Source organism: Dendrobates tinctorius, unplaced genomic scaffold (genome assembly GCF_039654945.1).
Source record: "Dendrobates tinctorius isolate UK_male_01 unplaced genomic scaffold, ASM3965494v1 ptg000086l, whole genome shotgun sequence".
NCBI classification, from domain to species: domain Eukaryota; kingdom Metazoa; phylum Chordata; class Amphibia; order Anura; family Dendrobatidae; genus Dendrobates; species Dendrobates tinctorius.
Window position 1 is genome coordinate 25,331,636 of NW_027361754.1, and position 144,179 is coordinate 25,475,814.

A 144,179-nucleotide genomic window follows, 5' to 3' on the forward strand; every position below is an offset into this window, starting at 1 on the left:
AGTTCTAGAGTTATTGCCTCATAAAGGAACAGTGGTCAGAATTGTAAAAATCGGCCTTGGCATTAACGTGCAAACCATCCTTGGGAGTAAAGGGGTTAAAATGCCCATCCTGTATGACAGTGTCTTGGAGCATGAGATCTATGCTGATAGATTTATTTGCATATCTTTACAGTACAAAATTGCATTTTACTTTTAATTGTTACATTGTTTTTTTTCAATGTTTTATGGCCAAAGTGAACATGCGTTTATATGCTGCATGTATACCAACTTTAACTAAGCTCAATTTTTGTGCGTTTTTTCTTTGTATTTTTACATTCTGTGCAAGTCGGGGTGTGGCCTCACCCTCTTGAGCTGTAAATCACATTTAGGCCGGAGTCACACTGGCGAGGAATACGGGCGCGTGAGAGGCGCAAAAAACACGCATTACACACGGACAAATTATTTTCAATGGGGTCACTCGCACCAGCTGTATATTTCTCCTCCGTATCCTACGCTCCGTGCCACTCGCAGCATGCTGCGATTGTCAGTGTACTACGCCCGTAGTACGCCAATGCAAGTCAATGGGTGCGCAAAAAATACGGATTACACACGGAACACACGTGTGACCTGCGAGCAATACGCAGGTCTTTTGGCTGGTGACAGGAAATGGGCCAATCCATCATCAGGAAGCCTAGACATGCAAATGAGCTCAAAAAGCGCTCCAGACATCCAGGAAGTCAGCCTCCACGGAGTACAGCAGCAGCATGGCGTCCACATATATTAATGTTGAGATGCTCATTGTGCTGGTGCAGGAGCGTCCCGAAATATGGGACCCACGCGATGCTAATTATGCGAACCAGACAAGGAAGGAGGCGTCATGGAGGCGCATCTGTCACCAGATGTACCATGACTTTGGTGACAGACCACGTGATGAGCAGCATAAAATTCGTAAGTGCAACCATAAAAACATCATTAACCTTAGCGCACGCTTCAAAATGATTCTACAATCAGCACCCCCCTTCCTGGGCATGTAATTTTATTAGCCTCATGAGGCCGTTACATTTGGATGTGACACGTGGCTTCACACAGCCATAATTAGGGGTTAGGCCACAAGCTCCTCATCCTCCTAGCCAATAATATTAGTTTCAGTGTAGCTAATGAGATCCTGTGTATCGGCCCAATTACATATGCCACCATGGGTAGAAAGCACACCCCAAAAGGCCACATGGCTAGACTACTGATAGAAAATGTGACCTCTCAAATATGTGATTTTGACAATCTTTCCTGTCACATTGCAGTGGAAGATGTGATGAAACACTGGCGAAGCATCCGGGACCAGTTCCGCCGGGAACGCCAGCAGTGGTCCAGGAGTGGTGATGCTGGGCATGTGAAGAGAAAATATATCTACTATGACCGGCTGAACTTCCTCGCCCCAATTCTGGATCTGAGACCGTAAGTACATAGCTCACACCACATTACACAAATACATTACAAAAATACTTTACAGGGACAAAAATATTGATGTCTTTTTGCCTCTATTTCATAACAGAACTCAATCCAACCTTACGGATCGAGGAACGGCCTCAGAGGCAGAGCCAATTATAGATCCTGTAGGGGATGAGCTGGCTGGCTCATCTGCTCCCCCTACAAGAAGGATGGCTGAAGATGAGGCATCACAAGACCACACAATGGCTGCCCTACACACCACACCACCAGGACGGTCTGCTGCTGCCACCTCACCCATCCTGGAAGAGCCGGGCAACTTGAGCAGCAGCTCAACTGCCCAGATCAGGTCCTCCCCACAGGCTGCTGTAGTATCACGGCGAACAAGAAGAAGGCGCCAGGTCACTCTTCAAGAGAGTAGGACCAATGTGGACACAGGGGTGCTAAATTATTTGTCCAGATTATATGTCCAGAGTAACAACAGATGATGGTGAGGAGGCCTATGCACGTAGCCTCACCCTTTATCTCCGTGCCCTTACCCGTGAGGTCAGGCTCCATATTAGGGGATGTATTCAGATCCTGCTTGATGCAAGCACCCCCCCCAATACCCCATATGAGGTTTTTGAATTTCTGGAGAGGTGGCAGCTCTCACCACGAAATTTAATGCGCATTAGACCATCTACACAGATGCTTGCTCAAGCAGGGTCTGAACAGCCCCTAATACATGGGCCAACACCTCAACCCCTTCCTCCCCCTACCCAACCGTCTATACCACAGCACCAAATGTCTTCCTCAAGCCAACCCCACCAATATGGCCACTTGTACCCACCCAGTGTTGGAGGCTGGTCCCAACCTGGTTGGGGACGATCTGGCTATCTTGGTGGGTATGAGCCACGGGCCTACCAGAGCCAACAAGATGCCCCTCACCATCATCAGTACTCTTTGCCAGTATCCCCAACAGTCCCAGGAGGCTGGACAATTCCAGCATCATGGGCACCAGTATGGCCCCACACAGGGCGATGTTGGCCACAATGTCCAGCAGCACCCACAGGCTGGTGATCCACGTTCCCCTTCCCCAACATATGAGGATTTATGATTCTGATGGTTGGAGATGTCCAGTCAGATGTAACTGGTGCTCCTAATCTAAATGTAAAAACAGGTGTTCTCCTTCACCAACATTTATAACATAATGTAACATTCACATTTTTAAACAATGTTTTCCAAACATATGAAACAATCCATCATGACAGGCAACGCTACCTCACGCCTTTCAGACAGATATTACATGTGTATAGAAAAGAGAATCTTTAAATGCGCTATGCTGTAAACTGAAAGGATGAAAATACACTACTCACTTGCAAACGCATAGGAAAGGCGTGCTCGCCTTAGTTAAGTAGTCACCTTTTTTGTTAGCAAGCTCTAGGACAAAAATTCTAGGCGACAAGTATTCAGAATAACCCGCTTTCTCTATGTATTAACAAGTGAGTTTTGTATTTTCATCCTTTCCGGTATAGCATGCTTAAATATTGTCTGGTGTACAGACAGGTAATATCTGTGTGAAAGCTGTGAGGTAGCCTTGCCTGTCATGGTGGAATCTTTCTATGTTTGGCTAACATTATGTGGAAATGTGAGTGTTATCTCGTTGCCTTTATTTTGGTGATGGAGCTCACCTTTTGTTGGCAAATCTAGGTTAATCTAGTGATGCAGCAATGTTTTTTTGGCCTAATGTTTGTGGCTGTTTTGTTCTGTTATGTTGATTTTACAACAAGTTAAAGAAGGCACAAAGCGTCATTTTGGCCATTGCCAAATTTGTGTTATGGCAAAATTATGTTTGCCTTTAAGCGAAAAAAAAAAAAAAGGCAAAACTAAATATTTGTCGACTCTACTTAACGTCTCTGTGTGATTTTTCACAATCCCTCACAACATAATAACAGACACCAACCAATGCACTGAAACACTCATAGAATCATAAAGGCTTGAGTAATATATATTTTGACACACTTAAAGAAACAAATTATAACATAGACACAGCATGCTCTTGCCAAGAAGTTGCCCCCTCAGGTGAGATAAAGTAATTAGTGAAAATATCACGCACTTTGAGGCCAGAGAGCGGTCTACGTTGAGGGTTCATAGGTGGTCTCACCCTGCGCACATTGTCCGGCCTACGCACAACACCATCAGAGGAGGAGCAATCATGTATCCTGGTGAAGTTATGCAGAACAACACAGGCTTTCACAACTTCATTCACATTTTGCTCACTCAACTGAATGGCAGACTGGAGTACTCGCCATTTGGCAGAAAGAATCTCAAAGGAACACTCCACCAGTCGCCTAGCACGTGATAGGCGCAAGTTAAAAATTCTGCGCCTGTGGTCAAGGTTGCGCCGGGGATATGGCCTCATGACATTGCGCGATAACTGAAAGGCCTCATCTGCCACAAGGACATAAGGGACAGATTGTTCGGGGGAGCCTGGTAGCTGGCGTGGTGGTGGTAGATCCAACTGGTTGTTGCGTAGCCGCCGAGCCATTATGGAAGTATTGAAGACTCTAGAGTCTCCCGTCCTTCCATAGGCCCCAATGTCAACAATTATAAACTTTTGTTGAGGGTCTACCAGAGCCAACAATACAACAGAAAAGTATTGTTTATAATTGAAGAATTGGGAGCCAGAGTTCGTCAGCTTACGCACCCTGATATGTTTGCCATCCAGGGCCTCAATACAATTTGGAAACTGGCAGTCCTCCTCAAACTCCCTTGATATCCTTAACCAGTCTTCCATCCTGGGCTCGGGCATGACCACTTGATGGAGTCTTGTCCAGATTTGTGCACATGTAGACCTCACTATGCCTGAAATGGTTGATTTTCCTATGAGAAACTCATGGTGGAGGGCGGCATAAGACAGGCCAGTGGACAGGAAGCTGTAGAACAACAGAAATAGTAAAGTTTAGAATGGCAAAAGTAAAAAAAAACCATTTACATGCTGACCAAACTTGTTAGGAAATGATAGAGAAGAACACACACATATTTGGTGGTACAATGACTAAGTGATATGCTGGACATATTAGATGTAACATTCTGCTGTGTCAGGTGATTCATATTTGGAGTAAGATGATGGCATTCAACTTTGTCCAAGAAGGGCAAAAAACATAATTTAGCACACACATTAGGAATATAGAGAATGTGGTTGTGTAGTACATACCGTATTGTGATTAGAAGTCGCTCCTCTGCAGATATGGCTTTGCGCATCCTTGTGTCCTGAAAGGTTATCCCAGGGCGCACTGTCTCCAAGAGTCGATCAAATGTGGCAATGCTCATGCGACAGTACTGGTAAAATTTCTCCGGATGCTCCCACAGAGAAGAATAGAGGCGGTGAAAATGCCCTCTTGTGAGTCGTTGCCTCAAAAGTGGATGGACCCACATGCGTCTCCTCCTCCGAGGATCCACTGTCACAGGATATGGTTGCCCAAAGCGCCGTGACAAAAGCCAGCTAAAGAGAACCTGCTCAGTTGTATTGAATCGCAGACCCTCTGCCATGCTACACAAAGAACACCAACACACCTCGTGAAAGCAAGGTGACAAATGTACAGAATGTAGGCATCCACCTGTTTCTGAGTGTCTAAATAGGGTGCAGGCTAATGATTTAAATTGTTTGCAGGCCTGAAAACCGTTAAATGTCCATTTTGCAATGCTGTGAGAAAATCTCGCCATACGGATTGCATACGGATGCCACACGGATTGCATATGGATGCAGACATGCGCAAAATACGCGACCTCACCCTGCTTACGGATGACCTACGGAGCACTATTTAGTGGTCATTCATCCATATTACGCAAGTAAACTATGGACTGTATTTTGCGCAGGTTAGTGTGACTCCAGCCTTAAAAGCTTTCCTGGGCTGGTGTCCTTAGGTCGGGACGGGGTCCTTTTGTCTGCCCTTATTCACACATTGAGATCGGCCTTCACACATGGTAAGGTTTTAATATTAGACAATGTAGAACCATCTTGATCAGGGTCAGTTTGACAACGGTGAGATGCCTTTCATGCTTCTTTTGTTCAAAAATTGTATTACTTAGAACCCTGTGTTATTTAAACGCACTTGCTTTTTACTTATTTAGTTATAGCAAGATTTTATTTATTTTGCTTCTTGTAAGTTTTTTCATTGTTGTAATATTGTACTTTTAGACTTTGCTTTCTGGAGTTAGTAAACCAAGAGCTGATGCAATAATGTAAAGTTAGAAAAATACATGAAAACCACAAGGAGTTATCCAGCGCCCCTCACTTCTGTTTTAGAAGATGTGACCGACGTTGCAAATAGAGCCATTTGACAGGACTTGTGCTCAGATGTGTGGCATCATGCATGCACCCTGGTGGATATCTGAAGGGTCTCATAAAAGATTGCGGGGAATTAATAGTGCGCTGTCTACTGGATCAAAGAAGTAGGGAGTAGAGTTGAGCGAAACAGGTCGGCCAGATTCATAAGTCGCCGACTTATGGCAAAGTCGGATTTCGCTGACCGAAACCCGACCACAGCGTGAAGTCGGCCATGCGATCGGCAAAACGAGCGACAAAGTCGGATTTCCCAGAATGCTTGCACGTGACTTTTTTCAGCCACTGAGCAAGGACGTATACTGTGGGCAATGAGATGACATGTGCAGGAGAGAGAAAGAGATTTTGCGCACTTTAAAAAAGCGGTCCGGCATGTAGATGTGTTTACTGTCCTCCACTCCCTGCCGACTTTGCTTCCCCATTGACTTGCATTGAGTTTCGTGTTTCAGTCAGACCTTCAACTTTTCCCAATAGTCGGACGATTTCGTTTGACTCGACTTTTGAGAAAGTCGGGTTTCATGAAACCCGACTCGACCCTAAAAAAGGCAAAGTCGCTCATCTCTAGTAGGGAGGAAGGTTGTAGTGTAATACCTTTATTGGGAGATTCTTCAAGACACAACCTGGGTTTTGGCTACATACTGGAACCCTCATCAATTGTATATGACACTGGATTGCCTGCCAGGGCAGTAGGGATACTCGGTACTGGGCCGCTTCTTAAAGGGGAAGTGTCACAGCAGCAGTGACCTGGCTCGTGGCCCTGTGCGTCCAATAAAAGGGATAGTGAAAAAGGGATAATAAAGTTTGTAATAAAGTGTTCATGGTATTCGGTCAGGGGATCGACGCTGCAATGCAGATCCTCTGGGGTGATGGTAGGGCAGCAAAGATGGTTAAGCTCTCCATGGGTAGAGCTGTGTCCCAGGGCAGTTAGGATGATAAAGGTGTTGTTGGTGGTGAGTGTGATGCAGGGCAGGTGATGCAGGAATGATTCAGAAGACACAGCTTGGTGCAGTTTCCTTTACCTTTTATTGAGCAGTGCAGGTACAATCTGGGGCTCAGGTTACAGATGGTTCTGGAGGCGGTCAGCCTGGAAGCAATGTGGGGATCTCCTTAGTGAGGTGGGTTGTTAGGTCTCCATTCTAGCGCTATTCTCTGAGGTACTTGCTGCTGTAAACTCTATTCAAGTTCCTCTTTCAGTCTGATGCTTAGGTAGAACTCCTCTCCAATGACAGGCAGCTGGAGCCTGCTTCAGGGATCGCTCCTATCTGGCATCTCCGGCTCACATGTGCTGCTGTGTCGTCGAGTATCAGTAGGAGACAGAGGATCTGCAGTCTTCTGCCCTCCAGATTCTGCTCACCGGGGCTTTAGTATCCAGACAGCCTTGGGCTCCGGTGCCCGGTCACTGGCGCTCAAGCCTGGGGTGAGCTCAGATGGAGCTCCTATCCCCAGCTCCTCTCCACACGACCTCTCTTAACCTTGTTCAGGCTCTAACTCCCTCCACTAACTTCTTCCTCCTGACCAGAGAGAGCAGCTCCCCTGAAGTCATGTTTAGAGCTCCCCCTGCTGGCCTGGAGTAGGAACTGTGTTGTATGCTGGAACTACCTGGTAAGGGGATTCCTTCTTTGCTTCCAGGCATGACATCACTCCACCCTGGGGAGAGCCAAGGCCATTGTGGCAATCGAACATCTGGGGTGCCACATCACTCCAAAGTTTAGCTATCCAATTGCCATAACACACTCGGTGGTCCAAACAAGTAGAATTTGGTGCTGCTGTCCCAACTATAGGCAAGTGTATATTACCACAACCATCTATTCATTCATCCTTATCAAGCACCAAAATATGCACCCTGGTGGATATCTGGAGGGTCTCATGCATGTATAGTGACCCTGTCCTATTGTTAAAAAAGGACCATGGCACAACATCTGCATGAGACCCTCCAGATATCTGCTATGGGACTTTCACTGCAACTCACCTCCCAAAGTCGAACTGAGAGGTGTTGGATAACCCCTTTAAATTAGACAAAATAAAGACTCATTCATACATGTGGTGCTGGCTAGAGATGATCATGCGAAATTAGAATTTGCCCTTTTTTGAAAATTCAATTTGCGGTGAAGATATTCTCCACAAAATCAGTATCGCTTATTATGCTCTGGGTCTCTACATGTAAGATGTAAAAAAATAAAAACCTTCATACTCAACTTACTGCTCTCCTTGCTGGCTCCTCCACTCCTCAACGTCACCCTTCTGGTCCTTGTCGAATCTTCAGATCACCGCAGCTCACGCTGAAATAAACGGACCTCTAATGCGGGGCCAGGACTTCCGAATTTAATGGAGAAGTCACATATTCTTGGTTGAGCGGATAACAAGATTTATATTTTCTTGCACATCATTGATGTAAGAAAAAAGGACAGTAAAGTTAGAGATTCTCCAGACACATCGGAAGTTACTTTTGTACGAAATTTGAGATATCTCCAGCTAATTACCTCTACAGTTTTAGATAAGGTGAGATGGAATTGTCGACAGTCACATCTGAAGAAACAGGTGGAAAAAACTGACTAGGAAATTATTTTGAAAAGAAAGAAATATTGTGGTCTTGGCATTATTCATATTTATAATCAATGTCAATGTCTTGATTTTTTTAGCGTTCGTCTATGAATTAATCATTACAAGCCAGACTCTTTCTTTTGTTCCTGCTATAAATGTAGGTAAGTTCATTAGATTAAGACAATTTTTACTGCGCTCCTACAATTAATGTGCTCATCGTGGAAATTGTTCCAAAGACGCCAGCATTGTAAAAACGGATGCAATCTGAGGACCATCTACTAGACGCCAAAACTTTCCATTAATTACACCATGTCTTTGTTGGAAGAGGCGGCTAGATTTCACATACAAATTACAGCATTAATTCACATAAGTAATGATTGCGAGAAAAAAATAGAAAAAAAAATAGAACAAAAATATTGCTAAAGGTGATGGACCAGCTGGAGTAAGCTAAACACTTTTGATTGTGAGCATATGAGATATAAAGGTTTACAGAGTCAACCACACCTTGAGTTAATACTAGAGTAGTTATCTGAGGAGCAGAGAGCCATGCTGGTTAGTAATTTGGCAGGAATGCCCTAATTACACAGAAAGAAGCAGCAGTTTGATGCCATTACATTTGACAGTAATATTGGTATTTGCAAAGTAGCAGAACCGACACTGAATTCATCAACAATAACCCTTACGTTCAAGGGAATCTGTCAGTGGCCTTCTACATAGGCTCGCAGGTCATAGGTAGTTGAATACAATGATATCTTGCTGTCATCTGATGTCTTCTTCCAGAGAACTCTTGGATCTGATTTGCAGTTATTCATCTGCTGTAAGCATCATAAACTCTTCTCTGTTAATACTGGTGCTGTTCACACTATTATGCTGCAGCTACTTGTAATCATTTTCTGCAAGCTACAGTAGTTTCCAGGTTCCCTGTTTGCCGTTAGCCACTTTTTTCCTGATTGCATACGTCTATGCCGTTGACCATCAATCTGCTGATAGTTTACAACTCTCGGCCATTAATCATTTTATTGCTGCAAGTCCTTGACATGCTATCAATTTTACCATTTCTGTGTGTATCCAAACTCCTGGCTATGTGCTGCTGTCTGGCAAATCCTGCCTGCTGTTTAATCCCCTTTGGTCTGTTTTGCTCACGACTTGGAGAAACAAACTCATCAGATGAGCACTATGGAGAAAAGAATAATTACCTAATGTTTACAATTTCTCAGCAAAAAGCAGCAAAATGTGACCACCAACATATGGTTAACTTTTATGCATCTCCTAAACTCCGTGAGTCGAGCGAATGAATGAAAAAAGTTTATTTTTGCTGTGTTATGTACTTCGGCACATTAATGTAATAGAAATACTTTGCAGCCAGACAGCATCCACCCTCCCTCTGTACAAGCTAAATACTCTGAGTGCGCAGAGTATATTAAGCTGTCTGTATGTGACATGTAACTCGTTATTTAGACATCGCAGCAATGTGAGCTAAATAGAAATAGCTTTTATCAGAGATATGCGCCGAGCGTTAGACGCTGCTTCCCTCTCGCAGCCTGTCCTCGAGACAGCAATGGGAACTTGTTTCCAGGATTTAGAAATGTCTCCCGGATAACGTGGGATTAGAATGAAGGTCTGTTTGGTTTTATTTCCAAAGGATATACATATTCTTCCTACTTATTTCAGTGTTCGAGTCTTATCCTTGAAATAACCTGAGGGATTGTTCCAGCATCTCTTGTAAATACCAGTTTTATTACCAAGCAGATAGGACAGGGAGGTCACAAATGGCTCCGGGAAAAAATGACATTACAATGATGTGTGGACCAAAGTGGATTTAGCATTCCACTGTGAGACCTCCGAAACTTGCTGTCGGATGTGTTTTGAAAGATGGCTGCTCTTTCTTCTTGTCCTCCAGTTACTTACACAACAAAAATAATAGATTTGGATGGAGTAAATATGGGGGATTTAAATTCTAAACCTCTGAAGTGTCTGCAAATGTTTTCCAAAATTTCCTCATCACTATCATTCCACAGCTTATTCTTGACAGTCCGTGGATAATTTTGTGTCCAAAGCAGATATTCATCAAAGCCTTTGACCTTTTGCGAAAATAAATTAGCTTAAATGTTGCACGCACTTGATACAGATGCAATTTTCTTTTTTTCCGACACATGGATGAGAGAATCTATCAGATTGCTCAGCCGTGTCTATGATCCAATAGGTTGTGCTAGAGGAAAAAAAAAAGGATACCAATATGGCAGAATTTAATTAAAGAGGCAAATCAGTGAACAGGTAGCATATCTAGGGTTTGGAATAAAGTGTGAAGAGGATTTGTTGACAGATTTTACAATAAAACAGTGTATATTATTAAATATAGATTGTAGACCTGATGAGGCTGGTGTACTTACTAGGAAAATCCATATCAGAATGTAAAATCCTGATATTAAAATAGATATTTTATGAAACCTAAAGAATAAGAGGGCTCATGAGTCCAAGTGTATTCAGTCGCTGCTCCACCAACCTGATTGACAGCTGCAGCTTGTCCTAAGCACTGTGAGATTTCAGCAGTAGTGGGGAGGAGGGACACCGAGGAGCTGTCACACAGGCTAGGTGGGCAAAGATTTAGAGAGCAGCAAGAAAGAGGGACTTTGAGGAGTTGTCATACAGGATAGGTGGAAAGAGATTCAGGGACTGTGATGAGCTGCCAATAAAGCTAGGTCAGCAGAAAATTAACTGAAGCAGGGAGGAGGGACTCTGAGGAGCTGTCAAACAGGCTAGGTGGAAATAGATTCAGCAGCAGGGAGGACGGACTCTGGGGAGCTGTCAAACAGGCTAGGTGGAAATAGATTCAGCAGCAGGGAGGACGGACTCTGAGGAGCTGTCAAACAGGCTAGGTGGAAATAGATTCAGCAGCAGGGAGGACGGACTCTGAGGAGCTGTCAAACAGGCTAGGTGGAAATAGATTCAGCAGCAGGGAGGACGGACTGTGAGGAGCTCTCAAACAGGCTAGGTGGAAATAGATTCAGCAGCAGGGAGGACGGACTCTGAGGAGCTGTGATTCAGACTAGATAGGTGGAGATTGAGAATAAACTTTCAAAAATAATTATTCAGCCATTCTGACATTGATACTCATAGTAAGTACACCAGGCTCATCAGATCGATTTAAAGAAGCACTCCCATGAAGCTTTTCATTGCCTAAATCTCTGTAAATGTATTTGTAGTGTAGCGTCAATGTGTTAGTATACTCACCAATTGCCATCTGCCCCAATTTCCAGCGCCGTTCCAGCCCTTATCTTGGTCATGTGCCTTCTATACCCAACTCACCGGATCACAATGATGACTATTTGAGACAAAGGTTGCTTTAACAATGTAAGCTAAGGGAGCCTCGTTTAGAGATTACATAGACGCACCGTGTAGTAGCCATTTCCAGTTCACAAAATAGAAATCACATAACCAAGAAAAGGATAGGAGCAGTGCTGGAAACGGGGGAAGACAGTGATCTGTGAACATGTTACCGCACTTATACTACACTATATATACATGGTTTAGGCAATAAGAGGTTTTGTGGGAGTGCTTCTTCAGTAGTGTTGAGCATTCCGATACCGCAAGTATCGGGTATCGGCCGATATTAGCGGTATCGTAATTCCGATACTGACTTCCGATACTTTTGTCATATCGGATACCGGAATCGGAAGTTCCCATCATGCTATGAGCCTGCTTGCTTTGATTAAGCCAATGGGAATCCTCCGAAGTGTGGGCACATCCTGTTAGGCATGTAGGCATGTTAACTATTGGCATGGCTGTGATTGGCTGCCGAAATGATGTCATGATGCACTATAAAAGCCACCGCAGCCGCTATTTCTGGTTCACTCTGCTGTGAATTCAGTTAGGGACAGGCTGCTGTAGAAGACTGTGAGGGACAGTTAGAAATAGCGATTCCACCAAACATCTAGTGCTTTACCCAGGCTACATAAACCACCACTGTAGCCTTCTTTGCCCTAGCAGCAGTGTTCACAGCTGTCTGCAAGGGCTGTGTGAGTGCAGCTCACGCTGTGGAGTGGGTCCTGCAGCCACGTCAGGCTGTAGGCCACCCAGTGTGATCACTGCTGCCTCATACATCTTTTAATTTTTGAGCTGCATTTTTTACATAATTTCAATCTAGTGTGCTTCCATCCGTATCCATATACGTTGGTTGCAAACACTAGTAGTAGACAGCGGAGCCTTTCTGCAGCCTTTCAGTGCTAGTGTCCACTTTGCTGCACTGTTCACGGCTGTCTGAGAGGTCTCTGACTGTGTGTGAGTGCAGCTCACCCTGAGTAGTGTGTCCTGCAGCTACGTCTGGTTGTAGGACGCTCAGCGTGCGTCAGTGCCTCACACATATTTTTATTTGAGTGCAGCTCATTTTTTCTTCTATTAGTGTGCATCCATCCGTCTCCATCTACGGTGGTTGCAAACACTATATAGGTGTACACAGCGGAGCCTTTCTGCAGCCTGTCAGTGCCAGTGCCCACTTAGCAGCACTGTTCACGGCTGTCTGAGAGGTCTCTGACTGTGTGTGAGTGCAGCTCACGCTGAGTAGAGTGTCCTGCAGCTACGTCTGGTTGTAGGACGCTCAATGTGCGTCACTGCCTCACACATATTTGTCTTTGAGTGCTGCTCATTTTTTCTTCTCCTATTAGTGTGCATCCATCCGTATCCATCAACATTGGTTGGTTGCAAACACTATATAGGAGTAGATAGAGCAGCCTTTTTTTCTGGCTTGTGCCCTGCCGGCGCAGCCAGATTAGTATTACCCAATTTTTTTGGAGCCTCATCTTTTGCATTGTAGGTTACCTGCCTGCATTGTAATAGCTCCAAAAAGTTGGTGATACTATCAGTTTCAATTCTTTGTTCACATACTTTGAGTTTGTTTCCAACAAAGAAACCACAAAAAAAGTTCACCAAACACTACATTTGGAACTTGTGTAGGCCACATCAGCTCCTATTAAAGTGTAGTCCACACACACACACTTCATAAAATTAATGTTTCTTGTACCTGTAACCAGCTGTTCAGGAATAAGCACACTAAGGCCCCCCTTTGTACTTTTCTGCCTATCTTAAGCAGTCTGGCAAGATGAAGAAGGCAGGGAGTAAGGCGCGTGGGCGTGGAGTTTCAGCAGGGAGAGGACGTGGGGATTCTGCAGGGAGAGGACGTGGGGATTCTGCAGGTAGAGGACGTGGGGATTCTGGGCCTGCTGCGGGCACCAGTGGATCAGCATACCCCAGTTTTAGCAGGCAACAGTCCTTTATGCGCAGCTTTGTAGGACCTCAACGTACCCCACTGCTGCGGGAGGAACAAATTGAAGCCGTTGTCGGATGGATGGCAGCTAACGCATCGACTTCAATTACTTCCACAGCCTCTCAGGACCAGAGCACAGAAGAGCAACCATCTGTCTCTTCACCACCTGCCAAAGTGCCCAGGCAGTCAGAGAGACATGGACAGGAGCCATCACAGTCTACTTCTGTTCTCGGAATCTGTTGGCTTGGAAAGAGGGGGCCAGCCAAGCAGCATTCCTGAATGTGAAGAAGAGGGAGTATGCAGTGATGCGCAACTTCTTTGTCCCTCTGAATCTGAAGAGGCGAGTGGGCCAGTGCCTATGGTCAGCACACCTCAGTACGCATCAGATGATGACGAGACTCAGTTGCCACTTTCTGGTGCGTACGGTGCTGGCGAGACAACCCCGGAGAAGCAGCTGTTTGAAGAGGGGAGGGAAGATGATGAGGTCCTTGACCCATCATGGCGTGAGGAACAGGAAGGTGGTGGGAGCAGCTCGGAGGAAGAGATTCCCCTACCGGCCAAAACAGGAGGCAAAGGGAGGGGGAAGACTTGGTTGCCTGTACCCTCCACTTCGGCACCGTTAGGAGCATTCCTCATTCCAAAGGCAAAACGGGCGCTCCCAAGACTTGCAGTGCATGGTCCTTTTTTGACACAGTTGCAGATGACATTTGCTTTGTCAAATGCAAGCTGTGTCATCAGAAAGTCAAAAGAGGGAGAAATGTCAGCAACCTCAATACCACAAATATGTGGAAACATGTGCGCACCAAGCACGAGTTGGAGTTGCAGAGACACCCTGAAGACGTAGGCCAAAGTACAGCACCACCTACCACCTCTTCAATTCGTGTTGGGGCCTCTTCCTCCAGCTCACACACTGCTGGTTCGGCTTCCTCACAGGATCGCCAAGGAAGAACCTCTGCCACTGTTGTCAGGAGACCCTGTCAGATTCCACCCATAGCAGCATGTTCCCATACATCACAGCCATCGGTAGCACAGGCATGGGATAAAAGGCGCCCTTACTCGGCAAACCATCCCCGAGCACAGTCTCTGAATGCTGGCATTGCCAAACTTCTGGCAGTTGAAATGCTGTCATTCAGGCTGGTGGACACTGACACCTTCCGGGACTTAATGGCATTGGCAGTCCCCCAATACAACGTGCCCAGCTGCTTTTATTTCAGCAGGTGAGCTGTCCCTGCCCTGCAGAAACATGTTGAGGGCAAAATAAAACATGCGCTACCAAATGCCGTTAGTAGCAAGGTCCACCTGACCACCGATGCGTGGACCAGTAACCATGGACAGGGACGATACCTTTCCCTCACTGGCCACTGGGTCAATGTTGTGGAGCCGGGTACAGATCTGGAGAGTGGCGCTGTACGTGTTCTTCCAACGCCACGGATTGCAGGACTCCAGTCTGTACACATAGACTCCTCCTCCTACTCAAGTTCCTCAGAAACAGCAGAGCAGGAGCCTGTTACGACCGATATGAGCACAGCCGTGGCCAAACGTCAACAGGCTGTACTCAAATTAATTTCTTTGGGGAATCAAAGCCACACAGCGCAGGAGCTCTGGAATGCTATCAAGCAGGAGAGCGATGTGTGGTTTGGGCCAGCGAATCTCCAGCCGGGCTTGGTAGTGTGTGACAATGGCCGAAATCTGGTGGCAGCTCTTGGCCTAGGCAACCTCACACACATCCCATGTCTTGCACATGTGCTTAACTTGGTCGTGCAGAGCTTTCTGAGGGACTATCCGGATCTTGATGCACTGTTGCACAAGGTCCGCATAGAGTGCGCTCACTTGTGGCGTTCCAGCACGGCAAGATCGCGCCTCGCTGCTCTGCAGCGACGATTTGGCCTTCCGGAACATCGCATCATATGTGACCTACCCACCCGGTGGAATTCAACGTTACATATGTTGGAGCGGTTGTGTGAGCAGCAGGCAGCAGTCATGGAGTACCAGCTGCATCAGGCGCAAACAAGTCGCACTGTGCGCCGTTCACACTTCAGCACCATTGAGTGGGCCTCTATGAAGGACATCTGCCTCGTTTTGCGTGCCTTCGATGAATCCACGCGGATGGCGAGTGCAGATGATGCACTAGTCAGCATGACTGTCCCCCTTATCTGCCTGCTTCAACAAACACTGCAAGCACTAAGGGATGAGGTTTCGGAAGAGGTGGAGGATGAGGAGTCCCAAATGCCATCTGCTTCTGGACAGTCTGCGCTACGTGTTTCCTCACAAAGGCCTAGGCAGGGGACACTTTGTGAGGAGGATGAGGAGGAGTCGATGGAGGAGGAAGACATCTCTCCAGAGGAGGGAGGTACACGAACCTCTACTCAGTACGTACAGCGAGGGTGGGGTGATGCAGAGCAGGCCGAGGTCACGCCTCAAACAGGGGACAGCGGTTCTTTGGCAGTTGGGAGTCTGCAGCACATGTTTGATTTCATGCTGCAGTGCCTGAGAAACGACCGCCGCATCGCCCACATTCTCATCTCGGCTGATTATTGGGTGTACACCCTCCTAGATCCTCGCTACCGGGACAGCGTACAAAGGCTCATACCAACGTTGAACCGGGAGCGTAAACTGCGGGAGTACGAAGAGTCACTGGTGCAGTCCATAATGTTTTCCATTCCACCCGACAGCATTGTTGCTAGTGCTTTACAAAGCAGCTCTGTGCGTCGAGGCAGTGGAGGAAACTCTGCACAAAGAGGGAGCAGAGGCAGCGCCGCAGCACAAGGCAAGACCACTATGGCCCAAATGTGGCAAAGTTTTGTGTGTCCACCACAATTGTCTACACCATCAGCGACGCCTCGAGTCAGCAGGAGGCAACGCTTCCGTCAGATGGTGTCAGACTACATGTCTTGCCCTGTCACTGTACTCCCAGATGGCTCTTCCCCCTTCAAGTTTTGGGTCTCTAAGCTGGATACATGGCCAGAGCTTAGCCAGTATGCATTGGAGGTGCTGGCTTGCCCTGCTGCCAGTGTATTATCGGAACGCGTCTTTAGTGCCGCAGGTGGTGTACTAACAGACCGTCGCACGCGACTATCTTCCGATAATGTTGACCGGCTGACTTTTCTGAAAATGAACAAGGCCTGGATCTCCAAAGACTTTGCCATTCCTCTTACAGACTAAATTAGTGGTTGGCAACTGTATCCAGGTCTGCTGGTGTGTTCATTTTTATACCACCTGAACTATAATCCCTGTGCTTCAACACAGCCAGTTGTCGCTCAGATGTGTCGTCTGCACAGAGAAACACACTAGCTCCTGTGTTAGTGGGGTTCAGTAACGCCAGCTGATCCCCTGCTGTGTGGACGGCAAAGTCACCAGCTCCATCAACATTCAAACCACTACTGATTTTTAACCGTGCCCAACTTAGGTCTCTGGCTCCACTGTCTCTACTATTTCCCCTGGCCTCCAACCCTGCCATCTACATCTCTGAAGTGGCGTCAGCACAATCTACACTTGTTCCTGTGTTCATGTGGCTCAGTCCCATCAGTTTATCCCCTGATGTGTGTCCGGCAAGGTCTCCTGCTCTGTCCACATTCCCATAACCAGTAGTGGGAATGAGGACAGAGCTGGCGAACTTGCCGGACAAACATCAGGGGATCAACTGACGGGACTGAGCACCAGTAACACAGGAACAAGTGTAGATTGTGCTGACGCCACTTCAGAGATGTAGCTGGCGGGGTTGGAGGCCAGGGTAAATAGTAGAGACAGTGGAGCCAGAGGCCTAAGTGGAGCATGGTTAGAATCAGTAGTAGTCAACAACCTCCATAAAAACCGCTGCCCATTGGCCTCTGCATGCGGCATGCGTAATCCTGGGCTCCAACAGCGTCAGTTGGTGTTCAGAAGTGTCGTCTCCACAGAGCCAAACACATTCGTTCAAGCGACATTGCCGGACACACATCAGGGGATTAACTGACCGGACTGAACACCTGTAACACAGGAACACTGTAACTGGCGGGGTTGGAGGACAGGGGAAATACGAAAATCAGTGAAGCCACAGGCCTAAGTGGAGCTTGGTTAAAATTGGTAGAAGTCTACAACCGATCTTAAAATTTCTTCAATGCAGCCTCAGCCTGCTCCGTGCTTGTCCCTGGGCTTCAACACAGCCAGTTGTTGCTCGGAAGTGCCGTCTTCACAGAGTAAAACACTAGCTCCTGTGTTTGTGGTGTTCAGTAACGCCAGCTGTTCCCCTGCTGTGTGGATGGCAGTCTCTCCTGCTGTCTCCGCATTCCAAAGACAGTAGGCCTCTGCCTACACCCTCCTATTTCCTGGGCTTCAACACAGCCAGTTGTAGCTCGGAAGTGCCGTCCACACGGAAAGAGACACTTGCTCCCGTGCTTCAGTGGGGTTCAGTAACGCCAGCTGTTCCCCTGCTGTGTGGAAGGCAGTCTCTCCTGCTGTCTCCGCATTCCTACTACTACTGATTTTTAAGCGTGCTCCAATTAGGCCTGTGGCTCCACTGTCTCTCGTATCTCACCTGTCCTCCAACCCTGCCAGTTACAGCTCCGAAGTGGCATCTGCACAATCCACACTTGTTCCTGTGTTACAGGTGTTCAGTCCGGTCAGTTAATCCCCTGATGTGTGTCCGGCAATGTCGCCTGCTCTGTCCACATTCCCATAGAATGTGGACAGAGCAGGCGACATTGCCGGACACACATCAGGGGATTAACTGACCGGACTGAACACCTGTAACACAGGAACAAGTGTGGATTGTGCAGACGCCACTTCGGAGCTGTAACTGGAGCGGTTGGAGGACAGGGGAAATACGAAAATCAGTGAAGCCACAGGCCTAAGTGGAGCTTGGTTAAAATTAGTAGAAGTCTACAACCGATCTTAAAATTTCTTCAATGCAGCCTCAGCCTGCTCCGTGCTTGTCCCTGGGCTTCAACACAGCCAGTTGTTGCTCGGAAGTGCCGTCTTCACAGAGTAAAACACTAGCTCCTGTGTTTGTGGGGTTCAGTAACGTCAGCTGTTCCCCTGCTGTTTTGATGGCAATCTGTCCTGCTGCCTCCCAATTGACAGCACATCAGGCCTCAGCCTGCTAAGTGCTTGTCCCTGGGCTCCAACATCGCCAGTTGCTGCTCATAACTGACTTTGGCACGGGTACTCCCTCCTTCCCAGCTTGGTTCCAGCCCTGCCTGCTGTTTCCGGGAAGTGTCAATGTCAGTTTGCCACCCCAAGTTGCCATGTCGTGTTGCGGTTGGGTTAGCCGAGGCTAGGGTGCCAGCAGTTTAGGTGCTTCCTATGTGGACTGCGGGTTCTGGTAAGAAAGGCTTGTTCCGTAGTGCCAGTAGGACAAGCACCCCCTGTAGGACTGTGTGATTCGGTAACTGCGGCCAGCTTGCGGTATGCCAACTTTGCTTTTCAGGGGTAACTTCAGCTGCCCCTCCGGGTTCCAGCATCGTCAGCTGGTTCTCGGCAGAGCCTTTGGCCTAGGTGCCTCCATCTCGGTATCCGAGTTCCGGCAACGTCTGCTGGTCCTTGGTAGTGCTTTGTAGCACATGTACCTCCTGCTTAGTAACCATGTTCCAGCACCGTCAGCTGGTCCTCGGTTGTGCCATTGGCTCTTATTCCTTCTGCTGCCCCTCTGGGTGCCAGCACTGTCAGCTGGTCCTCGCTATTTCCATTTGCTCTTGCAGCTTATGCTACCCCTCCGGGTTCCAGCACCATCAGCTGGTTCTCGGCAGAGCCTTTGTCCTAGGTGCCTCCATCTCGGTATCCGAGTTCCGGCAACGTCTGCTGGTCCTTGGTAGTGCTTTTTAGCACAGGTACCTCCTGCTTAGTAACCGGATTCCAGCACCATCAGCTGGTCCTCGGTTGTGCCATTGGCTCTTATTCCTTCTGCTGCCCCTCTGGGTGCCAGCACTGTCAGCTGGTCCTCGCTATTTCCATTTGCTCTTGCAGCTTATGCTACCCATCCGGGTTCCAGCACCGTCAGCTGGTTCTCGGCAGAGCCTTTGGCCTAGGTGCCTCCATCTCGGTATCCGAGTTCCGGCAACGTCTGCTGGTCCTTGGTAGTGCTTTGTAGCACAGGTACCTCCTGCTTAGTAACCGTGTTCCAGCACCGTCAGCTGGTCCTCGGTTGTGCCATTGGCTCTTATTCCTTCTGCTGCCCCTCCGGGTGCCAGCACTGTCAGCTGGTCCTCGCTATTTCCATTTGCTCTTGCAGCTTATGCTACCCATCCGGGTTCCAGCACCGTCAGCTGGTTCTCGGCAGAGCCTTTGGCCTAGGTGCCTCCATCTCGGTATCCGAGTTCCGGCAACGTCTGCTGGTCCTTGGTAGTGCTTTGTAGCACAGGTACCTCCTGCTTAGTAACCGGGTTCCAGCACCGTCAGCTGGTCCTCGGTAGTGCCATTGGCTCTTGTTCCTTCTGCTGCCCCTCCGGGTGCCAGTACCGTCAGCTGGTTCAAGAGGACAAAGAACAGGAAGACAACCACCAAGATGCAGAACAACAAGAGAGAGAAGACAAGGAAGCATAAAAAAACAAAGCAGAAGAACATTAAGCATAAGACTAATACTCTGAGCAAATGATATTATCTTATTTATAAGCAGAAGAAGACTAAGAAGTGTATGGGGGTGAGTCCGTTCCTCCTCGTGGTGCCCCTGGAAAAGGCCTGCTGCTGCAGGCCAAACTGAATGCGGACAAATCCTGTTGTAAATCTTTTGTGACAGGCAGAACGGAAGGTGTAAACTTCTAACTTTTCTAGATAACAACTACAGGAATGCCTGACACAAATAAGAATATGATGAAGAAGAATAGGAAGAAGATGAAGAAGTTGAATATGTAGAATAATAATTGTTGAATAAGAAGAATATGAAGAATGTAAGAAAAGGAAGAAGAAGAAGAATGTAAAAAAAGGAAGTAGAAGAATTTAAAAAAAGGAAGAAGAAGAAGAATGTAAAAAAAGGAATAAGAAGAAGAATGTAAAAAAAGGAAGTAGAAGAATGTAAAAAAAGGAAGAAGAAGAAGAAGAAGAATGTAAAAAAAGGAATAAGAAGAAGAAGAAGAAGGTAAAAAAAGGAATAAGAAGAAGAAGAAGAAGGTAAAAAAAGGAAGAAGAATAAGAAAGAAGAAGAAAGAAGAAAGAAGAAGAAGACATACATGTCTGGCAAAATATAAATGAGGCTAACATAGTCAATATCTTTGTAACTCCTAACGTCTTTAAAAAAAAAGTTTAATTCCTGCTATTCCATTTGATTGGGCTAAACCTCTATGGCTTTAATGTCTCCTCCACCTCCCACAATACATTCTACATTATTCTTATTTGTTTTTCTTCATGTAGAATTAACCTACAAGGAAAGAAAGGGTTTTTTTTAATTCCGATATTTTGGCCCCATTGACTTGCATTGGTTCCCGGTATCGGAATCGGCGATACCGATACTTTTTTTTAAGATCGGCCGATCCATTCCGATCCGATATTTTCAAGTATCGGCTGGTATCGCTCAACTCTATTCTTCAGTAATATATTTCGTTCAGATGCATCAGATTACTATTCCACCTTGGAACAAATTAGAGAATATAAAATAGGTCTGTCTATTCAAACTAAAGGGTTGTCTAACGACGTACTAGGTTCCACCAGAGAATATAGGGCCCTCCCAGGACATTTACATTTGTCTAAAAGGTTATTTTTGAATTTTGTAATGAGAAATAGTGATTTGTGAATGGTTACAAGTTGCCTTTTGGTACATGTGGATGCTTTAATATAATGGGTCCATTATGGTGACAGCATAGCCGTCAGAGGATCCTTTGGTGGTACAGTCTAGCCTTGAATTTACGGTACTTAATAAAGACAATTTCTTTTTAAGTAGCCCATAGAGATGATGTACTGTAGGGACAGTATGAACTCACACACCAGAAGTTACTCGCATGAGTCAAGTCATGTTTTTTTTGGAATGTTCAAGGTCTCTATGCCTCCTTCTTTGCTCTAAGAGTCAGTGATAAGCGGTCACAGAGGAGTGCTTAGGAAGCAACCCAGGGGCAGACAAAAATGTCAGGTCTCCACCGCAGCTCCAGCCGAAAACCTGGAGGATAGGAGCAATGAGAAAATGGAAACGGTCTTAGGAGCGCAGGAAAGAGATTCAGACAAGAGATGGGGTTAAAGCACAACGCGTTTCGACGGAGGATCCGTCTTCATCAGGTGGAATTTTTTCAAAAAAACTAAGACCGTTTCCATTTTCTCATTCCTTCTTTGCTCTAGTCTCATCTGTTCTTCACATAACAATCTCCATTATTTCTCCCATGCTTCTTCCATACTTTGTAACTTGCTATTCAAACTAGAAAAACTCTCCCCCAACTTTGAAACCTTGAAAAGCAACCTGAAAACCCATCAAAGGAGGTCTCTACACTATCGTATGAACAGGTTTTACGTTTGGGTCCTTTTTCCCTCTGTATCATTTTTTCACATTAGGGATACCCTCCAAGTATATTTTAGAAAATACAAAAATGTATGCTTAGTCCAGCCACATGGATAAAGCATAAAATACTCTTTACTGAATATTAAGTAAAAACATGTTATAATGAGTAATATTATAAATTGAATTAAAAAGCCTACTCGTTTTGAGCAGTTAATCCGCTCTTAATTGTGGCATACAAAATGCTACACAGGAGCATAGTCCATGCCTTGGATTAAGATTATCTACACCATGCATGTGCTAATAGAATATCTTCGGCGTGCTTGAATATTATGTTCGAGTCTCCATGGCTGCATATCTCGCGGCTGTTTATTAGACAATCCCTGCATGTGTTGCGGCTGTTGAACAGTGGCGAGACATGCAGCCGCAGGGACTAGAACATATTTTTCGAGCATGCCGAAGACACTCGGTTATCACCCAAGCATGCGCGGATAACACCTTATCCCAGCACGTTCGTTCATCACTAATGCCAACAGGTTGGAGGCTTTTTGCTAATGCTGCCAATTGGCTGCCATAAAATACTGATGGGTCGCTGAACTAGGGTCCTGCAAATCAATTTGCTCATCTATAATGAATTGGTGATATTCTGCAATGTTTATGGTGTATATGTTGATATGGGGTCATGGCTGACAATGGTTGTGATGTAAATTGCAGCTTGTTCAGGGTTTTGCTAGCACAACGTTGAATTCTTTAGGCAAGTTCAGAAAAAGATTTGGGGGGACATTTTGTTGGGCAAACACTACCGATATAAGGCTCTGACGAGATGGTAATGAAGCCACACTGACCACCAAGCCTACAGAATAGGACAACTCTCCTTCTCTAGAAGTCACTTCTCAGCATTCATTTCATTATTATCACAGGCAAGATAGCATAACAGCTGTTGTTTTCTTACATATGTAACAGCTATCCAAGAAAATCAGTTTACAAGTTCTGAGCACTTTTAAAATAGTATGTTCCAAGTAAAAGACTAGATCATTAGCTCGTTGGTGACCTGGGATTGGGACAACATCTCTGCGCTCTATCATAACCTCCAGATATATTAGTCTATTGCATAAAGTATGTTTGACCTTTTCTGGTAAAGCATATATCAGGATATGTATATATCGCTCGATAGAAAAAAAGAGAGAGCGTGCCAAGATGATGGTAGTTTGTGAACTATGTAGTCTTCTGGAGGAGGAAATAATAGCAATTTATTCCTAGGTAATTAGGATGTGTCTGATGACCTGCAGCATTGCAAATGGCTGGGCTCCCAGCTCTTTCCAGGCATAATTTACTAACCTAAAATTGCATGCTGAGCAGACTTTTTCTCTGTGATTTTATTGTTTTACTTTTAGAGCTGGCATTATGTGCTTTTGTAGAGAGGCATGCGGGACAAAATGCCATATAGAAAGTCCATAGCAGAGCAGAATTGCAGAGATGTATTTGTGTGCTGTCTACTGTATGGGCTCATACCCATATGTGTGAAAAAAAAGTTCTAATATCAGGACCAAAAAACCGGGTGAGTGTCATGCGAGTACAATGCGATTTTACTCACATAGCATCTCTATGACATGCGTATGCCATGCATTTTTTTCTCTGGAACTATTATTCTGCATTCATTTACAGGACCATTTACAGTGTTCTATACCACAGAATGGTAAGGTATCTGTAAAAAACGGATGGCATGCGTATGGTCCAAGTGCTGTGCAATTTTTTTTTCTCACACCCACTGACTTGCAGTCTTGTCCGAGATACGCTGCAAATAGCAGCTTGCTGCGATTTTTTTATCAGTCCGATTTCAGTTGAGAAAAAAATCACAGATGAGATGTAACCCATTGAATAACATTGGTCGCAGCGCAATCCGATTTTTTTCTCGGATTGCACAAGTCCGTTTTTCTTGCAAATGAGTATGAGCCCTTATTGGGAGATTCTTTAAGACACAACCCGAGTTTCGGCTCCTTACCCGAGCCTTAATCAGGTGTATATCTCACCCCAAAAGTTTAGTTATCCTATTGCTGTAACCCACTCGGTGGTCCAAACAAGTAGAATTTGGTGCTACTGTATCATCTATAGGCTGTATATCACACACCCACCACCATCTATTCATCCAACTTCATGATGCGAAAAAAAGAAATTTCCCTCTCTACGTGAAGAAAATCCATGCCACTAAAAAAAATTAAAAAACAACACCTCAAAACTTCCAAAATTTAAAACAAAACAGGAAAATATCAAGACTGGCTTTTCTCACGATAGTTTAGAATCATAAGAACCTCAAAACAATTTATTTAGACGCGGTTATGCTAGCCTCTTAAAAAAATCAGTACATATTTGTCCTTTTCATGCAGTAGAAAAAAAATTGTACCAGTTATTAGCTGACCTAGATTTCAGTAGTCATTTGTGCTAGTTTTCTAGCATGACTTATAGTAGTGTGGTGTGTGATAGTTGACCAATGGCCATGTCTTCTTTGCCAAGCCTTTCCCACTTTTTTTTTGTAAAATTTCAGGTGTGCATAAAAAGGCAAAAAAAGTCACGTTTTGAGCAACTGCTTCTTGCCACAAATGTTTTGACTTTTTGACAGGAGAGAACTGGAGTACAGGGATGATAAATTTACCCCAATATATGCAGACTTTTAGTAATCTTCTGTATATTTTAAACTAACACCTGGTTGCTGGATTTTTGCCCCACAAAAGACATTAAAAAAGGGCAACAAAAACATAGCAACAAACATTGCAAAATACATTGGAGTGAATTCTGCCTAAATTTTTCATTCTGTGGAATTAAAATCATTGTATGGAAAGAATTATTTAAAAAAATAAAAAATAAATAAAATAAAAAATAACTTAAAATACATTAGAAAAATGGAGGAGACTCTTTTTGGTCATATTGGAAATGACCACTATGGAGCTATAGAAGAGGAACAGAAGAATAGCACTGACTTGACTAAGTATCACGATCTAAAAATTTATCTGCAACCTGAATTGAATTCTCGAAAAGTTGGGACGCTGTGTAAGATGTAAAGAAAACAAGAATCTTCTAGACATTTTTATTGACAGGTTAGAGTTGGACATTTTTCAATTTCACTTGAAAAGATTAACTCACTTAGAAATTGATGGCATCTGCACTGATCAGCAGAATGTTAGAATGTATCAGCAGTGCCCATGCTCGACCACTGCTCGATTCATTCACCATGAGGCTAGCATGCACAACGATGGTCTTTTTTCCAAAGAGAATGAATGGAGCCGCGGTCGAGCGTCTAACCTGATGCACCATTTTGTAATAGGGATTAAAATGACCCACCAGGAAAAAAAATTACCCCGATCTGTCGATTAGTGACGGTCCCAAGGAAATGCACTGATCAGCAAGGATAGGTGACTACTTTCTTCAACTGGACAACTGATTTTACCCAATTTTCTGATACAGAAAATCCAAATAGTAATTGACCTGCATGAACATTCCCAATGCAATCCACTGAACCAGCAGACCGCCGCTATCACTCAAGAGGCAAAACTGGATATTCGTGTTACAGAAAGTCCACAGTCTTATTAGGGCGACATTAATAACTTTTTTGAAGCACAGCTAGAAAACTGTTCTTCCACAATAAAAGTTCATGGGCTATCTTAAAGCTCAGGTGATCTCCTGTTATCAATTCAATTAACTGCCAGTGAACAATTCAGCCATGTGGAAATAACAATTTAAGATATAATTGTGTATAACGAGATATCTCTTTTGACAATTAACGCCGGTCTTTCAAGTACTTATGTGGACAAAAAAAAACTCGGGTTGAGTTTCAGGGATGTACCAGTCAGTATGACTAGTTTTAGAATATGGGGCTGTTGATATCGTCTTCATGGCTTGCAAAGTACAGCAGTTCTGTTCATCTTAAAAAGTGTTCATTTTGCAGCAGGTGCACAGATTTTTCCAGCTCTATTTAGATGAATGAGACTGTTGGACAGTGAGACAGTGTTACACACCTGTCCAGGTTCTGCTCCCTTTGCCCCGGTCAGCTGAACTCTGTTGTGCTCCACATCAGGCTTTGCAAGTGGTTCGGCATGCTCAATGTGATCTTCATCCTGGGCCTATATAAGGCCCACCACACATCTGTGTCTTGGTATTAAGACTCTCAGTTCTCTTGTATCCTGTCTACCTCTAGTGCTTCCAGTACCTTTTTCCCACATGCCTTGTCTGCCTGCTACATTGATGTCTGTCATCCGTATGCCCACCCCATCCTAGAGCTTGCAGGATTCACCTCACCAGGTAAGCTGAAAGCAGACACATGGACATCGCAGCTGCTTTCCAGTAAATGTTTCCTGTCACCTCAAAGATGGATTCATAGCTACACTGTTTTGTACTGCTGTATAAAGTCCTTTATGCTTCCCATCATGAAAATTAGAGCTTATAGAGGGAAAAACTATTGAAAATTTCATCCTAAAAAAGCATGAATAATGTTTTTTTCTCATGCACAAAACCATTATTCTGCAAACTCATTTAACACTACAAGTACATTTTAATACAGTGAACATACACTTGACTTGTCAGAAAGGCAAGGTTGAAATGTAATAAGCATAGATAAGATATGTTTTAAAAGTAAAGAACAAACAAGTAAAAGAAATGTGAATCTGAAATGTGAATGGAAATAGTAAAAAGGAAAGGTTAAAAAATAAATAGAAAAGAGTTCACGAGGGTAAAATAACACCAGAACCCAACCGCAATCCAGGTATCTGAAGTGTCTCCAGGTCCTCAGAACAGAAAGGGCTTGATTAAATAATGTCGCCGTCTCATTACTGCAAATCAGAAAGACCGTTTTGAATACAGAAAACCTCTATGTATTCAATGAATCAGAGGCTGAATATGTGCATGGGTCACATTCTGGATTATATAACAACTCAAGTGTTCTCATTGCAGGCAGTGAAAACATATGTAATCAGACGTAAAAAATTACAATTTTTAATTAGTGCTCAAAAAGGTGTATTGATGATATAAATGTTGTAATGCTCAGTACAATAGTTATTAGTTTTAACAATATCACCTGGATCTGAAATCCAGCACAGATATTACTTTTTGAGTCACTTCTTTACCGATTTACTGTTGTATTACTTCTTTTTTTGCATAATTTTTCATTCTTGGTTGCATTGCTATCTGCAGTAGTAGAGAATTAGCAATCAAAATTTAGCTCAAATTGGCAAGAAATCTTGTGTGCATTTGGTGGCTCAGAGCTATTATCCGTTTCATTTCTTTTCTTTTGTATCTCTAGAGAATTTTCAAAGTTTCCAAAAAAGAGTACAAAGCAATAAGGGGTCTTATAATGCTCAAGGTATTAATTTTGATGCACAATCTAATAGATGCGTCTTTTCTGGGCAGCTGTGGGCTGCTATTTTTAGGCTGGGGGGGGCAGTATCCATGGCCCCTTACCAGCCTGAAGATACCAGCCCTCAGCTGTTGTAAAAAGTGGGTGGGACCCCCGTCATTTTTTAAATTATTTATTTATGCTTACAGTCATCTGCTGTCTATCATCCTGTAACATTTCCTTTAATGGTACAACCTCTGCTTGCTGTCATCTGCTGTATACCATTTTGCAACATTTCCTTTAATGGTACAACCTCTGCTTGCTGTCACCTGTTGTTTATCATCCTGCAACATTTCTTTTAATGGTACATAACAGTGCCTGCTGAATCTTTGCTAAATTCATTTGTGCATTGTACCTAATTACTCATTGCTGTATATCCATGCTGGGGTCGCTAGAGACGTTATCTGGTGCAAGGTGTTACAGCATATGGATGTATTGTGAGGAAAGAGGGAGACACAAGCGCAATATAGGGTCTTATCCCACAAATAAAGTAAGCGGTTTGACAAAAAACTGCTCACCTGGTAGTAGGTATTCAAAGCATGTATAGATAAGGGCTGTTGCAGATCCAGAAGTCGGTCACCGGCTATCTGAAACAGAGCTCGGCAAAGAAATACGTGGATTTCGTCCGCGCTGCCCAAATGATGAAATTCCAGAAGGTTGATAAAGTTTGACAGTGGTTTATTCTACGCGTTTCAAGGTTTTTTTGCAACCTCTTCTTCAGGAGATACCACATGAAGCATACATAAGTGGTGCATTAAGTACACACAGATTTCAAAAATTTGTTTGGAGCTCATTTTTTTGAAATGTCAAACTGTCAAACTTTATCAACCTTCTGGAATTTCATCATTTGGGCAGCGCGGATGAAATCCAAGTATTCCTTTGCAGAGCTCAGCATATGGATGCAGCCAGGCCCAGCATCTTTGATCATCTATCCTCCCCTGGTGTGCGAGACAACTGCTAATTTATCCAAAACCAGCTTCCACAATCCTTCTCACCTGATCCTTTACTCAGTCCTATAAATTTAGTAGCATCCTTAGAGGTGCACGCGTGTGGGGTCTGGCACGCGTCCCCTGCAAAGCAACACTGCACCTAAGCATCGAGAAGCTGCAGTTATTTCAATGGCAGTCACGGCAGAAGTCAAGACCCCACATTGTGTATCTGTATCTTTTGGGTATGTCTGCCAAGTAAGCACTTATTACTTGGACATAACTTTTCAATTAACCCATCTTACGCCTTCACAATGTTTGCATATGACCTTACAGTGTTTGCTCCACTAATCCTCACTCTCCTTTGCTATCACCAAACCCCAGCACCCCCTAACCAAATAATCATCTCTACTTCCCTCTTACCTACCCACCTGACCTCTGCTGATGTGCTCCTCAACCTCAGATTTCTCCTAATAAAACATAAAATAAGCTGACCACTCTTCTTCTCCCACCTTCTCTCCCTCTCTCTGCTTCTCCTCACTGCTGGCGCCATATCTCCCAATCCTGGACCCCAGAGCTCATATCTCCCATTACTACCCCCTCCTACAGCTCCCTATCTAACATGAACTATCGCAATCTCTCCAATGTAAAATCCATGCCCCTGATGCCCACACCCTGCTCCCTCTCTCTGGAGCACTCTGGAATGCCAGCTCCATCTGCAATAAGCTTCATGTGATTCATGACCTCTTTTTGTCTCTCAATCTTACATTCCTTGGCCTCACAGAAACATGGCTGACACCCTCTGACACCACCTCCCTTGCTGCACTGTGTTACAGAGGCCTCCACTTCACCTACACGCCTCGCTCCAGCAACAGACATGTTAGAGGAGTGGGTCTTCCCCTTTCCACTAACTGCACCTTCAACCCAATCCCAAATCTACCCTCCCTTATCCTCCTCTCTTTTGAAGTCCACTCAGTCCGCATTTACTCTCTCTCCAACCTCCAAGTGGCCATCATATACCGACCTCCGGGCTCAGCCACTGCCTTTATTGACCAATTCTCTACCTGCTTCTTCCCTGTCTTTCCACTGACATACCCACTATCATCATGGGTGACTTCAACATCCCCACTGATACCCTTCAGTCAACAGCCTCCAAACTTCTGTCCCTTACTTCATCTTTTGGACTTACTCAGTGGTCCTCCTCAGCCACCCACACAGACAGACTTACATTAGACCTGGTCTTCACCCGTCTCTGCTCTCTAACTTCACCACCTCCACTCTCCCTCTATCCAACCACCATCTACTCACTTTCTCATCCCTGTCCTCCTCACCTGTCACCCATGTCCAGCAGCATGCGCACCGCCACAGGAACCTCACACACCTAAGCATCCACACGATCTCTGACTATTCTACCACTGGCTTCCATATCCTCACTCCACGACACAGACAGTGCCACTGCTTTCTACAATGCCACTCTCGCATCAGCTATTGACATGGTCGCCCCTCTCATTCATTGCAGATTGCAAAGTATCAATAGATAACCCTGGCACAATAACATCACTAAAAAGCTCCGGCAAGTGTCCTGGGTTGCAGAGCGATTTGGAAGAAAACAAATTCGCTAGATGATTTCACTGCATTCAAACAGACAACGTCCGCTTTCAAATCTGCCCTCACCTCTGCTAAACAGTCCTACTTCACAACCCCTTGTATCTTCCCTATCCTACAACCCCAAGCAGTTATTCAAAACTTTTTACTCCATCCCCTGCACACCACTGCCCCCCTCCCACCTCCTTCATCTTTGCTGAGGACTTTGCCACACACTTAAAAAAAAAAGATCGACTTAACAAGGCAAGTCTTTATTGTTCAATCACCACAACCCGTTTGTATACCAGACCAATGCCCAAACCCCATAATCTCCCTCTCCAACATCACTGAAGGGGAGCTTAATTGTCTCCTCTACAAATCACACCTCACCACTTGTGCACTAGACGCCATCCCATCCCACCTCCTCCCCAACCTCACCACCACACTTATCCCATCACTAACCCATCTCTTCAACATATCACTAACTTCTGGTACCTTTCCTTCTGCTTTCAAACATGCCACAGTCTCACCTATCCTTAAAAAGCCAACCGTCGACCCAACCACTATGTCCAGCTATCGCCCAATATTGCTGTTTCCTTTCGGTTTCAAAATCCTGGAGCAAGCACGTCCATGCTGAACTTTTCTCCCACCTCTCATCTAACTTGCTCTTTGACAATCTACAATCTGGCTTCCATCCCCATCATTCCACTGAGACTGCCCTGACTAAAATTACTAATGACCTACTTACAGCCAAAGCTAGCAGACATTACTATATACTCCTCCTTCTAGACCTATCCTTTGCTTTCAACACAGTTGACCACTGCCTCCTACTACAGATCCTCTCCTCCTTTGGCATCAAAAATCTCGCCTTATCCTAGATTTCCTCAAACCTTTCCAACCGCACATTCAGCGTCTCCCACTCCCACATTACCTCCTCATCCCACTTCTCTGTTGGAGTCCCCCAAGGCTATGTTTTATGACCCCTACTCTTCTCAATCTATACACTTGGAATGGGGCAACTCATAAATTCCCAAGGATTCCATTACCACATGTATGCTGACGACACTCAGATGAACCTCTCTGGCCCAGACGTCACCTCTCTGCTGTCCAGAATTCCAGAATGTCTATCAGCCATATCCGCCTTCTTTTCCTCTTACTTCCTCAAACTCAATGTGGATAAATCTGAACTCAACATCTTTCCTCCATTTCACAGATCACCCTTACCTGGTCTATCTATCACAATTAATGACATCACGCTTTCCCCCGTACAGGAAGTCTGCTGCCTCAGAGTAACCCTTGACTCTGCCCTGTCCTTCAAACTGTACATCCAAGCTCTTTCCACCTCCTGTCGCCTCCAGGTCAAAAATATCTCCAGAATCCATCCTTTCCTCAACCCTCAATCTACTAAAATGCTTGTGCATACCCTCATCATCTCCTGCCTCAACTAATGCAACATCCTTTTCTGTGGCCTCCCTGCTAACACTCTCGCACCTCTTCAGTCCATCCTAAACTCTGCTGCCCGACTAATTCATCTCTCTCCTCGCTACTTCTCTGCTTCTCCCCTCTGCAAATCACTTCACTGGCTCCCATTCCCTCAGCATATCCAGTTCAAATTACTAATACTGACCTACAAAACCATCCATAACCTGTCTCCTCCATAGATCTCTTAACTAATCTCCCCAAATTTTCCATCACGTAATCTCCAATCCTCCAAAGACCGCCTTCTTTCCTCCACACTTATTCGCTCCTCACCTAATTGCCTCCAAGATTTCTCCTGAATATCCCCCATCCTCTAGAATTCTGTGCCCCAACACGTCTGACTATCAACCACATTCGGATCCTTCAGAGGGAACCTGATAACCCACCTCTTCAAGAAAGCCTACAGGCTGCAATTACCCCGCTGCCTCCTCACCACTACCCATCATCCTGTAACATAGTAACATAGTTTTGAAGGCTGAAGGAAGACCTTATGTCCATCTAGTTCAGCCTATTTTTAGTGCAGCTGTTCTGCATTGTTGATCCTGGGGAAGGCAAAAAAACCCACAGAGTAGAAGCCAATTTTCTCCATAGGGAAAAAAAAGTCCTTCCCCTTAGCTGGGTCAACCATCTACCTATAATATTATGTTATTCATAACCTTCTATACTGTTACTCACAATGTATAATGTAGAATGTAAGCCTGCAAGGGCAGGGTCCTCTCCCATCTGTATCAGTGTTATTGTAGTTTGTTTACTGTAAATGATACCTGTAATTTGTATGTAACCCCTTCTCATGTACAGCACCATGGAATCAATGGTGCTATATAAATAAATAATAATAATAATTATAAATAATTTTAAAAAAACAGCATGGGGACCCCTCTATTCTTGATAACCAGCCTTGCTAAAGCTGAATGCTGAGGGTTGCAGAGTACAGCTGTCAGTTTTAACTGACAGTTATAAAAAATACAGGGGAACCCACTCCATTTTTTTAAATTATTTATTTAGAGAGCAGGCACTGGTTGATGAATTCTCTATTCAGCCGCGCCTATTCTCGCTGTTATTGGCAGCAGCAAGTGTCGGCTGATGAGAGCAGTAGTCCCATCAGCTGATGCCAGTGACAGGAGGTAAACTTTTGTCATTTTACAGCATGGGAACCGGGGCTCTCTGACCGGTGGTAATGATTTTACGACCTATCAGTTAGTGTTTGCTGCACTGTCATGCATATGACAGCGTAGCAAACACTGGATGTTCTTGCCACCCCATTGGTCTGGGTTCAGGTTCGGTCTCAGGATTGGGTACTATTTTGGTACCCGAACCAAACCTTTTTTAAACTGTTCGCATAATCCACCAAGCCTGAACATCCAGGGGTTCACTCATCTCTAATCAGGAGAGGTCGGGAGTGATGTAAAGGTTATGGAGTTTGAGTGCTGTGATTATGTGGTTTGTGAGAAGTTCTTGCAAGAGGTCACCTATAGGACCAAGCAGAAGATGGTTTTGCTAACTTGCCAAGTAAATCCAGTTGAGTGGGTCAAAGAGTAAACTGTGAGGTAGTAATTGACTGGTTTTGCACAGTGTGCAGTACAGGAGTTGGGTTGGTAGCTGAAGTGCACCATCTTGTTCAGTACAGAGCTTATTCAGAGCTCTTGAAATTAGTTGTTAGTCTATTGGTTCTGCAAAAATAATCATGTCATTGATGAAGAGAGATTGGAAAACTTTAAACCAGAGGTGGATCTGGTTAGTTCTTATGAAGGGTGGAGAGAGAATCATTATCATATTGACTTGGAGCCGGAGAGGAAGCCCAAAAATCATCTTAGGGTAAAAAACTGGTTCCAAGGTAGAATTGGCAAAGACATAGGATGAAATTTTTTTTGCAACAACACATGTCACCATTCCTTATAGATTGAGACATGTCGGTCAGAAGGGAGAGAAAGCCAAATATGTTCCCTTATTATACCTGCTGCAGATTGAGACATTGCAGCTGAATTTTGAAGAAAACACCAACCGAGAAGTTTTCAGCACCATGGACATGGCAATGTAAATCTGAGACAAAGAAGATTCAGTCATAATTTCTTTAGTATTTTTTCCATCAACTTGTGGAGCTAGTTTTCTTGTGAAACAAGTTTTGAATGCCATCATCTAGTTTTCTATATAACGTAATGAAAACAAGAAAAAAAAATTCCTTGTGGCTGAAATGGGTAAAATAAAACGTAAATTCCCCTCTGTTGCTCTGACTTTATTTTTACAACGTTGCCTATGTGGTAAAGATGACATAATAACTTCATTCATATATTCACTATGATGAACTTCTACCCGTTTTTTGAATCCATAATTGGTACTGCAACAATAACCCAAAATATCCACAAGTAGCAAAAATTTTGCTTCATGTAGTTTAGTTAAATCAAATCTAGCAGGGTCCAAAGGAGGAAATTAACACAATATTACTTCCAATTGGGTCTGAATGAAAGCAGTTTAAAAAAAAAAGAGTGTGCTAAAATCTCTCAACGACGCTTCGAAAAGCTCATAATAGATAGAAAACCTGAAATTATTGCTGAAAATTGTTCCATGATCAAAACAAGTTTACGATGTTAGATCAGGTAAAAAAAACAGAACAAATATCAATTTAAAAAAATAGTTACAAGTGTGGTTATTAAGGAAACTAAATCCATGAATTCTATCAAGGAACATCTGTCTAATGAGTCCAGTGCTAGCGAGAAGAAGAAACTTTTGGTTTGCCCATTCATACTGGCTGGGCAGCAGAATATGAGAAATGACTCCACTGCTGATGTGCAGAAGGATCCAGTTAATTAGACTGAGCTTCTGAGCATGTGCAACCATCTGCACTGTACACATTAGATGGATGTTTTGAGATGGATGCCATAAGAATTATGTAACAGAAATATCTATTATTTCAATTAAAATTGCTTTGATTTCCACAATCTAGTGGAGTAAATTATTATGATAAATGTGGCACAGCCATTTAACATTTAACAATTTAAAGGGGTAGTTTAAAAGTTATCCTCTGTTCTTAGGGGTGTGCTGGTAGAAGCCATTTTTAGAGCCCTCAGAGGGGCTCTGAAAAGCTCCATGTGAAATGATTAGAGTTTGATTATGCACACTGCCACTCCATTTATCCTTACTGGAACCACTGGAGGTAACTTGGTTGGTCTTCTGGCACTCCCATACGAATGCATGGAGTGGCAGTGCACATGATCGACCTTCGCTTCATTCACATGGGGTTTTTTGAAGCCCCGGGCCTCAGGATCGGTGGAGTCTCCATTGAAGGAGAAGTTATCTCCTATATTATGGGTGTAAGAAGGTGGTGGAGAATCTCAGTACTCCCTCTCTCCTTATGTAAATATGTTATACTACTATGTACTCATACTGTATTACACTGCATTATGTCTATATTGTGGGGAGTTTCCCCTTTACTTGCCTATGTATAGAGCTAAGACACAGAAACAGAACACAGCATGACAAACGTGCATAAATACTCTGCTGTAGAATACATGTAACTGTAAGTAGCAAGTGCTAGTAAAAGATGTTAACAAAACCAGGGTATTTTGTTGATACGTTTTTCTGCAAAAAAATGTACGCTAAGCCACTCCGCCGCGTCAAGGCATACCCTTCTCGGAGCAGTCCTATCTAATATATTTAAAAACCTGAACATGTGAATATACCTTCATGAGCAGGGTTCAGAAAGGTGCTGCCCGGTATGGGCTCGCTGGGCGAAATGGCTTTTTATGCATGTCCCAAAAGAGAGAGAGGCGGGGATACACATGTGTTTTGGATATATGTATAGAGCTAGGTTAGGAACAGTTAAGAGTTAAAGATGTGGGCTGGGCCAGCAGCAGGAAAAAAGGCAGCTGGGAGCTGCTGGTCCCAGTCAGTAGCCCAAGCACGTTTGCCCTGGGCAGGTGTGCGGCATAGCCGGGACATTGCCAGACCCCAGGAGGGGACAGAATCTGTTGCCCCGGACTAAAGGATCACAAAACAGGCATTGCCAGAACCCAGGAGGGGATAGAATCTGTTGCCCAGTACTTAAGGACAGTATTACGGGCTGTGGAGGCCCCGCCGAACGGACTTCAAGCATCCAGATTCCGGTGTGGGGACTGTCACTTCTTTTGGTCATTGTAGCCATTGTGGGTATGGCCGCAGACGAAGCTAGGGAGAGAGCAGAACACCAGTGTTCGTACTACGTTCATTTTTGCTATTAATGTCATTTTCTCTTTTGGATTGCAAGTTGTGTCTGGGAGCTGTGCCTGTCCGGACCTTTCTTTCTGCGCAGGGTGCCCAAGGTGTATACTGACTGTGGCTTCGTTGACTCGTCTGGGATTACCACCTCGGGCCACCTTGTTACATGGGTATGAGATAACCTACAACCTTAAGAATGCCCCTTTAAAGAGTTTTTATGGCATATTTTATGAAGCTTTGCTTCCCCATGGCAGAACATGGTTGTTTGTCAGGAACGCATGGTGCCTTTGAAAGTACAAATGACGAGAGGGGCAGATGCACCTAAACTGCAGTGAGTTGCTTTGCCAGATATGTACAGTAGCTTGCAAAAGCATTCACAACCTAGAATTTCACTGTTTTTTGATAGTTTGCATGTGTTCATGTAAAGAACATTCCTACAGCTGAAACATTTGGTTTTCTTTTCTTTTTGTGCAGCAAACAACAAATAGGACAAAATAACTGAAAATTTCAGTGTGCATAACTTTTCACCACCCTAAAGTCAGTACTTTGTAGACCCTCCATTTGTGACAATTACAACTGTAAGTTGCTTTGGATAAGTCTCGATAAGCGTTCCACATCTTGCAACTGTGATTTTTGCCCATTCCTCAAAGCTCCTTCAAGTTAGATGATTTTCAATGGTGAACAGCAATCTTCAAGTCTGACTACAGATTCTCAATTGGATTAAGGTCTGGGCTTTGACTAGGCCACTCAAAAACAATTAAAAGTTTCCTCTTAAACCACTCAAATGTTGCTCTAGCAATATGCTTTTGGTCATTGTCTTGTTGGAAGATGAACTCCGCCCCAGTCTCAAATCACTGACAGACTGAAACAAGTTTTGTTCAAGAATATCCCTGTATTTCGCACCATCAATCTTCCCCTCGACTCAGACTATTTTCCTTGTTCCTACGGCCAAAAAACATTCCCATGCATGATGCTGCCATCACCATGTTTCACTTTGTGGATGGTCTACATGGGGTAATGAACTGTTTTGGTTTGGTGCGAGACACAGCATTTACCTTGGTGGCCATAAAAACTCCATTTTGACCACCATCAGACCACAGCACCTTTCTCCATACTTCTGGGGAGTCTCCCACATGTCTTTTAGAAAACTCACAATGAGCCTTACAATCTTTGTATGTAAATAAAGGCTTTTTTTCCTTGCCACTCTTGCATCAATTCCACCTCTCTGGAGTATATGGCTAACTGTGGGTTATCTTTGGTCTCTGTGCTGCCTCTCTGACTAATGCTGTCCTTGCCCTGGCTGAGAGTTTTGTTGGGCAGCCCTCTATTGGCAGGTTTGTTGTGGTATAATCTTCCATTTGATGATTATGGATTTGATAGTGCTCTGGGGAATCATCAAAGATTGGGTTAATTTTTTAGAACACAACCCTGATTGAACAACAACTTTGGCCCTGACTTGTATGGAGATATCCTTTGTCTTCATAGTGTTTGTTAATGGTGTTGCAGCCTCTGTGGCTTTCAGAAAAGGAAAAGTGCATATACTGACAGACACGTGACACTTAGATTACACAACAAGCATGTTACTTATGAAGATAGTTGCTTGCATCAGAATATTTTAGAGGCTTCATAGCAAAAGGGGTGAATAATACATATGCACATACCAAGTTTTATATATTTTATCCCATACATTTAATATTTGCCTAAATTTTTCTCATTTCACTTCACCAATTTAGACTATTTAGTGCTTATGCATCACACATAAATCAGATTACAAAAATATTTAAACACAAGCTAAAAAGCCAAGGGGGTGAACACCTTCACAAGCCACTTAAGCTGGGCTTTCCTTTATTGGAAGCAAAAGGTTCAATGTACTGTCCTCACCCTGTATTTAAATATCACAGTCTAAACAAAGTGGCTTGTCGGCGACCCCCAACTGCCTGAGAACCAGCACATGGGACTAATGCCCTAGCTAGACCCTTGTAGCTAAAAATAAATGATACCACTAAAATTCCTGAAAGAAAGCAGACTGGTTGAGCAGACTTTTTGATCTGCCTGGTAACACGGCCAAGACTTGATAAGCAGGAAGCAACTGGCAGCATGCAAAAAGGTAAGTTGTAGACAGTTGAAGGCAGGGACAGACAACCATATATTTCTGATGTTGCAGAGGAACACTCTTTAATGGGCCTCAAACCAAATAGGACCATCCATTTGTAGGCAAAATGAGTGAACAACCTTCCTTTTTTTCATCCTGGGGAATCCCTAAATTTGTTTGGATTGGTTCCAAAAAAAAAACCGACGCAGTTCCAGCACATTCATGACTATGCAAACTAAAACCTCATTCAGACATCAGTGATTTTTCTTGTATTTAAAGAAATGGACTGATTTTCATCAGTGTTTTGGTCAGTAGAAAATCCTGAAGAAAAAATATACTGTAAATATCCCAGACGGGAGCACCCCTTTTATCTGTCTTATTCTGTTCAAAGCATCGCATAGTTATAGGCTGTGTTCACATTTTGCATTCATCTTCCTTTTTTTCCAAAGCAAGGAATAGATCCCTAAAACTAGGAGAGTATAAAACTTCTTGCTATGCTTTCCTTCCTTTTAAGTTTAAGTTAAGTATTTTTGTCTAAAAACAATAAAACATGAAAAAGTTACATCAAAACTTGCAGGATCTTAACAACATCTATAGCATCATACAGTTATGGGCTGTGTTCACACTGTGGCATGGTGACTGGTCATGTGATTGATGGGCGGTATGTATCGCAGAGGTGGGTAGCCTAGTGATGGAAGCCTGGATGTGTTTTGCTCAGCAGATCTATTGCTGAGGATTTTGCTATACATTGGGAGACTTCCAGGTGACTTGGAGAGATGGGTGGATCCAGTCACCTACATACCCACCCAAGGGGTGTGTGTCTAAATTACCAAGATGAAGCCTGCATGTGGTTGTGTATGTTTGAGGACCTGCGGTGATGTCATGATCACCTGACCAGTGCATGTGATGTTACCTCACCTGTGGGTGTGGTTAAGGCTACCTAATGGAGCCTGTGTGCTTGAGCACATGTTGCAGTGCTGGCTAGGCTGAGCCAAAGGAAGGAGGCCTGTGAGACACCTCCGGAGTGGACGGTCTGAAACCGTGAGTGATACTGACCAGGGTCAGTGAGAGACATTGTTGGATACCTCTGAGCATAAGAGGTATCCGGGAACCTGTGTGGCTGACACCAACAGGTAACGGACAGGGATCCGTGTTGTGGTGACCGGGGTCAGAAAGAGACAGTGTTTATGGGATATCTCTGAGGACAAGAGGCAACCGGGATACTGTGTAGCCGACTCTAACAGGTAAGAGAGAGGAATCCGTGTTATGCTGACCGGGGCCAGTGAGAGACTGTGTTTAGGCTATAGAGCCTGCATGCTGGATATGTCACAGCCTGTGTGCCCACAGGTCTGACGGGACAAAGCCCTGTTTAAGGACATTGTTATTTCGCTTTGCCGGATCTAAAGGCTGACTTACTCTGTGTTTGTGCTGCTGGGGATATGGAGCAATAAACCCAGGTGAACTTTTAAGAAAAATTGAGTCCTCCTGTATGTTATGTCGCTGCCAAGTAAGTACACCCCAACCCGCTATTGATCGCTGCGTCACAATGCTTTGAATTTAAATGCAATTTTTGCATTCTTTTTTAGTTTTTGTAATCAATCCATAAAAGAGCACAGTACAAAATAAAAATATGAAGCAGCTACACCCTTCGTCAAGACTTGGCCAGATCTTTACAAATTCAATTAATAGTTAAATGTGTCTTTTCTACATAGATGATCATTAAGAAAAACAACTATTCTAGAATAATTCACACCTTCTTCAGCTTGATTATTTCCACAAAGAAACAACAAGCCTTTTAATTACCTAAATTGCGCTCTCTATTTCTCGGAATGGTAATGATGAAGCCATCCTCTTTCCTCTGTCGCCGCAGAAAGCAGCATATGGCTAATGGGGATATGAAAGCAAATAGTCGGAGTGAAGAGAAAGAATAATCCCTGTACGGTGAGCTGTGATATCTGTCAGACTGAGATCTCCTCGCTGTCATTGCAAATGTGCCTAAGAAGAGAAATAAACACGTGGAGCGCAGAATGTGAAAGATAAATACACACAAAATTTGATTGAGATGAACTGATCGCAAAAGAGATTGAGAGACTGACAGATGCACGGCGGCGCCACTGATCGCTGCTGTTTTAGGTTTTATTTACAGTGTTAGGGAAGAAACACAGAAGGGTATTTATGAAAGTTGAGCAAATAAATTCTATTTTAATTTTACAAAAATCAACATTCCCCAATATGACAATATTTTAAAAATCTGCTTCTGCATGGATTCAACTAAATGGCGTCCGATGAGTAGTTAAAGGCCTGCAAGTTGTTAATGAAAAAGGAAAAAAAAATAATCCTTATATTCCCTTAGCGCCCACTTCTCTGACCCCTTTGCTCCTCACCGTTACCCATCCGGTCCTCGCCACATCTTCTGATTGCGGCCGCTCATGCTAATTTCCCCATAGTGTGCATTCGCTCGCAAGGTAATGGTGCCATGACCTTACGGCACAAGAAGGTGAGAAGATGCAGCAAGGACCAGATGGGTTGCAGTGAGGGACCGGAAAAGTGAGCGGTGAGATTAATATGAGTATTTTTGAAATATTTTACATGTTATGTTTATTATGATCTGGGGTCTGGAGAGACCCCAAACCAAACTTTGCTATAAAATAAAATAAATGTGGTGGTCTGGTGAATGCCTCTGGACCATGCACCAAAATGATCTGGTCTGTATTACTTTGATATGGATGACATCCCATACTCCAACTAAACCTTGCTCTTGCCTCGCTGATTATAAGAGCAGCGCATGCACATTTCACTGTGTCTTGTTCAGGCAAGGAAGAACTTGGCACTCATATTTAAGAAAGCGTGGCAAGCAGTGCATGACGTTTCACTCATATTGACCTTCTTCAGATGTGCTATAGTTCAAAGAAAGAATGGGGATCCTGGTAGTGAATAAGCACTGTGTAAAGCGGTAACCCACTTTGTGAATGGCTTTCCACAGCACGTATTCACAATTCATTCTTTAAACTGTAGCACATCTGAAGAAGGACAATATGAGCAAAATGTCATGCACTGCTTGGGGGAAAATTAAACTATAGAAACTTGCATGTTTTGCACTTACCTCACTGATTAGGAGACCGCGGCATACACAAAGCACTGTGTTCTGTTCAGGTAATGAAGAACTTGGTACTCATAGTTAAGAAAGCTTGTCAATACGATTTTTTGATAAGTAAATTCCCACAAGCAATGCATGACATTTCGCTCATATTTACCTTCTTCAGCTGTGCTATAGGTCAAAGAAAGAATAGGGATCGTGGTAGTGAATAAGCACTGTGGAAAGCGATCACCGCTTCATGAATGGCTTTTAACCGCGCTTATTCCCTAACAGGATTCCGATTCTTTCTTTGAATTATTGCACATCTGAAGAAAGTCAACATGAGCGAAACATCATGCACTGATTGTGGGAATAGTAAGCTACACAAAGTTGTATATGTTGCTCTTGCCTCGCTGATTAGATGACCACCACGTGCAATTCTCTGTGTCCTGTTCAGGTAATGATGAACTCGGCGCTTGTAGTTAAGGAAGCGTGTCAATATGATTTATTGGAAAGTATATTCCCACAAGCAATTCATGATGTTTCGCTGATATTGACCTTCATCAGATGTGCTATAGTTCAAAGTAAGAATTGGAATCCTGGCAGTGAATAAGTCCTGAGGAAAGCAATTCACACAGTGGGTTACAGCTTTACACAGCGCTTATTCACTACCAGGTTCCCCATTCTTATGGCATATCTGATGAATGTCAATATAAGCAAAACATAATGCATTGCTTGAGGGAATATACTTACCAATTAATCGTATTGACACATTTTCTAGACTACAAGTGCCAAGCTCTTCATTACCTGTTTCATAAGAGTTGGGACCCTACTTGTGTACCAACAAACTAAGAGTACTGTGTCTTTTACAGTTATTGTGTCCTGTTCAGGGCAAAGGAATAAATTCTCACCTGCGCATGTGCTAATTTTATAGTCATTGGGGCAAGGACTAGATTATGGGGTGTCAAAGGTAGAATGGCATTGTTAGCAGATCCGGATCAAGTGTTGAACATCTTCTGCCAGACAGAGATGCCTATTGCGTTGCTGAGGAAGGTGCGGCCAGCTCCTATATTCTTCAATAATAGCTGAACCTAAGAACCGCCACTACACAGTGTATGGAGCTGAGATATTCGGATCTGTTCATTATTTACTGATCGGCGGTGGTGTTGAGGTCATGAATATTATTATCTCTAACAAACCCTTTTATGGAGCCATCAAGAACCACTGCTAGATTAAATGTTAAGAAAAAACATCAGAATTGCTGCTTTCACTCTGGATGTATCATCCTGAAATCATCCAATATCAGTGCTGAACATACAGTTATTTTTTTATATATATATATTTTTCACTGATTTACTTCACTTACATTAAAATTTGATGTGTTAATAAAAAAAATACTTTTTTTTATCAAAGCATTCTCTACTTCTAGTCTAGTAGTTTCTGGTGCTAGTCAAACTATTGCAATATATTCCATAGTTAAATCCGTGAAAGAAAAAAAGCTACATAGAGAGAAAGTAAAAAATAAGCCCGTGTTATTGACAATATCGAAAATCCGTGGGAGTAAAAAACAGACAAGGGCATATTTATATCAAACACTCTGGGGAAAACTATATTGCACAACACAACACCCATATCCTGGACATTACAACAGAATACATCTCAACATATAGTCAACTTTGGTTGAGTTATGGTTATTGAAAAGAGTAAAATATAGACAAAAGTCAAATAAATAATGTCAAAGAGACCTGGCAGAAAGCCTTGTACTCTGCAACATTCTGGATATTGGGAGGAATAGGAGGATTGTGAGAAAGAAATGATGGATAAGAGCGAATATTAAGGAGCATAACATTTTTAACCCCTTCCGTCCAGACACATACAGGGCTCCAATGAACAGTACAATTGCCATTTATTTATTTTTTGCATTTACTGGTCAAACAGCTATAACTTTAAATTTTTTACATCATTAAATTATTATTTTTCCTTATAAAACGCATTATTATTTTACCATTTTTTTTTTTACCTTTTTAGTTCATATTGTAGTTACTTTTTCTTTCACTGTCTATTTTAGAGATGGGCGGACACCTGGATGTTCGGGTCCTGCGAGTTTGGCCGAACAGTTACGGGTACCAGAACAGTACCCAGACCCGAACCCGGACCCCATTCACTTGAATGGGAGGACTAAACATCCAGTGTTTGCCAAGCTGTCCTGTGTAGGACAACGCGGCAAACTCTGCTTCTGATCGGCGGTAAAATCATCCCCGCCGTTCAGAGCCGCGGTTCCCACGCTGTCAAAAGACATCGTGAGCACTCAGCTGTGATCGGAGGTATAAAGTTTACAGATGAGACAACCGCTCCCATCATCCGATATCTGCTGCTGCTTATAACAGCGTGAGCAGAAGTGGATGGGAGTATTCATTAGCTGACTCCTGCATTGTAAATAGGCAATTAAAAAAAAAATGGTGTAGGTTTTCCTGCATTTTTGTTAACCAGCCAGGCCAAACTCACAGCTGGGTGCTGCAACCTTCTGATGTCAGCTTCAACAATGTTGGTTATCAAGAATAGATGGGTCCCCACGCTGTGTTTATTAATTATTTAAATAAATAATTTTAAAAAATGGCATGGGGTCCCCCCATTTTTGACAACCAGCCTTGCTAAAGCTCACAGCTTGCTGCTGGTGTTCTCAGGCTGGTAAGGTCCCATAGATATTGGCCCACCCAGCCTAAAAATAGCAGCCTGCGGAACCACGGCTCTGACCAGTGGGGATGATTTCAACACCGATCAGAAGCGGTGTTTGATGCGCCGTCATGCACATGAGAGCGCGACAAACACCTGGTGTTCAGGCCGCCGAACACCGGAACAGTAATACAGACTTCCTGGTGAAGTCCGTGTTTGGTGTCTGAGCCCGAGTAGTAGGTGTTCGGTACGTATGCTGAACTTTACTGTTCAGGTTCGCCCATCTCTATTTATTATGAAAAAATTAAAAAACACAGCTTTGTTTACGTTAAATCTTTTTTTTTTTTAAGAAGTAAAGTAAATCTAAATAGGCGAATTTCATTAAAAATTGTATTCTTGCCTCTATTTTTGATAAATGACATACCCTAGTTAAAGTCAATGCATCGGAGACAGGTCTTCATCTACATATTTTTTCCTCTTTGACGCTAGGTGCAGATGAATGTATTTACTGTCCAAGTTTGCTCAGACAAAAGATCAAATCGCACTCGGACCATTGTTAGTCTTTTAAGCTGTGTATATGTCTGATATTTTCCCTAGACAGAGACGATCCATGGAAAAAAACAGCTGCATACTCAAGTTTGATTCGATATTCGGATCGCAATCGGCCGTGCAAATCAATGAGAGGTGGAAAACATTGGTTGCACTCAAATGACATATGAGTGTAGTCCGATTTCCACAGCCTCACAGAATGGAGAATATGGATAATTTTTTTTTCTTTATCTTCTCCTCATCTGAGAGAATCAGACCACACTGTGACCACACTCTGATCAAACTCTGAACCGAGTGTTATTAGCATAATCATCCCGTTTCTCTTGGATGTCTCTTGCGAGCACCTAGCCTAAAAATTATCCCTCCTAACCCATTCCATTGTCTGGTAGGGGTATACATCAATATAAAAGTTGGAAAATTATGATATATACCATTATATGTACAGATAAAAGTAGAAGACATTTTTCCTGAAGGCCGAGTTGAGTTCAAAGGAATTACGAAATCTAACAATAGTCTCACCGCTGTAAAAAGAAGCAAAGGAGGCAATGTCAGAGCTTCAAATTCCGAGAAGATTTCTATAATTCGATATACATTAGATAAAGACAAGATACAAAACATGACGAACATTATTTATGCAGAATGAACACTCATGAAAGGTTATTTTTAAAGCAGGTCTAGACTTTTAGTAATTAGCACTAGATATGACTGTGATATTTTGCCGAGTGACTGCACTGTATTTTCTTACACCTGTTCAACCGTACGGTAAAATCTATAGACACGTTACACAGAGAGTTGTCCATCAAGAGTCTGGTGCTTGGATGTGCATCTGCAAGCATGTATGCTGACTAGAGAAGAGTGATTACATTTGAGAGGAGTTGACTTTTACTTGAATATTTAAAAAACCTGCATTCACCAAAATATAAATTTCCTGTAATTTGCTTCTACATGGATTCAGCATGGCTGTCATGTTGGAGAACTGTAAAGGGTTAAAAAAAGGTTTAAAATAAAAAAGTACTTATACTCACCTTACTGCTCACCTCACCATCACCCTCCAGTCCTTGTTGCACGTTCTTATCACCACCACTCATGCTAAATTCCTCTTTACCTCTGGCCTACATTTCTGGCTGTGATGAGGTCTGGAATGTTACTGTGAATGCACATTCAATGTCACAAAGCATGCCATTGTAAAAGTGGAGAAGATGACTGAACACCCTCTCTGAAGACCCATGTCATTATATCTGATGTGAGCTGTGTTTCTCCTCATATAGTCTGGGGTGATAGGGTTGACTGTAGGGCCAGCCCATAGTAGGAGAGGAGTAATGGACACTAGTGATTACTTTCTGTTTTCACAGTTAGTCTTGGTTGAGCTAGAGAGAAGAAAGGACACCCTCAGTTAGTTCAGGTCATTATCAGGTGTGTGCAAAGAGCAGACCTATAAGGGGTACTTCACACATAGCGAGATCGTTAGCGAGATCGCTGAAACGTCACAGGTTTTGAGATACAACAGCGACCTCGCCAGCGATCTCGCTACTTGTGACACGTAGCAGCGACCGACCCCCGCTGCGATATCGCTGATCGTGCTCGAATGTCCTAGGCCATTTTTTGATCGTTGGTGTCCCGCTGGCCAGCGTGCATCGCTGTGTTTGACGCTATAACAACGACGAACGACCTCGTTGACGACTCAGAACTCAGGGACGCAGGCGTGATTTTGCTTTGTCTTTTCAATGCCCCCTCAGCTCCGATTGGTGGTCTGAAATTAGGATCTTTGTAGCGTTTCCTTTTATAGGTCAGCTATCAATTATATGCAATCATAACATTCAACATGTACAGTTATAATAATTGCGTGTCCCCATGTCAGTGACTGTGGATCCACGAATAAATGGCTCACTAGCGACTGAGACAGGGACGCTGAAGCAAACCGCGTAGTGATAGCGAAGTAGTGGCCACCAATCGGAGCAGAGGGGCGTCGAAAAGGCAACGCTGAATCATGCCTATTGAGGTCTGAGTCGTCAGAATAGCTGCTGTGTGACAAGGTCCCATCAACCGCCGAGGTTGTTATATGGATCGCCATATCGTTGCTGCGTTGTTGAGTAGATCTGCCTGTTTGACAGCTTACTAGTGACCATGTAGCGACGTACCAGCGATCCTTACCAGGTTATATCATTGTTGGGATCGCTGGAGCGTCGCTATGTGTAACGATACCCTAAGGTAGCATGCATCTAACAAGCAAATAACAGTGTCAACAATCTTTCCTTATAATGGGCAAGTTGGGACCTGCTGAAAGTGGATCTTAAGCCACTCTACCAGCCTAACCTGGACTTCTTTGTGCATAAATATAGGATGAGCCAGGCTGGAATATTTCCATTAGGTGTTGTCTGAGAAAGCTCTCTTACACAGTTCACAAAGTGCAGTTTGGGTGTAGTGGGCACAACGCAACACTTTGACCCATGTGGCCCTGTACTGGGAAGATGGATGCACTCAGCGTAGCCTGTTATTCATTTAGAACATGTTAACCTTTGTCATACTGCACAAATGAAAAACTTAAGCATTGTTCCTGCTTCCCATTGCACATACGTTCCAGACCTAGTAATCAAGACTTATTTTCATAAACCGGTCTTTCTTCATCATCGCAGAGTTAAAGGGTCCCAGTGTCTTACAAATCGTCTGCAGAACATAGTCTGAAGGTGTCGGAAGCAGAAACCACAATATGTACACACACACACAGGGACCCATGTATAGGGTGTTTAGGGTCTCCGAATTACACCTCGGCCAGGGAGCACCTTAATACCATCACATCGCAATCTTACGTGAGTTTGCGCAGAATCATCCCAGTACTCTTCAGAGCTGGAAGACCTGGAACAAGGTTTGCGATAAGAAAATGTGACAATGACTGATGGCTGATGGTGAGTGGTTAAGGGCCAGAGAGGTGAGCAATAAGGTGAATGTAGGTTTTATCATTTCAACATTTTCCATTTATTATGTTCTGGAGTCTGAACAGATACAATATGTGGAGAAGAACTTTTCTGCAAAACAAATTTCCCTGGAAAATCTAAACGAACAGGCAAAATCAAATTTTGCCTGATCCGCTCATCTCAAATGCTGACACATCCTCAGTTTATAAAAACATTTGGAAACCAAATTGTGATTTACTGCACACACACACTGATCAACAAACATTTAAACCACTGACAGGTAAAGTGAACAACATTGACTGTTTTTTAACAATGTCTTCTTGTTTTTTTAAAGAATAACAACATCCAAGTGTTTACACACACAAATAAACCGATGAGAATGTTCATTGTTAGAGATTAACATAACATACAGGACTAAATAATACATTGAAAAATATCCAAACAACCAGGAAAATACACCAAAGTCAGGGCTTAATTATTTTCTCAGGATAGCCTAGCCATCTGTAAGTGGATGGGATATATCAGGCAGCAACTGAGCAATCATTGATTGAAGTTAATGCATTAGAAGAAGGAATAATGGACAAGCACGAAGATCTGATGGATGAGAGTTTTTTGTTGGGTAGACAACTGGGCCAGAGCATCTTTAAAATGGCAGGTTTTGTGAGTTAGTCTTGGTAGACTGCATATCTGTTGAAATGCTCCTGTAATGCAATATTCAGTGTCTACCAAAAATTGTCCAAAGAAAGACAGCCGGTGAACCGGTGAAATCGTCATTGCTATCGAAGGCGGATTGGTGCTTTGGAGGAGCCACTCATAGCCAGTGTGGCCCATTCCCAATGAATAGCTACTGTTATAAAAATTGCTAACAAAGTTACTGCCAAGTATGATTGAAAAGTGTCATAGAATATAAAACATAGAGTACCACAACTTACTGCGCAGCCACAGACTGGTAAGAGTACGCACATTGACCCTTGTTTAACACCGTACACACCTGTGATTTGTGATGCTAATCACTTCTCACGGCTAAGCCATGAGTCAGAATGGTCAAGGAGTCCAAGGTCAGAAGCCAGGAGGGTACGTCATAAGCAGAATGAAGAGAGAAAAGCGTAGTCAGGTTTACGTTCTGAGGTCAGTGTACCAGGAGGATAATGGATCAGAGCTGAAGAGGTTAAACAAATGGATGGTCAGAATGAAGTCCATGTTTGGGCAACAGATCAAGCATAGAGAACTCAAGGCACAGTGTGACACCCCAGAGTCCGGTTGTCACAGTGACATTGCCTCCCTTTAAGAGGTGAAGTCATGCTTGGAGGCAGAAAGGGGACCCCCATGCCAGGTAACATAGATTAAATCACACTTCCTGTTGCAGGTCAGAAAAGGGAGCTGTCTTATAAATTCTGGCCAGCAGAGGGGGTTGATGAGTCAGCTAGAAGTGAGCTGAGGGAGTTGTCATGGAAACGAGAGCAGCTGTGAGCAGAGAGAAAATGACAAGACTGTTAAACGTGAGGTAAAAAGATCTTTCTGGAAGATCCAGTCAGTTAGAGATGGAGAGCTCATCTGACAGGAGGGGAAGGACAATAGCAGAGAGAAGAGGCTCTGGGGAAGCTGAGAACTGCCTATTGCAGACCCCAGAGTGAAGCGCTAATAGAGAGAGAGGACGCCAGAGTCCTAGTCTGACAGGAGCTGTATGCCCTGATAGCCGAATCTGAACGTACAGGGGATTATAAATTCCTGTGCGACATTGAACACCTGAGGGCACGGCAGCAGATAAGGAGCCCGGGGCTGGGGGTGAAAAGGACGGTACCCGTGGAATAGGCTCACGCTAACAGCCATACAGGTTAGTGAAATCATTACGCAATTGAGGGTCACAGCTTAGTTATAAACAGCAGAGACCCACACACAAAGTGCAGAAGGAAGGTCCTAAACCCCCACCTGGCAAGGTGGATCCACTGAATGCCTCCAGGCGAGCCGGACTCAAGCCATCACCTGTATGTGGTACTCCGGATTGCAATCAATTGCCAGTAAAAGGTAAAGAAACTGCACCTCTCTGTGTCCTCCTCTCATTTCTCTGCACCCCAATGTTCACAGCCATCTTAACTATTAACCAAACATCTTTGCCCTGGGACTATTGCTCTACCTGTGGAGAGCTATTTTCACCTCAGCTGTGCCACATCAACAGTCTCAGGGGAACAACACTGCAGCGCTGGTCACCTCTGACCAGAATACCACAGGTGGCGTCACGTATTTAATCATCTATAAACTTTATCTTCAGGTTTACGACATCTAACAACATCACAAACAATTTTCCCCTCTATTTTATTATTTAATGGACGCCCCAGGGCCACGGACCGGGTCACCGCCACCGTGACACCGTCCCCCATTGAAGTCAACGGGCCCGGTACCAAGTACCCCAAGGCCCTGCGTCGCGCTTACGCACTCGGGGCACTCCAACAGGAAAGCACAGCACAACTACATAAATAGTAAGAAGCTAAAAAATGATAGTGTTGGCCCCCTTAAAAATAGTGTGGGTGAAATGGTGGTTGAGGAAAAAGCCAATATGCTAAATGACTTTTTTTAAACAGTATTTACACAAGAAAATCCCATGACGGATAACATGATCAGGGATAAAAATTCTCCATTAAATGTCACCTGCTTAACCCAGCAGGAAGTATGGCGGCGTCTAAAAATCACTAAAATTGGCAAATCCCCGGGCCCGGATGGGATACACCCCCGAGTACTGCAGGAATTAAGCACAGTTATAGATAGACCATTATTTTTAATCTTTAAAGATTCCATAATAACAGGGTCTGTACCACAGGACTGGCGTATAGCAAATGTGGTGCCAATATTCAAAAAGGGGACAAAAACTGAACTTGGTAATTATAGGCCAGTAAGTTTAGCCTCAACTGTGGGTAAAATCCTGGAGGGTTTTCTAAGAGATACTATACTGGAGTATCTGGAGAAAAATAACCTCATGACCCAATATCAACATGGGTTTACAAGGGACCGTTCCTGTCAGACGAATCTGATAAGCTTTTATGAAGAGGTAAGTTCAGGACTGGACCAAGGGAATGTAGTGGACGTGGTGTACATGGACTTTTCAAAAGCTTTTGATATTGTGCCACACAAAAGGTTGATACATAAAATGAGAACAATGGGGATAGGGGAAAATATATGTAGGTGGGTTAAGAGCTGGCTCAGGGATAGGAAACAAAGGGTGGTTATTGATGGAGCACACTCGGACTGGGTCACGGTTAGCAGTGGGGTACCACAGGGGTCAGTTTTGGGCCCGCTTCTTTTTAACATATTTATTAATGATCTTGTAGGGGGCATAGAGAGTAGAATTTCAATATGTGCAGATGACACTAAACTCTGCAGAGTAATCAATAAAGGGGAGGACAATTTTATATTACAGGAGGATATGTGTAAACAAGAAGCTTGGGCTGATAAATGGCAAATGAGCTTTAATGGGGATAAATGTAAGGTCATGCACTTGGGTAGAACGAACAAGATGTATAATTATGTGCTTAATTGTAAAACACTGGGCAAAACTGTCACTGAAAAAGATCTGGGTGTATGGGTGGACGACAAACTCACATTTAGTAGCCAGTGTCAGGCAGCTGCTGCAAAGGCAAATAAAATAACGGGATGCATTAAAAGAGGCATAGATGCTCATGAGGAGAACATAATTTTATCTCTATATAAGTCACTAGTGCGACCACACTTAGAATACTGTGTACAGTTCTGGTCTCCGGTGTATAAGAAAGACATAGCTGAACTGGAGCGGGTGCAGAGAAGAGCAACCAAGGTTATTAGGGAACTAGGGGGTCTGCAATACCAAGACAGGTTATTACACTTGGGGTTATTTAGTTTGGAGAATCGAAGGCTTAGGGGTGATCTTTTTACAATGTATAAATATATGCGGGGACAATACAAAGACCTTTCTAATGATCTTTTTACTCTTAGACCTGTGACGGGGACAAGGGGGCATCCTCTACGACTGGAGGAAAGAAGGTTTAAGCATACTCACAGACGCGGATTCTTTACTGTAAGAGCAGTGAGACTATGGAACTCTCTGCCATATGATGTTGTAATGAGTGATTCCCTACTAAAATTTAAGAAGGGACTGGATGCCTTTCTTGAAAAGTATAATATTACAGGGTATATACACTAGTTTCCTTAATGCTGCTTTGATCCAGGGAGCTAGTCTGATTGCCATATGTGGAGTCGGGAAGGAATTTTTTTCCCCAAAGTGAAGCTTACTGTTTGCCACATGGGTTTTTTTTGCCTTCCTCTGGATCAACATGTTAGGGCAAGTTAGGATAGGATATGGGTTGAACTAGATGGACTTAAAGTCTTACTTCAAGCTTAATAACTATGTTGCTATGTTACAAACTTCACAAGATGAATGTACATCTGGCAGTGTCCAGGGAAACAGCTCAGTTAAGAAGCATGGCCAATAATTAGAATAATGAAAACATGAGACAGCCGATGCCTCACAGTCTCAGATTGGATAGTCGAGCTGTCAATCAACACACTGACAGCTCAGTACACCCCTGTACCAGATTGGATGGCCAAGCTGTCAATCAAAGTACTGACAGCTTCAGCACACCCATATACCAGATTGGACGGCCGAGATGTCATTAACTGCATCCCAGACACACTGAGGGGTGGAACCGTGACAGTACCCCTTTTTTAGAGGGGGCCACTGGACCCCCAGGCTTCCCAGGAAATTTTAGATGGAAGGCCCTAACTAACTGATTGGCCTTCACATCTCTACAAGGGACCCAGGATCTCTCCTCTGGTCCGTATCCCCTCTAGTGAATGAGGTGCTGGAGGGAATTACGGACCCTCCAAGAATCCAGAACCTTCTGAAAATCATACTACAGGCCGCTGTCCACTGAAAGCGGAGGAGGCGGGGATGTGGGAGACAATGCAGAAGGGACATACTCCTTTAATAGGGATTTGTGGAATACATTAAGGATGCGAAGGGATGGAGGAAGCATTAATCTAAATGCCACAGAATTGACCACCTCCAAGATCTCATATGGACCAATGAAATTTGGACCCAACTTCATTGACGGCAATTTAAGTTTAAAATTTCTAGAAGACAACCAAACCTTATCCCCAATGTTACAAACAGGACCCACTGAACGTCTTCTATCTGCCTTTCATTTTTCACAAATCTGGGCAGTCCCAATATTCTTTTGAACCTCTCTCCAGACATCCCCAAACCTATACATGGTGACATCCACCTCAGGGCATTCAGAACTGGTCCTAGAAAATTCACCAAAATGGGGATGAAAACCATAATTACAGAAGAACGGAGAGGTCCTGGTAGTTTAATTTACACAACTGTTGAAAGAAAACTCAGCAAGAAGTAAAAATGAAGACCAGTCCTCCTGTCGAGCTGCCACAAAGCACCTTAAAATTTGTCACCAAAGACTGATTTGTCCTCTTAGTGTGACCATTGGTTTCAGGGTGATAAGCAGATGAAAAAGACAAGTCAGTCCCTAGTTTACTGCAAAGAGCACTCCAAAATTTAGAGACAAATTGTACTCCCCAATCAGATAAAATGTTCAAAGGGATCCCATGTAACCTTACAATATGAGAAATAAACAACCTGGATAGTGTCTCTGCATTAGGTAATCCTGACAAAGGAAAAAAATGAGCTTTTTTGCTGAATCGATCAACTACCACCCAGTCTTCCCATCAGACAGGCAAATCTGTAATGAAATCCATGGACAAATGATTCCATGGTCTTTCAGGAATAGGCAATGGAGGCAATTCCCCAGCCGGATGGCTATAACTGACTTTGGCGTGTGCGCAGACTTCACAAGCAGATACAAAATCTTTAATACCATAATGCATGGATGGCTTCCAAAAAAGTCTTGCAACGGCTTTCCTTGTGGCAGTAACCCCAGCATGACCACTTAAATCGGAATCATGAAATTCCTGTAACAACCACAATCTTAGGTACACAGGCACAAATAATTTAGACCCTGTGGAAGTGGAAGGAGCCAACGACTGGACTTTACAAATCTCCTCTTCCAATTCCTAGTTTACCAAAGACACCACCATACCCTGAGGAATAATGGAGGACAGAGGTTCTGGAGGAGAAATAGGATCTAGACTACAAGATAAAGCATTAGCTTTCACATTTTTAGACCCTGGCCTGAAAGTAATATAAAAATTAAACCAAGAGAAAAACAAGAGCCATCTGGCCTCTCTAGAAGTTAACCTTTTAGCCGATTCAACATAAGCTAAACTCTTGTGATCTGTGATAACTGATACTGGATGAACCGCCCCCTCCAAAAAATGCCTCCATTCATCAAAGGCCAATTTGACAGCAAGTAACTCTCGATTTCCAACATCATAATTTCTCTCCGCCGGTGAAAATTTTTTAGAAAGAAAAGTATATGGACGCAGATTAGTCAGAGTTTAGGGCCCCTGTGATAAGACTGCCCCCACTCCGATCTTTAAAGCATCCACCTCCACAAAAGACGGTTCTTGGAAATCAGGTTGGATCAGAATGGGTACGGACATAAAACACTCTTTTAATCTTTCAAAAGCCCTGATAGCACCTGGCGACCAAACCTTGAGATTTGCCCCCTTAAGTGTAAAGTCAGTAAGTGTAAGTGGCTTAGAAATCTGTGAAATCCCCTTGATAAATTTTCTATACTAGTTGGCGAATCCCAGAAAACGCTGCAAAGCCTTAAGATCACGAGGTTGAACCCAATCAATTATGGCCTGCACCTTCCCAGGGTCCATCTCAAACCCTTCTGCTGACAATATTAACCCCAAGAAAGAGATTTCCTGAACAGAAAAACACATTTCTCTGGTAGCAACAGAGAGCTCTCCTTCAGTCTCTGTACCACAACACGGACATGTTCCTGGTGAGTGTCCAAGTCTGGCGAGAAAATTAGAATGTCATTGAGGTAAATCACAACATATCTTCCAATGCAATCAGAGAAAATATCATTCATAAAATTTTGAAACACAGCAGGTGCATTAGATAATCCAAAAGGCATGACAAGGTTTTCAAACAGACCCTCAAACATTAAAAATGCTGTTTTCCACTCATCACCCTTCCGGATGCAGTGCACAGGCACTAGACCTCTCTGACCTTTCCCAGCGCCTGCACACTGCAGTACTCTGCTCTGTCCTCAACAGGGCAGAGCAGTGCACCTGGGCAGGAGCCACGATGGGAAGCAAAGAAGACGTCACCGTTAGAAGATGGGAGGCGTCGGACCGGACCGCGACACCCATCGGACCAAAACCGGACCTGGACCACCCCTGGGTGAGTATAATATAACACATTTTTCTTATCTTTCAGGTTACATCGACAGCTTATCTACAGCATTACAGAATGCTGTAAATAAGCCCCTGATGGCGGTGCCGGCAGCTGATACTCGAAAAAATAAGTGACAGATTCCCTTTAATAGAGAATCCAAGAAGTTGTTGTGCAAACCATGCCATATCAGGTCTATTTTACAATACAAAACATGGTGTTCATTCTTAGAATTGTCATTGGAGCTGATTTAAATAGAATTTGTCATCAGGTCATAAGTGGCCAGTTTGTAGACTAAGGCTATGTGCACACGGTGTGTATTCTGCTTTGGAATTTTCAGTGCAGAATTTACTAAATCCGCAGGTCAAATGACCTGCATATTTCCTGCGGATTTAGTGAATTTTTTGTGCGGTTTTACTGCATGTTTTGTGCGGTTTTCCACCTGCGGATTTCTAGAATGGAGCAGGTGGAAAACTGCAGCAAAACCGCACAAAAGAAGTGACATGCTGCTTTTTTCATTCCGCACCAAATCTGAGTGGAAAAAAAACGCAGCATGTGCACTGTGGATTTTGTTTTACATAGGCTACAATGGTACTGTACACCACATGCAGTTCTGCTGCGTATACGCAGGGTCAAATCCTCTGCGTATCTGCAGCAGAATCCGCACCGTGTGCATATAGCCTTATTTTTTCCTGCTTCTCTTCTATGCATGCTGTTTTTTTTTTTTAATCCGCCATACAGTTCTAGAGATATAGGCCTTTTATTTAGTGCTAATTTATATGATCTTTACTCAGAGGGGCGTGACTCACAGGAAAATAATGCAGAGCAGTCTAAAGACACACCCCCATAAAGTATTTTTAGCCACACCCTCTTGATAAAAACTATATCAATTAGCTCTGAATTAAAACACCTATATCTCTGGAACTGTTTGGCGTATTGTTAAAAAACAAAAAACATAAAACTCAGTGGATCAGCAGGAAAAAATAAAAGCATACACGAGATACTTTTGATTTTGTGATGACTCCTCTTTAAATAGTTGAAAAGGGGCGGATGAAATGAAGTATGACCCTGGCATCAGGTTGCAGACAAAGGTTGTTTGTGGTATGTAACGAAGGAAATAAATACGTATGCATAGGTGCTGTATACACAAAACAACATGTTCAATACTAGTGTCAAAGGGATATTACCATATTTGCATGTTATCATATAGCTGGGCAAAGCACTCGCCTCTCTCCAGCAGACCTATAAACAATAAATCGTCAGGTGACACACATGAGCGCCCATTTTTCCATTATGGGGCATTTCAGAGCCCCTTTCTTGAGATCGATGTAAATCCCAATAATGGTGATTAAATATCAAATGTTATTTGGATAGATGATAATTTGTTAAGTTGAAAATAACTAGAGTTGAGCAAATTTTTCAAATTTCGGTTCCGATTATGATCGGTGGTGAATGTTGTTTTTTTCAATATTCGCCAAAAACAGCTGATGTCACTGGAGTCAATGGGAGTAGACATAACCGAATATGTTCAGAACCGATCATCAAATATAAATTTGTCGCGAATAGGGTACCAATTTGTCAAATTCAGATTCGGCGACAGATTCCGAACATATCTGCTCAACTCTAACAATAACCCTTTGAATGCTGATTTTGCTGACTATTGCATATGTCAGTGACCCCGTATCATTATCTCTCTTTTACTCATAGCAGAATGTCAAAATTGAGTATTGTTTTTATCATGTAAAAATTCCATCATCAGCCTTAAATGCAATGCAGGAGAGTACAAAGTGGGCCATTGACTTACTCTCCAGGTAACTTTAAAGAAACATTTCCGAGCTAATGATTTTCTGATTTCCAGGGGAGCTGTTCTCCTGACAGCCATACATGCTATTATTGAGTATTAGAAGTATTCAGAGCTCTGCACAAATTCACATGATGAACCGGCAGCCATCATACTGTTCATTACAATCTAACTTTTCTTTAATGGAATATAGCTTTTTTGGTAAGTGTATTTGTATTCTGTTCATTAATAATTGAGGTGTTAGAGTTTCTGCATTTATAATATTTTTATGAGCATAATCTGAAATATAATACCAATGATTCAATGTTTTTGAGTTAAAGTGGTATTCCAGTTTATTGCCTGTCTATAATCCACTCCACAAGCAAAGATAAGGATTAGAGCAAAGTGTTGTTGCACACAAAGGTTGCAGTTTAAAGGGGTTTCTTGGCCTTGGAGTACAGTGCATGTGCTGTTAAAATTCTCTGGTGCTGGCGCTGGGAGCATGTGACATCAAGAGCGCGATTTGTATACTATCTGCCACATTCCGACTAGATATAGTGTCTAGCCTCCCTAAATTCAATCGTATGGAGTGAGGCCACGCATGCCTAGTCGGCACGTGACCGCTTATATGCAAAACACATACTTGCAGTCATGCGCTAGCCAACTCCTGGTGCCGGCACCGGAGAACCCGGACAGCTTGCACACGATGTGAGGATTCACAAGTCTGCAGTCGCATAAAGGGACTGCAGACTTGTACCCTGAGGTTGCATAACCCATTTAAAGCTAGTTTCGGATCTACTTGCAACTTTGCATCTACAACAAGACCCTAACTTGAAATATCATAGAAGTAGTAGACCCTGAGAACTTGACATCTTTTTCTGCTTGACATCCAGTTCGTATTTCATTGGAAATTTTCTACAAATGTCCTTTTAATGACCATGCTGTCTTCATGGCCATAATCTGTCCATTGTCTGCCCATTCAAGTCCCAATTCTCATCCCTTTGAGGCTCTGGAACATATTAAACCCACAGCATCATTCATTGAGTTTCCAGAGAGTTTGATTAGGGCCCAAGAGATTTGCCAATTTTTCCAAGCGTTCCATAGGTTTCAGTCACGTAGGCACTGTTTCTAGTCACCTGGCAGCTCAAAAATGTCTACGACCAACAGGCTTGGCACAAGCTACTCCATTATCCAGAGCTCAGGGGTTGCCGTGGTCTTCACTCTTTAATTCATATACAGTCATCTGCACTTACACTTGGGTCCCTAGTCAAGGGCCACAGAGTAAGCTTCTGTTCAGTGGTGCAAATTTGCAAGTAGGATAGTCAGATAGTCAGGAGAGATCCAGGAGGTCACATCAGGCACAAAATCATGAAGCTAGTGTATAGTCAAAAGTCAAACCAAGGAACGGATCACCGAATAGGAAAATTACAACAATTAGGAACACAGTACAGCAGTATATACCAGGATAGCAGATCTATTGATTGGCATTGGGAACTGGCTCACAGAGATTTATAAAGAACAGCTGACAGCAGACAGAAACCAAACTAACAAGATTAACCCTGCATTAGCTAGAGCCACAAGTCTCAGGAATAAAATAGGATTGATGATAACAAGCATCACCCTCAACAATGGCGTGGTGCTGCCTAGCGGCAAATGCAAAAATTGGCCTGGATGATACAGTTTTCCCTTTCGATGGAAGCCTCCAGAATGTTCTGGAAAAATTTGCAAGCATGCCCTACAGCAGCCCTAAGAATTGCGCATATATCCTGTAGTATAGGAGCTAAATGTTTAACCGACCGTTCACAATAAAATACTGTTTGAGCTTGACTTTTCATTTCCACATAGAAAAAAAATCACATTCTGTGCCCTGTTATATATATTTTTTTGAGAGGCCGATATGTCAGACTGAATTTGGTGCAAAAATGAAAAATGTTAGCAGCTGCATTAATCTAATTTAAATATAAATTTGCACATATTAGTGTGCGAGGCGAAAACATAAAGACTATGTATTTATTGCTGGTGTAGTCAGAGATTTCAATATGTTTTTCATTTATTTTAACCAATATGATTTATACAGCCAGCTTGCGACTTTCAAATCTTTTGATGTGGAAGCAGATTGCGCCTATGTTTATACTGTCACATTCTGGGTGACAAGTCTCGAGTGAGCAGAACACATGTGCCCAGAAGGACTTAATGTGACATAGCAATTGGCTCTGCAGATTAAAGGGCGGCGCTTCCTCCGGAGACAGTGCCTGCATTGCAAACATACAATCAATATTTCATCAAACACATTTTCACAGAGACTTTGATGGGAAGTTAAGAGATGAATTGTCTGGTTTCTGAAATGAAAAAAAGAGAAAATATTCCCAGTATATATGTATCGGGTCTAGTTGCATAAACTCCACCCTGTCTACTATCAGATATTGCATTTGTTCACGTAAACATGGTTTAAATCAGATTAGTGTGATGATGTGTCATCTTCATGATTCTTCAAAAGTAGGTTTGTGAATTGATCCTGTAATGTCTGTACATTGTGATAACCACCGATCATCAGAAGTGCAGCACATGCATTCTTGCTTATTAATCACAGACTTTGAGATTCAAAGATTTCAGATGTTCGAACGCATATCAGAGGATGCAAAAAGATGAACTTGGTCTTTAAGTCAACACCAGAAAAGTGTAAAGTAGCATCTACAGCTGGTACAATACCTAACAGGAACAATCTATAAGTTCTGTGGTTACACTAAAATAATGAAGCACAGAGATTTGTGACTACACTTTAATTTTGAGACACAGAGCTTGGTGGTTATACTTCAATAATGAGGTTTTGAGTTTGGTGGTTACACTACAGTTTTGAGACACAGAGCTTGATGGTTACATTTAAATGTTAAGGCAGAGAGCTTGGTATTTACACTTCAATATTGAAGCATATAGATTTTTGGCTACACTTTAAATTTGAGGCACAGAGCTTGGTGGTTACACTTCAATAATAAAGAAAAGAGCGTGGAGGTTACCCTTTATTAATGGGGCAAAGACCTTGGTGGTTAAATTTCATTATTGAGGCAAAGAGCTTGTTTTTTACACTACAATCTTGAGACACAGAGCTTGGAGGTTACACTACTGAGGCACAGAGCATGATGGTTACACTTCAACATTGAGGCACAGAGCTTGACGGTTATACTTTAATATTGGGGCACAAAACTTGGTGGTTACATTTGAATATTAAGGGACAAAGACTTGTGGTTACACTTTAATTTAGAGGCACAGAGCTTGGTGGGTACACTTCAATAGTGAGGTACAGAGTTAGCTTGGTGGTTACACTTTAATGATGAGACATAGAGCTGGGTGGTTACATCTCAATATTAAGGCACAGAGCTTAGTGGTAAAGCTTTTATTTTGGGGCAAAAAGCTTGGTTGTTACACATCAAGGTTGAAGCACATAGTTTAGTAGTTATACGTTTATTTTTAGGCACAGAGCTAGGTGGTTACACATCAATATGGATGGACAGAGCTACTTGACTTGCTGCAAAAAGCAAAAGGCTTGGTGGTTGCAGAATACCATAAACAACCTCATATTAATAGTAATAATTAAAATTCACCAGTAACAAACTAAACCAAGTTACTCTGAGGTTTCAGACTTTATTACGGCACACCTTGCACTTGAATCTTGCAACCTGTACACATTAATTTTGACAATGTTTATGTTGTGTGACCATTGCAACCAATCATCAGTGTCATGTGACAGCTGCATCCAATCAGCACAAGTGATATATGCTGTAGCAGAAAGATGCATTGTCGACATCCAATGAACAGCACTGGTTTGGGAGGGGAAGTATAATGTTTTTTATGTTTGTTTTGCTGCTAATAGTGGACATCTTTAATTGTTACTGAGTGATTTCCTGGCTCGTAATGCTAGCAAGGCCACGTTTAGGCACTATGCCCATGGTGCCATGGTATCTATGTAACAGGTTATAACTCCCATGGTGCTATGGTACCCTTGTAGCAGGTTATAACACCCATGGTGCCATGGTACACTTGAAGCAGGTTATAACAGCTGAAATAGTTGGAACACAACATTACTCGACTTGAACTTCCCAGGTGTAAAAAAGGAAAAGGAGGGTGGCCCTCAGCAGCACCAGGAATTTGGAGGCAAGTGTTCAACAAAAGCAATGTACTCTGTCTGTGAAAGGAGGCCAGGGCTCAGGTTCACCAGTGTCCTCAGCCATGAATATGGCCCTGGCCGACCTTTACACCTTCATCAGAATGGTGCACATTACCTTAGAAACCAAGTGTAGGTAAATTATTTTTAGTATGCTTTACTTATATAGCGCTATCCTATTCTGCAGTGCTTTACAGATATTATCATCGCTGTCCCCAATGGTGCTCACAATCTACATTCCCTATCAGAATGTGTTTGGAGTGTGGGAGAAAACTGGAGGAAACCCACACAAATACGGGGAGAACATACAAACTCCTTGCAGACGTTGTCCTTGGTGTGATTTGAAGCTAGGACCCCAACGCTGCAAGGCTGCAGTGCTAACCACTAAATGTAAATGTAGCGCTAGTGTAAAGCGACCACTAGAGTTGAGCGAAACGGGTCAAAAAATTTCAAAAGTCGCCTCGAGCTCGGTGACTTTAGCGCCAAAGTCGCGTTTCAAAAGTTTGTTTTCCGCCCTTTTTCAGCCAATCAGGATCCACGGACACTGTGGGCAACGTGATGACATAGGCAGGGGTCACCAGCATCTTTGAGAAGGGCATGCAAGTGATTGGCTTGCTTTGGGGGGGCGTCACAGGGGGTATAAAAGGGCGTGCACGCCGACCGCCATGTTACTCATGCTGATCTCAGAATAGGGAGAGCTGCTGCTGATGATGATGATGATTCTGTAGGGAGAGCATTAGGCAGGGAAGAAGACACCAAAAACTGCTTCTGCTGCTAGCGATTTTGCCTGTACAACACACCAGTCACTGTGTGTGCAGTGCAAGTGGAGGCTATATTTTGCTGGATCAGCTGTGCTGGTTGTTAGGCTGCCTTATAAGGCTTCCTGATAGCTGCATTGCTGTTTTCCCACTGCTCTGCAAACTGCTTTTTTAAAAGCAATCCAAATTTTTTTTTTTGTCTTGGTGAGGTACTGAGCGTGCATTTTTTCACACCATACAGCGGTGTACGCTCCTCACACAGTACCGTGTAACGGCTGTTATCATGGCCACAGTGAAGCTATTGGTGTGTGACTCTGTAAGGATAAGTTGAGGACATGTTCCGTTCTTACAGACCTCCACCTTCTAGTTTTGTCTGGTTTTCAAACAGTTAAGTATATTTGCTGTTTGATCACATTCAAAACTATAGAGAGACAGCGTGTGTCAGTCCGTATACTTAAAAAACACGGAGCTTGACAATTTTAAGGACACCGGACAGCGGTGTACGTGCACGCTCCTCTCTCAGTACCGTGTAATGGCTGTTATCACGGCCACAGTGAAGCTATCTGTGTGTGACTCTGTAAGGATAAGTCGAGGACCTGTTCCGTTCTTACAGAACTCCACCTTCTAGTTTTGTCTGGTTTTCAAACAGTTAAGTATATTTGCTGTTTGATCACATTCAAAACTATAGAGAGACAGCGTTTGTCAGTCCGTATACTTAAAAAACACGGAGCTTGACAATTTTACGGAAACCGGACAGCGGTGTAAGTGCACGCTCCTCTCCCAGTACCGTGTAACGGCTGTTATCATGGCCACAGTGAAGCTATCTGTGTGTGACTCTGTAAGGATAAGTCAAGGACATGTTCCGTTCTTACAGACCTCCACCTTCTAGTTTTGTCTGGTTTTCAAACAGTTAAGTATATTTGCTGTTTGATCACATTCAAAACTATAGAGAGACAGCGTGTGTCAGTCCGTATACTTAAAAAACACGGAGCTTGACAATTTTACGGACACCGGACAGCGGTGTACGTGCATGCTCCTCTCTCAGTACCGTGTAACGGCTGTTATCACAGCCACAGTGAAGCTATCTGTGTGTGACTCTGTAAGGATAAGTCAAGGACTTGTTCTGTTCTTACAGACCTACACTCTAGGGAGATTCCTATTCTGCCCAATTCTATATACACCTTGTAGTTTGTCATACACTAGCCAATTTCTGCCTGTGACATAGCGGTGTGATATTCACTGGGCCTCACACAATCCAACAGTGTCCACAAGTGTGTTCAGAAATTCTACATCTCCCCTGTCCTATAGTGACATTTTTCACACCTACGACATTGAGCCTGTGACATAGCGGTGTGATATTCACTGGGCCTCACACAACAGTGTCCACAAGTGTGTTCAGAAATTCTACATCTCCCCTGTCCTATAGTGACATTTTTCACACCTACGACATTGAGCCTGTGACATAGCGGTGTGATATTCACTGGGCCTCACACAATCCAACAGTGTCCACAAGTGTGTTCAGAAATTCTACATCTCCCCTGTCCTATAGTGACATTTTTCACACCTGCGACATTGAGACTGTGACATAGTGGTGCGATATTCACTGGGCCTCACACAATCCAACAGTGTCCACAAGTGTGTTCAGAAATTCTACATCTCCCCTGTCCTATATACACCTTGTACCTTGCTTTACATTACTATATAGTTTGTGGGATTTTGTGTACATTTTTACCAAAAATGAGGAAGGCTGGTGGAAGAGGCCGTGGAATTGGGCGGGGGTTGCCAGCTGGTAATGATGGTGTTGGTGGTGGATCTGATGGTAGTGGCAATAGGACCGAATCCAGGAGGTGTTGAGCCTGCATCATCGTCTGGCTCCACAAGGCCTCGAAGGCTTAGTTTTCTAGGAGTTGGCAAACCGCTTTTAAAGCCAGAGCTTCAGGAAAAAGTTTTGGCTTACATTGCTGACTCAGCCTCCAGCTCTATCGCCTCCTCTTCTGAAATTGTAAACAATAAAAGCACTGAGTTGTCATTGGAGGCTCATGTTCATGAACCACACCTTTCCTTGTGTCCTTCACCCCAACCAAGATTGAAGGATGACGCAGGTCATACAACTGATTACTCCATGGAGCTGTTTTCACATACCATGCCTGGGTTATCAAGGGAAATGGTGAATTACCCAGGCCAAGATGAATCTGACATGGAGTGCACTGATGGCAGCCACTGATAGATGATTCTGCTGGTACATTCACTCAGAGCACTACATTGTCCTCGCAGTGTAATGAGCCAGATTCTGACCCTGATGAGACTCAGGTGCCCCTTCCCGCATACTATACCACCATACACAGTGACACAGAGGAAGGTGCACATGACATTGAAGAGGAGGTGATGGATGACCCAGTTGTTGACCCAGATTGGCATCCATTGGGGGAAGAGGGTGCTGCTTCCAATAGCTCAGATGAGGAGGAGGAGCAACCACAGCAGACATCGACATCGCAACAGCTGTTATCTGGCAGGCCCGGAGCACTCCAAAGACAGGTTCCAAAAATCAAAAGAGTTGCTGGACAGCTTGTCCAGACAGTCAAAATAGCACAGCGTGCTAGGCCGCAAAATGTCTTCCAAAGTAGGAAGAGTGCAGTGTGGCACTTTTTTGAACAAAATCCTCATGATCAGGCCAAGGTTATCTGTAAGAAGTGCGCAAAGACCTTTAGCCGAGGGAAAAATCTGAAAAATTTGAATACCAGTTGCATGCTTAGACATTTAACAAGCATGCACTTGCAAGCGTGGACACAACACCAAACCTCAAGTACCACATGTGCAACTGATCACAATGAAGGTAGTCAGCAACGCTACATTGTTTCCCCCACTGTAAGCCCACCGGTTAGCACAGCAGCAAATGTTGAGGTGTCGTTGCAAGGCCACAGCAGTCAGGGAATCCCACTGTTATATCAACGAAAGACTGAATCTAGGCCATCAGAAAGAACACCAACTCCATCACCATCATCAACCCTCTCTCAGTCCGCCCTGTCCACCGCTAGTTCCACCATATGCAGCTCTCAAGTCCAGCTCACCCTCCCAGAGACTATGAGTAGGTCAAGAAAGTACTCAGTCTCTCATCCGCGTACACTGGGTTTGAACGCCCACATTGCCAAACTAATCTCGTTAGAGATGATGCCCTATCGGTTGGTGGAAAGCGCAGCTTTCTGTGAACTCATGGCCTATGCAGTACCACGCTATGATCTACCCAGTCGCCACTTCCTCTCTCGCAAAGCCATCCCAGCCCTCCACCATCATGTGAAAGACCGCATTGTCCATGCACTCAAGCAGTCAGTGAGTGGAAAGGTGCACCTCACAACAGATGCATGGTCCAGTCGGCTTGGCCAGGGCCGTTATGTGTCCATCACTGCGCACTGGGTTAATGTGGTGGATGCAGGGTCCACAGGGGACAGCGGTGGTGGGACAGTGCTGCCTAGCCCACGGTATAGGAAACAGTTGGCTGTAGGCGTTCGACCCTCCTCCTCCTCCTCTTCCAGAAGCGAAAGCTCGTCCACAGAGCGCAGTCGTACGAGCACTCCATCTGCAGCTGCCACTGTTGCACACGAGTTGTCCCCCTATCGTGCAGCTAGTGGAAAGCATAAGCAGGCTGTGTTGAAGATGATGCGTTTGGGCGCCAACAGACACACCGCGGAGGTACTGGCCGAGTACTTGAAGCGACAAACTGAGTCATGGCTGGGGAGTCTACATCTTGAGGCAGGCAAGGTAGTTAGTGATAACGGCCGTAATTTTGTGGCAGCCATAGCCCTTTCAAAACTCAGCCACATACCTTGCTTGGCTCACACCTTGAACCTGGTGGTGCAGTGCTTCCTCAAAAATTATCCGGAGTTAACAGCCCTGCTCCAGAAGGTGCGAAGACTGTGCGCGCACATCCGCCGGTCGCCTGTACACTCCATTCGTATGCAGAAGCTGCAGTGATTGCTCCACCTTCCCAACCACCGCCTCATTATCGACATTGCAACAAGGTGGAACTCCACCCTGCACATGGTTGAGCGGCTGTGCGAACAGAGGCAGGCCATAATGCATTTGTGGGAGGATACACGGCCAGGCACTTTGAGAGCAGACATGGAGTTGACAGGTGTGCAGTGGTCGAAGCTGAAAGACCTCTGTAAAGTCCTTCAGTGTTTTGAGGAATGCACATGGCTGGTAAGCGCAGACGACGCCATCCTAAGCATGAGCATCCCACTTATGCGTCTGCTCATGCAAACTTTGACGCACCTTAAGGAGCAGGCGTCTGCAGCCAATGTTGACGAGGAGGAAGAGGAGGAGGGAATCCTTGATGACATTCAGCCATTGTCTGCTCAGGGACCTCTCCTGGACGAGGTGGAGGAAGAAGAGGAGGAGGAGGATGATGATGGGGATGATTACTTAGGGGAGGAGGATGCATCTCGTGGGGCAAGTGAAAATGATGGCGTGGCAAGGTCTGGTACAGGGTTTGTGCGTGACTGGAGGGATGTGGATTTGCCAGAAAGTGCTCCTCCAACCAGCACTCTCAGTGCATCATTGACACCGGGAACATTGGCCCACATGTCAGATTATGCCTTGCAGATCCTAAAAAGGGACCCCCGCATTGCCAAAATGATGAACGATGACGACTACTGGTTGGCCAGCATCCTGGATCCACGCTATAAAGGCAAATGACAAAACATCATGCCACAGGAGAACCTTGACCTAATATTGGCTAATAAACAAGCAACTCTGGTAAACCGGTTGGTTGAGGCATTCCCAGCACACAGCAGCGGTGATGGTTCTCACACGAGCCGTACGGGCCGGGGGCAGCTTGGCAGAGGTGTTCGTGGTGCACACAGCAGAAGTGGCGTTGGACAGGGGTTTCATGACAATGTTGTGGACTGATTTTTCAAGTACCGCTCACACAACTGGTAATACTGCATCGATGGAAAGTGACAGGAGACAGCAGTTGTCAACTATGGTTACAAACTACTTTTCCTCCCATATCGATGTTCTCCCGCACAGGTCATTCCCCTTTGACTATTGGGCCGCTAAACTGGACACCTGGCCTGAATTAGCACAATATGCCTTACAGGAGCTCGCTTGCCCAGCTGCAAGTGTGCTATTTGAAAGAGTCTTCAGTGCAGCTGGATCAATCCTGACAGAAAAAAGGACCCGTCTGTCAACCCAAAATGTGGATGATCTAACCTTCATTAAAATGAACCATGCATGGGTTTCCAAGGATTTTGTCCCACCTTCCCTTGATGACACATAGGTTGCCAGAAAAATGGCTTGCTTTGGTCCTCCTCCTATTCCGTGAACATGACCTATTTCCCCTTTTGCAGCAGCTGAATGTCCCACTGGGTTGCCCCCCCCCATGGCCGGGGTCACCACCTAGCGCACAAAACCGTGCGAGTGCCGTTGCCCTGGACAGGTGGGTAGGCCGACTCTTGGGCGCAGGCACTGGCACAGGGTCCCTCATAGTGCAATCAAGTGTCTCTGACGGTGGTGGTGCACACCCGCCGTCAGACACACCGCCGTACTATGAGGGGCCCAGTGCCAGTACCGACGCCCACGAGTGTGCTCCCCTTGCTTGGGCAGGTCCCCAGCATTTGCAATGTTTACCTCTCCCTGCTCCTCCGCTGTGTAGTCTGGGCTGTTAAATCCTTCACTGGGAGTGCCACTGCAAATTGATTGAACTGAAAGATGATGGTTAAGATGTAGCTATGCCCTGTCCTGCTGGCCGGGCTCTAGCTCCAGATGATCAATGGCTTCCATTTCTTATGGACGTCGACTCACAATGACATGCAGTGGTGGTTTATCATCAGCTTTCACAGTTTTCCTACTCACAAACGTGTGACATTCCGGCACACATTTCAAAATGTGCCCTTTCATGCCAATCAAATAGAATCGCCTACGGCCTGTGGCTTCTGTCTTTTGCACTCCAAAGTTACGTGACAGATCATGATAGCCAGTGAGCACCATGTTTACATCGCTCCCTGTGATAAAAATTTGATTGAGATGAGTAACAGTGATGGAATCAACGGAAGTGCGATACAGCAAGACTTTATTCACAAAAAAATGTTTTCACTGTCTCAACACACAAATTAATTGAGGGTCAGCATCACCTATGAGAATTGTGACGGAAGTTTTTCCCGTGAATAGTAATTCCTAGATTTCTGCAATCACTAGCCTTTATGTCAGTAATTGTATGCATCTCATTTCCTATTGCGGAGAGGCTGGACTGTATTACTGAGACAGAAATATATATGAAGATTTAAAAATAACACCAAAAGTATATAGTTGTGTACGCCTCAAATGCATTTCCTTTTTTCCACTTTTTAGATTGCTGTGTAATCCATACTGAAAACACGGAGATTTTACATGTTCAAACTATGCTATATATACCTGCTATCCAGTGATAAAGTACCCTTTCTCAACTTTGTACAATCTGGTCAAATCCATACTGGGCCTGAGAACATCTGAGTCTGCCTCCTGATCTATAGACATATATTTTTAATGTGTAAACTAGGCTACATATATACGTGTTATCCGGTGAAACTGTACCCTTTATCAACTTTCTACAATGTTGTTGAATCCATACTGGGCCTGAGAACGGCTGCCGAGCTGTTAAGCAAGCTACAGCACCTGTGGTTTGGACACGTAATTTTTTCCGGAATGACGGTTAGGCCTAACTCCGGAATTGCGGTTGACCTGAACTTACTGGGAAATCATCGTTCGCGGGGAATAATCTGAATCCCAGATCCCCATTACTAACGGAGTTCAGCAGGTTATCTGCACCTGTAAGCGACAAAAGCTGGTCCTTTCAGTGTAGCGTGCATGCAGCCCTGGACATGTACGGGAATGCTAGACCTGTTATTGCTTGATCTCACGTGCCAGAGCCTCGCTTATCCCTCTAGTAAGCTTGACGCATACTGCGGGGGCATGCCGGAGTCTCGGTTGTTAACGGAATAAAGCTGAGAAATCGCTAGCACAACTACAAACACACATACCACACCACACACAGAATCGACAAAGCTTTCAACATGTGCATCTTTTCTTTAGGTGGCATGGTTGTGGTTTCCCGGGTGGAGTCCAATTAAGCCACAGGCTCCACTCCTGGTGATGCCCTTTTGGACATTCCTTTAGGGTTCAGCTTTGCAATCATACTGCCCCCGGAAACCAAAAACTTTGCCTTCATGGACGCTGTTTGGAGGTTCGTGGTAATAACGACGCCCGATCAGCAGTCGGCATATGGGTCGCCCTCCCAGGGCTGTGGGGTACTCGGTACCGCACCGGTGTCAGTGGGATGTGTCACAGCAGCGGTGACCCGGACGGTGGCCCTGGGCACCCATGTAAATGGCGTGGTATAATGGTAAAGAGTTTATATAGATAGTTTGACGCCACCTGTGGTGTTCGGCAACATAGATGTTAGGCCGACACTGCATGCAGATCCTCTGGGACTGAAGGTATTGTGCAGCAAAGATGGTGAAGCTCCCCACAGGTGGAGCTGGAGTCCCAGGGAAGTGTAGATGTAGTGATGGGGGAAAGGCACAGGCGGTGTAGGTGCTGGTACCCAGATGTAGCGGTGCTGGAATAACTGTAGGACACCAGAGCGTGCAGTTCCAAAGCTTTACTCACAGTCTGCAGGTTACACAGATGCCTGCCTCAGTGCTGCGTCCTCAGGGTCAGGGCCTCAGCCAACCGCCGGGACCAAAATGGAAAGCTCCCTTCCAACACTCCGCCAACATGTACCTTCTTGAACGTCTCCTTTCTAGCGCTTGTGGGGGAAGCACTCACAGGACCGTGGTTCACTGAAGCGCCTCCTGTCTAACAGATGTTCCTCAGACTTTACTTGTATGGCAGACAGCTGTAGCCTTTTCCTTCTGGCTCCCACACGTCGATGCTGGGGTCTCCGAGCCTTAGTTGGGTACAGAGCATTTATAGCTGCTACTTCCCCCGGTTTCTGCTGCAGGAACGTCAGTGTCCCTACAAACTCGGAGACCGGAATCGGGACCATGCGCTCCAGCTAGGAGTGAGCCTTAACTCTGCTCATCCTCCAGCTCCCCTTCTCACGTGCACACACTTCCCCATCCCTGCACAGAGTGCCCTAACTTACCTCCTCCCGACCACAGACAGAAGCTCCTCAGCAGTCAGGTTCAGAGGTCTCCCTGCTAGCCTGGAGTGGGAAATGTGTTGTGTGTTGGTTTCACTGCTAGAGAGATCCTTCGTTGCTCCCAAGCTTGACAACACACTCCCTAGGAGGAAGGTAATGCCACAGTGGCGACCGTACTCTTGAGGACGCCACAAGTGCACTGAGGCCCAGCCACTGCTGGATGATGCTGCTGGTACATTGACCCAGACCACTACATTCCCCTCGCACTCTACACTGCCAGAATCTGACCCAGAGGAAACTCAGGTTCCCCTTCCCACATACTATACCACCTTACACGGTGACAAAGAGGAAGGTGCAGATGAAAGTGCAGGTTCCTTGAGCAGATGGGGGGCATACTCATGGGCGATGGCACTGGCACAGGGCACCGCATAGTACGCAAAAGTGTCTCTGCCGGTGGGAGGGCCTAAACAGCCAAGTGCAGTGAGATGGAAGATGGGGACGACAAGGAGTTCAGAGTAGTGCAGGGATTCCCTAGCAAGGAGACTTATGTAATCCTTTTCAATGTTGGGACAGCAATTTTTGGGGAGCACTATACTCTGGTGAAAGATATATGGGGCCCACCATACACTGAAGCATTCCAAAGGTGGACATCAGACACTGGAGCAGCATTTACAGGGCCCATTATACACTAGAGCAGTAGAAATGGGGCCCATTATATATGGAGCATTATTTGGGCCCATAAGACAGTGGAGCTTCATCCATTGGGACCAACATATACTATAGCATTATGTGGAGCTCATCATATATGGTTTGAAACATTATATGGGATCAATGATTCCATATGGAGAAATATATGGGCCTCATTACTCTGTATAGTGCACTAAGCGCTGGCCATAATACTGTATGGAGTTATATACTGTCCGTTTTTGGAGGTATTGGAGAATTTAAAATGGATATCAGTCATGAGATGTAAGAAGTGAAGTATTTTTTATGTACTATACTGCTATTTCTCTGCCGTATCGGAGCATCATGAGTTGTGGCATGTGTTAAACGGCCGCTCTTTGGCCCTGGGCCCACGAAAACCTGGAGCCAGCCCTCCCCCCCCACAACTGTAGCCAAATAACCCCCATTTTTCAGTGCGTAACTAGTATTATGAAGTTAATTAAGGTTGACAAGCTTCAGTAACAAGAATTTATGCTTTTGGCATTCAAATGGGAACTGTTGGTGTGTTTCCTGTCCTCCTCTCACTGCCGACTTTAATTCTCCATTGACTTACATTGGGTTTCGTGTTTCGGTCGGACCCCCGACTTTTCCCTATAGTCGATCGATTTTGCTCGACCCGACTTTTGGAAAAGTCGGGTTTCATGAAACGAAAGCCGACCCTAAAAAACCAAAAGTCGCTCAACTCTAGCGACCACAGTTGCAGAAAGGGTGGCGCTAATAGTGGAATCCCTTTTAATCTTTACTGGTTAAATGCCCAACCCGTTACGTTAAGCATTTAAGTGTTTTGCCTATGGTGCCATGGTACCCATGTAGCAAATTATAACAGTGGAAGCAGTTGGAACACAACATTATTGTACTTGACCTGCTGCAACATAGCACTGCCATAGTTCCAGTATGTGTAATACAGCCCGAGGCATTTCTAGAGATGCTGTAGTAACTCGGAACACAAAGAAAACCGAGTTTTTTATATTTTCCAATTTAATTTCTTTTTATCAGTTTATGCAATAAAACAAGATGTGTATTAGATTATAGTCTCCTGATATAGTGACTCTCATCTCCCTGAACATGTGCTGCCTATCAGGACATAATTGTAGAGGTAGAAGAGATGACTTACAGTATGTCACTCCTCTCCTTCCATCAATCAGTCATTGAGCACAGCTGGTGACAAGAGCGAAGAGAACGGACGAACGTGTGCAGTGAATGGTGTAATGGCCGGAGCATCCCCGCAGCACTAGATGGAAGCACATCAATGGAATGCATATTACTTGGTAATTTACAGAATAGCATATTAATTGCATGTAGCTGTTACTAATAAAGTATGTGTGCAGTCAGTACCCATAGGCCCTGACTATATCTGACGTTTCAATATTTTTCCATTTCCGTCTCTGTGAAAATCTGCCTAAGGTGGCGACTGTAATGGTGAATTTCTCATGGCTCAACATAAATATTTCTATTAGTGCAATTTGTTCCAGAAAAGACTAATATCATTACTACTCATTAATAGATTGCAGGACTGACTAGAAGAAACAGATTTAGATGTTTACAGTCAGGGAATGAGAAGTTCTCTAATTAATGTGATTTATTTTGCTGACTGAGCCAGCTGCCTCCGTTTACTTCATTATAGCCCCACATATGTCAGAGACTATAAAGTCCTTATGAAACTTCAATTTCTCAACATAAAAAAAAACAAGTACAGTATGTGGTACTGATGAAATGAACAAATCTGTCCAAATTTGAGGGGATCTCTTGAATTAAGCCAAAAATTGGATTTCCATCAAAATTACTGGGAGCGAACTAAAAGCCCCATATTTGGGTGTGTGCACACACTGCGGATTCTGCTGCGGATCCGCAACGGTTTTTGACAAATCCGCAGCGTGTGCACACACCCTTATGATCTGGAATTCCTCAACAGGATAGAATAAACAAGGAAGTTTAAAAAATTGCATACTCTCATGGCTGCTCATCTGTTCCATCACTGTAGCTCCTTGAGTTGCTCTCTATTGCCCTTCTCTGGCTACAGTCTCTTCTGGTGTTTATGGCATTGGCAGGTAATGTCCTCTTCCCAGTCTTCCTTCACTCTCGACTTGAACTGGTCACCATGTGGTTTTGTTTCTCCCACGGCCCTGACTAGTCATCCGTGGTAATATTGTGATGTCCTGATGGCACAATACCATGACATGCTTTGGCAGAAACCTAGTCAGCTCAGGAATCATTGGCTCAGAATGAAAGAAGATACAGAAGAGGACCTTGCCTGCCATGAAGACCAGAAAAGACAAGAGACTAAGAGATATAGTGGAGGGTCAGGTAGGAAGTGGTGACGTAAGTATACTATTTTTTTATTTTTTATTTTACTCCTTTCTCGGCTCTCTACACTCTCGAAAAATTGCCATCCCCCAGAAGAAACTATAATGCTATAAGGGGATGCACTTAGTTTTCCTTGCATGTGATGCTCATCAGTGTAAATGGTTGTCTATAGTTTCCCGATGGGCTCTAGGGGCAACCTTAGAAAATTGCCCATAATTTCCTGGTGGGCTCTAGGGGCAATCATAGAAATTTGCTTATAATTTCCCGGTGGGCTCTAGGGGGCAACCATAGAAAATTGCCCATAATTTCCTGGTGGGCTCTAGGGGCAACCATAGAAAATTACTTACAATTTCTCGGTGGGCTCTAGGGTCATCCATAGAAAATTGCCTATAATTTCCTGATGGGTTCTAGGGGCAACCATAGGAAATTGCCTATAATTTACCAGTGGGCTCTAGAAGCAACCATAGAAAATTTGATTTCCCAGAAGCTTTTCAGATCTAACTGGTGATCACTAGTTCGAACTAGTGAAAGTAAATTTTGAAATGGCAGAAAGAGGATTAAACTTTATTACGGCCAAAACCTTCTTAACAAATATTCAAGCCCTATGATCCCAGATTCGTCTGGACGCCAAAAACACATGTGCTCTCTTATTAGTACAATCATTGCAACATTTATCTTCGTAATAACCTTCTTTGCATTTGAAAGCTCAGTTATTTGTGTTTCTAACTAAACTTTTAGTTATTGTCCTTGATGAGATTATGGAATGGCAGCTTGTTGGTAAATCATAGGAACAGGGGTATGCAAGCAATGCCTGTAGGTAAATTGAATCAGCAGGGGCACAATACTGACTTAACATAATAATTGTGCAGCTATCAAGTCCTGGGGCACATCTGTCAGTCAAATATGTCCGAGATCTGAAAATAAATTGTCAATTTTAATTGGGTGTAAGTGGATTTTAAATACAATGGTACAGCAGTAATTAATGTGTTTTTCATTTAAAGCATACCTGTCAATTTAGATAACTGTTCAGAATGACCCGTCGTGTAGAGAATAACACTATTTCTGCCACTATAAAAATTGTATCCTGCATCTTCACCAGCTTTCCCCTCTACAGGATCTATATTGAATTTCCTGTTGTCTCTGAGCTAGTGGGTAGAGACTATCTGGTATGAGTTCTCCCATACACAGCACACACAGACATAAGGGATTCCTGCTCTTCAATCTCTATTTAGCATATGTTTTTAAACTTCAGTATGTGAGTATTATGGGCAGTATTGAGCAGTGTGCATGTGAATCCAGTTCTGGATTGAGATAAAACACTTACTAGAAAATAACCATGTACGTTCCACTCTCTCTTTTCTCCTCTTCTTCACCTCTCAATAGACTTTAATAGGCAGCTGTAATCTGATACTTCAGTGATCTGGCAGTCCTTCTTTGGATCCAGCAGTCTTTCAGAGTGAATGATGAGATCTGAAAACAAAAATTATTTCAGCCAGATGAAATTCAGGTGACATTGTTTTTTTTAGGTGTCATCATTTTTTTTTTTTTACAAAACTTGCATTTTAAAAAAAAACTTATTTATTTGTTTATTAATTAGATTTTTTTTTAAATCAAATGTTTTCTATTGAAAAATTTCAAATTAAAGATATTACAGACGTTAAGAATGCAAACCCTAGTCCCTCCCTCCCGAACACAATGCAACAAGTCATATCAAAATGCAAAAAATAAAACCATGGTTCAGTAAGGAAGCCAAAGCCTTATTTGGTTAATTGTATTCAATTTGTCAAAAGTACACAATGAATTCAGACAATTGTTAGTATATTGAGAAGGAGGCTGCCGTAAGATTTGAAACCTTGAGCATTATTAGAATACATCATTTTAGAATTTAGAGAGAAACTCTGTAATTCCTGTGATGCCAAACTTGAGGCCCAAAGATTTTAAAATTTAATGATGGAATTTCTTTTTGACCACTTCTATAGGTACGTACATGGTCATGTCCCTTCATTTGATGTGGGCTGTAGTGTTGAGCCTGCGTCTTTCCCTGCACATTCCCTGCTCATGCCCCTCTAACAACTGCTGGTGGATCAGAGATCTGCTCGTGTTCGGCGTTCATAGAAGATCATGATTTTCCTACACATAGCAGTAATTAAGCGCTGCTATGTGTAGTGCAGGTGATTGGATGATCATATGGTAATACTTAACAGCTGCCTGCCAATCACACACTGGCTACTGATGTCGGCGTGCATGTTGCCAGCGTATGATATCTCTGCCATGCACTGGCGCATCCGCACCTCAGATGGATGGGGGAGAGGATGCTGCTGGACCGCAAATAGGTAAGGAGAAACTTTTTTTTCAACTTTTTTGAAAAGCCACACTATGGGGGCAGGATGGGAGATCATATAGTGCAGAATGGAGATAAATAGGGGACAATAGAGACCACATGGCGCACAATGGAGATATGGAAGCAGAATGTAGATATAGGGCAGAATGGAGACATGGGGGCAGAATAGAGACATATGTGGGCAGAATAGAGACGGCATGGGCAGAATGGACACAAATGAAGACAGAATGGAGATATGGGGGGATAATGGTGACAAGGAGAGGAATGGAGACATGGGGGTATAATGGAAACACATGGGGCAGAATGAAGACACATGGAGCAGAATAGAGACATGGGGTAGAATTGAGACACATGGGGCAAAGACGAGACATGGTGCAGAATGGAGACACATGGGGCAGAATGGAGACACATGGGGCAGAATGAAGACACATGGAGCAGAATAGAGACATGGGGTAGAATTGAGATACATGGGGCAAAGACGAGACATGGTGCAGAATGGAGACACATGGGGAATAATGGAAACACATGAGGCAGAATAGAGACATGGGGTAGAATTGAGACATGGGGTAGAATTGAGACACATGGGGTGAAGATGAGACATGGTGCAGAATGGAGACACATGGGGGGCAGAATGGAGACATGGGGACAGGACAAAGTCACATGGAGCCAGGATGGCAGAACATTTGAGGGCAGGATTGTAGAACACAAGGGGCCACGAATGGGAGAAGATAAAGGTATAAACCTGTATTTAGTATTATGTGGTCACTGTGGTGGTAATTTGTGGTTCAGTCATGGTGCTATGGCATTTATCCCTTGTATCTGGTATTATAGGTCATTTTAAGAAATGCATGTGGCACATTTCCTTAAAGAAAAATAAATAAAATATGTGTAAAAAGAGTACTGAATATTTTAAGAAATGCTTAATAGGTTAGTGTAGAGTCGGGCCCTGACCAAAGAGTCTACCTTGTCGTGGTGGCAGGCTTAAAAAATCTTTTGGCCAAAACAAAAGCTGATGGCTTTATATGTGATATGATGTTCAAAAGTAACTGTTAAAGTGTAATTGGTGAGGAAGTGGTGCAGAAGTGGAGCTTTTCCGGTAGTGGGCGGTGGGACTGTGGAAAGTTCAAGGGGTGGAGGCAGATCTGGGGTAAACACTGGGCGAAGACTCAAGGCCCAAAAATTTTTCCAGCATAGGGCCCTGAAATTCCTGGTGGCAGTCCATGCAGCAGAGTGTCATGCGTCTGCGATCGAACTCTTGAGCCTATGCTTTGGGCCGGGGGCACACTTGAGAGAAACTCGCACGAGTCTCGCGTCTCAATACCCAGCACTGCCGCCAGTACTCAGAACGGAGTGCTCAGCTGCGGAGGCAGTGCTGGGTATTGAGACGTGAGACTCATGCGAGTTTCTTACTATGGAAAGAGGGTTTTTTCTTGGACGGTTCTGACAGATCTTTACTGTTCGGAGCTTTCTATGATGTAGTGAGAACTACGTTAAAACTTAAGTATTTAGTAATTCATTGTGGACAGGACTTATTAGTAAATGATCCATATTTTCCACTAACACTCAACGTCTACATCGAAAAAAAAAATGGATTTGACCGCATTGTGACATGACAGGCTTGTGCACCTAAATCATCTGAGTTATCTGCCAGCCAGCGGTCTACAGTATATCAGTAACTCGAAAGCCATTACTGGTAATTTCGGTCATTAGGCTTTGCCATTAACCTTTCTTCTCTAAATAAGGCAAACATTATCTTAGGTTGTTAGGATCTGACGCTTTTTTTTATGCTGTGTTTATAAGTAGAGCTGAACTAAAATTGTGAAGGTCATTTTACCGAATGTCTACAGAGTATGGGAAGATATACTCATTATTAGGAAGCAGCTTCCCGTGGAAAAACTTTAGCTGCTTCTTTTGTAACTTTTTATTATTTTTTTGCTTGAATAACTACTACATAAAATAGTTTTTAAGAAACACTCTAACCAAAATTGTTATCTTCTTAATATTTTGTAGTCATCATATTATATAGCACTGTGTACTTACAATAGCTCATTTTGCCTTCTACCCAGCCAATTCTTCTCTTTTCCATTAGGTCTATGACATCATGTGATTAAAATCAGACTAACTGAATCCTTCTAAGCTCTATGTAGAAGCGAGAAGTCTCCTCTCTCTGCATGAGTCATCATTAGGACTACAATATTGCATCGCTGCAATGTACTTACAATTGCTCACTTTGCCTTTCTACACAGCTAATTCTTCTCTTTTCCATTAGGTCTACGACATCACGTGATTAAAAACAGACTAGCTGAATCCTTCTAAGCTCAATGTAGAAACGAGAAGTCTCTTGCGTGAGTCATAATAGGACTACAATTCTAAATCACCGCAATGTCCCTGGCAGGGGGAAAGAGCAGAGCAGCTGGGTCAGGAGTTAAAAAGGAAAATGCAATCCCATCATGTTTTTGGCTGTGTAAGAGCTGCGAATCATGCAGGCGTGGGGATGAAAACATTTCATTCGAGCAACCGCGATACTGGGTGCGTTCCTGAGCCCTCGAAGTAAACTGAAGTAATGATCATGCTCGCTCCTCACTATTTCTGCGTAATATTCTGTTCACTCTCCATGTATTTCTGCGCACTGTCATCATACGCCGCCGTATTCTTCCTTACAAGCCATGCTTCTATCCCTTCAAATCCAAAATCAACCGCTCATATCCCCAGGTTCTTGGAATCGTCCAGTAAACTGCAAGGATTAGCGTCATGCAATGTGCACCAATATCCATATTGGTTTTTGGACAGAATCAGAGTGAAAATCTTGTTTTCCCCATCAATGTCAATGTATTGTTGAATTGCCAGTTGGCAAGTACTCCAAAATTTGAGACCAAATCATTATATAATTATTTTTTATCAAGATCTTTGAGCAGATCTGCTTCAATATTAACATCAAAAACAGCATCAAATACTCTTTGGATATACTCACATAGAGTTTCTTGGTGAGTGTTTTTTCTGGCTGAATAATCCAGAGCAAAAAAATGTTTCCAAAAAAATGTTGTTGGCGTTTGTATTTTGATGAGGTTTATGACTAAAGTTTTTTTCTGCTTTATTCAGTTGTGAAAGTTGAAACATTTTATCAAGCAGAAACACTTCAAAATTAAATTCCAATAATTCTAAGGCCATGTGCACACATTGAGTATCTGGTGATTTTTTTCCCCCAGTATTTGTAAGTAGAGTTGAGCGAAACGGGTCGGCCAAATTCAGAATCCGTCGACTTTTGCTAAAGGCGATCGAAACCCGACCATAGCGTGAGGTCAGCCATGAAGTCGCCGACTTGAGCGCCAAAGTCACGTTTCCCACAATCCTTCCAGCACCTACTTTCAGCCAATAATGAAGGACGCACACTGTGGGCAACGCGATTACGTCGGCAGCGGCCCCCACCATGTTAGAGAAGGGCATCCAAGTGATTGGCTGGCTTTGTGTGGCGTCACAGTGCCTATAAAAGGCCATGACACCACACAAATCCATACATTCTCAGGCCCAGTATGGATTCGACAAGATTGTAGAAGGTTGAGAAAGGGTACTGTATCACCCGATAACAGGTATATATGTAGCATAGTTTACACATGTGAAACCTATGTCTATATATCAGGAGGCAGACTCAGAGGGTCTCAGGCCCAGTATGGATTTGACGTGATTGTACAAAGTTGAGAAAGGATACAGTATCACCGGATAGCAGGTATATATAGCATAGTTTAAACATTAAATATCTGCATGTATATTTCCGGAGTCCGACAAAGACACAGCCTCTGTATGGATTAGACAAGAATCTAAAAAGTAGAAAAAGGGTTATGTATTCGAAGCGTACAACAGTATACACTGTTAGGGTATTTTTCAATTTTCATATGTATTTCAGTCTCAGTAAGACAGTCCAGACTCTCCGCAAGAGGAAACGAGATGGATGCAAGTACAGACGGAAAGTCGACTGATTGCAGAAATTTTAGAATTACTAATCACAGTAAAAACTCCCGGGAGAATTCTCAGAGGCGATGCTGACCCTCAATTACTTTGTCTGTGGAGACAGCGAAAACAGTTCTTGTGAAGAAAGGTTTGCTGTATCGCAGTACCGTGGAACCCATCACCGTTACTCATCTCCATCAAATTGTGATCACAGGGACAGATGTAGACATTGTCCTCACTGCCTATCATGATCTGTCAGGTAACTTTGGAGTGCAAAAGACACAAGCCACAGGCCGTAGGCAATTCTATTGGATTGGCATGAGAGGACACATTTAAAAATGTGGGCAGGAATGTCACACGTCTGTGAGTCGGAAAACCGTGATAGCTGATGATAAACCACCACTGCATCTCATTGTGAGTCAATGTCCATGACAAATGGAAGCCATTGATCATCTGAAGATAGAGCCCAGCAGGACAGGGCATAGCTACGTCTTAACCATCATCTATCATTTCACCAAATTTGTATTGGCAGTCCCAGTGAATTATTTAACAGGCCAGACTACACAGTGGTGGAGCAGGGAGAGGTAAGTATTGCAAGTGCTGGTGCCCTGAGCAAGCAGGAAGGGGCCACTCATGGGCGACGGTACTGGCACAGGGCCCCTCATAGTACGCCGGTGTGTTGGAAAAACATCACCGCCGCTATGTGCTGAGAATGCCTCAAACAAACGGTTTACCAGAGTTTTTTGTTTGCTAGCCAATATTAGCTCTAGGTTCTCCTGTGGCATGATGTTTTGGAATTTGCCTTTATAGTGTGGATCCAGGATACTGGCCAACCAGTAGTCGTCATCGTTCATCATTTTGGCAATGGGGGGTCCCTTTTTAGGATCTGCAAGGCATAATCAGACATGTGGGCCAATGTTCCAGGTGTCAATGATGCACTGCGAGTGCTGGGTGGAAGAGCACTTTCTGACAAATCAACATCCCTCCAGTCACGCACAAACCCTGTACCTGACCTTGCCACGACAACATTTTTTCTTGCCCACTGAGAAAAATCCTCCTCCCCAAAATAATCATCCCCATCATCCTCCTCCTCCTCCTCTTCTTCCTCCACCTCGTCCACGAGACTTCCCTAAGCAGACAATGGCTGACTGTCATCAAAGTGTCCCTCCTCCTCTTCCTCCTTAGCTGCAGACGTCTGCTCCTTAATGTGCATCAAAGTTTGCATGAGCAGATGCATAAGTGGGATGCTCATGCTTATGATGGCATCGTCTGCGCTTACCAGCCGCGTGCTTTCCTCAAAACACTAAAGGACTTTACAGAGGTCTTTCAGCTTCGACCACTGCACAACAGACAACTCCATGTCTGCCTGCAAACTGCCTACCCGTGTATCCTCCCACAAATGAATTACAGCCTGCCTCTGTTCGCACAGCCTCTGAACCATGTGCAGGGTGGAGTTCCACCTTGTTGCAACGTCGATAATTAGGCGGTGCTTGGGAAGGTGGAGCAATCGCTGCAGCTTTTGCATACGACTGGAGTGTACGGGCGACTGGCGGATGTGCGAGCACAGTCTTCGCATTTTATAGAGAAGGGGTGTTAACTCCGGATAATAATTGAGGAAGCACTGCACCACCAGGTTCAAGCTGTGAGCCAGGCAAGGTATGTGTCTGAGTTTTGAAAGGGTTATGGCTGCCACAAAATTCCAGCCATTATCACTAACTACCTTGCCTGCCTCAAGATGTAGACTGCCCAGCCATGACTCAGTTTGTCGCTGCAAGTAGCCGGCCAGTACCTCAGCGGTGTGTCTGTTGTCGCCCAACTGAATAGACCAACAAAATCAAGTGTGAACATTAGCAGAAAAACTTAGCTTGAAATGACTGGAACAGAGCTGAACACCAAGAGCTGAAAAGCCAGAAGGAATCACCAGCACCAGAATAGGGCGTCGTTTGTCTTAAATCCAGTCTGAAATTCCTGAGGTCCAATCGTCATCCTCATTAACAGGTGCCAGATCTCTACTGATTAAATCAGCCTCACTACCTCCTGTAACCACCAGAGGGAGCCTGGAAGGAGAACTCACAACTGGTAGACCAGAAAATGAACTCACAACAGTACCCCCCCTTGAGGAGGGGTCACCGAACCCTCATCCATGCCACCAGGCCGATCAGGATGGGCCCGGTGAAAAGCACGAACTAATCTATTGGCATGAATATCAGAGGCAGAGACCCAAGAATTATCCTCCTGGCCATAACCCTTCCATTTGACCAAATATTGGAGTCTCCGTCTAACCAAACGAGAATCCAATATTTTCTCTACCTCATATTCCACATTGCCTTCAACCAAACACAGGGTCAGGAGGTGCTGCCATAGGAACCTCTGGCTCAACAAACCTCTTCAACAGAGATTTGTGAAATAAATTATGGATCTTGAACGTAACTGGAAGAGCCAATTGAAAAGAAACAGGATTAAGAATCTCCAAAATCTTATAAAGTCCAATAAATCTTGGCTTAAATTTTGGAGATGCAACCTTCATAGGAATATTCTTAGACGACAACCAAACCATATCACCCACTTTAAACCAGGGACCAATGGTCCTATGCCAGTTGGAAAATCGCTGGGCCTTTTCCTTAGAGAGTGACAACTTAGCAACCACCACTTGGTCCCATATCTGCTGCATACTCTCAACCACAGTGTCCACACCTGGGCAGGACGAAGATTCCACTTGCCCTGAAGAGAATCGAGGATGAAATCCAAAATTACAGAAAAAGGGTGACATCAAAGTGGCAGAACTAGCTCTATTGTTGAACGCGAATTCGGCCAACGGCAAAAATGAGACCCAATCATCCTGATCAGTGTTAAATATTAATAATCCGTTAATTTCTTATTACACCCAGTTCTGTAGAATGCTTTAGCTTACATGACATAGGCTATTTTTAAGCTTGGCTCATGGTAGAAATGTCAGCTCACTACATATTTAAGTTTAGCCTTGAGGTAAATGTCAAACTCCATATATACCGAGATCACGTGTTTCAAGAGACGTATATAATTCATGGCTAACTGTAGAGGGTGCTGTCTTCTTCCCTCACCATCATGAGACACAGACGCAAGATGACATAACTCAACAGCTGGTATGTTACTTTAGTACGAAGAAGCCGAACTGAGAGACAGACGCCATTTGCCATGTGAGATCCCGGAGAGAAAGAAGAATACATGCTGCTTTGCTATGAACAATGGACAATATCTCTTTCACTTATTTTTATTCACCTGTTTTTCTGTAATAACCTTTCTTTGATGGAAGAATCCAAATAAACCACTATATTTTTATCTGGTAACTAGTCCTGAGTATTTTACAGGATATGCATTATTTTACATTGGAGAGCCAGCCAGATCTGAATTTTTGTACTTTTTTGCGGATTTCCCTCCACTTGCCCAAAAGGGGGATTGGACTTTGCTAACGTCAAATCATATGTGCAAGTTATCGGGAATTCCACTACTTACAAGAATCACACAGAACCTAGAAGTAAGAATTGCCAGATAGATTGAGAAGTACTACAAGTGCCAAAGTGCCAGACGTGCTGAAACCAAGACAAGAGCCCAGCGTTGTCTATCAAAGAAACAAGCTGAGAAATTTCAAGGTAAGAGAAATGGATGTAATTAATTCTTATGCTAAGCAGAATAGATTGAAATTTAAGTCTGTAGACAATTCTAATTCAGAAGTTTTATGGTTGAGTTTATATGCCGAGTGTGAACTCGAGAATCAGAGGTTAGATTCTAAGTTTTTCAATAGAGAAAGAGAGAGATTAAAAAATATTCTACAGATGGTAGATATATTTCATAGATCTGTGTCAGAGAAATCTAAAAATGATTGTGTAGAGGATAGTGATATTCCCGAGATTTACTGTAATGTGGAGAAACAGTTACAAGTAGCAGCAGCCATTGAAGGTGACCTTGCAGACGTGGAACAAGATGGAGAAGTAGGAGGAGACTTCAGAACTGACGTAGAGGATGTACAAGGGAAAGACGTACCACTAAAAATAGACGACTCACAGGCCCAAATCCGAAGGAAAAGTTTGCTAACGATATGCCAAATAATTCCTGCTTATGACAACAAAATAGATGTTTGTAGAAACTCTGAGATTTTTGAAAGTTGTGTTGATAAATTTGATTTATCTAACGAGGAGAAGAATCAGTTGTTCAAAATGTGGATCCCTGTAAACTTTGCTAGGAGATTGACTTTAAAGTTATCTGGTGAGACACATGAGAATTTAACTGATAAGGACAGATTAAAAATTCTCATTTTTTGTTCATCAAATGAAAATCATCCAGATATTGATATTCTTCAAAAATTAAGGATTGGTCGGAAGGAATGTATTTTTACGTTCATGTCCATATATGAACGTTTGTATAGAATGCTGAGTGAGAATGTCAAAACACCGTCCCTCATAAGGAGTTTTGTAAGCAAATTTTGGTTTCTAAATCCTGCATCTCGTGTTATTGCGTCACAAAAAGATTCATTGTTTGAATGTGCGCAATCCCTTGATTTTGCCAGAAAACACGAGAATCGTGAAAGGAAAGTAAATTGTGCTAATTTTGTAAAGACAGGCAGAGTAAAATCTTATCAGAAGCCTGTATTAGCAAAACCTTCTAAAATGAGTTTTCCCCAAATATATGAAGTACAAAGGAGATCACATGTTTGTTATAAGCCATATGGAATGATGCAAAAGAACACCGAAAAGACACAAATTGAATTAAGAAAAATGATGAGTTCTGATTTTCTTTCTGTAACCAAGATGGCCGAATTTAACAGACAGAAACAGGTGGTGAGTGACATCATGGCCTGTAAACTGAATACTCTGCTCCAAGAATCTATCAGCTTTAAAATGGCAAGAACCTTTCAGGATATTTTTTGCAGAGAAATAAGTATGGGTGTAGGAATTGGCTAGAAAAAGTAATATATTTTGTGTAACAGTGTTATACAATTAGTGAGTTATATGTAATTATTTTATAGAGTATAATCCTGTAGTTTTATGGTTTGTGGATATATACATAGTCATACAGTATATATAGAGTGTTTGTAGAAGTAGAAATAGTAGAACTGTATTTTTTAATGAAAATTAAAATCTACATCAGTAATAATATTTAGAATATGAATATGATATTAACCTTATTTTTTATGTTTCCTTAGAATTTTCATTTCAAAGCAGGACTTAATCGGGAAAAATTCTCTTCCAAGGATTTATGCCTTTATTTACACAGGAAGTTGCAATAATTGCATGATTTTATATATCTAACCCTTAAAAGGAAATAACTAATTGCATTTCAAAATGGTTTCTGGGTGTGTGCTTTTCTGCATGGCTTGAATGATAACCACAGCTGGGGAATTTGAACCTTGTTCTAATAATACAAGTATACCAGTATACTATGTCCCTGTTCCTTAGGAAAATAATTTTTAAGGGGGTCTCAACTTTTGCAAACCAATGGAATTTTTTTTCCAGGCCTAAATGTCAAGTATAGCTATACATATACATATATTTATGTCATGTGTATTTGGGGAATATTCAAAGAAATATTAAGAGACTAAATTGAAATAGTTTACAATGCATTGATGATTAGGATAATTTGGGTTAAAATACGTGTATTCATCACACCTTCGTATGTGAGGTATTTGGTTTAAAGTTAATATGTGACACAGTCTGAGTGACAGTGACTGAGTGTATGAGCAGCTGCTGAGCGAGTAATGTGATATGTTTGTGAGGCCTCAGGATCCTGAATGCATGAGAAAAAAAAAAAAACCCCAAAGCTTTTATCTTTAAGAAATTATTAGAATATTAAGATACATAATGAAATATTATCTATACAACATATATTTCTATATTTCTATAGTAATTATTATTTCTTGATTTAGTTAATAGTGGATAAGTGCAAAGTGCAATCGCACATCAAAATGGTTTATGCAAATTAATTTTTCCAAAGGATAATTTTATGATATTCAAATTAATTTTAATGGTTACACATCTTCAGACAAATAATGGTATAAGCAAGCATAATATTTACACAATTTATAAATTAATTATTTTTAATTTTGGTTTTGATAAATGAATTATTTCATGAAACAATATTTTTTGGTATTAAGGGGGAAAATATGTTTTTGATCCTGACTACATCATCACATTTGATTAATACCTCTTCTTCACACATTTTAATAGGAAAAAATATTAATAAGGTACAATGGTATAAGTATTGGGTATAATAATAAGTATTATAAAGAGTCATTTCTTTACAGTAAGAGGAATATTATATGCAAAGTTGCATAATTTGAATATTTTGGTAACACAAGTTTATGACAATTATGAAATAATCCAGATCATGGAAATATTAAGGGTATATGTTACTGAAGACATAACTACTCTGCATCAACATAAAGGCCTTATTCTTATTTTTATTTTTATTCTTATTTTTAATTATTTTTAATTCTTTCATCAATATTTAGTAAAGTAATATCTACTGAGAATATTGCTTCATTAAATATAGCAATTATATGGTTCTATTACTAAGGAAATGTTTCACTTCTGAGTTATATGCAACAATTCTTTTATTCATTCATTCGCTCACTCATATATTCTTATTTTGGTTCATGGCTTTACATTCCTACATATTATTAGTATAATAAATATATTCCTTATTAATAAAGATGAAAACACTGGTTACATAAAACACAGTGACACCTATGGGTTGGAAAAGGTAATTACACCTATGACATAAAAATGTTCTATCACATGAAAAAATATGGATAATAATGTATTATCACTTATTATTGGTTTAATATTTCAAACATTGAAATCCATATACGGTACAAATTCTGATAATAATTATATGGATATTACTGATTGCTATGGTACGCTGTGATATTATAGGATAGGAAAATTACCGGATTTGGTATAGACTAGGGAATGAAGACTTCAAGCAAGATACTGAAATTACGTTAATAAAGACTTTTCATATTAAAATTGATTCTTATCAGTTGCAAGAAGAAGAATGCCGCGATCCAGAAGTCCCAGAAGGTAACAAAGCTATGACTTCTCAGTAAGACTGTGTTAATTACAAGTGCAGTATCCACCACTGACAGTCACAATTAAAGTGTCTAACCTGACAACCAGAGGACGATGATCCTACGATGCTGATGTGAACTGTGTTATCTCGTTCTTATCAAGTTCCAGAAGTTTTCAATCACCTGTAAAGCTTCGATGTAAAGCTGGTGAACAATAAGGTAATTGTCAGGAAGCTACAACCCTGACATATGTCCTGTGCATTAGGACAAGGACTGGTTATGGTGCTATGTTTAGCAAGGAAGAGTCATTTTAACCCTTGCTTTGCTGACCAAAGACGTCACACCTGTTCAAAGACCAGTACCGATGGAGGATTCCAGAATATCCAAGGCGAGCCAATGTAAGCCCAGGTTTTTAAAGATGACACTGCACAGATATTAAAGCTGCATTTCATCTATAGACTTTGTTTTCGTATTAACATTTGAATTTATGGACTTTGATTTGACACACAACACAATTTCTACAATATCTATATGTTAGAGAAAAACTGTGTTTTTAAAAGAACCAAGAAGAAGACAGAAGACATCAAAATGAAGACCAGATGACATCAGATGATGATGACTGGACCTGAGATGCTTCAATTTAGACTTAGGGAAGTATAATTATACATATTTTATATGAATATTGTTCACGACTTACCATAACATGAATTCACATCAATTATGTCATTGAGTACTTATAACGGTAATCTGATATTATTATTATTATTATTATTATTATTATTGATATTAAATTATTTTGTCAAAGAAGAAGAAAAGAAGAAAAAAGATCGTTATATTTGAGGGTTCCAGTTAATGTCTGTCTCCCTCAAAAGGGGGAATTGTTAAATATTAATAATCCGTTAATTTCTTATTACACCCAGTTCTGTAGAATGCTTTAGCTTACATGACATAGGCTATTTTTAAGCTTGGCTCATGGTAGAAATGTCAGCTCACTACATATTTAAGTTTAGCCTTGAGGTAAATGTCAAACTCCATATATACCGAGATCACGTGTTTCAAGAGACGTATATAATTCATGGCTAACTGTAGAGGGTGCTGTCTTCTTCCCTCACCATCATGAGACACAGACGCAAGATGACATAACTCAACAGCTGGTATGTTACTTTAGCACGAAGAAGCCGAACTGAGAGACAGACGCCATTTGCCATGTGAGATCCCAGAGAGAAAGAAGAATACATGCTGCTTTGCTATGAACAATGGACAATATCTCTTTCACTTATTTTTATTCACCTGTTTTTCTGTAATAACCTTTCTTTGATGGAAGAATCCAAATAAACCACTATATTTTTATCTGGTAACTAGTCCTGAGTATTTTACAGGATATGCATTATTTTACAATCAGCAGATATAAAACATCTTAAATAAGACTCCAAGGTCTGGTTTGTTCTCTCAGTCTGTCCATTGGTCTGGGGATGAAACGCGGAGGAGAAGGATAACTGAATTCCCAGATTGGAACAAAAGGCTTTCCAGAATCTGGAAACAAACTGGACTCCTCTGTCGGACACAATGTTCTCAGGAGTCCCATGTAACTGAACCACCTGTTGTAAAAACAAGGGCACCAACTCAGCGGAAGATGGCAACTTTGGGAGTGGTACAAGATGGACCATCTTCGAAAATCTATCACAAATCACTTAGATAACAGTCATTCTCTGAGAGACAGGAAGATCAGAAATATAATCCATTGAGATATGGGTCCATGGCCTCTTGGACACCGGCAGGGGCATCAGCAACCCACTAGAACGAGAACAGGGTTTAGACCGAGAACAAGTCCCACAGGACTGTACAAAATTCCTGACATCACGACATAAGGCAGGCCACCAAAAAGACCGACTCACTAAATCTCTGGTACCAAAAATACCTGGATGACCAGCAAATGCAGAGCAATGAATTTCAGACATATTTCTCCACTGGTCAGGAGCATATAATTTTCCCATAGGGCAACGCTCAGGTTAATCCTCCTGAAATTCCTCCAGGGCGCATCTCAAATCGGGCGTAATGGCAGAAAGAACTACCCCTTCATCTAGGATGGTAGTAGGCTCGGTCACATTAAGAGAATCGACAAAGAAACTCCTAGAAAGAGCGTCTGACTTAACATTCTTACTGCCCGGAAGCAAAGAGACCACAAAATTAAAACGCGTGAAAAACAAGGCCCATCTAGCCTGTATAGGATTCAAGCGTTTGGCCGACTCCAGATAAATCAAATTTTTGTGATCGGTGAGGACCACAATTTGATGTCTAGCTCCCTCCAACCAATGTCTCCACTCCTCAAATGCCCATTTCATGGCCAACAATTCCCGATTCCCCACGTCATAGTTGTGTCCAGATGGGGAGAACTTTCGAGAAAAGAAGACATGGATTCATATTAGAAGTCACAGGGTCCTTTTGTGACAAAACAGCTCCTGCACCTATCTCAGAAGCATCTACCTGCACCTGAAATGGAAGTGAGACATCAGGTTGCCGTAAAACTGGAGCTGAAGTAAATCTCCGCTTAAGCTCCTGAAATGCTGAGACAGCCTCAGGAGACCAATTCAGCACATCAGCGCCCTTCTTAGTCAGATCATTCAGTGGTTTTACAATACCAGAAAAACTACATATAAATTTACGACAGAAATTAGCAAAACCCAAAAACTTCTGGAGGGCCTTCAAAGAAGTAGGCTGAACCCAATCATAGATGGCCTGTACCTTGGCCGGGTCCATTTCAATAGTCGACGGAGACAAGATAAATCCCAAAAATGAAATCCTCCGTACATCAAAGAGGCATTTCTATCCCTTAACAAACAGGGAATTCTCCCTCAAAATCCGGAACACAGTCCGGACGTGTTCCACATGAGAATCCCAATCACTAGAAAAGATCAAACTATCATCCAGATAGATGATCAAAAACTTTTCCACAAAATCACGGAAAATATCATTCATAAAGGACTGGAAGACAGAAGGGGCATTAGTGAGCCCAAAAGGCATCACCAGGTACTCAAAATGTCCCTCCGGAGTATTAAACGCCGTCTTCCATTCATCCCCGTGCTTGATGCGAATAAGATTATACGCCCGCCTGAGGTCAAGCTTAGTAAACCAGCAGGCACTCTTAACTCTGGAGAACAAATCAGACATCAGAGGTAATGGGTACTGATATTTAACCGTCATCTTGTTAAGGGAACGATAATCAATACACGGTCTTAATGAACCATCTTTCTTGGCCACAAAAAAACCCCCAGCACCTAAAGGTGACGAGGATGGTCTAATATGACCCTTCTACAAAGACTCCTTAATATAGGATCGCATAGCATCATGTTCGGGTACTGATAAGTTGAAAAGCCGACCCATGGGAAATTTACACCCAGGCATCAACTCAATTGCACAGTCATAACTCCTATGAGGAGGCAAAGATGCAGACTTACTCTCACTAAATACATCAGAAAAATCAGCCAGATAATCAGGAATATCATGAGACTCAGGAGAGGTGGAGAAAACAGGAGCGTCTGTAACAACCCTGCTGGCATCACTGCATGGCCTCCCATCCCCCGCACACCAACTTACTTTCTGCTTCAAGCCATGCTGTGAATTCTGTCTGTTGCCAGCTCTGTGCCTCTGCTCTCCATGTTTCCTGACTGTGTGTATAGGGGGCAGCGCCTGAACTCTCTGGTTCTTATGCAGTCAGGGTGCACCTGGCTAATGGGTCCCTGACCAATCACCTAGAGCCCTTGACTATTTAGTTTCACCACAAACACTGACCTTTGCCTGAGCAATGTCTAATCTCAGTTAGTATCTTGCTGTTGAGGAAGCCAGGCCCTGTTCTGTGTATTTCCTCCTTCTCTGGAGGAATACTTCTTGTCTTGCCTTGTACCTTGTCTGCCTGCCAGGAGGCTGAATATCCTGGCCCTTGAGTCTTGGTTCCAGTACCCTGTCTGTACTCTGTCCTACCTTAATCTCCCTTTCTCCTTGTCCGTGGCTTCCTTCCCTGCTGTGTCTTTCCTTGTGTCCTCCCTGACTGTTCATCTGCACCCTTGCAGCTCTGTCTGTGAATCTGCACCCTTGCAGCTCTATCTGTTCATCTGCACCCTTGCAGCTCTGTCTGTGAATCTGCACCCTTTCAGCTCTATCTGTTCATCTGCACCCTTGCAGCTCTGTCTGTGAATCTGCACCCTTGCAGCTCTATCTGTGCATGGCTCCCTAGCTGCTCTGCCTGCTCGGCTCCCTAGCCGCTCTGCCTGCTTGGCTCCCTAGCCGCTCTGCCTGCTCAGCTCCCTAGCCGCTCTGCCTGCCCGGCTCCCTTGGAGCCCGGCCTACTCCGCACTCCTGCGGCTCTGCCTACTCTGCACTCCTGCGGCTCCGCCTACCTGCACCTCCTGTGTGAACAGGTCCAAACCTGTTCCATCATATTCCACTCCTTCCTGCCTATATCCATACCTGCACCTCCTGTGTGAACAGGTCCAAACCTGTTCTCTCATATAACACTCCTGCTTGCCCTGTGTCTCAAGCCGTCACCTACCTGCTCTGTGTCTCCAAGCCTTGCCCGCTTGCCCAGTGTCTCCAAGCCGTGCCCGCTTGCCCAGTGTCTCCAAGTCGTGCCCGCTTGCCCAGTGTCTTCAAGTCGTGCCCGCTTGCCCAGTGTCTCCAAGCCGTGCCCGCTTGCCCAGTGTCTCCAAGCAGAGTCTCCAAGCCGTGCCTGCCTGCCAGTGAACCAAGCCGTGCCTGCTTGCCCAGTGTCTCAGGATGCCTGTTAGTTACACCTGTCCAAGTGACTTGTTCCCGAGTGGGATCAGCAGCCACAGCCAGACACCACCCTGGAGTGGCACCCGACAGCTACCTGCCGCACAAGCCTGACCTCACCATCAGAGGCTCCAGTGAAGACCGAGGTAGCTGTCGTAGTCACACCCCTTCCAAGGTAGCCTGGTTTGTGGCACAGTGGGGCCACAACCACCCGGCTCACGTCATTCAGCCAAGGCGTGAGCGTGACAGTTTGCTCAGGCCATGGTTCCCGCTGAGTCCCATGTCTTTCTGCTTGCGAAGCATGATGAACTTTCTCTCTGCCAGTATGAGCATCTGGAAGAATTTGTTCCACCTTGCGTGGTTCCGTTTGTTGAGACTTCTGAACCCATCATTGTCTCCAATGCCATCTACAACCTGCTCCTGGCTTATGAGAAGCTCAACCCTACAGACCCACCTACATTTTATGGGAACCCTAAAGAGTGCCAAGGGTTCCTGGAACAGTGCGTGCTCTACGTCCAAGAGAATGCAGCCTGTTTCCCGTCTGACTGGCTCAAGGTGGGATACATCATGTCCTACCTGGCTGAAGATGCTCTGATTTGGATCACTCCCCTCTGGGAAGAAGGGGATCCTATCATCTCGGACTTCGAGGCCTTCCTGGTGGCCTTCCGTAAAGCCTTTGAAGTACCCAGTTCAGCTACGTCTGCTAAGTCTTCCCTTTCCAGATCCGAGAGGCACGCCAGACGGGCGAAACCAGTGAGGAAACCGCCTCGTCAGACCGCGACCGTCCGAAACCCTCCAGTTCCTCTACCTGTTAAAGCAGCTGCTCGAGTTGAACCCAAGAAGACTGTTAAGAGTGGGCTGGCAAAGCAGCAGCCTGAAACCAGTCGTAAGATGGGCATACAGTATTGCTGCGGTTGTGTGGAACACCCGGACGGCTTCTGTCCGAAGGAGCGCAAGCTCCAAAACCTTGGGTCAGTGGGAGAGGCTGCCCTTGGTAAGAGTCCCTCCTCCTCACTAAGATCGGTGACTGTTCGTGTGCCTTGTGGGAGCTTCGGCCCTGCAGATGTGTTAAAGCTGCAAGCCAGACGGAGTCTGTGTAGGGTTCCTGTTCCACAGCTCCAGAATCCGGTGACAGTGTTTGGTGACGGTCGTGCCCTACTTATGAACAGCCGAGTGTCGAAGGGACAACTACAGCTCCAAATCGGGGCATTATATTTGGAGAAGTTTATTTTACACTTGCTGACCAGTTTACCCATCGGTCCTTCTGAGCCGGATACTCTACTGACCGTTCCGGTCCGAAGACCCAGCGTGGTGCCGCCCTTGGAGCTACCTAGTCTCAAAAGGTATCTAGTTCCAATGTTACAAGGTCAGGCTACAGTGTTACCTTCCCCATCTGTTCTGCTCGCTATTGGGTCATGGTGTGCTGATGTCACTGAAGAAAAGGAAGCAGTGGCACACTCTCCACACACCTCCTGTGACCAGTTCCCAGAAGCATCTCTGTTGCTTGAAAATTTTTCTTTAGGCCATGGGAAGAAGATGGATCCTGTACGGATGCCTTCAGATTTCATGTGGCAGGTGGATGAAGAAGTTGGAGAAGAAGCTCTTGTATGTCTTCTTTTTACCAACCCAGAGGAACAGGTCCAGTTCTCTTCTGATAACGGGCGAAGGATGGAGCCAGTGTGGGGACCCTCAACTTCTAGTTGGCCGGCTAATGAAGATACTAAGGAGGAGGTCCAATTTACTTGGGATATTTGGCTGAAGTTGGACTCAGTGAAGGTCTCTTCTGTTTCCAGCTGGCCGGCTGATGTAGGGGTCAAGTCTGAGGCTTCCAGGTCCCTGCTTTCTGCTACCCAGGAGGAAGAAATCCAAGTCCTTATACCCTCTGTGTTGGAAGCTGACTCCATCAGGCACCAAGAAGCTTGGCACTCTGGGATTCCTGATGGCACACATATTCCACCCTACCTGAAGGATGTCGTGTCAGCCTGGACTGTGTGTGGTCCCGTACTCCTTCTTCTGGTCATTCTGGCAGGCTTGAGGAAGAGGGGCCGTAAAGGGGGGGTACTGTAACAACCCTGCTGGCATCACTGCATGGCCTCCCATCCCCCACACACCAACTTACTTTCTGCTTCAAGCCATGCTGTGAATTCTGTCTGTTGCCAGCTCTGTGCCTCTGCTCTCCATGTTTCCTGACTGTGTGTATAGGGGGCGGCGCCTGAACTCTCTGGTTCTTATGCAGTCAGGGTGCACCTGGCTAATTGGTCCCTGACCAATCATCTAGAGCCCTTAACTATTTAGTTTCGCCACAACCACTGACCTTTGCCTGAGCAATGTCTAATCTCAGTTAGTATTTTGCTGCTGAGGAAGCCAGGCCCTGTTCTGTGTATTTCCTCCTTCTCTGGAGGAATACTTCTTGTCTTGCCTTGTACCTTGTCTGCCTGCCAGGAGGCTGAATATCCTGGCCCTTGAGTCTTGGTTCCAGTACCCTGTCTGTACTCTGTCCTACCTTATTCTTCCTTTCTCCTTGTCTGTGGTTTCCTTCCCTGCTGTGTCTTTCCTTGTGTCCTCCCTGTCTGTTCATCTGCACCCTTGCAGCTCTGTCTGTGAATCTGCACCCTTGCAGCTCTATCTGTGCACGGCTCCCTAGCCGCTCTGCCTGCTCGGCTCCCTAGCCGCTCTGCCTGCCCGGCTCCCTTGGAGCCCGGCCTACTCCGCACTCCTGAGGCTCTGCCTACTCCGCACTCCTGCGGCTCCGCCTACCTGCACCTCCTTTGTGAACAGGTCCAAACCTGTTCCCTCATATTCCACTCCTTCCTGCCTATATCCATACCTGCACCTCCTGTGTGAACAGGTCCAAACCTGTTCCCTCATATTCCACTCCTTCCTGCCTATATCCATACCAGCACCTCCTGTGTGAACAGGTCCAAACCTGTTCTCTCATATAACACTCCTGCTTGCCCTGTGTTTCAAGCCGTCACCTACTTGCTCTGTGTCTCCAAGCCGTGCCCGCTTGCCCAGTGTCTCCAAGCCGTGCCCGCTTGCCCACTGTCTCCAAGCCGTGCCCGCTTGCCCAGTGTCTCCAAGCCGTGCCCGCTTGACCTGTGTCTCCAAGCCGTGCCCGCTTGCCCAGTGTCTCCAAGCCGTGCCCACTTGCCCAGTGTCTCCAAGCCGTGTCTCCAAGCCGTTGCTGAATCCCAGTGTACCAAGCCATGCCTGCTTGCCCAGTGTCTCAGCCTGCCTGTTAGTTACACCTGTCCAAGTGACTTGTTCCCGAGTGGGATCAGCAGCCACAGCCAGACACCACCCTGGAGTGGCACCCGACAGCTACCTGCCGCACAAGCCTGACCTCACCATCAGAGGCTCCAGTGAAGACCGAGGTAGCTGTCGTAGTCACGCCCCTTCCAGGGTAGCCTGGTTTGTGGCACAGTGGGACCACAACCCCCCGGCTCACGCCATTCAGCCAAGGCGTGAGCGTGACAGCGTCCCTAAGAACACACTGACAACCCCAACTCACCACAGACCCAGATTTCCAATCCAAAACTGGATTATGAGTTTGCAACCAGGGAAAACCCAGAAAAATAGTATCTTGTAAATTATGCAGCACCAAAAATTTACAATTATGCAGCACCAAAAATTTACAATTTTCTTGGTGGTCTGGGGTAACTCGCATTATCACCTGGGTCCAAAACTGGGGTTTATTCTCCGCCAAAGGAGTAGCATCAATACCCCTCAAAGGAATAGGCATCCGCAGAGGCGTCATGGAAAAACCACAACGTTTAGCAAAGTCCAAATCCATCAGATTCAACGCTGCTCCTGAATCCACAAAAGCCTTAGTGGAAAACGTGGATAAGGAGCAGATCAAAGTAATTGCCAAAAGGAACTTAGCTTGTACACTGCCCACAGCAATTGTGTGTGCAAAACGTTTCTCTCGTTTAGGGCAGACAGAAATAGTATGAGAGGCGTCTCCACAGAAAAAACACAGCTTATTACGCCTTCTAAACTCCTGACGTTGCGCTCTAGACAAAACCCTATCACACTACATAGGTTCAGACATTTGTTCAAAAGGTGGCAGCGCCTCCCGTGTAGTTTTACGTTCACGTAAGCACCGATCAACTTGAATGGCTAATGACATAAAATCATCCAGACCAGAGGGAACAGGAAATCCCACCATAACATCTTTTATGGTCTCTGATAAACCTTTCCGAAAGAGATCTGCCAAGGCACCATAATTCCATGTAGTAAGGACCGCCCACTTTCGGAATTTTTGACAGTATAACTCTGCAGAATCCTGACCCTGGTTTAATGCCAACAGTGTTCTTTCAGCTTGACCAACAGCATTAGGTTCATCATACAACAACCGCAAGGCTTGAAAAAATGCATCCACATTAGTTAGAATAGGATTTTTAGGTGTCAGAGAAAAAGCCCAATCCTGGGGATCGCCGCGCAGCAAGGAGATGACAATTAAACCTGCTGCGTAGAGCTCCCTAGTGAGTTAGGCTTCAAGGCAAGAAATAATTTACAATTAGTCTTAAAATTCAGAAATTTAGACCGATCCCCAGAAAACACATCAGTAGTAAGGATCTTAGGTTCAGCAGCATGTGACTGAATGAGGTAGGTGGAAATTCCCTGCACTTCAGCAGCAAGTTGCTCCACACGATCAGACAATTGCTTAATCTCTATTAGGGAAAAAAAAATCCTCCTACAGCCCCAGAGAAAAAGAGGAAAAAATACATAAAAAAAAAAATTCTGACACTTTTTTTTTTAACAACCTTTTCCTGCTTTTGAGTACCCTAGAATCTGCGGTATGGCTGGTGATTAGTGTTGAGCATTCCGATACCGCAAGTATCGGGTATCGGCCGATACTTGCTGTATCGGAATTCCGATACCGACTTCCGATATTTTTTCAATATCGGAATTCGGCATCGGAATCGGAAGTTCAAAGTTGATTGACAGCCTGACGTCATCATGATGCGCGGTGTGTGCGCATCATGATGCGCGGTCATTTCGGGCCTTCCGGGGGTCTCTGCCGGCCTGCCGGGGGGCTGTGTGGACGGCCTGGGGTCTGTACCGGCCTGCCGGGGGGCTGTGCCGGCCTGCCGGTGGTCTGTGCACCCTGTGGGGGTCTGTACCGGCCTGCCAGGGGGCTGTGCCGGCCTGCCGGTGGTCTGTGCACCCTGTGGGGGTCTGTACCGGCCTGCCGGGGGGGCTGTGCCGGCCTGCCGGTGGTCTGTGCACCCTGTGGGGGTCTGTACCGGCCTGCCGGGGGGCTGAGCCGGCCTGCCGGGGGGCTGTGCTGATGTCCGGGGGTCTGTGCAAGCATCGCCCGATGGAACTACAAGTCCCATCTGGCGATGCCTGCTATCATGACAGTGATTGACACATTAGCCAATGATGGGACAGTAGTAGTCCCATCATCCGGCTAATGTGTTAAATGTTAAAAAAAAAAAAAAATACTACATACATACTACATACATACTACATGCATGCTACATACATACTACATGCTACATACATACTACATATATACTACATGCATGCTACATACATACTACATGCTACATACATACTACATATATACTACATGCATGCTACATACATACTACATGCTACATACATACTACATATATACTACATACATACTACATATATACTACATACATACTACATACATGCTACATACATGCTACATACTGCATACTACATACATACTACATATATACTACATGCATGCTACATACATACTACATGCTACATACATACTACATATATACTACATGCATGCTACATACATACTGCATGCTACATACATACTACATATATACTACATACATACTACATATATACTACATACATACTACATACATGCTACATACATGCTACATACTGCATACTACATACATACTACATACATACTACATGCATGCTACATGCATGCTACATACATACTACATACATGCTACATACATACTACATGCTACATACATACTACATATATACTACATACATGCTACATGCTACATACATACTACATATATACTACATGCATGCTACATACATACTACATATATACTACATGCATGCTACATACATACTGCATGCTACATGCATACTACATACATACTACATACATACTACATGCTACATACATACCACATATATACTACATACATGCTACATGCTACATACATACTACATACATACTACATACATGCTACATGCTACATACATACTACATATATACTACATGCATGCTACATACATACTGCATGCTACATGCATGCTACATACATACTACATACATACTACATGCTACATACATACCACATATATACTACATACATACAATACATTCATACAATACATACATAGACATACAGTACATATAACATAGAGTAACATACTTACCAATACTTGTCACATTGTTCCCCGAAGCCATTGTCTTTTCCGGAATAAATATTAACATAACAAACCACAAAAATACTCACCCACGATCCGAAGCAGTCCACGAGTGTGTCCCACGACGATCTTGGGTAGAGAACTGCAGCATCAGCTGATGCTGCCGTTCTCTACGGGCTGCAGGAATCCAATGACGGAAGGTAGGTATCCTTCTGCACTGTATTCCTCCGCCACTTAAAAAAAAAAAAAGTCCCTAGTCTCACTTTATGCCATTGCTGCGTGGGAAATTCCCACACAGCAATGGCATAAAGTGAGACTAGGGACTTTTTTTTTTTAAGTGGCGGAGGAATACAGTGCGGAAGGATACCTACCTTCCATCATTGGATTCCTACAGCCCGTAGAGAACGGCAGCATCAGCTGATGCTGCAGTTCTCTACCCAAGATCGTCGTGGGACACACTCGTGGACTGCTTCGGATCGTGGGTGAGTATTTTTGTGGTTTGTTATGTTAATATTTATTCCGGAAAAGACAATGGCTTCGGGGAACAATGTGACAAGTATTGGTAAGTATGTTACTCTATGTTATATGTACTGTATGTCTATGTATGTATTGTATGAATGTATTGTATGTATGTAGTATATATGTGGTATGTATGTAGCATGTAGTATGTATGTAGCATGCATGTAGTATATATGTAGTATGTATGTAGCATGTAGTATGTATGTAGCATGCATGTAGTATATATGTAGTATGTATGTAGCATGTAGTATGTATGTAGCATGCATGTAGTATATATGTAGTATGTAGCATGTAGTATGTATGTAGCATGCATGTAGTATGTATGTAGTATGTATGTAGTATGTATGTAGCATGTAGTATGTATGTAGCATGCATGTAGTATATATGTAGTATGTATGTAGCATGTAGTATGTATGTAGCATGCATGTAGTATATATGTAGTATGTAGCATGTAGTATGTATGTAGCATGCATGTAGTATGTATGTGGTATGTATGTAGCATGTAGTATGTATGTAGAATGCATGTAGTATATACACTCACTGGCCACTTTATTAGGTACACCATGCTAGTAACGGGTTGGACCCCCTTTTGCCTTCAGAACTGCCTCAATTCTTCGTGGCAGAGATTCAACAAGGTGCTGGAAGCATTCCTCAGAGATTTTGGACCATATTGACATGATGGCATCACACAGTTGGCGCAGATTTGTCGGCTGCACATCCCTGATGCGAATCTCCCGTTCCACCACATCCCAAAGATGCTCTATTGGATTGAGATCTGGTGACTGAGGAGGCCATTTGAGTACAGTGAACTCATTGTCATGTTCAAGAAACCAATCTGAGATGATTAGAGCTTTATGACATGGCGCATTATCCTGCTGAAAGTAGCCATCAGATGCCTGTTCTTAGCTGAGAGGAGTGGTACCCAGTGTGGTCTTCTGCTGCTGTAGCCCATCTGCCTCAAAGTTCGACAGAGATGCTCTTCTGCCTACCTTGGTTGTAACGGGTGGCAATTTGAGTCACTGTTGCCTTTCTATCAGCTCGAACCAGTATGCCCATTCTCCTCTGACCTCTGGCATCAACAAGGCATTTCCGGCCACAGAACTGCCGCTCACTGGATTTTTTTTCTTTTTCGGACCATTCTCTGTAAACCCTAGAGATGGTTGTGCGTGAAAATCCCAGTAGATCAGCAGTTTCTGAAATACTCAGACCAGCCCTTCTGGCACCAACAATCATGCCACGTTCAAAGGCACTCAAATCACCTTTCTTCCCCATACTGATGCTCGGTTTGAACTGCAGGAGATTGTCTTGACCATGTCTACATGCCTAAATGCACTGAGTTGCCGCCATGTGATTGGCTGATTAGAAATTAAGTCTTAACACACAGTTGGACAGGTGTACCTAATAAAGTGGCCAGTGAGTGTATGTGTTATGTATGTAGCATGTAGCATGCATGTAGCATGCATGTAGTATGTATGTAGTATGTATGTAGTATGTATGTGGTATGTATGTAGCATGCATGTAGTATGTATGTAGTATATATGTGGTATGTATGTAGCATGTAGTATGTATGTAGCATGCAGTATGTATGTAGCATGCATGTAGTATGTATGTAGTATATATGTAGTATGTATGTTGCATGTAGTATTTATGTAGTATGAATGTAGCATGTATGTAGTATGAATGTAGCATGTATGTAGTAGGCATGTTGTATGTATGTAGCATGTATGTAGCATGTAATTTTTTTTTTTTTTTTTTTTTTACATTCAACACATTAGCCGGATGATGGGACTACTACTGTCCCATCATTGGCTAATGTGTCAATCACTGTCATGGTAGCAGGCATCGCCCGATGGGACTTGTAGTCCCATCGGACGATGCCTGCACAGACCCCCGAAGCCTGCACAGACCACCGGCAGGCCGGCACAGCCCCCCGGCAGGCCGGCACAGCCCCCCGGAGCCTGCACAGACCACCGGCAGGCCGGCACAGCCCCCAGGCAGGCCGGCACAGCCCCCCGGAGCCTGCACAGCCCCCCGGCAGGCCGGCACAGCCCCCCGGCAGGCCGGCACAGCCCACCGGAGCCTGCACAGACCATCGGCAGGCCGGCACAGCCCCCCGGCAGGCCGGCACAGACCACCGGAGCCTGCACAGACCCCCTGGCAGGCCGGCACAGCCCCCCGAAAGGCCCGTACAGACCCCAGAGAGGCTGTACAAGGCAAAAACAGGGTTTTTCTTATTCCGATACCGGAAGTCCCATAGACTTGAATGGGACTTCCGGTATCGGAATCGGCGATACCGATACTTTTTTTAAAGATCGGCCGATCCATTCCGATCCGATACTTTGAAGTATCGGACGGTATCGCTCAACTCTACTGGTGATTCTGTTATGAATAGGTCACCAAGGAGGAAAAAACAAAACAAGCTAAGTCCCAGAAAAAACAGAGAGGTTGGTAACTATGCAGATTGCAGATCCCTGATCCTAACCACACAACTAGCAGCAGCCGTGGAGCGTTCCTACGATGATCCTAGACGCCTCGCCACCACCGGAGGACTAAATAAGCCTAAAGAAAGAAAGGGGAAAACTAACTGCCCCAGAGCAGACCCCAAAGGAAAGACAGCCCCCACACATGTATTGATGGTGAAACAAGATGAATACACAAACACAGGCAGGAAAATAGGCTGAGCAAACGATGGGGCCCAAACTAACTAGAAAGGACAGGAAAGGAAAGACACAGTCTGCAATCTGCCAAAAACCCTATAAAAATAATGTCCAACACTTCTGATAACAAAATTAACCCTGAAGTCACTAGACTTCTCCCACTATGTCAGCACTCTGAAATATTCTGAGACAGAGCAAAAAGAGGCCACTCTAATAGGGGACAAAAAGCAAGTTGGCAAATACAGATAAATAAGAGTGTATATTCAGCTCAGCCCCTGCCGGGGTTGGCTCACCACACAAAAGCAGAAAAACTTAGCTTGAAATGATTGGAACAGAGCTGAACACCAAGAGCTGAAAAGCCAGAAGGAATCACCAGCACCAGAATAGGGCGTCGGCTGACTTAAATCCATTCTGAAGTTCCTGAGGTCCAATCGTCATCCTCATTATCAGGTGGCAGATCTCTACTGATTAAATCAGCCTCACTACCTCCTGTTACCAGCAGAGGGAGCCTGGAAGGAGAACTCACAACTGGTAGACCAGAAAATGAACTCACAACAGTACGCGGATGAGAGGATGAGTACTTTCTTGTCCTACTCAGAGTCTCTGGTAGGGTGAGCTGGACTTGAGAGCTGCATATGGTTGAACTAGCGGTGGACATGGCGGACTGAGAGAAGGTTGGTGATGGTGATGGTGTTGGTGGTGTTTCAGATGGCCTAGATTCAGTCTTTCGTAGCAATAACATTGTGATTCCATGACTGCTGTGATGATCAAGGTAATGTCTGAGAGTGGAGCCACTGGATCGCGGCACTGGAGCTCCCGGTGGCAAGCGCACTAGGTGGAACCAACCCCTATACAGGGACCGTTAGGGGCAGGCCCTCGGAAGACAGGTGCCGTGACAGCTAGAACCAAGAGGGGCGGCTCAGGACCAGAGCACCAGAAGAAACGGAATGGGTCAGGAACACGGAGCTGAGTACCTAACAGAGGGAGTACAGGAAGGAGTGTGGAGTACCAGACTGAGTTTGGGACTGAGCGTGGAGTGATGGAGATGTGCAGAGCGGAGGACGGAGTACAGGGCTGAGTATAGGACTGAGTGCAGGGTACAGGCAGAGGAAGGCGTGCAGGACAGAGGAAGGACTACAGGGCAGAGCACGGAGTACAGGACTGAGCACGAGCACAGGACTGAAGCAAGGCAAGGAATAGGAGGAAGATACAGGGAAGAACTCCTGCAACTCGGCCAGAACACAGGCAAGGCACACGATAATCAGGCGTTTCCACCATGTTGGGGATGCCTGATATACCACAAGCTGCTACTTGATAGGAGGACAGAACCTTAGGGCGGGCACTGCCGGGTTAAGAACCCTGCATGGCATGCACCCGCGGCCTAAGGCGCCTGCGCTTGAGGACCACATGCCGGGGGGACTAGAGCGGGGAGGAGACTAGCATAGCGTGGCGAGATGGGGGCAGGTGTGCATAAGCGACGGCGGGCCCCGCCAACGTGACAACTGCTTTGCCCTTGCGACGACACCTCAACATTTGCTGCTGGTGGTGTGCTAACCGGTGGGCTTGCAGTGGGGGAAGCGATGTAGCGTTGCTGACTACCTTCATTCGGAGCAGGTGCACATGTGGTACGTGAGGTTCGGTAGTCCATCCATGCTTGCAAGTGCATGGTGATTAAATGTCTAAGCATGCAACTGGTATTCAAATTTCTCAGATTTTTCCCTCGGCTAAAGGTCTTTGCGCATTTCTTACAGATAACTTTTGCCTGATCATTAGGATTTTGTTAAAAAAAGTGCCACACTGCACTCTTCCTACTATGGAAGAGATTTTGAGACCTTGCACGCTGTGCTAATTTGACCATCTGGCCAAGCTGTCCTGCAACTCTTTTGGTTTTTGTAACATGTTTTTGGACTGCTACGGTCCTGCCAGATAACAGCTATTGCAATGTCGTTGCCTGCTGCGGATCCTCCTCTTCCTCTTCTGAGCTATTGGGAGCCGCACCCTCTTCACCCAATGGATGCCAATCTGGGTCAACAACTGGGTCATCCATCACCTCCTCTTCAATTTCATGTGCACCTTCTTCTGTGTCACTGTGTAAGGTGGTATAGTATGCGGGAAAGGGCACCTGAGTTTCATCAGGGTCTGATTCTGCCTCAGTACACTGCGAGGACAATGTAGTGCTCTGAGTGAATGTACCAGCAGAAAAATCTAGCAGTGGCTGTGCATCAGTGCACTCCATGTCAGATTCATCTTGGACTGGGGAATTCACGATTTGACTTGCTAACCCAGGCATGGTATGTGAAAAGAGCTCCATGGAGTAATCGGTAGTGTGGCCTGCCACATCCTTCACTTTTGGTAGGGGGTGAAGGACACAAGGAAAAGTGTTGTTCCTGACCAGGAGCCTCCACTGACGACTCAGTGCTTTTATTTTTTGAAACTTCAGAAGAGGAGGCGAGAGAGCTGGAGGCTGTGTCAGCAATGTAAGCCAAAACTTGTTCCTGAAGCTCCGGCTTTAAAAGTGGTTTAACTACTCCCAGAAAAGAGAGCCTTCGATGCCTTGTGGAGCCAGACGATGACGCAGGCTTAACACCTCCTGCCTTAGGTGCTATTGTGCTTTTGCCACTACCAACAGATGCAACACCACCACCACCATCGGGACCAGCCGGCAACCCTCGCCCACTTCCATGGCATCTTCCACCATACTTCCTCATTTTTGTGAAAATGTACCCAAAATACCACCAGCTATATGGTACTGTAAAACAAGGTAGAAGGTGTATCTACTATTGATGAGAATTTGAATCTCACTATAGATTTGAGGACGCAGAACTATTGTCTCAGGCCCAGGAGAGATTACACCTCAATGTAACAGGCTGAAATTGGTGAGTATTTGAATCTCACTATAGATTTGAGGACGCTGAACAATTGTCTCAGGCACAGTAAAGATTACACCTCAATGTAACAAGATGAAATTGTATGGTGTATGACAAGGTGGAGGGTGTCTATAGGATTGGTGAGAATTTGAATCTCACTATAGATTTGAGGACACTGAACTATTATCTCAGGCCCAGGAGAGATTGCACCTCAATGTAACAGGCTGAAATTGGATGGTGTATGACAAGGTGGAGGGTGTCTATAGGATTGGTGAGATTTTGAATCTCACTAGAGATTTGAGGACGCAGAACTATTGTCTCAGGCCCAGGAGAGATTACACCTCAATGTAACAGGCTGAAATTGGATGGTGTATGACAAGGTGGAGGGTGTCTATAGGATTGGTGAGATTTTGAATCTCACTATAGATTTGAGGACGCAGAACTATTGTCTCAAGCCCAGGAGAGATTACACCTCAATGTAACAGGCTGAAATTGGATGGTGTATGACAAAGTGGAGGGTGTCTATAGGATTGGTGAGATTTTGGATCTCACTATAGATTTGAGGACGCTGACAATGATGCTCTCATTCCAAGTATGGACGCAGGCAGCCTAATAAGCAGGACTGCTGCACACACAAAAGGGTGTAAAAATGAATGCTTGGTAACTGTGCAGAAAAGAGGAAGAAAAGTATTTTTGCTTTTAAAACAGCAATTTGCACAGCAGTGTGCAAACAGCAATGCAGATATCAGGGAGCCTTATAAGGCAGCTTAATAACCAACAGAGCTGATGCACAAAAATAGAGCCTCCCCATTCACTGCACACAAAGTGTTGTGTTGTAAGTGGAAATCGCTAACAGCAGAAGCAGTTTTTTGGTTCTTCTTCCCTGCCTAACCCTTATTCTGAATCAGCAACCAGCAACTTCTCCCTAATGCTAAGATCGGCAGAAGTAAGATGGCAGTCGGCGTTCACGCCCTTTTATTGCCCCTGTGACGTCACACAAAGTCAGCCAATCACTTGCATGCCCTTCTCAAAGATGGTGGTGACCGATGCTTATGTCATCGCGTTGCCCACAGTGTGCGTCCTCCATCATTGGCTGAAAAAGGGCACTGGAAGCATCTTTTGAAACGCGACTTTGACGCTCTGGTCGCCGACCTCGTGGCCGACCTCACGCTATGGTCAGGTTTCATTTCATGAAACCCAACTTCAGCGAAAGTCGCCGACTTTTGAATATCACCGACCCGTTTCGCTCAACTCTAGCTACCATTTGTAATGGAAGTCAACTCCCAATTAGATGCAATGGTGCTTTATGATCACCTTTCACATTTTTCATAGTCACAGATGTGTGACATTCCTGCCACCATTTTTCAATGTGTCCTCTCATGGCAATCCAATAGAATCCCCTACGGCCTGTGACTTGTGTGTTTTGCACTCCAAAGTGACCAGACAGATCATGATAGGCAGTGAGGACCATGTCTACAGCTCTCCCTATGATCACAAGTTGATGGAGACGAGTTACGGTGATGGGATCGACGCAACTGCGATACAGCAACCCTTTCTTCTCTAATTTGCGTTTTAGCTGTATCCACATTTAAAGTTATTGAGGGTCAGCATCACCTCTGCGAATTCCCCCGGAAGGTTTTCCCGTGATTACAAATTCAAAAACATCTATAATCACTCGAATTTACGTCTGTACTTTTATCCATCTATCTTCCTGTAGCAGAGAGTCTGGACTGGCAGACTGACACTGAAATATAAACGAAGATTTCAAAGTACTCCAACACAGTACACTGGTGTATGTTTCAAATACATTTCCCTTTTTCTCATTTTTATATTTAGGTGTAATCCATACTGAGTCTGTGAGTGTTTGTGTCTTATAAAATATAAGGAGATTTAAAATGACACCAACGCTGTATGCATCTGACCGATTGAAAAACATTACCCTTTTGCAAGTTTTTATTTTCTTGTGTAATCCATACTGAGCCTGTGAACGTCTGTCTGTAGCTCCAGAAATATATTTGTAGATTTAAGATTAACCCAACACTGTATACAGCTGTACGCTTGTGATACCTTACCCATTTACTGCTTTTTATATAGTGGTCTAATCCAAACTGGGCCAGTGAGAGTCTGTTTCTGACTCTGGAAATATATACTGAGATTTACAATTACCCCAACACTGTATGCAGCTGTATGCTTCTGATACATTACCCTTTTACTGCTTTTTATATTGTGTAATCTATACTGACCCTGAGAGCGTCTGTGTCTGCCTCCTGAAAAAAATAAGGAGATTTATAATGTTTAAACAATACTATATGTACCTGGTGATACAGTAACCTTTTTATACTTTTTATATTCTTGGCTAATGCATACTGGGACTGAGAGCTTCTGTGTCTGCCTCATGAAATGTCTACAGAGATTTAGAATGTTTAAACTATACTATATCTACCTTGTATCTGGTCATACTGTACCCTTTTTCAACTTGTTACATTATTGTCAAATCCATACTGAGTGTGTGAGCATATGTGTCTGCCTCCTGAAATACATACGGAAATTTTTTTGTATTTTAAGTAGACTATATATACCTTGTATCTGATCCAGTACACTTTGTGCCCGAATTTCATCCTCCACCCACCACTCAAAGTGCATCATTGACACCTGGAACATTGGCACACATGTGTGATTATTTCTTGCGCATCTTCTTTTTATATTATGGTGTGATCCATACTGAGCCTGTGAGAGGCTGTATGTTATTCTTGAAAAATATATGTAGATCGCCAAATGACCCCAACACTGTATACAGCAGTACGCTTGGGATCCATTGACCTTTTACTGCTTTTTATATTGTTGTGTAATCCATACTGGGCCTCAGAGCATCTGTGTCTGCCTTCTGAAATAAATACGGAGAATTTGGATGTTGAAACTATACTATATATACCTTGGATCTGGTGATACTGTACCCTTTTTCTACTTTTTAGTTTGTTGTCGAATCCATAGTCGCCATGACAGCGTCTGTGTATGCCTCCTCAAATATATAAGTAGATTTATAATGTTGAAACTATACAATACATCCCTGTTATCTGGTGTTAAAATGAAACACCACGCAGGGTCGGGGGTTACTCAGTACCGGGCCTTTCAGGCTCTTTTAAGGGGGAAGTATGTCACAGTGGTAATTGGGACCTGGTCCGTGCCCCTGGGTGTCTAATAAAGAAGATGACAGTTCAGATGAGGCGGAAGATGGTATGTGTCACGCCGCCTGCGCATAATCACCCGGCCTCCGCTCCCACGCCACAGCCCCCACCACCCGAAAGCCACGGCAGTCCCTTCTGACAGGCTCGGAGCCAACAGGGTCTCTGCATGCAATGTGCATGCGCCATAGGCCGTGGCTCCCTCCTGTTACTTGTGCTCCGGCAATGCCCTGACCCGGAAGCACCTACGGACCTATGGCAGACCTGACAGGGCCATATCAGGCCATTTCCCCCTGAGGGAGGTGTCTGATCGTTGTGTTTGCTAGCACACTGGGCCCTTCTTCCTCGATTGCTCTCTGCAGTCTCGCAGTCCTACCTTCCGTTGTCCCTGCAGTAGCCCCGCAGTCTGATGCCCCGTGGGTCCTGCTATCCACGCTCCAGTCCTTCAGTCCTACTCCAGTCCTGCCTCCAGTGTTCCTGCTCCACCCTGCCATCCACACTCCAGTCCTTCAGTCCTACTCCAGTCCTGCCTCTGGTCTTCCTGCTCCATCCTGCTATCCACACTTCAGTCCTTCAGTCCTACTTCAGTCCTGCCTCCGGTGTTCCTGCTCCATCCTGCTATCCACACTCCAGTCCTTCAGTCCTGCCTCCGGCATTCCTGCTCCATCCTGCTATCCACACTCCAGTCCTACTCCAGTCCTGCCTCCCGTGTTCGTGCTCCGTCCTGTTGTCTATGCTCCAGTCCTGCAGTCCTACTCCGGTCCAGTCTCCAGTGATCCCACTCTGTTGTCTACGCTTCAGTCCCGCACTCCTACTCCAGTCCATCCTGAGCCGCCCCTCTCGGTGTCGGCTATCGTGGTACCCGAACCCCTGGGCCTGCTCCTAACGATCCCTGTATAGGGGTTGGCTCCACCTGACAGCTCGCCCGGGGCCCCTTGGTGCAAGAGGGTCCACTCCTGGAGATTTGTCTCCTGACCAGCCTTGGTAACAGTATGATAATTAATTTGGAAAAGGGGGATCGTGACGCCACCCGTGGTGCTCGACTAGGGTAGTCAACGCTGCAATGCAGATCCTCTGTGCCGGTGTTAAAGCAGACAAGATGACGAAGCTCTCCATGGGCAGAGCTGTATCCCAGGGCAGTTGAGATGGTGTTTGTGAGCCATTGACGGTGATGGTGAGTGTAGCGTGTGTAGCAGGCGAGTTGTAAAAGCCACCAAGGATGCAGTTGGGTGCAGTTTCTGAGTTTTTCCTCAAAAGTTTTGTGCACAAGATGACCCAATTGGTACTGTGTCATCCGAGGGAGGGGTCCGGCAAACTCAAAGGTAGATTAGGAACACCTGTTCAAGACTCCTCCTTGTGTATCCTTTCTAGGCCGTGTCTCTTCGCTGATCTCTCCTTTCCTTCTTGCTGTGGGCCTTCGCAAACAGTGTCCCAAGCCGGCAGCCACGGATCATACCAGGCGACGTGGGTCAGGCTCTGTGGTCCTATATTCCAACTGCTGCCTTTTTGAGTAATGAATGCGGCTGTGACTGAGGCACTTAAAGTTACCTCAGCCTCCGTCTTTCTAGCTGAGCCCTGTATTTCTCCACTACCTTCAGGAGCCTCCTTCCCCAATGAGGCCTGGTCCTTCCTTCTCCAGAAACGGTCTTCACACGTGGCTTATTGCACTTCCCGTGCCCCAAGGACCCCTTCCTTCCAGTCTATTTGCTTGGACAAGATTTTTCTTTCTTCTCTGACCCTCAGCCCTCTCACAGCAATCCTGCTCTTACTCTGTCCTGTCACCGACTGACAACTCTCTAGAAAGATCCATTTACCTCAGACTAGCTCCACCCATCAATTGTCAGCTTGCTCTCTCTGATTAGATGCCCACAATCACTCCACTACCTAAGCTCCTCCCACTGTACCTACCTTCCACACTAACCCCCAACACCCTTTCCTAGTCAGTCTGGGATGAGGCCATCCTCCCGCTGGGTACACCCAGAAAGCACTGACTAACATGTGAGTGTGTTGAGTGCAGGGTTAGGAGTCCTGAGTGGTGATCCCTCCTTACCTGAGGGTGGGATATCACACCTTTGGATGAGATGCAGGACTACCTGAGGGTGGAATATCACACCTTTAGATGAGGACCTCTGTGGCAACCGTACCCTCTGGGGTGCCATAGTACTGTTTCTCAACTTTCTATATTGTTGTCGGATCCATACTGGGCCTGAGAGCATCTGTGTTTGCCTCCTGAAATAAATATGGAGATTCAGTATGTTTAAACTTTACTATATATAACTTGTATATAGTGATACTGTACCCTTTTGCAAATTTTTATATTATTGTCTAATCCATACTGAGCCTGTGACCATCTGTGTCTGACTCATGAAATATATACGGAGATTTACAATTATCCCTAGACTGTAAAGAGCTGTACGCTTCTGAAACAGTACCATATATCTGTTGGTATTTTTAGTCCATTTTCACAAAAATTATTACGTATGGTGGAAGAGGCCGCGAACATGGGTGTGGGGGGGCCAGCTGGTACTGATGGTGGTGGTGGTGCATCGGCTGGTTCTGGCAAAAGCACAATAGCAGCTAAGGCAGGAGGTGTTGAGCCTGCGTCGTCAGCTGGCACAAGAAGGCCTTTAAGGCTCCCTTTTCTGGGAGTAGGTAAACTGTTTTTAAAGCCAGAGCATCAGGAACTGGTTTTGGTTTACATTGCCGAAAAAGCCTCAAGCTCTATCGCCTCCTCTTCTGAAGTTTAAAAAAATGCAAGCACTGAGTCGTCAGTGCAGGCTTCTGGTCAGGAACCACCCCTTTCCTTATCTCCTTCACCCCCACTAAAAGTGAAGGATGCGGCAGTCCACACTTCAGATTATGCTATGGAGCTCTTTTCACAGGCTTTGCCTGTGTTATTAAGTGAAATTCCGAATTCCCCAGTCCAACATGAATTGGAAATGGAGTGCACTGATACACAGCCACTGCTAGATGATTCTGCTTGTACATTCACCCACAGTACTACATTCCCCTCGCACTCTACAGAACCAGAATGTGACACTGATGAAACTCAGGTGCCCCTTCCCGCATACTATACCACCTTACACGGTGACACAGAGGAAGGTGCAGATGAAAGTGCCAGTTCCCTGAGCAGGTGGGGGGTCCTACTCGTGGGCGACGGCAGTGGCACAGGGCCCCTCATAGTACGCAAAAGTGTTTCTGCCGGTGGGAGGGCCCACTCGCCGTCAGACATACTGTCGTACTATGAGGGGACCTGTGCCAGTGCCGTCGCCCATGAGTGGGCCCCCATGCTTGCTCAGGGCCACAGCACTTGCAATACTTACCTCTCCCTGCTCCACCGCCGTGACGTCTTCCGCCTTTCCTGACAGTGACATTCAGGTTACAGAGCGCAATGACATCACGTCTGTATGCCCTCTAACGAAACAGTACAAGTGCAGAGAGCTTTAAAATGGCAATGCTGAGGAGTCCAGAGTAGAGCAGTGCCCAGCGAGAAGTATTTAATTTTTTTAAATGTTGGGAGCATTTTTTGGTGAGCAATATACACTGGAGAATGATATATGGGGCCCATCATACACTGGAGCATCATCCATTTGGCCCATCATATACTGGAGCATTCCAAATGGGGGACATCAGTCACTTTAGCAGCATTTACGGGGCCCATTATACACTGGAGCATTAGAAATGGGGCCCATTATATATGGAGCATTATTTGGGCCCATAACACACTGGAGCATCGTCCATGGGGACCAACATATACTGTAGCATTATGTGGAGCTCATCATATACTGCATGGAACATTATATGGGACCAATTATTCTGTATGGAGAAATATATGGGGCTCATTATTCTGTATGGCGCACTAGGTGGTGGCCATAATACTGTATGGAGTAATATACTGTCCGGTTTTTGAGCTATTGTAGAATTTAAAATACCGTATTTTTCTGACCATAAGACGCACTTTTTTCCCTCAAAATTTTTGGGGAAAGTGGGGGGTGCGTCTTATGGTCGCAATATACTAACCTCCGGTGCGGTGGTGGCAGCGGGCGGGGCTCTGCGGTGCGGTGGTGGCAGCGGGCTGTTCTCCGGTGCAGGGGCGGCGGCTCCGCCAGCATTTCCTCGCAGCCTGGAGGCCCCTGCACACCCCTTGCTGGCTGCCGCCATGTTGCGGTGGCCTCCGGGAACATGGACGCCGGTTCGGGGACGGCGCATGCGCGGGATCAGATCTCGTCCCGAGATCTCAAGGGATGAGATTCAAATCTCGGCAACGAGATCTCGTCCCCCGAGATCTCGGGACGAGATCTGAACCCGCGCAAGCGCCGTCCCCGGACCAGCGTCCATGTTCCCGGAGGCCACCCCAACATGGTGGCGGTCAGCAAGGGGTGTGAGGAGGCCTCCGGGCTGTGAGGAAATGCCGGCGGAGTTGCCTCCCCTGCACCGGAGCACAGCCCGCTGCCAGCCTCACCCCGCAGAGCCCACCTGCCCCAGCTCAGCACAGGCCACCTGCCCCAGCACAGCTGCCCCTGCCCCAGCACAGCTGCCCCAGCATAGCCCACCTGCCCCAGACCCAACGCAGCAGCCCCAGCACAGCTGCCCCAGCCCCAGCACAGCTGCCCCTGCCCCAGTACAGCTGCCCCAGCACAGCTGCCCCTGCCCCAGCACAGCTGCCCCTGCACAGCCCACCTGCCCCAGCCCCAGCGCAGCTGCCCCAGCACAGCTGCCCCAGCCCCAGCACAGCTGCCCCAGCACAACCAACTTGCCCCAGCACAGAGCCGCCACCGCACGAGCCTGGACAACTGAATGACCCCTGTGACTACTCCTCTACCTGTGCCGGATCCCTTCCCAGGTAAGCTGAATTCGGACTGTAAGACGGACCCCCATTTGACACATTATTATTTTTTTCCCTATTTTCCTTCTGAAAATTGGGGTGCGTCTTATGGTCCAGTGCGTCTTATAGTCCGAAAAATACGGTAGATATCAGTCATGTAAGCAGTGAAGTATTTTTCATTGTGCTATACCTATATTTCTGTGCCGTATCGGAACATTATGAATTGTGGTATGTGTTAAAAGGGCGCACTGACACTCTTTGGCCCAGGGCACACGAAAACCTGGTGCCAGCCCTACCCCCCCACAACTTTAGCCAAATAACCCCCAGTTTTCAATGCGTAACTATTATTATAAAGTAAATTAAGGTTGCCAAGCTTAAGTAATAAGATTTGATGTCGTTGGCATTGAAATGGGCACTGTAGGTGTATTTACTGTCCTCCACTCCCTGCCGACTTTGCTTCCCCATTGACTTTCATTGGGTTTCGTGTTTCAGTCGGACCCCGACTTTTCCCTATAGTCGACCGATTTCGTTCGAGGTTTCATGAAACCCGACTTGACCAGAAAAAAGAAAAAAGTCGCTCATCTCTATTTGTAAGCCAAGACCAGGAGGGGAACGGTAAGAGGAAAAGCATAATAGAAACATTTGCACCACTTCTGCATTTTTCACCCACTCCCGGTTTTGGCTTACAAATACTGGGGTAAAAAACTCACCAAATACTGCATGTGTGCATGTGACCTAAGAGTAGTTTTCCATGTGGATTATTTAGCAAAATCTGCCTCAAGGTCCTTATAAAAATATCCTTTTTGATGATTTGAAGCATTTTTAAGGTGAATTTTAATGTGGAATCCACAACAATAGATGAGTGAAAAAACACTGTAAAAAATATATCCACAAGGTATACTTTGGATACCTTGAGGGTATGCTCATATGCGTTTTTTTATATGTCTTTTGTCACAGATTCCACTCCAAAATCCATATTAAAATTGCTTCGAATTAATAACAAACTGTGAAATTTATTTGAATGAGAAAACTATCCCAAAAATATGAGTCACATTTTTTTTCAGCTCATTTATTTGCTATCTAATTCTTCAACTTATCCTCTACTTGGTACAAAATGTGTTTTTAATCTCTCTTTTCATTTACCAGGTTTTGTCGGTAGAAATGCCCCCTCCAAAAAGACACAGCAAAAATGCCTCATCAGAAACTACATCAAAACAACTCCCTCCCCCCAAAAAAATGCAATAAAAACCATGTGTCTTTTACAAACAGTTTTCAGATTTGGATTTTTCAGCCTGAAAAAAAAAACCTCAAGTTTCAACGTTGAAAAGTTTCTAAAGTTCCTAGTTTCTAAAAACATTTCCAAATTCATTACATAGCTTACAACTTGACTTTTTGAAAGTTTTTTTTACATTGCTTGAAACTTTTTTGCCTCCTTGAAATTGCTATGTTGCTTTGGTGAAGCTGTAGACGTGCAACCCATCCTGGAAGACTCTACTCTACGCTGGATAGAATTTTCTAGAGAAAAATAAGCCCTGAATTGTGCGTCTGCCGCGCTCTCCCTCCCTTCTATTTTCCCACGTTCATTCCAGTATTACATCCTCATCTCACTTTGCGGTTGTGACTCCACAAACATATATTTCTCAGCCCCGGAGTTCAGTTTTTATGATGATAAATCTGTCCCTTTAGTTAAACTCTCTTCCTCGTAACAGTGGAACTGTGTAAATTTTCACCTGCACTTAAAACCGTATGCCGCCGCTATGAAAGGAGGGGGTATTTAATTGCTCTCTGCGGCATTAACTGGCCATCGATTTCCTCTTCTTTATTTCTCTTTCTGGTTTTGAAGTTTCTCTTTTCTTTCACTTCGCACCTAATGCTATAAAAGTGCTGAAGTGAGAAGCAAGAAGATTTCATTGCAATATAACCAACGCTCTGTCACCATGGTATCATATCTCCAACAAACAGCTACGTTTTCTAAGCGGTGATATACATTGCGAGTCGATAAATGGTAACAAGCACAATCCCTACCTTCTGTCCCCGAGGGACGATAATAGACTGGCCATATTAGATATCCATGACTAGTTTGATGACAGATTTAAAATAAAAAGAAAATTACGGAGCAGACTAAATCTAATTCTAGTTAGTAAGTGTCACATTAAAACTACAACACTTGATGCCTCCAACATCAGCACAAGGATTAACATGGGAAAATATATATATATAGGTCTTCCATGAATTCTCATTTCCTAAAAGGACCAGATGCCAGGTTCCAAATCTATTTCTGGGGTTATATTGATGTGGTTTGTAGACTATTTTTATTTGTGGACTTCAATGACAACCATAAAAACCTTCCTAGCATGATTCCTAAAAATGTCAGATTCACCATAATCCAAAACTTTCAGTTCAACTTTTACATTCTTTTGAGTTCCTGGAAGGCGTAATAAGTAATAACTATACTCACCTGTCCTAAGCTTGTTTGCCTTTTCCTGTCAACACAACTCCTTAACGGGTCATCTGTTCACTTTAGATCAGTCTTCAGTCCAGAACTTCTGGCACTGGCTAGTGTCCATGCAGTCAACCTGAACCAAGACACATGTAATTGATATTGGTATTGGTGGGAATATTTTAAAAAAATCCTAAATTTTGCACTTTAAATGTAATTGATGTCAATCTGGTCACATCAAACCCTACGTGACCATGTGAGACCTAGGCTAAAACCATATTGAAGACTAGTCAGAAGACTTGCCAAAAACAAGAGTACGACCTGGTGGAAGGTTGTGCTGGCAGAACATGTGAAGGGTAGGCATAAAACAAGTGAGTATACATCTTTATTATATTGAACCCTTTCCAAGCTCTCCATTTATTATGGTTTGGGGTCTGCAGAGATCTTCAGAACAAATAGCATTTTGAGCAAATTGAATCTGCTGCACAAGTCAAGTGAATGTGCCCAAAAATGAATGTGTGAAGATGTATTAATTTTTATTCTTTCTTTAACTACATGTTCCAAAATGCGCACTGTGAATTTATCACATTTTTAAAAAAATCAATTCTTGGTGCTCTGCTGGGAGATATATATGTTATACAGTTGTGCTCAAAAGTTTACATAACCCAGCAGAATTTTTGCTTTCTTGGCCTTTTTTTTAGAGAATATGAATGATAACATCAAAACTTTTTCTCCACTCATGGTTAGTGGTTGGGTGAAGCCATTTATTGTCAAACTACTGTGTTTTCTCTTTTTAAATCATAATGACAACCCAAAACATTCAAATGACCCTGATCAAAAGTTTACATACCCCATTTCTTAAAACTGTGCATTGCCCCCTCTAACATCAATGACAGCTTGAAGTCTTTTGTGCCAGTTGTGGATGACGTTCTTTATTTTCTCAGATGATAAAGCTGCCCACTCTCCTTGGCAAAAAGCCTCCAGTTCCTGTAAATTCCTGGGCTGTCTAGCATGAACTGCGCGCTTGTGATCTCCCCAGTTTGGCTCAATGATATTAAGGCCAGGAGACTGAGATGGCCACTTCTGATTCCTCACTTTGCTTGACTTGGCCTTATGTTTTGGATCGTTGTCACATTTGAACGTCTAAGTACATCCCATGTGCAGTTTCCGGGCTGATGATTGCAAATTTGCCCCCAGTTTTTGCTGATAACATGCAGCATTCATCTTTCCTTCAACTTTGACCAAGTTTCCTGTGCCTTTATAGTTCACATATCCCCAAAACATCAGTGATCCACCTCCGTGCTTTACAGTAGGAATGATGTTCCTTTCATCATAGGCCTTGCTGACCTCTCTCCAAATGTAACGTTTATGGTTGTGGCCAAAAAGTTCAATTTTAGTCTCATCACTCCAAATTACAATGTTCCAGAAGTTTTGAGGCTTGTCTCTGTGCTGTTTTGCGCATTGAAGGCAATATATTTTGTGGCATTTGCGCAGTAATGGCTTTCTTCTGGCGTCTCGACCATGGAGCACATTTTTCTTGAAGTACCTCCTTGAAACAGCCACATTGCTAGTATTCAGAGAGTCCAGTGTTTCAGTTGATGTTATTTGTGGGTTTTTCTTTGCATCATGAACAATTTTCCTGGCAGTTGTGGACGAAACTTTTGTTGGTCTACCTGGCTGTGGTTTTGTTTTTATAGAGCCCAAGATTTTCCATTTGTTAATCACAGTTTGAACGCTGCTGAATGGCATTATCAATTCCTTGGTTACCTGTTTGTATCCCTTTGTTTTATACAGTTCAACTACCTTTTCCCATAGATCCGATGACAATTCTTTTGCTTTCCCCGTGACTCACAATTGAGAAACGTCAGTGGCTGGATGAAAGATGCAAGAGTCTGTCTGAATCCCAGAAACTCACTCAGCTTTTATGCACACACTAATTACAAGCAAACAGGTTACATGTGAGGATGCTATCTTTAGTAGCCAGTCAAACCCATTTGTGTCAACTTCTGTGCACGTTATCAGGCCAAAATCACCAGGGTATGTAAACTTTTGATCAGGGTCAATTAGATGTTTTGGGTCGTCATTATGATTTATAAAGAGAAAACACAGTAGTTTGACAAGAAATGGATTCACTCAGCCACTAACCATGAGTGGAGAAAAAAAATTTTGTGTTATCATTAGTGTTGAGCATTCCGATACAGCAAATATCGGGTATCGGCCGATATTCGCGGTATCGGAATTCCGATACTGAGTTCCGATACTTTTTGCATATCGAATACCGGAATCGGAAGTTCCCATAATGCTATGAGCCAGTTTGATTTGATTCAGCCAATGAGGAATCCTAAGAAGTGTGGGCAGATCCTGTTAGGCATGTAGGCATCTTAACTAATGGCATGGCTGTGATTGGTTGCGAGCAGACCACCCAGCTGCTCCTCCCCCAGACACACGCTGAACAGTGATCTATGGAAAGTGAAACTAGTGAGGGAGGAGGAAACGACAAGTTCTCATTTCAGTGCCAGAACACCCCCCCTGGACACTTATCTTAGAAGCAAGAGATGATATCTTGGAAACCGTGCAGACTAGCCACAGAAGGTAAATTACTTATTGTCAGCATTCTGCAGCCTAAATATGCACTGAGATTATGTGAAAAGCCCGAACAACCTGTTCTGTTATGTATTTCCGCCAAGTTGGATCGCCCGCCAGGGCTGGTGGGGTACTCGGTCCTGGGCCCATTGGTTTCAATGGGAGATGTCACGGTAGCTGTGACCCGGTCCAAGGCCCTTGGCATCCATTGTAAAAGGGAAATGTTGAACGTGTGGATGATGATTAAAGTTTATGAGTGAATGATTCGTGATGCCACCTGTGGTGTTCGGCAATGAAGATGTTAAGCTGACGCTGCAGACAGATCCTCTGGGACAGATGGTGTGGTGCAGCAATGATGTTGTGGCTGTAGTCCCAGGGCAGTGTAGATGGAGAGGTAGTGAAGAGACATAGATGGTGCAGTGCCAGGCACAGAGATGTTGCAGTGCTGAGTGTGTTGGCGCAGGAATAACTGGAGGACACCAGGGCATGTAGTTCCAAAGCTTTACTCACAGTCTGTTGTGCATACAGGTGCCCGCATCCGTGCCGTGTCCTCCGGGTCAGGGGCTCAGTCAACCTCCAAGCTAGATGAAGCACTCCGTTCCAACACTCCGCCAACATGTGCCTTTTCTGATCATCTCCCTCTATTGCTACACAACCCCTTTAACATAGTCAATATCTTTGTAACGCCGAACGTCTTAAAAAAAATTAATTCCTGCTATTCCATTTGATTGGGCTAAACCTCTATGCCTTTAATGTCTCCTCCACCTCCCCCAATACATTCTACATTATTCTTAGTTGCTTTCCTTCATGTAGAATTAACCTACAAGGAAAGAAAGGGTTTATTTTAATTCCGATATTTCTGTCCCATTGACTTGCATTGGTTTCCGGTATCGGAATCGGCGATATCTGATACTTTTTGTGTATCGGTCCGATCCAATCCGATCCGATATTTCCCGATATCGGAAGGTATCGCTCAACACTAGTTATCATTCATATTCTCTGAAAGAAGGCCAAGAGAGCAAAAATTCTGCTGGGGTATGTAAACTTTTGAGCACAACTGTATGTGTCTAGATATGGCCACTCAGAGACTGTGATGTTATTTGCAGTCTGTAAAGGGTTTTGAAAAGGGTTTTGTTGATCACAACAAGCATAGATGGAATTAAGAACACATTATGACATGTCAAGTAGGAAAACTGGAAAATGTGACTACAACTCAACACAAAGAAGACAAAGATATTGACCATGGCCAGGTACAACCGGGGCACATTTGAGATGGATTGCAACAAATATGAACATCTAAAGAACTTTAACCTATTCGGATCAATGATCAATCAAGATGCAGCAATGACACCGGAATTCAATAGGAGAATAGTTATGGGCAAATCAACAATGAAGCAACTAGACAAGGTATTCAAATCAAGGAACGTTTAACTGGTGACGAAGACATGGATTGAACGCAATCTGATCTTTTCTATAGTAACATACGGATGTGACACATGGATGATAAAGAAGCAAGAGAGAAGAAGAATCGACACCTTCAAAAAATATAGTGCTGGGGAAGGATGTTATCAATATGATGAATGGCAAGAAGAAGAAAAGTGAGTTTGTTAAGAGTTTGGGTTTTGACAATAACACCAGAGAGGGGCACGACTCCTGCCTAAGCACTTGCATGTGGTGCAGAACAGTCTTGCATTTCCCAGGACATCTGGACAGGAAAAGCCAAGCTTTATATAAAACCCATCCAAAATTAGGCCAGATTGTGGGGAATTCTCTGGGAGGGATGGGGAGTTATCGAAAGGGTAGACTAACTTTGTTGAAATATTGGCAACTTTGCAATCTTGAACCATTAACATGGTCAGTATTGGGTATTGAGGAGATGTGGGCCAGTTATATTATATTGCAGTGGGATCCTTACGTTGAGAGGCCATGCTTAGTGTAGTAAATTCTATACTAAATGTAATAAATCTGATTAAGTTACAATTAGCTCTGGTTACAATTTAAACCTAAACTTGTTTATCATAAAACATATGTGTTATCCTAAGAGGTTAATTCAGTTCCAGATTATCTGAGGGGCACCATCGCACACTTATCTTCCAGAATCCGTCACGGGGTCTCCTCCTGCTGCTAATATTGTTGTTAAGCGGGTGCGTCTGTGCGAAGCGAAGGCTAATTATAATAATTAACAGCAAACACATGAACTTGTCAAATTCATAATTATAAACCGCAGGGACGTCTAGCATTAAATCTGCCGTCTAAAAGCTAAATACTGACAGGTAAATCTTGGAGGGTCTCAGACAGCAAATAGGATTATATTTTTGGGTTCAATGCTTATTTACAACCTTTACTTCCACTATGCACATTTAGGATAAGCAATCACCTATGTATCTATTCCTAAAAACTTTCTAAAAATGTATTTTAGACACTTTGTATCACTGATCTCTGACTGACTTCCTAATGTATGTGTCCCTTTCGAAATGGTAATTTAACAGTGACTAATAATTGGCTGAATGAGCATTTATAAGAAATCACGCTCATGATCATTGGCCTGTGTAAATATGGTAGGGTCGAGAAAAACGCTTGTTCATGGGCTGACTGCATTGTTAAAATCACTGATGTCTGCAGCACATCTCCTGGTCCAATAATTTGCAAACTGTACGGGATGTCAATGTGGTAACAACAGTCATTCGGTCCCCATACAGCTAGCATTGGACCATGTAAATGAAGCCTTAACACTAGGACTACTGGACTCGTGACCCCGTCTAGAACTACTGAAAGGAGTCATTTTGACTCCTTGCTTGTTTTCGTTTATTTTTAGAGTTTCATTTGTGGTTATTTATTAATAATTATATTTTTTGTAATGTATTATTATTGTGAGATCCAACAGTAATGCTTTTGATTGTTTTTTTTCTGCTTTTCTTATTTTTCTACAGAAAATAACAATAATTATAATAGACGTTTTTCAAACATTTTTTTTTATTCAAGTGCACACATATAAACAACAACTGAAGAACAAAAAGCAGAGAAAATGTAGGTGGAGGAGCATAAAAATGAAAATATGGCGCAGAATTCACCTTCTAAACATTTGGTGTTTCGCATTTTAGGCATTGCCTTTGATTTATGGCAGTACATTGCCCACACAAAGACTTACCACAAGTCTTACAATTGCTGACAGATCTATTTTTCTTGCACTTTTCTTTGATCTGGCAAAATTTTGTTTGAACCATCACTTCTGAGCATGTAGAAACTTGGGACGTGGAACCCTTTTCCCTATCTGTTACATAAGGACCACTCAACTCTCTCACAAGCGTTTGCAAAAATGCCTTGCGTGACATTTTTTGGTGGGTAATCTCCTTGAATATTATCCATGCATTTATACCCGCAAAGTCTAAGGCATTTTCAAATGCATGAACAGGCCATCTCCTTGTGCATGTTCGTGTGGTATATTTTCGTGCCATCTGATCCACTACATCTACTCCATATTTTGTTTCATTGTAAAACTTTACCGTTTCTGGAGTTTTTTTAGCGGAATCAGACGCAACAACAACATCTGGATGGACGGAACTCAAAATGACAACATTTTTGTTGGGCTTTCCTTGATATACTGTAAGTGTAAAATAGAGCAAACTTGTCCGTTTGCAGTCTCTCCGATCGAGTAGATTTCTCATCAAATCTGAGAAACCTCATAATTTCAACAAAGCGGTCCCTAGACATTGTCGCTTTGCAAAACAGTATTCCCCAGTCATTACACCAAATACTGCTAATCGAGTGACGGTTCGTGCCAGATATTCCACGAGCATAGAATATCACAATGAATGCATCTAGCTCCTCATCGGATAGAGTAAACTGTAAATTATTGTTCCTGCATGCTTCTGCAAGCGTACAGTTCTTTATATGTGTCAATATATATGAATCAAAAAATAAACGCCATGCGCTCAAAGGACTATCGATAATGATATTTCTTCTGGCGTATCCTGTAGGGCCAGGTGCTTCTCGAAGAATATTTTGGCTGGCACGCCTACCAGGCAAGTGTTCTCCAATTTCAACAGGTTTCCATTGAATACCATCCGCTGAAACTAGTATTCCTTCAGATTCGCCTTCTCTGGTGTTTGTTGTTGCATTACCTTCGCCTCCATCGTTATCTGTTGTTCTTTCATTTCTGGGACGTTTTGCTGATTTTTTCTGTCCACGACCAGGAGGATGGTCACGAGGCAACATAACTGCATGAGCCCGATCCCCAGTTGATGTGCTTGGAATATCTGGAAAAAAGTTGATGAATATTTAGAATTTTTGTTTTGTAAGGGTCCGTGCACACTGGCTGGATTAGCGGCGGAATATCCGACCGGATATTCTCACCACAATCCGGCCCGTACCTGCCCGCTCAGGTACAGAGCGGAGTTTCATACCTGAAGCTCCGCTCCGAACCCCGGGCTGGAGCCGCTGTCTGGGACGGAGCCGTGCTCGCGCGTAAGCAAGCGCTGCTCTGTCCCTGACAGCGGCTCCAGCCCGGGGTTCGGAGCGGAGCTTCAGGCATGAGCGGGCAGGTACGGCCTGTATTGCGGCAAGAATATCCAGATGGCTATTCAGCCAGAATTCTGCTAGTGTGCACAGGCCCTAACTCAGTGTGTGGAAGAACAAATAAATACACATAACTACTTACCTTCTGGATTTGTTCCTTCTGAGTCTTCAGATTCACTTGATATGTTCTGAGGAATGAAATCTTCATCACTGTCAGAATCAAATACATGTTCCTGCAATTCGGATTCGGATTCATCCTCCGGTATGGATTGCAAAGTAGCCAGAATATCCTGAGGCTTTATCAAACGTCTTCTCTCCATATTCCTCACAAATTCCATAATTCTATATAGTTCCCTGCTGAAAAATAGAAATGAAATGAAAACTAAAAGAAATAATAACTGTTCTGCCACCTTCAAAAGTAGGTGGGCTGAATCAGTTGACAGACAGCTAAACTATTTCATAACAATTCATACCTGTATGAGTCTTCAGAGCTCCTATGTCTGCGTCTGTTCTCTTTGTCTCTTCAGCTGAACTGAAAGTAAAGTTACTATCCAGAATACTGTCTCCTGCTAGGACCTTAGAAAAACACCACCCTTCATTAGCATAAGATAAGAGCCTAGAGTAAACAAGCTATTTTGTTCAGTATTACACAGTAATACAAGCAGGTAAAAGACAAGGAAATGTGAAAAGTTGACATGTAAATTGAACTACATCTATATGAACATCAGGGTAAATAAGACAGAGTGAAAAAATTATGCACAAAACTTTATAGCAACCTTTAGTGACAAAAGGACCTCAAAATATAGTAGGGAGTCAAAATGACTCCCTTCAGTAGTTCTTGGTAAATTTTGAAAAAAAGCGCAAATTTTTCACCAAAATTATTTATTCTCACAAAATCTTTTTTCACATCATATTTGAGGAAAAGTCACCGAGTTTCAAGCCGGAATTCTGAAAAATGTAGTCACAGAAGAGAAATAAAAAACGAAAGGAGTCAAAATGACTCCATCAGTAGTTCTAGTTAAGGGCTGTCCATGTGTCTAACGGAATAACGTCTCTTGTGAGAGAGGGTGCGCACCTGTCTGTCTGATCAGTCAAATCTGTCTAGCCTAGGCTTCGAAACGAGGCGTTGAAATGAGTACTGTATAGTGTTGGGCGTCGGTCACATAACGTCGCTTCTTAGTGTAGCCGCTTGTGACTTTATGCAAAAGCTTAGCTTAAAGGGAACCTATCATCAGTTTTGGCCAATATAAGATACCGCCACTATAATGCTGTAGATAAGCTCCAGATCCAATTTGCAAGATAAGAAAAATAAGTCTTATTATACACACCCGAGGGGTGGTCCGGTGCGGTCCGATCCAATGGGTCTCGCAGGTCTTGGTCTGGCGCCTCCCATCTTCTTGCGTTGCCACTCTCCTGCTTGCTTCATTGCTCTCCGACATTGCGCTTCTGCGCAGGCGTACTTATCGTTGCAGACAGACCAAAGTACTGCACTGCGCAGGAGTTGGGTAAGGTCAGAGAGGCCCTGCGCACTGCAGTACTTCAGGGGCAGAGAAGTACGTCTGTGCAGGAGTGCTATTCCAGGGGGAACGATGAAGCAAGCAGGAGGGTGACATGACAAGATGATGGGAGGACCCGGACCTGCAGCACCCATCGGACCAGACCGCCCCGCCCTTCCCGGGTGAGTATAATAAAACTCCTTTTTCTTCTCTTGCAGGTCAGATCAGGGCTTATATACAGCATTATAGAATGCTGTAGCTAAGCCCTAAAAGGCAGTGGCCATATCTTATATCAGCCAAAACTGCTGACAGGTTCCCTTTAAGGCTGTGTGTGCACGTTTCGTATTTGCTTGCAGAAATTTCAGCAAGGTTTCTGCATCTCTTGGCAGAAAAACGCAGTGGAAAATGCGCACTTCTTTTTTTTTTCTATGCGTCCTTTTTTCTATGGGCCTTTTTATGCGCCTTTATACATTTTTGTAAATCCATATAGCTAAATAAAGATAGATTTAAGAAAAATTGTGATGTAATTTCCTTGTTCAACCTTGTTTTCATTCTCCATTACATACTATGTTCAATTTCATAATGTTTACACACAAAACAAATTGTATGTGTGTGTGTTTGTGTATATGTGTAATACCAAGCCTGAGGTTTAGTAATAATGAACAGGTGTCAGCCAGATGCCCTCATTAATAAAATGGTACATAAAGAGTTAAATAAACACACATGCCTATGTAGGAGCATTAACATAATTAACCTACATAGGCTGTGGCAAAACAGCAATTGTCAGAAATCTGCTTGAAACACTATCTGTTTATTTTTCAAAAATTTTAAAAAAATTGTGTAGGTTCCCACATAATTTTCATAACCAGCAGAGGGAAAGTCGACGGCTGAGGGCTGATGTTATATTTGGGTTTGACCAGGTTTGGGGCTCAAGACTGCAGTCACTGTATGCCGTGAGGATTCTCCAGTGCCAGCGGGAGTCAATGTGCAATTTTCATAATTCTGGCCAACTTCCAACTAGACGTGTCTGACCTCGCTGAATTCCCTTGTATTGAGCGAGACCACACACATCTAGTCGGTATGCGTAAATGTCATACTTGCAGTCATACTCCATCACCAACTACTGGCACTGGAACTGTAGAACCCTCTGTGCGCTGTAAAGATTCACAAGTCTGCAGTCACATCGAGTAACTGCAGACTTGAGCCCCAAGCAATAGATCATGAATCTGTAACAATGGGAAAAAATGTACAATTTTTCATTTTTAAGAAGGCAGATCCTTATATAACTAACAAAGTAGCACTCTGTAGTGCTATAGCATGCAAACATGAAATATATGAAATTGGAATTGTATTATCGCTCTGGAAAATAAGAAAAACTGATACTTAGTGCATAAATTGGCCAATTTATGTGTACCCAGTAGCCAGGACAAGGTGGGAACCTAGCCTAATGTGAATCTTTTACATTATTATGGGTATGTAGGATCTTGATGTGATTAAAGCTGTCTGAGGCTGATGAGTGGAGTGCTCAGTCAGAGAGCCTAAGTATACAAATATCAAAGAATGACTGTCCCTTCCAAACAGAGATCAGGTGAGAACAGGTGCATACTAACAACAGCCATCTCCATAAGTAACAATAAATAAAGTTGCACTCTGTAGCGCTATGGAAGGCATTACTGCTCTAGAAAATAGGAAAATTTGAGAATATTTAGCGCATAAATTGGCCAATTCATTTGTACCCGGCACCCACGATAAGGCAATTCTTTTTGCTGGGAACCTGCCTAATGTGAATCCTTTCTTAGACTAGAGTCTACATTTATATGGGAAATTAACAAAAATGTTGAAGTCCAAAAGCGGAGCATATTCTAACACATCTTGTACTAAACACGATTTGTAAGTCCCCTTTGTAAGCCCAAAAAGTTAGATATAGCCGAAAGAAACATATGAACCCAATTTAGCAAAAAAATAACAATCTTTATTCAATAGAAAAATTACATACATCACATAGAAATGGTGGGAAACCCAAAGAGGACACCACCCCCCACATGCCTGCTAGTAAGAGGTTGCACAGGCTAAAGGAACCCCACTAATTGCTTTTCAACAAGTTGTGGTAACAAACAGACACCAAGACTCCAAAATACAGTATCAGTAAAATCGCCGGTCATTTGTAAATAGTACCTAAGTGCAAAATCAGCTTTATCTCCTGTTGGTGGTGATATCTGCCCCTAGGCACGTTTCGGCAATCAGCCTTCCTCCGGGGGAACCTCTTACTAGCACGCATGTGGGGGGTGGTGTCCTCTTTGGGTTTCCCACCTTTTAAATTTCTATGTGATGTATGTAATTTTTCTATTGAATAGAGATTGTTATTTTTTTTGCTAAATTGGGTTCATATGTTTCTTTCGGATATATTTATATGGGAAAGTAGGATCCGTTATAATTAGTGTTGAGCGATACCATCCGATATTGAGAAATATTGGATCGGATTGGATCGGACCGATACCCAAAAAGTATCGGGTATCGCCGATTCCGATACCGGAAGTCCCATTCAAGTCTATGGGACAGAAATATCGGAAGTAAAAAACCCCCTTTCTTTCCTTGCACATCCTGTTCGGGAGGGGGGAAGAGTGTGGGCAGTGCACTGTGCGCGTCTGTGTGTGCGGGCAGGGTCTGTACGGGCCTCTCGGGGGTCTATGTGGGCCTGCCGGGGGTCTGTGCGGGCCTCTCGGGGGTCTATGCGGGCCTGCCGGGGGTCTGTGTGGGCCTTCCGGGGCCTGTATGGGCCTCTCGGGGGTCTATGTGGGCCTGCCGAGGGTCTGTGCGGGCCTGCCGGGGCCTGTACGGGCCTCTCGGGGGTCTATGCGGGTCTGCCGGGGGTCTGTGCGGGCCTGCCGGGGGTTGTGTGTGTGTGCAGGCATCGTCCGATGGGACTACAAGTCCCATCGGGCGATGCCTTCTACAATGACAGTGATTGACACATTAGCCAATGATGGGACAGTAGTAGTCCCATCATCCGGCTAACGTGTTGAATGTAAAAAAACAAAAACATACATACTACATACAACATACATATATACTACATACATACCACATACATACTACATATATACTACATTCATACAACATACATACATACTACATACACTCACTGGCCACTTTATTAGGTACACCTGTCCAACTGTGTGTTAAGACTTAATTTCTAATCAGCCAATCACATGGCGGCAACTCAGTGCATTTAGGCATGTAGACATGGTCAAGACAATCTCCTGCAGTTCAAACCGAGCATCAGTATGGGGAAGAAAGGTGATTTGAGTGCCTTTGAACGTGGCCTGATTGTTGGTGCCAGAAGGGCTGGTCTGAGTATTTCAGAAACTGTTGATCTACTGGGGTTTTCACGCACAACCATCTCTAGCATTTACAGAGAATGGTCCGTAAAAGAAAAAAAATCCAGTGAGCGGCAGTTCTGTTGCCGTAAATGCCTTGTTGATGCCAGAGGTCAGAGGAGAATGGGCAGACTGGTTCGAGCTGATAGAAAGGCAACAGTGACTCAAATTGCCACCCGTTACAACCAAGGTAGGCAGAAGAGCATCTCTGAACGCACAGTGCGTCGAACTTTGAGGCAGATGGGCTACAGCAGCAGAAGACCACACTGGGTACCACTCCTCTCAGCTAAGAACAGGAAACTGAGGCTACAATTTGCACAAGCTCATCGAAATTGGACAGTAGAAGATTGGAAAAACGTTGCCTGGTCTGATGAGTCTCGATTTCTGCTGCGACATTCGGATGGTAGGGTCAGAATTTGGCATAAACAACATGAAAGCATGGATCCATCCTGCCTTGTATCAACGGTTCAGGCTGGTGGTGGTGGTGTCATGGTGTGGGGAATTTTTTCTTGGCACTCTTTGGGCCCCTTGGTACCAATTGAGCATCGTTGCAACGCCACAGCCTACCTGAGTATTGTTGCTGACCATGTCCATCCCTTTATGACCACAATGTACCCAACATCTGATGGCTACTTTCAGCAGGATAATGCGCCATGTCATAAAGCTCGAATCATCTCAGATTGGTTTCTTGAACATGACAATGAGTTCACTGTACTCAAATGGCCTCCTCAGTCACCAGATCTCAATCCAATAGAGCATCTTTGGGATGTGGTGGAACGGGAGATTCGCATCAGGGATGTGCAGCCGACAAATCTGCGCCAACTGTGTGATGCCATCATGTCAATATGGTCCAAAATCTCTGAGGAATGCTTCCAGCACCTTGTTGAATCTCTGCCATGAAGAATTGAGGCAGTTCTGAAGGCAAAAGGGGGTCCAACCCGTTACTAGCATGGTGTACCTAATAAAGTGGCCAGTGAGTGTATATACTACATTCATACAACATACATACATACATACTACATACATACTACATATATACTACATTCATACAACATGCATACATACTACATACTTACTACATACATACAACATGCTACATACATACAACATACATACTACATACAATACATTCATACAATACATACATATAGACATACAGTACATATAACATAGAGTACATACTCACCATCACTTGTCACTTTGCTACCCAAAGCCAGTGTCATCTTTAAAAAATATTAAAATAACAAAAAAGCAATATACTCCCTGATCCGCAGAAATCCACGAGTGTCCCACAACGATCTCCTGTGGAGAACAGCAGCATCAGCTGATGCCACCACTCTCTATCCCAGGAATACAATGACGGGAGGTCGGTATCCTTCCGCACTGTATTCCTCCGCCACTGTAAAAAAAAGTCCCTAGTCTCACTTTTGGCATTGCTGTGTGAGAAAGTTCCCACGCAGCTTTTGCCATAAATTTTTTTACAGTGGCGGAGGAATACCCCCGGCAGGCCCGCACAGACCCCGGCAGGCCCGCATAGACCCCTGAGAGGCCCGTACAGGCCCCGGCAGGCCCGCACAGACCCCCGAGAGGCCCGCATAGACTCCTGAGAGGCCCGTACAGGCCCCGGCAGGCCCGCATAGACCCCCAAGAGGCCCGTACAGGCCCCGGCAGGCCCGCACAGACCCCCGGCAGGCCCGCATAGACCCCCAAGAGGCCTGTACAGGCCCCGGCAGGCCCGCACAGACCCCCGGCAGGCCCGCACAGACCACGCATCATGATGCGCACAGACCGCACATCATGATGACATCATTTCAGCAGCCAATCACAGCCACAACACTGGCTCGTTGCATTATGGGAACTTCCAATTCCGGTATACGATATTGTAAAAATATCGGTACTCGGTATCGGAATTCCGATACAGCGAATATCGGCTGATACCCGATATTTGCAGTATCGGAATGCTCAACACTAGTTATAATTAAAAATGCCTTAGACTGAGGGGTGTAGTACTCAGTCAGAAAGCCAATGTATACAAATATCAAAAGAATGACCGACACTTTCAAACAGAAATCAGGTGTGAACAAATTGTGCTCAAAATGTAACATACCCCAGCAGAATTTTTGCTTTCTTGGCCTTTTTTCAGAGAATATGAATGATAACACCAAAACTTTTTCTAAACTCGACATGGCCTTGTGTTTTGGATCGTTGTCATGTTGGAACCTCCAAGTACGTTCCATGCGCAATTTCCGGGCTGATGATTGCAAATTTGCCCCCAATATTTGCTGATAACATGCTGCATTCATCATTCCTTCAACTTTGACCAAGTTTCCTGTGCCTTTATAGCTCACACATCCCCAAAACATCAGTGATCCACCTCCGTGCTTTACAGTAGGAATAATGTTCCTTTCATCATAGGCCTTGCTGACCTCTCTCCAAATGTAACGTTTATGGTTGTGGCCTAAAAGTTCAATTTTGGTCTCACCACTCCAAATTACCATGTTCCAGAAGTTTTGAGGCTTGTCTCTGTGCTGTTTTGCGCATTGAAGGCAATATATTTTGTGGCATTTGTGCAGTAATGGATTTCTTCTGGCGACTCAATCATGCAGCCCATTTTTCTTGAAGTACCTCCCTGAAACAGCCACATCGCTAGTTTTCAGAAAGTCCAGTGTTTCAGCTGATGTTATTTGTGAGTTTTTATTTGCATTCTGAACAATTTTCCTGGCAGTTGTGGACGAAATTTTTGTTGGTCTACCTGACCGTGGTTTTGTTTTTACAGAGCCCCAGATTTTCCATTTGTTAATCACAGTTTGAACGTTGCTGAATGGCATTATCAATTCCTTGGATACCTTTTTGTATCCCTTTGTAATATACAGTTCAACTACCTTTTCCCGTAGATCCGCTGACAATTCTTTTGCTTTCCACGTGACTCACAATCAAGAAACATCAGTAGCTGGATGAAAGATGCAAGAGTCTGTCTGGATCCCACAAACTCTCAGCTATTATGCACACACTGATTACAAGCAAACAGGTCACATGTGATGATGTTACCTTTAGTAGCCATTCAAACCCATTTGTGTCAACTTCTGTGCACGTTATCAGGCTAAAATCACCAGGGTATGTAAACTATTGATCAGGGTCATTTGGATGTTTTGCGTTGTCATTATGATTTAAAAAGAGAAAACATAGTAGTTTGACAATAAATGGCTATGTAAACGTTTGAGCACAACTGTATATGTATATACAGTGGGGAAAAAAAGTATTTAGTCAGTCAGCAATAGTGCAAGTTACACCACTTAAAAAGATGAGAGGCGTCTGTAATTTACATCATAGGTAGACCTCAACTATGGGAGACAAACTGAGAAAAAAAAATCCAGAAAATCACATTGTCTGTTTTTTTTTTCATTTTATTTGCATATTATGGTGGAAAATAAGTATTTGGTCAGAAACAAAATTTCATCTCAATACTTTGTGATATATCCTATGTTGGCAATGACAGAGGTCAAACGTTTTCTGTCAGTCTTCACAAGGTTGCCACACACTGTTGTTGGTATGTTGGCCCATTCCTCCATGCAGATCTCCTCTAGAGCAGTGATGTTTTTGGCTTTTCGCTTGGCAACACAGACTTTCAACTCCCTCCAAAGGTTTTCTATAGGGTTGAGATCTGGAGACTGGCTAGGCCACTCCAGGACCTTGAAATGCTTCTTACGAAGCCACTTCTTCGTTGCCCTGGTGGTGTGCTTTGGATCATTGTCATGTTGAAAGACCCAGCCACGTTTCATCTTCAATGCACTTGCTGATGGAAGTAGGTTTTCACTCAAAATCTCACGATACATGGCCCCATTCATTCTTTCATGTACCCGGATCAGTCGTCCTGGCCCCTTTGCAGAGAAACAGCCCCAAAGCATGATGTTTCCACCACCATGCTTTACAGTAGGTATGGTGTTTGATGGATGCAACTCAGTATTCTTTTTCCTCCAAACACGACAAGTTGTGTTTCTACCAAACAGTTCCAGTTTGGTTTCATCAGACCATAGGACATTCTCCCAAAACTCCTCTGGATCATCCAAATGCTCTCTAGCAAACTTCAGACGGGCCCGGACATGTACAGGCTTAAGCAGTGGGACACGTCTGGCACTGCAGGATCTGAGTCCATGGTGGCGTAGTGTTTTACTTATGGTAGGCCTTGTTACATTGGTCCCAGCTCTCTGCAGTTCATTCACTAGGTCCCCCCGCGTGGTTTTGGGATTTTTGCTCACCGTTCTTGTGATCATTCTGACCCCACGGGGTGGGATTGTGCGTGGAGCACCAGATCGAGGGAGATTATCAGTGATCTTGTATGTCTTCCATTTTCTAATTATTGCTCCCACAGTTGATTTCTTCACTCCAAGCTGGTTGGCTATTGCAGATTCAGTCTTCCCAGCCTGGTGCAGGGCTACAATTTTGTTTCTGGTGTCCTTTGACAGCTCTTTGGTCTTCACCATAGTGGAGTTTGGAGTCAGACTGAGGGTGTGCACAGGTGTCTTTTTATACTGATAACAAGTTTAGGCCTCTTTCACACATCAGTTTTTTGCCTTCAGGCGCGATCCGGCTTTTTTTTGTAAAACCGGATCTGGCAAAATGCAATGCCGGATCCAGTTTTTCCCCATTGACTTGCATTAGCGCCGGATCGCGCCGGATGGCATTGCGTTTCATCCGTTTTTTGCCGGATCCGGCAACTTGTCTCATTCCGGCGTCTGGAAAAAACGGCTACTGTAACGTTTTTTGTCTCCGGCGAAAAAGCCGGAAGCGCCGGACCCGGCGCTTCCAGCTTTTTGCTACAATGAAAGTCTATGGGCGCCGGAATGCGCCGGATCCAGAAAAAGACGGATCCAGCCACCGGATCCGGTTTTTTTAAGTCTGCGCATGCTCAGATCCAATTGGCCAGCCCCCAGGAACAGATATAACCTGCTAGACGGATCCAGCAAAAAAACGGATCCGTTTCTACAGTTCTCCAAAATTTATGCCGGATCCGTTTTTTCTAAAAATAGCCGGATCCTGCCTGACGGCAAAAAACTGATGTGTGAAAGTAGCCTTAAACAGGTGCCATTACTACAGGTAATGAGTGGAGGAAAGAGGAGACTCTTAAAGAAGAAGTTACAGGTCTGTGAGAGCCAGAAATCTTGATTGCTTGTTTCTGACCAAATACTTATTTTCCACCATAATATGCAAATAAAATGAAAAAAAAACAGACAATGTGATTTTCTGGATTTTTTTTTCTCAGTTTGTCTCCCATAGTTGAGGTCTACCTATGATGTAAATTACAGACGCCTCTCATCTTTTTAAGTGGTGGAACTTGCACTATTGCTGACTGACTAAATACTTTTTATCCCCACTGTATATTACTTGAGCACGCCCAAGATACTAGGATAACGCCCGAGCATGCTCCGAAAGCACAATATTCGAAAATGCTCGCTCATCACTATTAGCTACATACTGTATACTGTATGGAGATGGCTACTCTTAGGAAGCACTAGTTCACACCTGTTCACTGTTTCTGTTTGGATGTTACAATCATACTTTGATCTTTAGAAGGCAAATCCAGTCCAATGAAGTTTGCTAGGCTCTACCCTCAAATTAGCTTTCTGTGTGATTTTATACACTATATTATATGGGATAGTACCCTTGCATACTGCCTTTTCATATCAAAGTTTGCTATAACCTTATCCTAAACAACCTCTATTGTGGAAATTAAATGTTTAAAGGGAACCTGACGTCTGATACCTACTGCCCGATCCATGAACAGCATGCATCACACAGTGGCTATACAATTCCAGCCAGATATGTTTAAAGGAGTAGTGAGCAAGAACATTTTCTACATGTTCCTGAGAAAGGGCAGAGGGGGGAAGGCTCCTGCTGCAGTTTTTATTGCAACGTAAGGCAAAATAGAATCAAAGAAAAAAAAATGGAATATATTCCAGGTTTCGTACTTCTTTAATTAGTAATATCCAACATGACAGCTGACACATTGTGTCCGAACCATGGGCAACATGTATCAGACAGTGACAGTGACTGCATGATTCCGGCCCTATATTTTTAACTTTGAGATGCAGTGGCGTTTCAGAGAAAAATATAATTTAATAGCTGCCAGGGATATAGTCGCGCTTGAGACTATTCAGACAGGTGTGTCCCCTGCGAATTTTCCCCATCTGTTGGCCTTGAGTGAAAGGTTTTTTCTATACATGCATGTCAGGAGAGATCTGTCACTCTTGAGTAGCATGTATGTTTTGTCAGGTTCCCTTTAAGTATATAACTAATTAAAGAAGTGCTAAACTTGCAATATAATACCAAAAGTTTTCGTTATTTCTATTTTGTCTCATACTACAATAACAAAACTGCAGCAGGAGCCTCCCCCTTTGCCATTTATCAGGAACATGCAGAAAATGCTCTTGTTTACTACTCCTTTAACACCAATTTCAGTCTGAAAAGAAAGTCTTCCAGACTGTAGAAAGTGGTAATTTTATCTTCCAACATTACTACGAGTACATTATTAAAAAATCTCTATAAAAGAAATTCACAGAAATATTTAGACATATGAGCCTGAAACAATTGTACAAACTCCGGAGAGGCGGCTGGACAGGCTCCACTCATCTCCAACCTTGTCTATTTTAATGTGACAGTCCCAATTTTGACTCTGCAAGCCTTATAATTGCTGCACTTGTGAAACTCATAATTTGTATAAAATGAGCACCCTTACACATCAACTTCCACTCCAGAGACAAACTTGTTTTTTTTTTTCTCGCACAGGCAAGCCAATGTCATTAGATAATGAATGACAAGAAAACCGACGCAAGCCTTTAAAGGGTATGTGCCTCATTGTCTGTAGCAGTAATTATAGAGAAGTGCTGAGCCTCCGAATGAAGGGTTAAACACGGGCGTATTCAACTCCCTAATTTGTATCTGTTTCTTCTTGGCAAGGAGTGTCGGATGGGGGGAGATAAGATGTTGGGAAGCGAAGAGAGCCCTAGATAAGGTGACAATGCACAAGGTCCCAGTGGGCGAAATCCCTTTCATTGACTTGAAGGGCAGCCGAAGAGATTCGATGGTACAATGATGCTGTATGAGACTCGCATGGGACAATGAGTCTGACAGAACAATGGAGGAGGGACACAGCCTGCAAATGTCACCGTGACAGTTTGTGTCCTCTGTGTGTTACCTTGTCGAAAGCTCAACGGGCGGGTGGTGATCAGCTCGAGTGGCACAAACCAACAACAAGAACTGTTATAAACATTATGACAAGATAAGGAGCCTCATTCTACAAATTGGAATTGAGGGTTTTTTTTTTAATTCCCAATCTTTATTGGCAAACCCTTTTAAAGTTGCAGTGTGAAATTCAGGACATAACTTTCCATTCATACAATTTAAAAGGTTTAGTGTCATAAATAAAAAAATAAAGCAAAGTTTGGTTATGTAGTGGAAAAAGGGGTGTAAGGCCAGCCATACACATTAGATGACTGTTGGCTGAACGATGCTTTGGATGATTGTGCTGCCGAGCCATCTCAGCCGACACTCCCATATACAAGAGAGTTCCGTGAGAAAGCCAATAACTCAGCCGGCAGCTTATCTCCAGAAAAACAATGTGATCAGCAGTCCGAAATCAGACATGCGGGTTTTACATCTCTTTGACCATTAGTGGCCCGGCACCACGATGCACATTAGACTCGGCCGAACCTATCAATATCAACGGACAATCAATCTAATGGGAGTCATAAGAGACAGTGGCTATTACAATACAGTAGCGATGCTTCCGCATGTGTCCCTCACACAGAAGTAGCTCTTATTTTTCCTTTGTGCCCAAAATGTAGTAGGATTACCCCCACTGTGGCACCTGCACTATAGTGTTGTCCACCTTTTACACACCTATACTGGTATAAGGTCCATCATTCTGCCCCTTAGGTAGTAATATTGCACTCTACGCTTTGAGTTAACAGATGTTAACCCTTCCTTACTGTTATGCTGTCACACTATTTGTACAGTTTCTTCAATATTTTATGGCTTTCTCTCTCTATCTGTATGGCTAAGTTGTGAACGGTAACGTCCTCTCACTATCCAAATTCGCAACAAAATGGATACTGCATTCTCTGTCATGACTTTTATATAGACTATGATAGTCCCTCTGTTAGACTCAACTGGTGAAGTGGATCCTCCAAGACCAAGGTACTTGTGGGCACACAGACCACAGGCGTCAGTGCAGCAATCAGATAAGGTACGAGGGAGAAAGGTAGCAGAGGTACTGGAGAGCACTGGAGACTGGGTACAAGAATCTAAGCTACTGGAAGCGGCAGGTAAACAGGTGAAGTGTTAGGCTGGTTTCACACTTGTGTTTTTTGCGCTGCGTTTTTGCGCATAAATGCGCATGCGTTTTTTTTCCTATACTTAACATGGGTGCGCATTGTCATGCGTTTGTACGCGTTTGTATGCACATGTGTTTTTTTGTAGTGTGCGCCCGGGCGCACAAAATGCATCCTGTTGCATTTTTTGTGGGTCCGACCTGTCTCAAAAAAACGTATGTACACGCAGTGCGCATGAAATTCACCCAAAATCACATTAAAGTCTATGGGAGCGCTGACATGCACATGGTCATGCGCACGTCAGCGTTTAAAAATGCATGCTTTTTTTGCAAAAACTATGCGCAAAAAACAAGAAAACGCATTAAAAATGCATGATGCGTTTTTTATGCGTGTTTGCATTGCGCACGCAGGGCAGCGCAAAAAAAGCAAGTGTGAAAGTAGCCTGAGAGACCGCAGACAGGGAACTATTCACAGACAAAAAGTCTTAATACCAAGTGTGAGACAGTGACAGGCATTGTTGTAAATGGCCAGTATGTGTCAAAGGGGAGGAGGTCCTCTGCGCTGTAAGCCTGAAATGTTGCTCTGTGACTTGTAGTTCTACGAGCCTTGTTTTTGTTTATAAGGGGGCTTACAAGATTAGCCAGAGAGCTGGGCGGGATTGGCTAGCCACAAAAACCTCCCACCTATGGGGGTGGTTTTGAGCTACGTAATGTGACTGTGGTTTGGTCACATGAGCTGTGTTGTAAGGTCCTGAAAGAGGACAGGTCTCTGTGTGTTGGAAGGTCCTGTGAGTGGACTGGATTCTGAAGAGCACATGGTGAGGCCATGTACCTGGATGGTCTCTGTGTTGGAAGGTCCTGTGAGTGGACCGGATTTCTGAAGAGCACATGGTGAGGCCATGGACCTGGATGGTCTCTGTGTTGGAAGGTCCTGTGAGTGGACCAGATTTCTGAAGAGCACATGGTGAGGCCATGGACCTGGATTGTCTCTGTGTTGGGAGGTCCTGCGAGTCGACTGGATTCCTGAAGAGCACCGGGTGAGACCATGAACCTGCAGAGCCTGTGATGGCTAACCATGGTGGGAAAGCTACCATCCATCTGAGGGTCTGAACTGTCTGGTTTGGCTTGTGGAACAAGTCATTGTCATGACAGTGATGCCAGTTAGGCAGCTTCCCTAGAAGCCAGTACTAACAAGGAGTCAGCGTGTAGAGTGGAGCTCATGGAAGGAAACCCAGAGTATGGGGGACTGTGTGTACTGACGAGGGTCAGTAAATAAATTGTGCGGTCACCCATGGTAACTGGACAAAGTGAGGTCCAGCGTGTTTAGAGACTGCAATTTAATGTTGTGTGTCATGGAGTAAAACTGTGAAAGAGACACTTGTACAGTGTGCGGTCGCCCAAGGTAACTGGACAAAGAGAAGTCCGGCGTGTTTATTGACTGCGACTTAAAGCCATGTACTAAGAAGTGCTATGGACAATGTGTTAGGTCTGTGATGTGTAACACGGCCTAGAGTGGTTTATGCTGAGTCTAAATAAACCACATGGACTGTTTAAGCGAGAAAATGTTCCTGAGTGCCTTCATCCCGTTGCCAAGCGAGGGTCCCCCAACTCATTCAGTAAGTGCTATCTTACACAAGACACAGGCATGTGTCTTGGTGAGCCAAATATAGGCCCAGGCAGATGATCACATGGGTTCACTCTGGTCCATCTTCAAAGCAAGATATGAAGCAAAACAGAGTTTATCAGAGTGGGGTGAGAAAAACGAAGCCCGGATCCAGGACAGGTGCATAACACCCTACTGATTGGCTGATGCCAAGCCATGTGATTTTATTGTTTCTAAACATTAAGGGGAAGATGCTACATTGAAATGAGGTATTCTGATTCTTCAAGAACATTTTATTTGTGTTATTATTGTCCAAATTATATTGATACCCTATAATAAATTAAAGGGTTAAAACAACAAGAACATTATGCTCAGATCCCCATCACCTGTTCCCCTGCCCAATCCTCTATTGCGGTCCTTTTCGTATCTATCCAACCCCTGGTCCTCCTAACATGAGCCTCTATTTTTTTGTCTTCTCTCTTTTTTCTTCTTTTTCTTTGAGCCTCTGTCCACTTCTGGTCAGTTATTTTCTGTTCACTAGGCCCCATGTGATCACACCACTCAGAACAATGGTAGAAAAGAGAAGATAGAAGATCAAAGACAGAAGACAGAAGAAGCGATCAGAGGACCGGCAGTGGTGGGATAGGTATGGAGAGAGGGTAGTGTCAGAGTATACTGTATGCACATGCAGACACTTTATGAGGAGGCAGTCAGCACCCATACTGCTCAGGAACCAGTACCAGGCTCTCACGCAGGAAAACGATGAAGAAATACATCAGGATAAGACTTTGCCAACAAACAGCAACCTTGTACGCCTTCAGAGTCCTCCTGGATGGAGAAAGAAAAATGTTGTGAAGAAGAAACGGAGAGTGGTGGTCATGGGGGATTCCCTGCTGAGAGGAACAGAGGCCACTATCTGCAGACCGGATATAACTACAAGAGAAATGTGCTGTCTTCCAGGTGCAAAAATTAAAGATGTGTCTGACAGGATATCAGGACTCTTCAGACCTACAGATGACTACCCATTCCTGCTACTACATGTGGGGACAAATGACACCGCAAGAAACGACCTGGAAATCATCTGCAGAGACTTTGAAGACTTAGGCAAGAAAGTGAAAGAACTGGGAGCGCAGGTGGTCTTCTCTTCCATCCTCCCAGTGGATGGCCATGGAACAAGGAGGTGGAATAAGATTCTGCAGGTGAACAACTGGCTACGTCGATGGTGCCGTCAGCAACGATTTGGATTTCTGGATCACGGAGTGAACTACTTATACGATGGACTACTTGCTAGAGATGGGGTGCACCTTACGAAGACTGGAAAGCATGTATTTGGAAGTCGCCTTGCTACACTTGTAAGGAGAGCTTTAAACTAGAACAACATGGGAAGGGAAGCAAAAGACCAGAAAAAGCCATACACCTGACAAATGCTATTGAGAACTCTGCTATTAGAAGTGGAAAGGAAGAACAAAGACGAAAGAATCTAATTAATAAAAATAATGGAGAAAGAGAAACCAATCACAAACTAAAATGTTTCTATACTAATGCACAAAGCATGGGCAACAAACAAGGAGAATTGGAACTACTAACACAGGAACAGAAATATGATGTAATTGGAATCACTGAAACTTGGTGGGACAATACACATGATTGGAATACAAGACTAGAAGGATACAACTTATTTGCAAGAAATAGACTTGATAAACGAGGAGGGGGTGTCGCATTGTATGTTCGAAACGCGTATATCTGCACAGAGATTGAAGCTTCAGAGACTGGGAGTTCTGTGGAAACTGTTTGGGTAAGAATACAAGGACAGAACAATGGAAAGGACACCATTGTAGGCATTTACTACAGGCCGCCTGTGCAAGCCGAAGATATAGATGAACTCTTTATGCATCAGATGGCCAAGTTCTCCAAAAAATATGACATAGTTGTCATGGGAGATTTCAACTATCCAGACATTTGTTGGGAATCTCTCTCAGGCAAAACTAACAGGTCAAGGAAATTCTTATCCTCTCTTGCTGACAACTTTATCTTCCAAAAGGTAAGGGAGAAAACAAGGGGAACTGCTACCTTGGATCTAATCCTTATAAACAGGGAGGAAATGGTTGAGGAGGTAAAAGTGGCTGGGACCCTAGGAGGTAGCGACCATGCTATTTTAGAATTTTGGATTACTAGAGGTGGAAGACCTGTGAAGACTCAGACGTCAAGGTTAGATTTCAGAAAGGCAGATTTTAAGGGATTCAGAAAGAGAATTGGAGGGATCCAATGGCTGGATATCCTTAAAGACAAAAATGTCCAGGAAGGATGGGAAATCTTGAAAAATGAAATTCTCAAAGCACAGTTGTTAACAATTCCGAAAAGAGGGAAGAATAGGAAGCATTTAAGGAAACCAGGATGGATGAACACAGAACTTAAGCACATGCTAAAAAGGAAGAAAAAAATGTTTATAAAATGGAAAGAGGAAGGCATATCTAAAGAAGAATATAATGCTGTCTGCAGAACCTGCAGGGCACAAATCAGATTAGCTAAAGCTGAAAATGAACTGAGGCTTGCAAGAGATGTCAAAAGCAATAATAAAGGATTTTGGGGATATGTCAAAAGTAAAAGAAAAGTCAAAGATGCTATAGGATTTTTACAGGATGAAAATGATGAAATGGTAAGACAGGATGTTGAGAAGGCTGAACTTTTAAATTCCTATTTTGCATCTGTTTTCTCTCAGAAAGGAAATGCAACATCAACTGTTATTCACTGTCCTATTAAGGGAATAGAAGAATCCAGGATATCTATAAACAGAAAGATAGTGAGGAAACACTTAGCTAACCTAAATGAATTCAAGTCTCCAGGTCCAGATGAATTACACCCCAGAGTACTGAAGGAGATAGCAGAAGAAATTTTTGAACCCCTCTCCATAATCTTTGAAAATTCTTGGACACAGGAGAAGTGCCAGAAGACTGGAGAAGAGCAAATGTTGTTCCTATCTTCAAAAAGGGGAAGAAGGTGGACCCAGGCAACTATAGGCCGGTGAGTCTGACTTCTATACCAGGAAAGATCTTTGAACAAATTATTAAACAACATGTATGTCAATACCTGGATAAGAATGAAGTGATTAAACAGAGTCAGCATGGGTTTGTAACTAATAAGTCATGTCAGACTAACTTAATTTCCTTCTATGACGGTATCACTGATTGGGTGGATCAAGGAAATGCTGTAGATATAGTATATCTTGACTTCAGCAAAGCATTTGACAAAGTCTCTCATACAATCCTTATTGAAAAAATGACTAAGTATGGAATGGACAAGGCAACTGTTAGGTGGATTCATAACTGGCTTAGTGATCGGACCCAAAGAGTGGTCGTAAATGGCTGCACATCCAGTTGGAAGAATGTCTCAAGTGGGGTACCACAGGGCTCTGTCCTGGGCCCTGTATTGTTCAACATCTTTATCAACGATTTAGATGAAGGAATTGAGGGTAAACTGATTAAATTTGCTGATGACACAAAGCTAGGAGGGATAGCTAATACTAGAGAAGAGAGAGAGAGGATTCAAAAAGATTTAAATAAACTGGAGAAGTGGGCAGCAACTAACAGAATGGTTTTTAACAGGGAGAAATGCAAAGTACTACATCTGGGCAATAAAAATGAAAAAAGCATATATAGAATGGGAGGAATAGGGCTAAGTGACAGCACATGTGAAAAAGACTTGGGTATACTAATAGATCACAGACTGAATATGAGTCAACAGTGTGATGCAGCAGCAAAAAAGGCAAATGCAATTCTAGGATGTATTAACAGAAGCATACAGTCTAGATCACGTGAAGTCATTATTTCCCTCTACTCCTCTTTGGTCAGACCTCATCTGGAATATTGTGTCCAGTTTTGGGCACCACATTTTAAAAAAGACATCAACAAACTGGAGCAAGTTCAGAAAAGAGCGACCAGAATGGTGACCGGTCTGCAAACCCTGTCTTATGAGGAAAGGTTGCAGGATTTGGGAATGTTTAGTTTGCAAAAGAGAAGACTGAGAGGAGACTTAATAGCTGTTTACAAATATCTAAAGGGATGTCACATTGTAGAAGGATCAACTTTATTCTCATTTGCACAAGGAAAGACTAGAAGCAATGGGATGAAACTGAATGGGAAGAGACACAGATTAGATATTAGAAAAAACTTTTTGACAGTTAGAGTGATCAATGAGTGGAACAGGCTGCCACGAGAAGTGGTGAGTTCTCCTTCAATGGAAGTCTTCAAACAGAGGCTGGACAGACATCTGACTGGGATGATTTAGCGAATCCTGCTTTGAGCAGGGGGTTGGACCAGATGGCCCAGGAGGTCCCTTCCAACTCTACGATTCTATGATTCTATGATTCTATGATCAAATTGACTAGGAAATGTGATTTTTCAAGTGTCTTTTTGGATTGAACCCGCTGAAAATAACTCCTCGATAACTCTTTGCATGAAATTTACTCAATACAAATCCATCTTCCTCTTGTATTCTGAGTTGAATTTAGGGAGATTTGCTCAACTCTTCTATACAGTATGGTGTAAAAAATCTAAGAAATGCATTGTCATATAGTGGAATGTAAAGCTGACATTTTCCAATATTCAATAAAATAAAGTTAAAAGGTTTACTTACTGTAAAAGATAGGAGTCTGGGAGACTCAAGAGACTGAGAGAAGGCTAATGTATAGACTGGAAGAGCAAGGAAAGAAAGAAATGTAGATTTATGGAAGCAGAAAATGAGATGTAAAAAGGGAATGAGACAGGAACTGTGTGTTACTTTAATTTGAAAGAGAAGACATGAAAGAGAATCACAGGCCAGAGACCGGACTCTTGGGAGTTCACAGTACTGGATATTAACATATAAAAGTGCTGCACATTGGGAATAAGATGCGGTAAGAATGACATGGAGAAATCAGGAATGGTGCAGCGCAATGCAGAGATCTCTGACAGCGATGAAATCCTCTTCAATAAATAGACAAAAGTGGAGCTCACAGAAAAATAAATATTTACTAAGAGCTTCCTCTTCATCCTTCACAGTGGGAATATTATATAGGCACAAAGATGATGCAGTTTCACTGAAATAAATGCTAAGCACCTGCCTCTGTTCTAGTACATAAAATACACCGCATTGTTGTAAGTTTAGTTATATGGCTGAAATTTTTTAAACTGTACTTGTCATGTCAGGTGACTTTTCAGAATAAGCTGTTGTTTGTGCAGACTAGTTCTTCCTTTTGAAGGGGCAGAACTTGCTTGTGAAAACATTCTCAGCTGATAACTGGGAGACGCCTGACATTTTATGCACCCTCCCCTATTGGGAGGTGCCTTAGCAACATTAGTATCAGAATGCTATCCTCCTACCTAGTGGTAATGTCCCATACATGTGCTTCTTCATTCTGACCCTGCCTGTCCTACTGTAAGCTGTTCCTCAGCCCGTCCTGCTTCTACCTAGTCCTGAGCCTGATCCTGCTCATCCACACTGGTATAGCTACCCTCACCTGTCCAGTCTGAACCTGCACTTGTGACCCTGCATCCAAGTCTGCCGTATGTTCCTGAACCTAGCCTGTCCGACCTGATCCTGAACCTGTTCTGTCTACCAACTGTGCAGTCCTATACAGAACCTGTTCTGTCTATGCAGTCACACGTTCTCCTGTTTACCAGTTCCTGGCCGGTCCTGCTTCCCTGCTACTTTGGGGGTCAACTGCTGTGATTCCATTATCTGTTCTGAAGTAGCACCTGGCTTCCACCTGGGATCAAGTCTAGCCACACCATCAGGGGCTTTAGTGAAGAACAAGGTGGTCGCTTAGTTCAGGTTCTCCCTGGACTGTGGCACAGTGGTTCCACCACTATGTACACTCCTGCAGCTATTATGCCAATTTTTCTCTGCGTTAAAACTTGTAACTAGAGTTGAGCGAAACGGGTCAAAAAATTTCAAAAGTCGCCGACTTTTGGTAAAGTCGGGTTTCATGAAACGAAACCCAACCCTAGGGTGAGGTCAGCCACGAGCTCGGCGACTTTAGCGCCAAAGTCGCGTTTCAAAAGTTTGTTTTACGCCCTTTTTCAGCCAATCAGGATCCATGGACACTCTGGGCAACGTGATGACATAGGCAGGGGTCACCACCATCTTTGAGAAGGGCATGCAAGTGATTGGCTTGCTTTGGTGGGCGTCACAGGGGGTATAAAAGGGCGTGCACGCCGACCGCCATGTTACTCATGCTGATCTCAGAATAGGGAGAGCTGCTGCTGCTGCTGCTGATTCTGTAGGGAGAGCGTTAGGCAGGGAAGAAGACACCAAAAACTGCTTCTGCTGCTAGCGATTTTGCCTCTACAACACACCAGTCTGTTATGATTGAGTCACCGTAGGAGGCAAAAACAGAAATGCTAGCTAAGTCCTGAAAACCAGAGAAGTTGGCAACTATCAGATTGCAGACCCCTGAACCTATCAACACAACTAGCAGTAGCCGTGGGGGGTTCCTACGATGACCTAGACCCCTCGATCACAGCCGGAGAGATACATAGGCCTAAAGAAGGAAAGGGGAAATCTAACTGCCCCAGAGCAGACCCCAAAGCAATAGGCAGGCCCCCACATATAATGACGGTGAAGCAAGATGAAAACACTTACACAGACAGAAAGACAGGCTGAGCAAAGACGGGGCCCAAAAACTACCTAGATAGGAACGGATAGGAAGGCTGCTGTCTGCAATCTGCCAAAACCCTATCAGAGACAAAAGCCAACAAGCTGATATAAAAATGGCCCCGAAGCAACTAAGCTTCAAAAACTAAATCAGCACTCATGTACTTTCAGAAGACAGAGCTCAAGGAACACTGCACACTCCAGCAGGGAGTGGCAGAATCCAAAAAGCAAGAAAAACAAAAACAAATCTTAGATGCAAAAAGGCAAAACAGAAAACTTAGCTTTAGGAGAGCAGGAATCAGACTGGAGTCCAAGAGTCCACAGAGAAATCACCCGCAGGGCAGAAAGGGCGTAGGCTGCCTTAAATCCAGTCAGTGACTCCACTCAGCCAATCGTCTTCATTAGTCCCAGGTGCCTGATAATCAGGCTCACTACCTTCCTTCACTAGAATAGGGAGTTCACCAGGCCTCAGTGACGGAGGGGAAAATGAACTCACAACAGTACCCCCCCTTGAGGAGGGGTCACCAAACCCTCAACAACGCTACCAGGGCGATCAGGGTGAGCCCGATGAAAGGCACGCACCAATCTTTTGGCATGAATATCAGAGGCAGAGACCCAGGAATTATCCTCCTGACCATAACCCTTCCACTTAACCAAATACTGGAGTCTCCGTCTAGCCAGACGGGAATCCAGAATTTTCTCTACCTCATATTCCAAGTTACCTTCAACCAATACAGGGTCCGGAGGTGCCACCTCAGGCACAACTGGCTCAACAAACCTCTTCAACAAGGACTTATGGAACACATTATGGATCTTAAATGTGACAGGAAGAGCCAAACGAAAAGAGACCGGATTAATAATCTCCAAAATCTTGTAAGGTCCAATAAATCTCGGCTTAAACTTAGGAGAAGCCACCTTCATAGCAATATTTTTTGATGATAACCACACCATATCACCAATCTTAAACTGGGGACCAATGGTTCTATGTCGATTGGAAAACCGCTGGGCCTTTTCCTGGGAGAGAGATAACTTATCCACCACTTGGTCCCAGATCTGGTGCATTCTCTCCACCACAGTGTCAACACCTGGGCAGGCAGAAGGCTCCACCTGCCCTGAAGAAAATCGAGGGTGAAAACCAAAGTTACAAAAAAAAGGTGACATCAAAGTGGCAGAACTAGCTCTATTATTTAAAGCAAATTCGGCCAAGGGGAAAAATGAAACCCTATCATCCTGATCAGCAGAAATAAAACATCTCAAATACGACTCCAAGGTCTGGTTTGTTCTCCCTGTCTGCCCATTGGTCTGAGGGTGAAAAGCAGAGGAGAAGGACAACTGAATTCCCAACTTGGAACAGAACGTCCTCCAAAATTTAGACACAAATTGAACTCCTCTGTCAGATACAATGTTCTCAGGAATCCCGTGCAAGCGAACCACCTGTTGCAAAAACAGAGGCACCAACTCAGAGGAAGATGGCAACTTAGGGAGTGGTACAAGATGAACCATATTAGAGAACCTATCACAAATCACCCAAATAACAGTCATTCTTTGAGAGACCGGCATATCAGAAATGAAATCCATTGAAATATGGGTCCATGGCCTCCTGGGGACCGGCAAAGGCATCAACAACCCACTAGAGCGAGAACAAGATTTAGACCGGGAGCAAGTCCCACAGGACTGCACAAAATTCCTGACATCATGAGACAAGGTGGGCCACCAAAAAGAGCGACTCACCAGATCTCTAGTACCAAAAATACCTGGATGACCAGCCAATGCAGAGCAATGAACTTCAGACATCACTCTCTTCTTCCACTGGTCAGGAACATACAACTTTCCACTGGGGCAACGCTCAGGTTTGTCCTCCTGGAACTCTTGCAGAGCAAGTCTCAAATCGGGCGAGATGGCAGAAAGAACTACCCCTTCGCCTAAGATGGTGGCAGGCTTGGTCACCACAGGAGAATCAGCAAAGAAACTCCTAGAGAGGGCGTCTGCCTTGACATTCTTAGTTCCAGGAAGGAAAGAGACCACAAAATCAAAACGTGTAAAAAACAAGGCCCACCTAGCCTGTCTAGGGTTCAAGCGTTTAGCCGACTCTAGGTAAATCAAATTTTTGTGGTCAGTGAGGACCACAACTTGATGTTTGGCTCCCTCCAACCAATGTCTCCACTCCTCAAATGCCCATTTCATGGCTAACAGTTCCCGATTCCCCACATCATAGTTACGTTCAGATGAAGAGAACTTACGGGAAAAGAAAGCACAGGGATTCATTTTAGATGTTACCGGATCCTTTTGGGACAACACCGCTCCTGCACCAATCTCAGAAGCATCCACCTCTACCTGGAACGGGAGTGAGACATGAGGTTGCCGCAGAACCGGGGCGGAGGTAAATCTACGCTTCAGCTCCTGAAAGGAAGCAACCGCCTCCGGAGACCAATTCAACACATCCGCACCCTTCCTGGTCAGGTCAGTCAATGGTTTGGCAATACTAGAAAATTTTGCTATAAATTTCCGATAAAAATTAGCAAAACCCAAAAACTTCTGGAGGGCCTTCAAAGAAGTGGGCTGAACCCAATCATAAATGGCCTGTACCTTGGCCGGGTCCATTTCAATAGTTGACGGAGACAAAATAAATCCCAAAAAAGAAATTCTCTGAACTCCAAAAAGGCATTTTGATCCTTTGACATACAGAGAATTCTCTCTCAAGATCCGGAACACAGCCCGAATATGTTCCACATGAGAATCCCA

The 144,179-nt window shown here is 43.9% G+C and overlaps 1 protein-coding gene across 1 annotated transcript; it reads right to left on the bottom strand.

Moving 5' to 3' along the window:
* Positions 1 to 44,748: 44,748 nt before the first annotated feature.
* LOC141098032 (uncharacterized) lies at positions 44,749 to 120,519 on the bottom strand. The gene is made up of 6 exons (XM_073585628.1): positions 120,479 to 120,519; positions 120,148 to 120,362; positions 119,170 to 119,746; positions 52,865 to 52,973; positions 52,613 to 52,753; positions 44,749 to 44,865 (listed from the first exon to the last, which is right to left on the bottom strand). Exons 2-6 carry the CDS (start codon positions 120,341 to 120,343, stop codon positions 44,749 to 44,751), a joined length of 1,140 nt encoding a protein of 379 aa, XP_073441729.1. The 5' UTR covers positions 120,344 to 120,362; positions 120,479 to 120,519.
* Between the last annotated feature and the right edge of the window lie 23,660 nt (positions 120,520 to 144,179).

What these genes read in the sequence shown, in the direction of transcription:
- LOC141098032 (XM_073585628.1), bottom strand. Translation starts at nt 120,343, where the DNA reads ATGGAATTTGTGAGGAATATGGAGAGAAGACGTTTGATAAAGCCTCAG. An exon ending in CGCTTTGTTGAAATTATGAG is followed by an intron (nt 52,974 to 119,169) that starts GTTTCTCAGATT and finishes TATTACTTTCAG; the next exon opens with GCCAGGGTCTAAAAATGTGA. An exon ending in AGGGTATGGTGGTGTCTTTG is followed by an intron (nt 52,754 to 52,864) that starts GTAAACTAGGAA and finishes TGGTTGTTACAG; the next exon opens with GAATTTCATGATTCCGATTT.